Genomic DNA, 144,179 nt, shown 5'->3' on the forward strand with positions numbered 1-144,179 from the left:
GTTTATTTAATTCATTCTTTAGGAATGAAAAAGAATATGCAGACGAAATATAAAAATGTATCACATTTTAAAATGATATTTCATCGTTTTATATTAGAAAACCATGTTTTGTTTCTTTTAGTTATTTTTATTTCCGTTTTGTTATTACCATGAAGTGAGACAACAAGTGAATTGGTGTAGTAAAATTTAAGGCAACCGTCATAGTTAAAAGTTATATTGACTATTTTATTTGGTTTTTTATCTGTTGACTAATCAGTAATCACATCCAACAACCCTTTTACTTTCTGATTGAAAGAAACAAAAACACGCGAACACTTATTTGAAGGCGTGTACAAGCACGTCTATACATGTACGTTTCGGTAACAAACTATGGTAAAGCAACTAAGTTGTAAAACTTTATCATACACACCAATGATGACAGGAAAACTTGCACCGGGAGCACTTGAAGATAATGCAATCTTGCAATTCTTCATGACAGACATCACATTCTCCATCAGCACTAAGCCCTTGTTCAAAGGTGAGAGTGTGCGGGTGGTCAGTGATCTCAAGGGTCCTTCCAAATTTAACATTTAGATACCAGAAGATAGGTCTTTCATTTGGTTTTATAGATTGCTCACAATGCAGTTTTAGCGGAGCACAAGCGGTGTGCATAGATGATGCACAAGTGCTGCAATGATAGAACCACTTTTCTGGGTTAAACTCATCCTCACAAATATCACAAAAGTATTCGCTTCTATGGTTCTCAGCTGGATAGTATCTCAGACTAAGTGAATGTTTATCGTACTTGTGTCTAATCTTTCCAGGTAATAGCAAAGCACAAAGTGAATGCAAATAGAAATCACAAGTGGGACAATGGAACCCCGGTACTTTGTCCATCGACCAGCGACATGCCATACAATAAGTTTCTGATAGATTGGGTGAAGCTTCATTTCTTTGGAGGAGATGGTCTGGGTGAGCTTCATGTGTGATCACATCAGGTATGAAGGCACAATTAATATCCACATGATATTTGCATTGCATGCATTCATACATGAAACCATTGGAAGGTAAAAGACAAATATCACACAAAAACAGACCAAAGGAGTGTCCAAACCGTGGCCGGAGAACAAGCGTATGATTTGGATGGCCATGGTGGTCTTGTATTTCAGGGGGTAGCCTGGTGCACCACTCATGAAGAACAAAACCACAATCATCTTGGGAACACTTGTAAAAGGGCAAATCCATGATTGGTCGCACGCATCCGTCACACAACAGTTCCACTCGTTTCATGGGATCATGAAGAGAAACTGACTCGTTATGGATTGTTTTAGTAAGAATTAGCGGGTGTGGATGATTAAACAATTTACCATCAATCTTTCTTTCAATAGTTGATTCGCCTTTGTTGATAAAAAGGAGGAAATGGGCAGCGCATTAGATTAGGGTGGTCATCGTCTTTGAAGTTCTTAGAAGTTTTTCCAAGGCCTAATGAATGGCATATTCAAAGTTAAAACTTAAATTGACAAACATAATATCTTGTAATAAAAAGAAAGGAATAACTAACTACTCACCTGGGCGCATGAAGATTGACATAAATGACTCATCTGTTGAAGTGGCACACATGACATGGGCGTAATATCGGCATTTATCACATCCGTAATGCCACTGGATAGAAAAGAAACGTAAACCACAAACTTTGCACGCGGGATAGAATTTGGCCCGTTGTTCAATATGCGGAAAGGAATAAGCCAGTGTAAGTAAATGAGTATGAGCGAAACTCTCATTCGTAGTCCGTTGGATAAGTAACTTGGCTGGAAGCAAAGCACAATCCAAGTGGATCATGAAATAGCAGGTGGTACACTGGTAGAAGGTCCCGCTATGTTCTTGGCCACAAGCATTACAGTGAGATATCATCCTTCTGAAATAGCGTTGAAGCTGGTGAGGGTGACTTGGGTGGTCGATCTTCTGTTCGGACATAGTCGCACATATTATGTCCATGGTGAGATCGCAAATGGAACAATAGTAATTGTAGAACCTTTTTCGGGGAATTTTGCAAATATCACAGTGCACATCAGTATCAAAAGTGATTCTGAAGACAGGATAGTGAAACTGATATCTGTCAGACAACGTAAGCTTGTGGCCAGAATGTAATGGGTGATTTTGTTGGGTTAGGGGCAGTTGTGCACAGAATTTGTGCAGGGAGTAGTCACAATCCTTGCAAGAATAGTAGCATAGATGAAATGAGTAGATATCTTCATCACACATCTTGCATGTTCCAACATGGGGGTCTTCCGGTGCCACATTATCATCTTCATCTTCGTCTTCGTCTTCCTTGTCAGAGTTTTCATTGATGTGGTCAGGCTGCAATTGGACAAGACTGAGTAGATGCTCGTGAGTAAAGTGCTGAAGCTGCTTCATTGTGTCTACATTCAATAAAATATATATACTTATCTGTTGCAATATTCATGTAACCACAAATATTCTCAGGTCATAATAAGATTTAAATTGAAACCACAGATGTTAAGATCTCAAGATTAAACAAGGTCCACATGTTGAGACATCTCTTTGTCATCTTCATGGGTTCAACATCCAAAGATTTAAAACAGGTAAAAGAAAATGAATGATATAAGCATGGTCCAATATGCAGAACTTGTTATTTAATCAAGATTTGAAAAGATGGTTGGCGGAGTCAAGCATTTCTAGTTATTCCCATTTTCCAAATTATATTATACCATTTATAGTTCTAATTTTGTGGCTAATGCAATTGTTTCAAAGCCTGCTCGATCTGTAATTCACCTTACACATAAGAAAAGCTTTGACTTCTTTTTCTTGTAACTACCCTTACTGTTATTATAGAATGAATTCTTCCACATATAACATCAACTACACAAGTCCCAAGTTAATGATGATACTTACTTGAAGAGATTGTCTCAATCTTCTGAATGTTTGATGATGAAGACGAAGCCATGGCCATGATGATTCTAATTAAGAAAATAATCTCCTCAAGAGTTTCTGATTTCCAATTCTTTGGCTGATCCAATTGAAGGCTTATGTAATTCTATAAATCAAATCAAACATAAGGACATCATTTGACTTCTTTCTCTTGTAACTGTAAAAACTTGGTGATGTTTGTGCAAAAGTAATATATAATAATAATCAACTTAAAGATGCTTTAACCATATAAACTTGTGCTTTCTTTGTAATTTCAGTTAAGTTCATTTGTTTTTTTGCTAAAATTCATAAACAATCTGCAATAATAACTTGTAAAAGCATTATATTCAAAATAGATAATGATGATCAATAGCATCCCACCTTTTAGATGCATGGTTTAACAAACGTACAATAAATGAGAGTTTGTTCATTGAAGCTTTTAATCAAACCGTTGGTGTGCATTCCCAAATTAAATACCCTTAATGTCTATATATTAATTATCAATTAAAGAAGTTCTAGAGACATGCATATACACCTGTGTGTATTGTTGCAGATATATAAAGCTTCCTCCTTCGATCAGCAAGCAAATTGAGTAAATAATAAATTGTAAAAGAAGAATATGTTTGTTAATTTGGCAATGAAAATGAGAATGGTGTACTTACGTGGATGAATAAATAGAGTGAGAAAGGAAACCCAGATTCCATCATCAAAATCATTACTTTATTCGATTCTTGGAGTGACTCAAACAAAAGCAATTTAATTAGTTACCTTTACGCATTTGCATGTATTCATATTCATTTCCTAAATTCATTGTCGGCTGCTGCAACTCACCGTTTTTTTTTTTTTTTTTTGTTATGTGAGCACTAATTCTTCTATGGTTTGAGAGTTTATTCATTCATTTTTTATAATAAATCTGGGTAATTTGATTTGGTGTAAATTCAATGTGAGCTTGCAATAGCTAGGTGTACCATTCTTGTCTTAGCTTCTTGCTACTGCAAGATTTATTTTAATAAACTCTGCACTTGTCGTTGAAAACGGTGCATCAAATTACCAGTCGCATTTTTAATGACGCGTAGTTGTCTCATGATCATCTTCACTTCACATCGCTTTTTATCGTCTGCAAACCAATGAATACTCACTGGATTAAAAATTTTAAAGTTCTATTAGTTTCAACTCAAGTCAATAGTTTCTATTTTTTAGATTATCTAAAACTAGTATTAAGTTCTATAAGATATCTTCATTTTAATTTTTAATCAAGCATAAATGTTCTTTTTTCTTGACTATACTAACAAAAAGTAGTTCGCCCTGGAAAATGGAAGAAATAGGTCGCGGCATACCTATGATATTGGAGATTAAGCATCTTAAGTGGAAGTGACAATATCATATAATATTTGCAAAAATGATTGCTAAAGAAGTTTTTTTTTTTTTGAACAACTATATTTTTTCCATCTACAATACCAACGAACCCACAGTCATTTTCTTGAAAATCATACATATTTGTCACTAGACCAATCTAGTGTTTGTAACAACCAAAGAAGATGATAATATAATACAATAAAAGGAAATGAATAAGAATATTACGTTTACAAGAAAGGAATAGAGTATTCAGTAAGAAATGTATTACCTTTTTTTATTCCATTCTTTGATCGTTACTAATTTATTCTTGTTAAGAAATTATATTTGTCGGGCCTAAAGTGAAATGCAGCACAACTAAATATAATATCCTATCAACTAAATTATTTAAGCATAAACACAATGTGATGGTTTTTTTTTCCTTAAAAGTGAAACAAAACAGAAAACAAAGGCCCATTAGTTAGAGCGTGTCTATGTAGGGCCAATATTCTATATTGTTTTTAGGACTGTATATGTCGTTTTAGTTTGCTTTTAGTCAATGTAGTACGTACTCGGTACGTTTATTTTGTAAGTTTTTGAGAAATGAGGACCCTATAAAAGGTCACTTACCCATTTCTCCACACCAACTCTTTCACTTCAAAAAAAAACCTTTGGAAATAAAGTTTCTCTCACCTACTTCTCATTTTTCTCTCTTAGAATAACAAAACTAAGATCCGAGATACGAATGTTGTCGTTGATTTCCGCTAACCAACAACACGGATTGATCTGAGTCAAGTCTTTAGATCCATCTAGAGGACCTACAAGTGGTATCAGAGCTTTCGGCTCGACTTTTTGTGGTTTTCGGGTCAAACTTTTTGGATTTTGATCTTAGTTTTTGTTGGATTTGAGGTTGATTTCGTGTTACTCATCTCTTTTGGAGTCCCTTACACCTTGGAAATACACGAGAATCACCAAATCTAAGTTTTTAATGTTTTAAGTTTTTGTGTCCGAGCTCAGATTCGGCTTAAAAACTCAGATCTAGGGCGATTTATTGATTTTTAGACTAAAGTCTTTTTGGAACTTTGGGTGTTATATTCTCAAAAAAAAAAAATTCGCATCGGGTACTGTAGCAGTCGCTTCCGAGGTACTGTAGCAATCGCCCGGGGGGGGGGGGGGGGGGTACTGTAGCAACTCATGCGAAAAAGGGATTTCGCATGCACTGTAGCAACTCATGCGAAACACTGTAGCAACTCGGTACTGTAGCAACTCATGCGAAACACTATAGCGACTCGGTACTGTAGCAAAAAAAAAAACCTTAAATTTTTTTTCTTCTTAAAAAAAAATTCTGGTTTTAAAAGTTGTTTCGCTTCGCACCAGATCATTTCGCTTCGCATCAAGAAAATTCGCTTCGCTTGAGACTACTTCGCGCTCATCAAAACGTTTCGCTTCGCTTGAGACTATTTCGCGCGAAAGTCTTGTTTTTGTTAAAAATCAAACTGTTAAGTGTTTGAGACTGTTGTGACCATGGCTAGTACTGATTCTGAGCTGTTGAAGGGGTGCTTGTTGCTTGAGAACCAAGTGGGAACCAATACTAAACCTCCAAAGTTTATGACCTTAAATGACAACTTTGCTGATTTCAAATGGAGGTTCATGAACTTTATTTCGTTGACTGACTCTGAGTTGATGAGATGTTTTGAGGTAGGCCCTCATGTTCCTGTGGTAGTCACTGCAAATGGGAACAAGCAAAAGCCGTAGAAAATTATGATCAAAATGATAAGACATTAATAGAGCAAGATAAGAAGGCATACCTCACTTTAACTGTTTGTCTTTCAAATGAAATTACTGAAACTCTAGGTGAACACAAAAGTGCAAAGGGTTTGTGGGATGCACTTGTTGAAAAAGTTGAGGGAAATGCTGAGATTAGAGAAAACAAGAAGGCTCTGCTGAAAGAAGAATTCAATATGTTCAACCATCGTCAAGGTGAAAATGTGTTGGACTTGGTAAAAAGGTTTGAAAAGTTGATGGTAAGAATCAGGGCTGCTAGTGTCAACATCACGAACTCTGAAATCAACCACAAGCTGTTGAATTCACTGCCTTATACATGGAGCGTCAATGTTGTTACCAGAAAGAGAACCACAAACCTGTATACCATGACACTCTCAGAGTTGGCTTCTACCATCAAATCTTTTGAAATAATGTAAGATAAGCTCCAAATGAACAATCAGTCCAAAGAAAATAAAGTTGGGACAAGTAATAAAGTTGGGACAAGTGCTGCAGGTGAAAGTAGTCGTGCATGTCCTATCATTCCCGACACATCACATGCTGATGAGGTATACAGCAATTTATGTTCTCAAGCTTGCATTAACAAGGTCACATATTATAGATACCATCAGAATGAAGTTTTGAAAGAAAATGCAAAACTTCGTGAGTTAAATGCTGAATATGTAAAGGCTGACAAGATTTACGTTGAAAAGATTGAAACTCATCGTGATGATGTGGCAAATCTTAAACTTAAAATTTTTCAAAAGGAGCATGACGTTATATATTATAAAAACATAATTAATGATTTAAAAGATGAAATTGAAAAGTTGAAACTTGATGCTTCTGATAAAAGGGAAAAAGAAAAACAAGTTGAAAGATTTGAAGCATCATCTGAGAAATTGGATGATCTTATTGGAGCCCAGAGAAGTACTAAAGTGAAAGCGGGGCTGGGGTACGATTACACTGCCGTACCACCACCTTTTAATGATAACTACACCAGTTTGCCCCACTTTAGCTATAATACTTCTCCCGAGGAAGAAATGTCATATGGGGTTGGTAGAATACCAAAAAACCTGTGAAATTTGTTCCTGCAGTACCACAAACTGTTGCTCCAGTTCAATCATCTGATAAATCTAACATCAATGTATCTTTTGAAGCTGGTTGTGTAGAAGAAAGTGGGTGGGTGGAAACGGACACGCGTTGTGATTATGAAACCGTTTGTGATGAAACTTTTGTTGAAAAATGTGTCAACGAAAGTAGGCCTGTTGAGGTGAACATATCAAGTTGTTCATCATCAAGTTGGGAGACTGAGGATAATTCAAGTAAAAGCAAAGTTTTTGAAAATGAAAAGACAAGTACTTCTTGTAAATATGTTCCACCAAATAAACGATCATTTTCTCAAACAACCAATCAATTTAGAAATCCTCAGCCATACAACTTCTGTGACAACAACTACTATGGTCATTATCAACAAAATTTTGTTGATCCATATTACACAAATGTGTTTTATAACCATGTTCCTTTCCAAGGATCACCTTTCCCACTACACCAACCACATTATAGTTCAGATGAGTTCTTTGGCACTCCTAGGAGAAAGTGTTGTTTTGTGTATGGTCACTCTTCTCACCTTGCAAGACATTGCAAGCACTGGTTCAAGCAACAGCTTGATATTCAAAGGCGGCTTAGTCAGTCCCCAAAAAGAACTTTTAGTAGCCCTGATTCAAGGACTGATCAAGCTGATAGTGAACCTAGTGAAATGGATGTGAGATCCAAAGTAAATAAAGTAAAACACAAAAAGAAACCTTTTTGGAAAACCAAGAAGGATAAAATCAAAAAGGATCCTAAGACTGTAAAGTTTGAGGATTCACCAAAAACAGTTTCAAAAGCAAGAAAATAGAAGTCCAAAATTGCCAAAACCAAGGAACAAGTTTTTGTTTGGATTCCTAAGGACCGCTCTTCATCAAGTGAGGCTCCAACAAGAAATAAATGGTTTTCAAGAAATAAAATCAAGTTTGGTCGATTTACGGTTGACCTTCCCGGGACAAAAGTATCCCGGGAACCCATGTCTATTTGAACGCTTAGTGCATGCAGGGTCAATCAAGGAGGACTATCAATAGTATTAGGTACTTAGATAGTGATTGCACCCGATATATGATGGGAGACGAACTCTTGCTATTTGATGTTAAACCATTTGATGGCGGATTCGAGTCTTTCATAAGCGACATGGGAGGACAAACTTCATGGAAGGGAAGCCTTGTTTAAATGGTTCAACAACAACTTTCGAGCGTTTCTCAACTAACCTCGTCCAACTACTTCTCTCAAGTGATGGATCCAGCATCAGCTGTTGGATCTCGGTTTGAATCTCTTCAACTTTGTCATACAATGTGATAATGCATGCTTAAGATAGTCCATCTGACAACAACTTTGCTGACCTTTTCACTAAAACCATCGATCATGCTCGATTTGAATTTCGGGTCGAATAGATCGGCATGATCAATTTTGATTAAAACAAACTATCTATCTTTTTGTATATAAAATTGTAAATATTTTTCAAATATGTCACAATTTTAGAGGGAGAAAATGAGTTAAGTTTAACTCACCAAAAAGATTTTCAGTTCATCTTTAAGAAAAGCAAAAACAAACCATTTGATTTACCAAAAAGATTTTATATTACTTTTAAGAAAATCTAAAAGGAACTGTCCCCTTTAGAGGGAGCTCCTGCTTAGAGGGAGTTGGATATTTAAAATTTTTAAAATTTTGAGAAATTGATCCGACTATTGGAAAATGATAAGAAATTATCTCTAACGATTCTAGCACATGAAAAGAGTAGATCAAAAGCCAACAAGATCATTGCTTGATGTGTAGATAGGCTTGACAAATGAGTAAGTGTCATAGTGATATAAACTTAAATATTTACACGTTATGAAGCGGTTGCCGACTCCAACTAAAGTCATATTAATGAAGGCTGAAATGCAATTAAACATGTCGTACCCAAGCCTATCTTTACCTTATCACAGTTGTCTTATGAAAAATCAGTGTCATTTTTAATTTTTATTGAGTCAAGAAAAGAGTCAAGTAAAGCGTCAAGAAAAGCAAGAAAAAGAAAAACAAAAGAGTCAGAAAAAAAAAGAAAATTCAAGAAAAAGAGTCAGAAAAAGAGTCAGTTCTAGGAATTTTAACTTCTGCATTATTTTTTCATTTATTTTGATTCAAGCCTTGGACTTTCTCCTGCGCGATAATATGGTATTATCCGACCTGATTGTTAAGGCCCTGAATCTTCTGCTTTGTTTTATTTTCTTTCTTTTGTTCAAGCCTTGAACTTTCTCTGCGCGATAATATGGTATTATCCGACCTGCTTGTTATGGCCTGAACTTCTTCTTTATTTTAATCTTTCTAGATCGAGTTAAGTGTACAAAGTTTCAATTGCACAAAGTCAAAGTGTCAAGTGTGTTAATAAGATTACTGTGATCAACTAAGAAAGGTTTAAGTCAAGTTGAGGTGACATGTGAAAGCAAATTAAGCCCGAGGTATGATGGAGTCTGTAATTGGTCGGATTAAATGGGGACCACACAAGCATTGTGCCAAATTGTACCTTAACGTATCATGTTGACATCAAAATACTTGTTAAGTTTAAAGTGGACAAATTATATCTACAATCGACTTTGGTTCTTAGTATAATAATGTCCAAATAGAAGTGTGATCTAGAACGTTAACAGATAATGTGATTCCATGTTGTGATCTTTCTCAAAAAAAAAATAATTTAGTAAACTTTTAAAGTAAATATTTTTGATATATAATATTAATTTCATCTTTACTCCTATCTTATTTTTGTTTTATTTTTTGTTTCAACTTCAAAATATTATGTATATATTTTCGTAATATTAAAATATATGAAAATGCCAAAAATATTTTAAGTTTTTATTATGTTTGTACATATTTTATTAAACCTTGTTTTATTCAAAATCATGTGTTTTGTTGTCAAGGTCGTTCATGCAATATTTGTTGGAAACCTGGGACTTAAACAAATCATTTACAAGTTGAGAGATTGAAAATAAAATTTCAGGTTATTCTGCAAACACTTCAAACCAATAGCTTGTTTTGAAAAAGAAAATTCTTGTTTGACCCTTGAGAGGGTCTGTGAACGAATCTTATTCGTTCTAAGTTTTGTGCAGGTGTAGATAGGCAGGTAGATCAAGATCAAGTCTGCTTGGAGTTGCAGATGCTGAAGCGCTTAAAAGAAGACGAGAACGTGAAAGTTGGTGGTTGAACCTAAAGATGAACTAATTGTGTTTGAAGACAAGGAATAAAACCAGCCGGCTCAAGAAAGTCAACAAGAGAAAATTAGATGTCGAGCCTCCCGCATCTGATGTTTCTAAAATTTGCTGTTGCCAATCCTTCCCAGAAAATAAGATTGAAGTTGAAGTCTATAAGACTAGAAAATAAAGAATTGTTCAAAATCCAATCTGGTTCAAGATCCTGGATCAAGACAAGTACTAAGTTTCAAGAAATAAAGACGAAGCAAAGAACTTGACGAAGGTTCCTCGACATACTCAATCCTAGAGAGAGATTGTAGGGCCAATATTCTATATTGTTTTTAGGACTGTATATGTCGTTTTAGTTTGCTTTTAGTCGATGTAGTACGTACTCGGTACGTTTAGTTTGTACGTTTATTTTGTAAGTTTTGGAGAAATGGGGACCCTATAAAAGGTCACCTACCCATTTCTCCACACCAACTCTTTCACTTAAAAAAAACCTTTGGAAATAAAGTTTCTCTCACCTACTTCTCCTTTTTCTCTCTGTTAGAATAACAAAACTAAGATCCGAGTGTTGGTGATTTCCGCTAACCGACAACACGGATTGATCCAAGTCAAGTCTTTAGATCCATCTAGAGGACCTACAGTCTATAGTGTCTAACCTCTTTTGTCATAAATCTACGAGTCTTAACTAGAGTTAGTTCATTTATTGGCTGGCGCTTCATTACAGGTAGCTAGACATTGGGTCGTGGACTTCTAGGTAGCAGTTTGTGGGTTATCAAACGGTACATTCTGAATACTTGTCCCAACTATATTTTAACATGTTTTTGATAAACAAGTGTTGTAAAAACACTCTAGAAAAATGTTTGAAAACATTATATGGATCAATTCAAGCTTAAGTTTGTGCTTATTACGTTTGTTTTGTAAGTTCAGGCTTATGATGTGAAACATAAGTGGGGACTTAATGCGGCAGCTCGAGTGCAGGATCGTGGGATGTGAAAGGATTAGAGTGAAATTGCTAACAATACTTGTGTATATCATACGTGACTAAACAGTTTTCCACAGCTAATTCAAGTTTGACTGGCGAGCGTATACCTCGATCCTATCCGTTGCCCTACCCATTGTGAATTGATATACGAGTTGTTGAAGATACTATATATCATGTCACCAAGTGTTCAAAAGTTTTTGCAAAGGCCATCTTTCAACTAAAGCTTGCCATTTTACAAATCAAGATGTGACAAAGCTTTAAATTCAAGAGTATTTTTTTCGGATTCGGAAACAATCAAATGGCTCATGACAATCAATCAAATACCATAATCGAATCAAGGGTTCAAGAACAGCGCTCTTATTAATTAAATTCAACCAAAAACTGAGTTCTTTAAAGCACCAAAACAAACTTAAATAAAATAAAGTTGAATCCTACGTACTAGAAATTTGAAATAATTCAAACTCCAACAAGATAAAGAGAGAATTAGGAAATTTATATTGAACAAAAAGGATAAAGAAAATAAACTTTAAATTCTAGCTTGAAGGTAGGATTTCGACATCAATTTTCGTGAAAATAGGCATTAAAAATAATAAATTAATACTTGGATGCGCTTTCTCTCATTCGACCAAATGTTTGGGCTTGCGATGGGTTGCTAGCTTCGTATTTGGGCTTGTGACAACCATAAGTTGCTTGCCTCCGCCAATTCTTCTCAATCCAAACCATGTTTCCTCAAAAATGATCTAACGTTTTTGTTGCTAGATCGATTACAACTCATAATTGATAGTGTTTTCTTGTTAATGGATTCTCCCTAAGTGATTGAAGTTTTCCTTTGTAGCTAGTGGCTCAAGAACGTGTATTTAACCTCGCTCTCCTCTCGGTTTTAGATCATGATGGGTTATCAACAATGTAGTCTCTAATCTAATCTTCAATGTTGTTCTTGGGTTCATCCATGCATTTTTCATCTTCTTACTTTTAAATATACTTGTAACAACCATTGGGTTCTAAAATCTTGTGTTCAATAAAATAATAGTACCATTCAATTTCTAACAATATCCTTTATTTCCTTTTTCTTTCGTGCATTAATAAGCTTTTCCAGTTTGATAGAGTATAAGACAAATAGAATAATTCATCTTTTGATATTGATAACAAGTGAATTGGTTTAATTACCCAACAACAATTAGTTACTGTCCAATAGACAAATTGGAGCATCACATTGAACCAAAAACCAAGCCATAAAAATAAAAAACGTAAGTTTATAATTAATCTTATTATTACCTTTTCAAATTAGCCCGTCCTAGTGAATACAAATATCAGATACAATGATTTGGCATCAGAAGTGTCTGATTTGGTTTGGTATACGGAAAAGGCAATGGTTTACTTTAAAACCCCAATGCGAATATGTGTATGGTATAAGCAGATACAGGGGAACACTTGAACACACTAGGGTAAAGGTTGGAGGAATTAAAGGAGATCATTTAGAGAGAACATTAGACCATTTTCACATATAATTTCATTCATAACCTTAAACGGAAGACCATCAATGAGTAAAAAAAATAGATTGGTATTTCAACAAACTACCCACTACGTACATAACATTAGAAACTAACAATCAATGAGTAAATAACAATGCAATAACTAACCCTCTGATCACTAACAGTTAACTACGTACTAGCAGTTTGATGATATGTTTGATCGATCATACAACACACGGACGTCATGATACTTTCTTATCACACACTCATAACAAATTGCAAACTTGCACTGGGAGCACTTAAAAATCATCTCATACTGCAATCGTCTATAACAGTTACGGCAGTGACCATCAGCATTAATCCCTTGTACAAAGGTGAGAGGGTGCCGGTGATCCTTGATCACAATTGTTCCTCCAAACTTGACATTGATATACCTGAAGATAGACTTATCCCACATGGAATATGTCGATTGCTCACACTGAAGTTTTAGAGGTGCACAAGCACCGTGCATAGAAGAGGCACACGTGCTGCAATGATAGAACCACTCGTCTGGGTCAAACTCATCCTCACAAATGTCACAGAAGTATTCACCACTATGGTTCTCAGCTGGATAGTATCTCAGATTCAATGGATGTTTATCGTACTTGTGCCTAATCGTTCTAGGTAATAACAAAGCACACTTTGTATGCAGATAGAAATCGCAACTAGGACAATGGAACCCAACACCTGCCATCGACCACATACATGCCTCACAAAACTTGTCATTTGATGAAGCTTTAAATCTTAGGAGGAGATGATTAGGGTGAGCTTCATGTGTGATCACATCAGGTATGAAGCCGCAATTGATATCCACATAATATTCACATTGCATGCATCCATATGCAAAACCATTGCAAGGTAACCAACATATATCACACGCAAACACACCCAACAACTTTCCAGGGACCTTTGGCATGAGAACAAGCTTATGTTGTGGATGGTTGTGATGGTTTTGTATTTCAGAAGGTAGCCTAGTGCACCACTCATGAAGAACAAAACCACAATTATCTTGGGAACACTTGTAAAAGGGCACATCCGTGATTGGTCTCACACATCCGCCACACAATAATTCCATTCTTTTCATGGGATTGTGAAGAGAGACTGACCCGTTAAGGGGTGTGTCAAAAAGAATCAGCGGGTGTGGATGACAAAACATTTCACCATCTATCTTCCTCTTAGTAACTAATTCACCTCTGTTGATAAAAAGGAGCATGAGAAGGTTGGCACTTTCATTAGGAAATGGGCAGCAAATTAGATTAGGATAATCATCGTCTTTGAAATTTTTGTGAGTTTTGCCAAAACCTAATTAATAAATGGCATATTTAAAGTTAAAAAACTCACAAGCACAAAATCTAACATTAAAAAGAAAAGAATAATACCTGCGGGCATCAAGATAGAAGACGTAAATGCATCTCTTGGTGAAGTTGCACAACCAACATGGACGTAATATCGGCATTTATCGCATTTGTAATGCCATTTGTCAAATATAAAGGATTTATGACAAACTCTGCAGAGGGGAAAGAATTTAGCCTTATACTCATCATAAGGAATGGAATAGGTAAGGGTAAGTAAATGAGAATGACTGAAACTCCCATTCGTAGACTGTTGAATAAGTAACTTGGCTGGAAGCAAAGCACAATCCAAGTGGATCATGAAACAACAGGTCGCACACTGGTGAAGGTCCCACTATGTTCTTTGTCACAAGCGTTGCAATGAGATATCACCCTTCTGAAATAACGTTGTAGCCGGTGAGGGTGACTTGGGTGGTCCATCTTTTGTTCGGACATAGTAGCACATATTATGTCCATGTGGAAAACGCATATAGAACAATGGTAACTGTAGAACCGCTTCCGTTTAATTCCGCAAATAGTACACACCCATTTTCTATAATCAGGGATGTAAGCCTTCACAGAGGAATCGTGAAAGTGGAATCCCTTGTCCAACATAAGTTTGTGACCCGGATGTATTAGGTGGTTTTGTTGGGTTTCGGGCAGTTGTGCACAAAATTTGTGTAGGGCGTAGTCACAATCCTTGCAGGAGTAGTAACATAGATGAAATGGGTAGATCTCTTCCTCACACATATTGCATGTTCCAACATTGTGGTCTTCCGGTGCTACAATATTGTCTTTGTCTTCATCTTCATCTTCATCTTCCCTGTCAGAGTCTTCATTGATGTCGTCAGATTGCAATTGGACAAGGCTGAGTAGATGCTCGTGGGTAAAGTGCTGAAGCTGCTTCATTGCGTCTACATTCAATAAAATATATATATTTATCTGTTGCAATATTCATGTAACCACAAATATTCTCATGTCATAATAAGATTTTAATTGAAACGACAGATGTTAAGATCTCAAGATTAAACAAGGTTCACATGTTGAGACATCTCTTTGTCATCTTCATGGGTTCAACATCCAAAGATTAAAAACAGGTCAAATATATGAATGATATAAGCATGGTCTGATGCGGAATTTGTTATTTAATCAAGATTTAGAAAGATGGCTGGCGGAATTAATCAAGCATTTCTAGTTATTCCCATTTTCCAAATTATATTATACCTTTTTTAGTTCTAATTTTGTGGCTAATCCAATTGTTTCAAAGTCAAATCTGTAATTCACTTTACACATAAGAAAAACATTTGACTTCATTTTCTTGTAACAATCCTTACTGTTAATATAGAATAATTTCTTCTACATATAATTCCAACTTCACAATTCCCAAGTTAATGACAATACTTACTTGAAGAAGTTGTCAGCTCAATCTTCTGAATGTTTGATGATGAAGATGTAGCCATATCCATGATGATTCTGAATAAGAAAATAATCTCCTTAAGAGTTTCTGATTCCGATTCTTTGGCTAGTCCAGTTGATTCAAAGCCTTATGTAATTCTGTAAATCAAATTAAACATAAGGAAAACATTTGACTTCTTTCTCTTGTAACTGTAAAAACTTGGTGATGTTTGAGCAAAAGTAATATATAACTAACCAGCAACTTAAAGATGCTTTAACCATATGTATCTTTGTAATTCACATTCTTGTTGCAGATTTTGGGAAGGAGAATCCTACCGTCAACCGCTTAAATTGCAATGCCTTTATTTTGTTGAGGTTTATTAATTATTTGTGGATATTTTGCATTACATATTTTGGTACCACTTCAAAAGATACTATTGGAGAATGTGCTTTATGAGAATTTTGATAATTTGGTTATTGAGTAGAATACATAGAAAGTTCAGATTTTTCGGGTCAAACGGGTCGGTCGTGCACGTGTTTCTGGCATTATTCTCAGGTTCGTGTCTTGTCAAACCTGTCAATCCGGCCAAGAACACGGCCCGCTGCTCATCTTTAAAAACATGATCAGGGGTTGCTCACCACTTAAAAACAACACATTCTATATATTTCTCCTATAAAAGCATTACAGCTTAGCTGGAGTTAAACATTAGACATCAGATTAGTTTAACTGATTCTTATGTCCTCCTAACTATTTATATATATGAAATGAATAATAGGAGTGCTTATGACGTTTCACCTAGGTTTTACACAGGACATATATGTTGGCTATATATATTAATCCAGATCAACTGTTAAGCATTAAGAATCTTCCATTTATGAACTTAATTGTGCTTTCTTTGTAATTTCAGTTAAGGTCATTTGTTTTATGCTAAAATTCATAAACAATCTGCAATAATAACTTGTAAAAGCATTATATTCAAAATAGATAATGATGATCTATAATAGCATTCCACCTTTTAGATGCATGGTGTAGCAAACGTACAATAAATGAAAGTTTGCTCATTGAAGCTTTTAATCAAACACTTGGTGTGCATTCCCAAATTAATGTCTATATATTAATTATCAAAATTACCAATAAAACTGTAAAAACTAGAAGAAGTACTAGAGACATGCATACATACCTGTATGTAAGTATTGTTGCAGATATATAAAGCTTCTTCCTCTGATCAGCAAGCAAGTTGAGTAAATAATAAATTGTAAAAAAGAAAATGTTTGTTAATTTGGCAATGAAAATGAGAATGGTGTACTTACGTGGATGAATAAATAGAAGTGAGAAATTAAAGGAAACCCAGATTCCATCATCAAAATCATTGCTTTATTCGATTCTGGGAATGACTCAGTCAAAAGCAATTTAATTACTTCTTTCTTTCTTTCTTTCTTTTTTTTTATTTCATCCGCACATTTAAAATTATCAAATAAACTATGACAGAGGACACTCAAAAGGTTTAAAATTAAGAATTCACCAAAAATAAATGGGTAAATAGTTAAGCTATATAGGCAAAATAATGGATTTGATATATTTAAAACAAAAATTCAATATTTTATGAACTTGGATTAAGAGGTCTAAAGAAACTTAGGTGATTCGTCACAACTTGAGTCATGTCATTGGTTACTTAAAATGTCCTTTTCTTATTAATGGGCCAAAAAGGAATTTGCGAGTGGTTTAAATCATAGTCATTCACTCCTTTAATTTTTTCTTATTAGACGGGCGCGCTTCAACAAACCATTTTAAGAAAATGTTTAATTTGGTCTAGATGGAACGAGTTATAATCAAAATGACAAGACAAAAGTCTTAACAACATTTATAGGCGGCTTTCATTTGTGGATGCACTCAACTTCAAGTTTAGTGTTTTACCAGATCAATATGATGATTCCATTGTGTGAACAGCAAGTGTGGAAATAGAATTAAAAAGTATGAAGAGTAGAGAGTTAAGTAAGTGGAAATGTGTGAAAAGTTGGATTGAACTGAATTATATTTATAGGGTAAAAATAATATTTAAAATTTTATTAACGTTAATATGACCCGGATACCATTTCGCATCCCCAAGTGAAGTGTCACGATGGGAAAAATAGCTGGGGACTCGATGTAAATATTATTTGGATTCACTGTTGGCCCTTTCTAATGTGATGATATATGGATCTGTAGTTTGAGTGGTAAGCATATATCTCAATCCCATCGGTTGTGCTCTATAGTTATCATTAAACATGTGACAACTAATGTTTTGTCATTTTGACACAATAGGCATAAGCCCAGCCTAAGGAGAGGGCAACGGACCCAGGCCCACTCTTCCGATATGCCCATAATTGTTAAAACAAAAGCCCACAAAATTATTCATTGATTCAATAAAAACTAAAAAGAGTGCTAGACTATGGAAACAATATGTACAATTCTTACAATTAGTGTTCTATTTTTTATAGAAAAATAATTCATTTATGTTTTATATGAGTTATTTTAGTAACATGTTTATTATTATTTGTTCATTTTGGGTTTTTGAAAGGTAATCGTATTTCATTTATGTTTTATATGATTTGTTGGGTGACTTACAAGAAACAGAAACACAGCTTGCTTCAGCTGTTAAATGTAAAATTGCACTTTATTTGGTTTACATTTCCCATCATAATCAACATTTAAATGCATTCAAGTTGAGGTATATATTTATTTATTTCGATTGTTATAGTACATATTAATTTAGCTTTTTTAGTTAAGTGAAATAAACTAAGTTTGCTGATAAACTAATAAACAAATTTTCTGTAATAAAAAGGTTTTATTTATTTACTAGGGAACAAAGAAAAATACGCACACGAAATATAAAAAATGACTAAAAGTTCTTTTTTTTCCATTCATCCACACATTTAAAATTACAAAATAACCTGTGATAGAGGGCAGCGTAACTAAACAAGATAATACAAAATACTATGTTTACAAAATATGGTCTAACATGAATATATAAAGAAATTTGTCATCGTCAAGAAATTAAACCCAAATACATCAAAAGCTAAAGAAATTTGTCATCGTCAAGAAATTAAACCCAAATACATCAAAAGCTGACTTTGCTTTTTTTGATTCTTGGAGTGACTCAATCAAAAACAATTTAGATTTACTTGTTAGCTTTACGCATTTGCAAACTCACCATTCAGAGTTTATTCATTCATTCTCAGGAAACGAAAGAAGAAGAATAAATTATAAATGAGATGTCATAGTTCATGAATATCACTTTCAAGTTAAAGTATTTTGTGGGCACACAAATCAATAATTAGATAAGACAAAATGTATTTCAAAAAACGAGATGTTCTCATCTATATGAAGTTATATTTCCGACGTAAAAAGACCAATAGATTTTTTTTTATTACTTATGATTATGAACCATTAGGATTAGCTGGTGAATCCAACCTGGCTCAACTTGTCATCACACATGCAAAACTAAGGCGTTTTAGAGACTGAGGTTGGCATACGGTCGACTGTAGGGCATGAAAGGGGAGAAAAAGCCCGTGATCCTTTTTTTCTGAGGTTGGTATGACCAATTGACTTTACACAATCATTTTATATTAGTATATTTTTTTTATTTCTTTTAATAATCTATTTTCAGGTGTTCAAAAATTAAGAACTAAAAATATTTATTTATATGCTATTCAAAAAAATAATAATAAATGTTATTCTTTAAACATGCAACCGTCTGCTTCTGTTGTTATTACAATGAAGTGAGACAACAAGAAAATTGGTGTAATTAATACGGTTTGTTATAAACTCAACTAGTTAATATCTTATACACAGATTGGAATATAAAACATGAACAAAAAACTAAGCCATATAAATCAAATCGTTTACAATAAAACTTATTACTTTGGCCCATGTGAGTAAAAGTATCAGATACAATGATTTGACATCAGAAGTTACACTGATTTGGTATGAGAAAAAGGAATGGTTTACTTAAACACCGAAGTGTAAATATACATGTATAAGGTACAAGCTGATACAATGCAACACTTGATCAACTAAGGTTAAGGTTGGGTAGCAGATTCTTTGGCACACTCATAATGAATTCTAAAGTTGCACAGGAAGCACTTAAGGATCATCTCACGCTTCAATTCATCATGACATTCATTGCATTCACCATCAGCATCAATCCCTTGTACAAAGGTGAGAGGGTGCTCGTGATCTGCGGTCTTAACTGTTTCTCCAAACTTGACATTGATATAACTGAAGATAGTATCGTTCAAAATGTAAGTAGATCGCTCGCATTGAACTTTTACAGGTGCACAAGCAGTGTGAATAGACGAGGCACACATGGTGCAATGATAGAACCAGTCTATAGGGTATAACTCTCTCTCACAAACCTCACAAAAGTATTCACCACTATGGTTCTTAACCGGATAGTATCTTAGAATTAGTGGATGTAATTTATCATACCTGTGACTTATCTTTCTGGGTATTAGCAAAGCGCACCTCATATCATCATCATCATCATCATCATCATCATCATCGTACTCAGTATATCCCACCAATAGCAAAGCTATGTTAGGGTCTGAGGAGGGTAAGATGTAGACAGCCTTACCTCTACCCCATAGGGATAGAGAGGCTGCTTCCGGTGAGACCCCCGGCTCGATAGTAGTTTTGCATCAAGCCTTGGACATAAAGCACATAGCACTCAATCATCGGGATACCGGCTGATTGGTGCATGTACCCTCGTCTTTCGGCTATCAACGCCACCACATGATGCCTGATTAACCTTCCGCCACTTTTAACGTTATTTTCACGAGATTAGTAAAATAACGTCAAAATTAGTGCAATTTCACTTTTGCCCACCCGAGGGTTTACACATATATACATAATATGCGCGCACCTCAAGCAGGGCGTAAAAGCGCACCTCATATGCAAATAAAAATCACAAATGGAACAATGAAAATCCCCAAGTCTTACAACCCACCTACATGCCTTACAGCTCTCCCATGGTGAATATTCTAATCTTTTGAGGAGATGATTAGGGTGAGCTTCATGTGTGATTGCATCAGGTATGAAGCCACAATTGATATCTACATAATATTTACATTGCATGCATCCATATGCAAAACCATTGCAAGGTAACTTACATATCTTACAATCAAACACACCCAACAACTTTCCAGTGACTTTTGGCAGAAGAACAAGCTTATGTTGTGGATGATTGTGATGGTTTGGTATTTCAGAGGGTAGCCTAGTGCACCACTCATGAAGAACAAAACCACAATCATCTTGGGGACACTTGTAAAAGGGCACATCCGTGATTGGTCTCACGCATCCGTCACACAATAATTCCACTCTATTCATGAGATCATGAAGAGAAACTGACCCATTAAGGAGTGAGTCCAAATGAATCAACGGATGTGGATGACTAGAATGCGTTATTTCGCTTTCAATAATTGATTTGCCTTCTTTCATAAAATGGTGCTTCAGAAGGTTAACACTCTCATCAGGAAATGGACAGGAGATTGCATCATGATGATCTTCGTCTTTAAAATTTTTGTGAGTTTTCCAGACACCTAATTAATGAATCACATATTTAAAGTGAAACTTAATTTGACAAGCACAATATTTAGTATGAAAAAGAAAAGCATAAATAATAATAATAATAATAAGTACCTGCGGGCATCAAGATAGAAGACGTAAACGCATCTTTCCTTGACGTTGCACAGTCAACATGGACATAATATCGACATTCGTCACATCTGTAATTCCATTTGTCGAATAGGAAACGCTTATCACAGACTATGCAACGGGGAAAGTGTTTAGCCTTCAATTCAATATAAGGAAATGAATATTTAAGCGTAAGTGAATGAGGATGCCTGAAACTTCCATTCGTAGACTGTTGGATAAGTAGCTTAGCTGGAAGCAAAGCACAAACCAAGTGGATCCTGAAACTAAAACAAGTGGTACAATGGTAGAAGGTTCCACTATGTTCATCACCACAAGCGTTACAGCCAGATATCATCCGACTCATATAACGTTGCAGTTGATGAGGGTGACTTGGGTGCTTCAATTTCTGATCATGCATGGTAGCACAAATTATGTCCATGTTGAACTCACAAGTGTAACAATGATAATTGTAGAACTTTTTTCTGCTAATATCGCAAACAGAACATATCCATTCATGATCAGCAATGTCAACTTTGGATTTTTCTTCTGATTTTTCTTCTGTGCGGCTGGACTTCAGATAATCAAGATCATCTAACTGAAATTGCTTGGACAGCCTAAGCTCGTGGTCAGGATGTAATGGGTGGTTATGCTTGGTTTCAGGCAGTTGTGCACAAAATTTGTGCAGGGTGTAGTCGCATTCCTTGCAAGAGTAGTAACCTAGATGAAATGAACAGATCGCTTCCTCACACATTTTGCATGTGCCAAAGATGCCTTCTTCCACCACAAAGTTTTCATCGTCTTCGTCTTCAAATTTATCTTCATCTTTATCTTTATCTTTATCTTTATCTTCAACTTTGGCTTTGCCTTTATCTTTATCTTTATCTTTATCTTTATCTTCATCTTCATCTTCCTTGTCAGAGTTTTCATTGTTATGATGAGGCTGCAATTGGACAAGGCTGAGCAAATGGTGGTGACTAAAGTGATCGATCTGCTCCATTTCTTTGTCATCTTTAACGGTTCAACATCCAAAGATTTTAAAAACAGTTAAAATATATGCGTTACGCAATTGCTATAAACATATATATCTGCATCCCAGTGCAGAACTTGTTCTTTAATCAAGACTTAAAAGAGGGTAGTTCAAATAAATCAAGAAATTATGGTTATTCCTAGTTTCCAATATCTTACCTTCTGTAGTTCTAATTTTGTGGCTAATCTCATTTCTTCAAAGCCTTACATAATTCTTAAATCATATTAAACATAAGGAAAACGTTTGTCTTATATTCTTGTACGTGATTGTCCTTACTATTAATGTAGATATGATATTAATTGTACAAGTCCCAAGTTAATCAGAACACTTACGTGAAGACTCATTCTTCTGAATGTTTGATGATGAAGATGAAGTCATGATGATGATTCTGATTAAGAGTCTAGGTAACCTTCAGCCCTTCAATTTGATGGGAGAATTTCTTTTATGGCATTATAAAAAATAATACATAACAAGTTTTATGAAGATTTGATGCAAGTAAACAACTAACGCATAAATCATTTTAACCACCATGTTTACATGTTATCCCTCTAAGATTTCAACTTCCCTCAAATTGGATATCTTAAGTATTGTCAAGCATCAATAATTTTCTAACATTCTCCAATTTGATCGCTAGACTATGAATTCATATACGTATATAATATAACATTAATTGGAACAAGTGATTAAACTTGATCATGTTAATTAAGCCTTCTTACGATGACATCAAAGCAGACAGATATAGTCGATACCCCTACCAATTATAACAATGACATCATCTCAACTTTATAGATAATGTGGTAAAGAATGTGTTTGTCTACATTAAAAATTATAGTGCACATATATTCATAAGTACAAACAAACTTTACATTTGAGTGAAGTGGGCAATGCCTAAAAATTTTTACATGCCATTTATAAAATGTGTAACCCACCCATATTAAGTACATGATCGGTGAATATAGAGGTGCACAAACGGTTCCAAACCCTAAACTGGTTCGGTTTGGTTAGAAAAAAGAAAAAATCGGTTTATGATTGGGTTGAAACCGGTTTTTCGAAGTTTCTTGATTGATTTTGATCTGTTTTGGCCGGATTCAGTTCGGGTAAACCGGTTTGGAGCCGGTTTTAATGTCAAGGATTATAAACCAATTCCAAACGAAAGGTTTCTATTGGTTCCAAACCGGTTCCTATAATACTAGTTCCAAACCAGTTTGGTTTAGTTCGGGTCGTAGGTTCGGTTAACTAGTTTCAATGTGCACCTCTAAGTGAATACTTTGGGCAGCAGACCCTTGGTAAGTGGATCAACTAATATGTCAAGTGTACTGATATACACGATATGGTCCTTCAATTAAAACTTGGTGATGATTTATAACAAAGTATTATATAATTAATCAACAACTTAAAGCAGGTAGCTTATTAGCAATTTGAAAAATAAACACAAATTTAAGAACATCTATCATTTATGGACTTATAGTAATTTCCTGAAATCCAAATTTACTCTGCAGTAATTAAAAGCATTATTTTGAAAACAGATAAGAAATCACTAGCATCCCCTTCACAAGGTGTACCACTATATACCCCTAGCTCATTTGAGCTTTTAATCAAACACTTGGTGTGCATGCGTTCCCAAATTAAATTCCCTTAATGCATGTATATTAATTATCCGAACCAATAAAACTTTAAAAACTAGGTAGAGACATACATACATACATACCTGTATGTATATATTGTTGCAGATAAAGCTTCCTCCTTTGATCAGCAGATAAATTTGTAAAAATAAAGACTGAAGTTTGTTTGGATGAATAAATAGAGTGAATAAAGGAATTTGCCATCTTCAAGAAACCTAAATTCCTTCATGAAAAGTTTGATTCTTGGAGTGACTGAATCAAAAGCAATTTAAATTCGTTGCTTAGCTTTACGCATTTGCATTCATTTATCAAACGAAATACAAAAACTGATTAAAGTTTCATTTTTCTTTTTTTTTTTGTTTTAATTCTTCAACTGATTTAAAATTAGAGAGAGAGACTGTGTATTTTCAATTAAATGAGGATTCACCAAAAAAATAATAAATGGATAAAAGAAGAGGTTTAATTGTTTAAAGAAAACTCAATATGCACATAAATTCTAAAATAATTAAGAGGTTAAAGAAATTTGGTAATTTGTCACGACGTGTGTCTTGTTGATGGTTATTAACATGTATTTTTCATTATACTTAACGAACTGACGAAGAAGTGCATGGACCGGGTCAAGTAAAGGGTCACAAAGAATTTGGGTTAAACAGAGTTTTAAAATAATAGTCATTTTGGTTTGGGTTTTCGAAACTAAATCTTATAGATATTAACACTCCATCACAGCGTGTAGTTAATCTACCACTAGTTTTAAACAATTAAATTCCTTTTCGAAATAAGTAAATATGATATCAAATAGCATATATAAAGTTGTACTTTATTTTAATTTCCATCCAAATTTAAACATGGAACAAAAATCATTTTACAATTTTAACAACTAAAATATGTACCCTTTAAATGAGTCATGGTATAGGACACATTTCTCATGTCACAAGATGTTACCCCATAATTATCATATCAATCCATGATCACATGGTATGTGGTTGTATTTCTCTTTACCGAGGGTGTACCATCGCTTTGTCTACTCTATACGTGCATATACAAGTTCATACAAAGCCATATTTGGTGTATACCAACAAATCGTGTATTTTTATGCAACCTTACACGATTATTTATAACACTACAATTCATCCTTTTAGCTTTTAATACATTTTTTCCACATGCTTATTTTATCCCAAATACTCAGGGCCACTCTGAGAACAGTGACGGATCTAGATGGAAATCTTATGGGAACAATCTATTTTTTTAACCGTATTTCATATAATTATTTTTTTTTAACTTGTTGTTAGACCAATATCATTATTTTATTAGAATTTTCGTATAAAAAATATTGCTAATAAGATTTTACCATTTCATCTTCCAAGTTCCCTAATTTTAGAAGAAAACAAAATTTAAACCATAAATACCTAATCAATTCAATGTTTCGATGTAATTTAATTTTTATAAAAAAAATACAACAAAGATATGTTAATTTACATTGTCCAAATAGCCAATAAACCATAATCAATCATTCAAATATTCAATTGCTCATAAACAAATCCAAATTAACAATTTATATAAACAATGCAACAATTTATATAAGCAATGGAATTACAATTTAGATAAAAGTTAAAAAATACCTAAACTGAACAGTTAGAAGTCGGAAAAGGAACTGAGGGAACACCAGCCGTCGGCCACTCGGCTGCAGCATGGAGGTCCGGTGACCGGAGGATGGCAGCAAGGGTTCAGGGCAGAGTGGGTGGACAATGCCTGAATGCAACTTTTTTTTGTTGAATGTTCATGTTTGGCCTGATCCAATTGTCTAAGCATAACGGAACAACGAATAATGGTTTTATTTGATTTGGACTTTAATTTGATTGGGCTTTAATTGGTTTTATCTTGTAATTTGTTTGGACTTTAAACAATAGGGATAATATTATATTTTTTTCAGGGGTAGCGAAATACGAAAAACGACTTAAGTAAAAGGGGTTTTTTGTTGGGTTTAAACAATTTAATTTTTAAATAGACTTACTTGGTTATGGTTTGGATATAAAAAAATTTTTGTATAAAAATATACTTTAACATATCTCAAGTGAGACTAGAATGTTTGAAAATAGACTTAATGTGTCTCAAGTGAGACTAAAACCCACAACCTTTTGGTTGGGAGTTATATCTCTTTACAACTAGACCAAGGTAGTGGTTGTGTAATTTAGTTTAGACATTAAACATGCATATTGTTTTTCATAAAAATATATATTTTTTAAAAAAAATTCGGGCCTGGCGGGATATCAAGCCAGGGTCCGTCGGGCGTCGACCACTCTGCCCTCCTTAAGAGCCGGTCTAGCCAATACTAGCATACACATCCTTCTCATATATATGTCGTCTTATTATTTCCGCATCATCACTTTTTTATTTAACTAAGTAATTAAATTGGTAAGTAGTTAAATATTTAAGTAATTAAATAATTATATAATTACATAAATAAATAAATACAAAACGATTATTGTTAACTATTATTTTTTATAAATACTATTTTGAAGTAACCCTATGCATATCCAAGCATTATATTCACTTCTTAGCTTTCACCTTACATGTAACATTCGTTACTTTTTTAACCCGAAAACCCAACCCATTTCAATTTTTCAGTTTTGTTTATAAATATATGTATATATATATATATTCTCAAGTCTCGTGTCGTATGACATTCGTTAACGTTTATTTGAATTTGAATTTGATTTTTTTTTGCACTTATATTTCGTTAAACAGACTCGTTTGTCGTTCCTTTATATTCATGTTTAACGTTGTCCTTTTTCATTTTTATCGATTTTCTCAGCTCCGGGATTTAAAGTGGTTATTAAGTTAAACGAATTTCAAACCTTTCGGGTATATTACGAAAAGTATCCAAAATATTCTAACTATTACTTCATTTTTTTTACACATCCCAAAGTTCAAGGTTTAAATTGTAAATATAGTTTAATTTAAGTTTTAATATCACTTGAAAGATCAAGGGCTGATTATGTAAATACATTTAAAATATCATATTAATTTAATTCAACACCCAAAACCCCCCATGCCATCATCTTTCACGTTTTTCCGGCACGGAGGTTTCCGGCCGAGCCCGATTTTCCGGCAGCCCCCAAATCGCAATATAATTCGCGTTAAAGGCCAACTAAAAGCTCGTAACATCCTAAATCACTAACGGGAAACCTTAACCTCCGTCCATAACGTGCTATAACACCCTAATGCAAGCAATTTAAGCCCGTGAAATTCGTATAACCGCCGGAATCTGTTCAAAAGCAATTAACACAATTAAACGTCATTCGCTCGAATTGTTATTATAAATAGGACATACTCATGCTTCTAAACCCGTCCTCAACATCAAAATACACTCATACACGCTCTGTAATTCCGTTGGATCATTCAAATTATTTTCCGGCCAAGTCACCATTCATCATCAAACCTTAACATATCCAGGTAATAATTGTATGAATTTGAGTAGTTTTTAACCGTGTATCAAAACCCCTAAGTCAATTAAATCAAACATGGATTACATACACGAATTGAACATTTAGGGTTTAGGTGGGGAAGATGAAGTTGAAAGTTATAATATAAATATATATATATATATATATATATCTTTATTTTTCTAAACTATAATCAAATGTCATCCTAGCTCAGTTGGCCAATGCTTAATTTGTTCAGTCGTTAGACCCGGGTGAACCCGGGTCAATGCATAAATTTTTGTTATTTTTCTTAAATCATTTTCTTACATTTTATTAATCGAGTTAATCATTTAAAAATCATATTAAATCTAATAAAATTTTTATAAACCAAATAAATTTATTATAAATCGAATAAAATCAAACATAAAATCTATTTTATTGTTTTCACCTAAAAACCAATCTTTCAAACTCGTCAAAGTTGCGTTAAAGCTCTTAAAAACATTTATACATTTATTTATTGTTGTTAAACTTTATAATTCATTAACACATTTTTTTAAGAAAATAAAATATATCGCTAAACACCAAATTTTCGTGAACGTTATAACATTCAATTTAGTATTAATCTTATAATTAAGAATTATTAATAAATCGTTAACTCATTAATATTAATTCGCCCGTTAAACTTTATTGCGGTAATATAAATTCGTTAAACATTAATTCTTTAGCTTATAATTCAATAAACCATTGAAAATAGCTTTATGATTCATTAGCTTCTATTTTCTTAAACTTTAAATTCGTTAACCTAAATATTATTCAAGATATGATTATCATTTAAAATCCGTTAAAACTTGAAGATAATACCACAAAATACTAATAAATATATTCCCTAAGATCAAATTGTTTAACGTTTATAATCCCGTTAGTTAGATTTTGCTTTTGTTTTTATTATAGTTCAAGAAGTTCAAACGTTTCGAGTTCTTTAACGCACTTTCGGTTGCTTCGGTTTCGTTATCATGTTTTCAGGCTTATATTACAAGTTTAACTTCGATTTCGAGGTGAGTTTCTCACACCCCCTTTTTAACGCTTTTACTTTTGGGGGTAGCATATATATCCTATTAAACGCAAATCGATTCTATACTCGGCTATTAAACTGCAATTCATATCATGGACTTGTGTGTTATATGTGCTTACTTGATTATGTGCTCAGCAAGTGGTTGCCTCAGTAAGTATGATCATACGCCCCCCTTTGCACTCGGGACCATTTTGTTATGAGTGGAAAAGGGACCCCCTATCCGAGTACGTTGGCTATGGCCAACTGGAAAGGACATTGCATTTTAAGTAGTTTAATTACCACAAGTTTCATAGAATTGCAAGGTTTTTATGTATTTATTCAAACTTGTAGGAACTCACCAACTATTAAGTTAGTTGACCGTATTTTATATATATGTTACAGGTACAAACATTAGAGGATGATACTTGAAGAAGACACTAGACTTAGGTTATTGAAACAAATGGACAAAAATGTTTAGTTGTATTTATATCTTCTTGTATTTCTTGTTTACGAACTTGTGTATATGATGTTTAAACCAATTAATGATAATATTGTCACTTAATAGTGTCACATGTGTTTTGAACAATCTGTACGTCACACTCGGGCGTTTCCGCTTTAGCCGGGGTGTTACATTACACTTATGAAATATGTCAAGCACACCTCCACAGGATGTACTGGAGAACCTTCAGGTACAGGCAGACCCGTCAACGACTGAAAACAAACCGATATGAGTAAAACTAAAATATAAAGAACAACTAAGATCTAAAGTGTTTCATACAACATATTTGATCAAAAGTTAAATAAAGTGCTTAAATGAGTGTTCGGTTTTGGTTCGTTCATTGACTTGGTATGAGACCGTGGATGGTTACCATATGTCCAAAATCATAGAACTAAAATAAAGTAAAATTTTCATATCTAAACTCAAATAAAAAGATTAAACAAGTAAACTTCCAGAAAACGACCAAGCAGGCTTAAAATGCATAAATATGTGTGTTGAATGCCCAAAAACCTTAGATAACGATGAAAATGGTTTTCTTGAGATAAAATAACTTAGAACAACTGAAAATATCAAAAACATATACACAGAATGGTTGAAATGCAAGACTCGGTTCCGTTGACTTTTAAAGTCAAACTTAACAAAACTAGCTACAACAACTTGCAAGTTCAAACAATTGGGAGAAGAAGGTGGAGATGAGCAGGAGAAATGACTGAGATTGAATGGGTATTTACGGGGGAGGATTAGGAAATAGATAATGTGTTTGTCCGGTGGATAAACCGATACACTTTGATGCTTTTGTTTAAATGATTTTTGAATTAAATAAATTATATCCAGAGAGAAAAAACATGTTTGAAGGATTCTAGAATATTTGTTGAGTCTTGGTTGGTTTGGATGGTTAAAAACGAGTGCCTTAAACGAGCTTAAACGAAAACGAAAAACAAATCAACTATTGCAGCTACCTGGTGGTGTCGCGCGAACAACAAAGGGGTGCCTGGTGGTGTGACACCACGAGAGGTATTTTCCAGAAAGTTTATTTTTTGACAATTTTGGCCCCTAGACTTATTTAAAACCAATTTTTAGCGTAAATTAAGCGAGTTGAGGACCATTAAGAACAATATAACACGAAAAGTATGAAATAAAGACGGTAACATAAAACCCATCAATTTATTAATATCCAAAGATCTGGAGATTAAAACGGGTCAGGTTTACAAGACAAAAACAAATACAAAGCGAACCGAACATGACAAATGTGGCAGTTGATAAATCATGAGTATGATGATACGTGTTTGATATATATGATGGATCAGAAACCCTAGGATGTCATAAATCTCGTTTTTGTATGTGTTTATGATGATAACAGATTCACACTCGCTTATGTTTTTTTACTGTAAATTGATGATACGTGCTTATTTTTTATTGATTATTGATTCTAGGTTATATTTCGTCGAGTCTAGTTTCCAGAAAGTTATGATTTGAAATTTTTGGGCATGCAGAATATAGTTTTTATGAATTTACAAAATCGTGTGCCAAATCTGATGCGTGGAGATGTTTTCTGACCTAATTTCCCGATGTCATAACTTGAAATTGACAAAGCCAAATTGGTTGGTTCCACTTCTGGAACTTAATATTATGAGTTTAGAAGATAACCCAATTGGTCTTGCATTATTTGGATAAAGGAGGTGAGAGAAACATGAAACTACTTTTTGTTGCGTAATCTGTTAAACTCTTGGTACCTATTTGCAATGATTGAATTATTGTGAGTTTTGTGTACATGATAAAGATATAATAAAACTTTTTTGAGAAATATAACTCACATATGCTATTGTGGTAAATTCCATAGAATTTTTTTCTAAGTTTTGCTTAGTGAATAAAATCCGTTTGTACATGCTAGAATCTGTCTCGTGAACTAGAGCACAGGTTAAATTGTATGGTGAATGTTTGGTTCATTGGCCATGATACGATGTGTGAATACATGTTAGGGTTTTTTTTGGTACACTTGACATTACTTATCACCAACCAGTCATGGGATCAAGTTTGTGATTGTGTGTGAATCCATAAGTGAGTCTAGAGTCATTTGTTGTTGAGCACGCTCTCATAACTTAAACATCTGTACTAGGTAAAAGTTAACGACTCAAGTTCATTCTTTTGATTTTAAGAAAAGCTTATTACACACGATATGTAACAACTCGGATTTTCCAAACCTGTATTCGTTTACGTTTAACCCAACCCGGAAATATTGAGAACTTTGTGATTAATCAAAAATCAAATATTTATAAGTTTTTAAGTTTCTTATGTTCATTTTATACCCTTTAGGTTTCATACGTAGTTCGTTTCTTATTTTTTAGCATAAATGGTTCATTAATTATCCAAATAACAAACTACAAGGACTAAAAGCGTCAAAAATCAAATTTCTATCCTCTAGATGGCCGGAGCGCTGCGTGGCCAGCCTCCCCTTCCCCGTCGCGTGGCGCCACCGCCTCCCTGCACATATTTCATAACCGATTTTCTTTCCTAGTTCGTTTTTAGCCCGAAATCGCTTATTTTAGGACATAATCGAGTGAATTAAGCCACAAGAAAACTAATAAAAATAAAATGCATGTCCATATACATTACCCCTTGATCAAGCATGAAATTTATTGCATATAATATTGATTTTGTCATTAAATGCTTATTCGGTTTCCTAAACGAGTAAAGTAATTAAATATAGTTCGTTTTAGTGTTTCTTTATATAAACAACACTTATAATATTTGACACAAACTTCCCTAAATCCTAAATAAACATTCCCCAGCCATCATATGCCTCTGCTCATCATAAAATTCTTCGGTTTTGCTTATTTGTTGAAGATTCACTCATAAACGGTTGACTTTGCTTACTTGTGGACATTTGACTCGTCTTCTTGTTTGATCCTTTCACTTTCCGGGTAAGTTGTAAACATAGAAATCGTTCATATATATTCCCTAGTCAATAAAATTCAACCAATTTATGTGGTTGAAGGGTATTGATTGGTCAATTCATTAAAAACTCGTTAAAGGGCATAACAGTCAACAAGTTTGACTTTACGTTTTCTCATACTTCTGGTCGGATTCAATGTTCGGTCCAGAAGACTTTTATTCTCGTAACGAAATTTTAAGGCTACTGTCCAAAACCCGACTTCCAACTCGCTGTTCGGATTCTGGTCAGTACCAGCCCACTTAAATCTTTAATTTAACATAACCGGAGTTCTAGACGTCCGTTTGGATTGATTCCATTGACATTAAGTTTTTTTTTACTTATATTATTATATCTCAAAGTTTCAGATTCTGATTGTTATCTCGTTTGACGCGTAGTGGACAACTCGCTTAATTATTAACTCGCTTAACATTAATCTACTTACTTGCCTTTAATCAAAGGTGAGGTTTGTCATTCCCATATTTTACGAAGTTTCTAAACGTTTTGGGGACATATGTGTATTTCATAATATATATATATATATAGGCTTAAGTTCAGGAGAGAAGTCATATTAATGCGAGAAGTGTGAGAAATCATTCATCCAATCACAAAATTTCTTTTCTTTTCTCCTTTTAATTAAATGAAAAGGGCATAAAGGTAAAGATTAAATTAGTTTATTTGGGTAAGTATAATTTTTTGTTTTTGAAAGTTTCAATTTATTCTTTATTAGGGTAGTATTTGTTATTTGAATTTAAAAAACATGACAAGACATTAAATAAAATCACATAACATTAAACTTTATATGATCACCTTTTATTTCTTTTTAAATTGGTATATTTAGTTAAAACTATGTCACGATGAACAGTGCTTTTTTTTGTTATGTAATTGATTTTCCCCTATATTAAAGTATGTTTACATATTCAACAATTTCACATCTAGAAAATGCAAAAAATAAAATAAAATAATAATAATAAATAAAAAAAGTAATAAAATTTTATAACAAAGAAAAACAACAACAACAACAACAACAATAATAACAAAATATATATGTATATTTAACTACACAAAAAGCCACCACATTAATTTTTTTGAGTTTCAATTTTATTTTTTATTAGTTAATTTATGTGCAAATTAAGTTTATCTAAGAACCTACATGTAGACATATTAAGAACCTACACATATATTCGTATTAACCTACACAGACTATATTAATAACCTACATTTTAGAAATGCTACAAGCACATATCGTAATACTACCGACACTTAATATAATATATACATATATACTGCTTAAACATAACTACACATAACATATTAAAAAATGCATAATTTGTAGATAAGCCCTACACATACTACACATAAGATAATACATACTCAAATTAAAACATACACTAACACACCTACACATTGTTATTTCATTTTATTTTCATCTATACACAACTCATATACGCCTACACATATTTCATATTCGCCTACACAGATTGTCAGTTATTAACTTTCACCAACACGTAACTAATATTCACCTATACATAATATCGTGTTTGCTTTATAATGTTTAAGCTTTTGTGTTAATTGTGTAGGATTATGTTTGTTTTGAAATGGGCAGACTTTTTATAAATTGTGTAGAATTTATGTAGTCTTGATGATGCCTCACATATAACATACCATAATTAAATCCTACACTAGATATATTTTAATTACATTAACAATAATAATGTAGTTATCCTTCACAAATTGACATTATAGCCTTCACAAAATTATTCACCCACACATCAATTATTACGTACCACACAATGGTATCAAATATACATATCCTTAACATGAAATTAAGATCTCCTATTAACATAATAAACATACATCATAAAAAGCATAAAAAAACACCTAATTTTAATTTAGAATTATTTTTATTTTCATGATAAATATCATGTAGGGAAAACAAGTTGACGCATGTAACCATGATATCATTTACGATGGATGAGATCATGAGATTGATAAAAAAAACATAAAGAAAAAGTGAAATTACTTTGTTTATTACGTTGTGGTCGTAATCTTCAAAACCAGTTTCATCCCCACTATTGTAATTTTGGAATATTTAATTTTGATAGTTAACAGTGGCCACAAATCAATGATTTGAGTATCAGTCAAGTGTTTCAAATTCTATGTATATGAAGTAAAATACGAGAATACCCTTTCTATTAATATGCAATAAAATTATAAAGCCAGTAATTACAATATTGCCATGTTGAATCTAAGCCATAGATCAAACTAAATCAAGGGTTATAATTAACTTCTCACACTTCTCACAATAAATTCACTTCTCTCTTGAACCATATATATATATAAAAAATAGCAAACGTGTAATTGTGTGTGATTGATCAAATATACTTGCTACATGTTTACTTGTTTATGTGCACATTCGCATTCGGAGAGGTCCAACATATCCCCTTGTATAGGGTTCTCATTACTATTTACCCGTACCCGATTCGCTTGGCAACGGTCTTATTATTACTTGCTCATGGTTGATTTACCGGCGCCCGATTCGCTTGGCAATAGTTAATTGACACCTTGCTTGTTCATGGTTTGATTTACTTACCGCATTTATTACACTTTACTTATTTCTTTTATTTATTATATTAACATATTTTTAGTGTCATAAACTGGTGATAAACTCATTCAACATGTGTTGTTGACAAACTCTGTTTTCTACGCATATGCAGATTGCTATTGAATTGAAGTTGAAGTATAGACACTTAGTAAGACCTTAGGGTTTTAATAAAGACAATTAATATTTAAATCTTGATTGAATTACATGTATTAAATTATTGGTTTGTATTGTGAACATTTGTGCACTATATTTGAAATTAATTAACTTAATAGATATCGTCACATTTTATTTATGATAATATTTTCGAGCTGTGAGCAATCGGATCACGTCCCGGCATTTCCGCCTTAGGTTGGGGTGTGCGATACCAGGTGAGTTCATACTTTTCATATTTGTTTTCCGGAAGAAAACACCAAACACTTTCGTTATTTGTTTTTGGGAAGAAAACACCAAACATTTTCATTACTTGTTTTCGAGAAGAAAACACCAAACATTTACATTACTTGTTTTCGGGAAGAAAACACAGGCATATTCTTATACTGGTTTTCTGGAGGAAAATGCAGTGACTCATTTTAATTTTTTGTAATTTCTTATGTATCACAAGTGTGTACTAGATGCCCTCTATATCACATAAAGTCCTTACATTTTTTGAACCGTTAGAAAGGGGATTCTTGCGGGGTAATATTGAGTAGTATTACTGGGTTTAACAAACCCCACCCGGGCTAGTCGCACTAGCACTATGGGAATGTCATAAAACGGGTGTTCTATTAACCAAACTATATATGCCAGTGTCAACGATAGACCTAGTAGGAAGGCATACATCTTGTCAGCTTTAGTTCAACTGTCTAGTAACTTGTAAATGAGTTACCTACCCTGGTATATTTTGAAATGTGCTAAACCTACATATACTATATATACTACTTTTTTCCTATAACATATGAGCTCACCAACCCCTTGTTGACCCTTGAGTATTTATACTTGCCCAGGTTGCTAGATGTGCTAAGGAGGGGTTGCATTGCATATGTTTGGAGTCACACTTATCACATGAATTTTTATTTTACATTGTTTACAATTGAGGGGTTGTGCGTGTTTGAGCACATGGTTTTTTGTTTTTAAGCCGTTTACTTTAACGCTTCCGCAAAAATTTTGAACTGTTTGATTTGCTTTTGTTTTCTCATGTTTGGATGAGACATGAATGATGTTTTAAATATTTTAAAATGGTTGTTTGGTATAACGAATGAGCTTGATTCTGGTATGTCACATGCCTCATGTTAAAACTCCACAAGTTAAAACTTGAGGGTGTTACAGTTTAGAACTGCACGTTTAATTACGCATTTCCAAAATAGGAGTACCCAATGATAGAGGAGGACGAAGAACAACCAAAAGACAAGCATGCCATTGTGATCCATGGCACGATGAACACAATACCACTCCGGATAATCCATGGCATAACCCATAGGAAGACGAGCATGATACCAAGTCGGATCACTCATTTTAATTATGTTTTAATTATGCATCATTACATTTTAATTATGCTTTAGTTTTATTTCAGTTATGTTCTAAGAAATATATATATTCGAACAACTATATTTTCCATCGCTTATATTTAAACAACCATATAAATACCGAACTTGAATCTTCACTTCACTTTCATGTTCACATACATGTTGAAAGTGTCAAATCCTCCCATCCAAATCGTCCCCATAACATTCAAGAATTTTGAGGTAACGATGATAGCTTTGATTGGAACGTGGCTTTCGATCATGTCTTTCCCCTAATGCTCAACAACCAAAACTCTCCCCGTGTTATGCAACAATCAAACCCTTCCCCAGTTATGCAGCAACCAAACCCCCTGGAAGAGGACTTAGAGGCTGAAGCTAGATGATCTTGACATCCTATCAGAACTTTATAACCGAATGCACCTTAGCCATCCGTAGGAATACAATTTTGGTTACGATAACAATGAACTGCCGAAAATCAATTTCAAACCATATGATATGCATGTGGGAAAGAAAGAATGATATGGAATTATGGATTAAAATTCGGATTACTCGTTTTAATTAATTTATGGTTTTGAAATTTACATAATCTTTAATTTTATTTTATGTGTTTTTTGCTTTATTTAGTGTAATATTTAATGCTATTTAATGTTTTTTTAATTATGTAATCTTTAATTTGACAATGAGCTAGTGGTGAAGTGGTAATGGAGAGACTTGGTGAGTCGGTGTTTTATGCGACCCAGGTTCGTTTTATGCTCCCGACATTTAGTTTCAGGATTATGGAAAACTAGGCGAGTAAGTGGCTTTCACTAGTTGGATCATTGAACTGAACATGTTTTATCTTACCGTACTGTCGTGCCTTCGGGCGAGCGTTCATGGACATTGCCCTTAGGTGGGGGTTTTTCCAGATCGAAAGACAAATATATCCCGATATAATGAATTTAGCCAATAACTAATTTGGAGGATTCGTTGCGTAAAATAAAAGAAATGTCATCTTTAATTTAATTTACTTTTTAAAGAAAAGCCGGTCCCACACATACTCACCCTATGTATTTCTATGAAACATGAGTCATAATACCAATCCATCCAAACAAAACAATGATGCTAAATTGATGGTGCGATTTTAACTCGTGAACCGCCACCTTCCAGCTGGTGATTCCCAATTGTTCCAGTATCTTCTACTTCGATAACCACCCCAACTCAGATACTATCTTCCTTCCATATTCGTCAGTCATTTATTATTATTATTATTATTTCACTGCTGCCTACAGCCTGTTCCTCCCAATATTATCATAGCATTAATATCACTAAAATCCCTCGCACACATCCCCATGGCAGACAAAAGAGACGACGATAACGATTACCTTTTGGAGGATAACGAAGACGAAGAAGCTCAGTATGATTATGACGATGACGGAAGTCCTAACTCTTCCTCACGTTCGTCTTCGCATTTCTCGTCTAGTCAATGGCCGCAGAGTTACAAGTTAGTTAGTTACTTTCACCTTTCTTTACGCGTTAACGTTATCGTTGTACACCGTTAACTGCACGTAGTAGAAATAGGTTTAATACGTTTATGATGAAACTGATGCGTAGGTTCGGTTGTGTATTTGAGTTTAATTTGTTAGGTTCTAACTGGTAATATAATTGTATGCTAGGAATAAGTTTGATTTTGAAAATTATTATTCATATTACTGAGATTAATCAGTTTGATGTGTGTGACAAAACTGATTTTGATTATGATATAAGTTGCGGTCAAATGTTAATGAAAGTTAATTGGAATTTTTCTGGCCTAATTTATTATGTTTAATTGGAAGTACCACATCTATAGCTATCTGATTTTTCAGTTAACTTGTTTTACGCTATCCTTGTATACGGATGACGATTTGCATCGTTATCTGCATGTAGCACAAGCTGCTATAGCGGTGCGATGAATTGTGGATTTGTTTCTCTGTTTTAGTTTTGATTCAGGTTATGAGCAGGCGAGTGGAATTAGGTTTAATACGATTATGATGAAAGTATGAAACAATTGATCTATTGTTTAGCATATAAGTTGAACGATGCATAATTTCATTTGTATATTGACTCTAATTTGTTAGGTTAATTGATTCTAAATGATATATTATTGCTGCTGCAATCAGTTGTGAAGGATTGGAGATGGTGTATACAAGTGAAGATAATTGTTTGCAGAAATAAGTTTGATTTTGAAAATTATTATTCACATTTAAGAGACTAAATGTTTGCTGTGTGTGGCAAAACTGATTTTGATTTTCTGATAATTTATGGTCAAAAGTTGATGCAAGTAAATTGAAATGTTTCTGGCCTAATTTATTATGTAATTCGAATCACTGTTACAGTCCAACATCCTATTTAGTATTTACAAGACAAACTGAGGTGATTTGATTGCTGAAAATGGACTTTAAACAGCAAAATGTTATGTTGCTGATTGCAGGCAGACAATTGATTCATATTCAATCACAGCAACACCAAGTTTTGGACTCCTTAAAGATCCTTCTACTATATATTCATCACTATACGACCTTGGTCTTGAAAGTAACTTTGATGCTGATGCAAAGGCTCGGTTGCTGTCTGAATGTGAAAAGCTTTATAGCAAAGAGGATGTGAGAAGAATCTCAAGAAAAATATCTTCATGGTCTGGAAAGGGTTCATTACATGAACAGCTTGGAGAACTTCCCATTAGCTATGGATGTAGCGTTACACAAACTGTATTCAATGGTGACCTCATAAAACAGATTGTACTTTATTATAATGATTGATATGTGATCAACTTTTATCATTAAACTCATTTTCTTTAACTTTATGCTTGAACAGCGGTGAATGTAATGGTGGGAGTGGGGCTTCTTTCTACACCTTTTACGATTGCACAAGCAGGCTGGGTCGGGTTGGGCCTTCTACTCTTGTTTGCTGTCATATGTTGTTACACTGCTTCACTTATGAAACATTGTTTTGAGAGCAAAGAAGGTATTCACAGTTATCCTGATATTGGAGAAGCTGCATTTGGGAAATATGGTCGCCTTATTGTATCTGTAAGTGATATGTGTGCATTTAGACTATAACATTAGTATTGAGCTTACATTAGAAATTGACTTTTATTATAATGATTGATATGTGATCAACTTTTATCATTAAACTCATTTTCTTTAACTTTATGCTTGAACAGCGGTGAATGTAATGGTGGGAGTGGGGCTTCTTTCTACACCTTTTACGATTGCACAAGCAGGCTGGGTCGGGTTGGGCCTTCTACTCTTGTTTGCTGTCATATGTTGTTACACTGCTCACTTATGAAACATTGTTTTGAGAGCAAAGAAGGTATTCACAGTTATCCTGATATTGGAGAAGCTGCATTTGGGAAATATGGTCGCCTTATTGTATCTGTAAGTGATATGTGTGCATTTAGACTATAACATTAGTATTGAGCTTACATTAGAAATTGACTTTTATAATTTGGTGCAGATCATCTTGTATACCGAGCTATATGTAAGTCCACATGGCCCGCATATTCTATTTTAGAAGTAGAAAATGACAAAAATGAAAATAGAAATTGTTTATAATTTGTTTTCATGAATGATATCACAGTCATATTGTGTGGAATTCATTATTCTGGAAGGAGACAATCTTACCAGTTTATTCCCTGGAGCTTCTTTGAATTTGGGCGGTTACGTTCTGGACTCTACTCACTTGTTTGCAGTTATTACTGCTCTCATTCTTGTACCCATTGTGCTGTTGAAAAATGTGCGAGTAATCTCGTACCTTTCAGGTATTTTATGTAAATAATTTTACTTTTCCTTGTATAATACGCTACTTGAAGTTGTATTATTCATTCGAAAGTTTGCATTTTTCTGCAGCTACTGGTGTGTTGGCTACGGCGGCTGTTATTGTTTGTGTGTTTTACTTTGGGACAACTAGTGTTGGATTTCATGAAAGTGGGCAGGTTGTTAAATGGAGCGGTGTACCATTTGCTTTGGGAATTTATGTTTTTTGCTATTCGGGGCATTCTGTGTTCCCTAATATTTACCGCTCAATGGCTGACAAGACCAAGTTTAGAAAGGCGATGATTATATGGTATGCACTTAATATTTTTGCTTTCTTTTTTTTGTTAAAGAGTATTTACTTTTGAAAGGTCGCAGTTTTGACTTGTTTGACTTATCGATGTTTTAGCCAAAAAGGGAATGTGTAAACAGGTTGAAAGTCGCCAAAAGTATAACTTTAGCAAGTATAGCTATTGAATGATTTAGATAATTGTTGTGATTTACATTTCATCCATTAATTATTTTATAGAAAATGGACAAAGATGAAATATGTTGTAGATAGGGCTGTAAACGAACTAAAATGTGTCAAAACAGGTTGAAAGTTGCCAAAAGTATAACTTTAGTGTGTATAGTTATTGAATGGTTTAGATAATTGTTGTGGTTTACATTTCATCAATTAACTATTTTATAGAAAATGGACAAAGATGAAATATGTTGTAGATATGGCTGTAAACGAACTGAACGCTCGACGGACTGTTCTGCGGGTAGTTCGTTTATGTTTGTTTGTTAAAAACGTACGAACACGAATAAGGAATTCCGTTCGTGAACGTTCGGCTATGTGTTCATTTATGTTCGTTCGTTTGCGTACATGATCCTTTATTTGTGTTCATTCATTTAATGCTTTTTATTTTTTAGTTATTATCCAAACATTTACTTTGGGGAACTTTGAACTTTCACACGTTTCTTTTGGATATTAATAGTATGATTGCTATGTCAAGTATTTTTTAAGTTAAACTTGGTTTAGCTTTTGGGTAATTACGTCTGAGGTTTGGGAATTTTCGTTTCCAAATTATGTATATGTCTGTTTATGTATGTTTACGTTCATTTGTGTTCTAAGTCCATTTGTGTGCATTTTGAAAGTTAACGAACGAAAATGTACAAATTCATTTACTTAACGTCTAGATGAATATGTTGTGCTTTTTTCCTGAGATAATATATTTTGGTTTATGATCTCAGTTTTATCTTGTGCGCGCTAATGTATGGGTCTGTTGCTGTTATGGGATACCTCATGTTTGGTGACAGCACATTGTCCCAAATAACATTGAACTTGCCAGATAATTCAATCGTCTCTAAAGTTGCTTTGTGGGTAGTGGTAAGCATCATTATGATATCCTTATTAGTTGTTTTATGCTTATCAAATCTTCTTTGGTGTTTAATATATGTTCTACAAATGCAGGTTATTAACCCGTTCACCAAATATGCCCTGCTTTTGAACCCATTGACTAGTGCCATTGAAGAGTTGTTACCTGCGAGAATCTCAAATAGTACTTGGTTTTATTTTATTCTCAGAACAACAGTAGTGGTATCTACTGTTTGTGTTGCAGTTCTTATTCCTTTCTTTGGTAAGCATCTTTTATATCATTTAGAGTTAGATACGGTTAGTCCTTTTGGTTTGACCCAAATGACCATTTTAGTCCAAAATTATAAATTTGACATTTTTAGTCCAATATCATAATGATACTACATAACCAATTAAATAATCAGCTGTAATAGATAATTTGACCCAAAATGAAATTATGACAAATGTCTATACGGGTCTTGAAACGAAAATAAGAGCATTAAAGAAGGGGTCAATAAGTAGTTCTATCATATCCTTTGATAACCAGGTTTGTGGCATTGGTATGAAACTGTCCAAAACTGTTTATTTGACCCTTAGATAATTAAGCACCATCCACTTTATCCTAACATGTAAAATCTGGTTATTGTGACATTCATGTAATTAGTTCCAAAACAAAATAATTAGATTATAATTTTGTAGCAATATTTATTTTTATAAACTTAGAATCTTCTATGTTATGACTGCAGGTGCCGTGATGGCTTTGATGGGATCACTTCTATGTGTAATGGTGGTAAGTATTAATTATAAACTTCAATCATATTATTTATTTAATTAATTTGTGGACCACTTTATAATTTTTTAGAGCTCACTATCCACTATCATTGACTAATAATTAGTATATTCCAGTATTATTATTTTTATGGCCTTGTAACATCCTTTTAAGAATAGGATTAAAAATTTAGCATCATGATTCCCAAAGTTAACTTAAAAACTTAATCGTTAAACAAATACAAATCATTACTTCAGATAGTGAGTGATTCACAGAAGTCACAAATTTCACACGCTTTACCTTAAAAGATGGATTTTACATAAATTGAAAATCCTTGAGAATACCGAAATTGTTGAAATTGGATCCTTATTGAAAGATTTTGGGCCATACCCATTTAAAATGAATCAGTTTACTAGTCATCTGAAATTCAAAAACCGAAGAAGCATGAATTTATAAACATAACTGTGATCTGTTTTCTTATTTTTCGTATGTGGTACAACAATGTCTCCTAAAATAACTCTTTTCACTGCTTATTAACAGGCAATTGTACTGCCAGCTCTGTGCTTTCTCAGAATTCAAGGGAGTAAAGCAACAACTACACAGGTAAGTTTCTCATCAAAACATTCTTTGATAATTACACTAATTGCCCTCAAAAGGGTATTTTGGTCATTTTTCATAGAACTAACAGAAAAGTAAACGAAATACGGTCTTAGGCCCCAAACTTGTAACAAAATCAAAACCACAAACCCCTAACTTGCAACTTTTAGACCGTAGTATCCAAAAGTGTTACTTTACCCAAACCAAACGGACCATTTATGCAATTAACTCTTCTTTAAGCTATGGTATTCTTTTTTTTGTGATGCAGATTGGTTTGAGTATTTCCATTATTGCGGTTGGCGTCATGTGTGCTCTTGTGGGAACTTACTCGTCGTTAGTGAGTATTGTTACAAACTACTGAGACCTTATGGAGCAGACCAAGCCTACAATGATGTTAGTCATGATGATTTAGCAAGGAGACCGTTATAGGAGATTGTACTGGTTAGACACAGTGCGACGTGTTTTGAGAAGATTTGTTTTATTTGGTTATTTTCTTTGGGGGATTTTTTTTGCTTGTTGGTTTGTTTGCCTGCTTTCTATCTACCTGGTTAAGTTTGTGCATGGAATTGGAGTCTATAACTGGTCATGTACGACCATACAGACCCAATTCCGCGTGGACTGACCAATTTTGCCCTGACTTCGGTCATTATAATATTGGAAATACTTTAAAAGTAGAAAAATATAAGAAATATATAATTTGGTTGAATCTTTGGTAAAATGTGTTACAAAGAGAATTTGCCTAAATTAGATTAGGTTTATAAGTTGGGAAAATTCATTGGTTATTAATTCCATACTTTATGGAAGAGGTAAGGCCCAAGGTTGCACCCTTATTAGTGATGGTTTGACTTGGTTGATACCGCCTGGAAGGCTTGGATTGTATGGAATATGGACTTGCTACCGAACAGAAGGCTTGGCGCACATGGTTTGTACCGAAGGCACTGTTGGTAGTGATCACTCGGCTTGATTGGTGCCAAGTTGTCGAGTGGGTAGTTGTTAGTGAACTCGGTTTGTTACAAATTTGCCCTGTTTGCTCGGCTAGGTGCGACTGGACGATTTAAAATGAGGGCCGTGTTGGTTCACGAACCAATGGTTCGGTTAGTGGAAGGAGGTGGTGGTTCGACTGGGGAGTGTATTGACTAGTTTTCGTTTGTTCCGGGGTTTGCATTGGTCTAGTTTAAGTATGCTTGTTTGAACCCCCATGAACCCAAAAATATTACATGAGCTTGAACACGACCTCAACCCGAAAATTCATACAAATGAATCCAGACACTACATGCATATTCGCAAGTTGATACTTAAACGACTCGTTATTCTTTTTTTTAGGCATTTACCCATTTATTATTTATAAAGTATTTATTTATTTTATTTACATATGCATATAATTATTCGTATGTCTATTAAAAAAGAAAAAAACTGACATACGATATGCATATATAAATAGAATGATACTTAATCTAGTATGCTCTGAAGTTTGGGCTCAAGCTCGTCTAGTAAATGGGCTCCCAGTTTAAGTTGTTAACTAGTGTTTGTTTAAGTTTGACTTGTTTCAAACTTGTAGCGAGTCAATCTTGAGTAGCTCATAAGTGGCTCACTGGTCATTTACACCCCCACATACAAAATCTGAGCCAGATGAGTATTTGTTTGTGTATGGAAATTTGTTAGCCGGAGTGCATTTTGTTGATGAAAAATGATATGATTTTCAGTCGATGTTGACTATTTAAACATAAATACACGGGTAAAGTTTGATACACAAATCAATAGGGGGAAATTCCTAAACGACCATTTTTTAAAGAGAGAAAATTTTCGTTCAATTTTTGAGAAAAAAAATTGTTTTTTTCTTTAACATTGTTTCTCTCTTCCCATTTTCTCTCCATCATCTTCATTATCTTTATCATGAACACAAATATTTGTCTTATGAGAAATGGGCGGTTGATGTATGTGACGATGGTGGTTGATGCATGAGAGGGAGCTTGACGATAGTGGGTGGTAATAGGAAGTTAACCAGTTATGAAAATGATATACCCATTTAAGGGCTATCTAGGTATGATGAAACTCATGACTTACGAAAATTATTGTTTGATTATGAAAGTGTTTTACAGATATATGAGATTTTATAACTCATACAAAGACTATTCGGGTTTGTCGGGGGTCATATTGATATTAATAGATAGATGGATTATTGTTAACCAACACTGATAATATTATATATATATATAGGGAGAGGATCAAGAGAGAACTCCTTCTTAAAGAGAGAATCAAAGAACTAATAATATATATATATATATATATATATATATATATATATATATATAGGGAGATGATCAAAAGAGAACTCCTTCTTAAAGAGAGAATCAGAGAACTAATAAAGAAATATTTTTAATTTAATTAAAAGAATATTTTTAAATTTCCGTTTTTGCCATTATTCTTATATTATGTTACCATTTACTCGAAAAATATAAAAAAAATTAAAAAAAAAAACTCGTTGGAGTGCACATATGCAATACATTGACTTTTTTTATTGCATATGTGCACTAGTGTGTATTTTGATATGTGCAATAATGTTGAATAATTTTTTGTATTGTATTAGTGCAATAGTGTTATATTATATACAAAAATACAAAAAAACAATATAGTGCATATGTGCATTAGTGTTGTATTACGTGTATGCGATAGTTTGTTTCGAGTACAATTATCAGTGTTTGTATTTACATATATTCAAAAGTGTGTATTGTATCATGCAATTGTGTTATATTATATGCAATAAAACACTATCGTATATATGCAATACACATTAGTGCACATATGCACTACATCGCCGGTTTTTTTAGGAACAATATCATCTTATTAGGAGGAAAGAAAAAAAATCACAAAATATTTTTTTAAAAAAAGTTAAAAATAGTTTTATTAGTTTTTATTAGTTCTCTAGTTCTCTCTAGATCCTACCCCTAAATATATATATATATATATATATACACACACACACATACTAGTTTTAGAGCCCGTGTTAATTCAAATATAAAATTATAAGTAAAACAAATAATTGCATAGTGTATATGAAAAAAAAAGTATTACATGCATGCTTGTATCTATACAATGTGTACATAAATTAATTTTATTTATATCATAAAATGATTTTTTAATAAACTTAATAAGAAAAAATGCCCATGCAAAATCGTATCCGAGAATGCTTCTTTTTATTGAAAAATTCATTCTCGGTGTCATATATGTATAATTGAAAGAATTTTGGTTATGAATCAATTTCAAAAATAAGACTTCTCATACGATAGTAGTTCTAACCGCACAGGCTAAATACAAACGAGGCGTTACCTTTATTGATATATTTATCAATTTACCACCTATCAAAGGAAAGTAGGATATTAAATTGTAGCAATGGATGTTCTTCAAGAACTATGTTTTTCTGAGCTACACCATAAAAAAGATTTTGATAAGTTTTAGAGGGCTTCTCGACTTTGTCATAAAGGGATATATAACTCTATAAAATAACCCATTCAATTTTGTGAACATTTTGTTTTATTTGAGTATAGTTTTGCATGACATGCTTCCCATACAACGTTCTGATCACCATTTAAGGAAAAATTAATGTTGACATAAATATTTCAAATTTGATAAAAGTTAGAAGCATTGATAGGCATGGGGTGGCATGTCGAAAGTGTTCGCAATCTTTTCTTAAATTTTAATAGTTGAGGGAAAAATAGTTAATTTGCCAAATCCCGAACCTTTTGATTATTTCAAAAAACGTCCTTAAAAATAAATTTGAAATCCGAATCATGTATAAAATTCTAATTTTCATACTTTTAACATTTTCAAGTCAACATTTTGAACCCATAACAAATTTAACAATAAATCTAGTTTGCATTCCCAAACTTTTAAAAATACTCAAAATTTTCATTTTTGACCCGTAACAAATTTTGACTTAAATGTAGTTAACTTGTACCAAACAATCTATTTACCAACTTTTAACCCATAAAATCAAATTTAAGTTTCACAACAAACCCGAAACAATTTTCATTTGAGAAACATAATTTGTTGTTGATTTTTGGAATTCACCAAGTATTTTGAAATATAAAGTAAAGTAATATGTTAATATTTATATTTACATTTATAAAAATATATAGATATTATATAAATATAGTGTAAAAGGAAAGTGAATAATAATTGATCTATTACATATATACAGTATTAGGGAAAAAATTATGAGAATTAACCAAAAGATAACTAGTCTCTACATTTAATTTACTTTATTAGAATAGGTTGAGATAGAAATATGTAGAGATGGTTTATGCAAGTAATATAGGTGAAGTAAAGAAACTAATGATAGAATAGAAAGAAAAATGGAACGGATGGTGTAGGCTAGCGATGGCCAAATTAAAGTAGTCCGCATTCCTTCGTTTGATTTCCCCTTAACACTCGCCAATTGCAAATGTGATCCATCATCATCATCGATCAATTTTTATTGCACAGGTAAATCTTCTCCAATTTCTTCCGATTTCGGCTTGATTATAATGTGCGTGCATGCATGCATGGCGTTTTGTTTTGTTTTGACGTTATGATCTGAAAGCCTTTTGATTATTATGACCACATTCACCGTTTCAGATTAATTTGTTTGTTTCTAACTGATGTTGTTAATATTTAGATTTTTTAATGTTGTTATAAAACAAATATATTGGTTTTGAATTCAACTAGTAATTAATATATATGCTCCGGTGAATGATGAACATTTAGGTCTCAATTAGCAACATTTTTGTCTTCTGTTTCAAACTTTCGATCAATATATTTATTTAATTTTGTTGATATATAAATCAACGATTCAAATTTGATCTTCTTACATACAGGCATTGAGTTAAGATGGCAGACGGCGAGGATATTCAACCACTTGTTTGTGATAATGGAACTGGGATGGTTAAGGTACCTATTCATTCATTCACACATTTTATTATACACTGTTAGGCCTCAGAACCAACCCGACCATCACATTTTCGTATTCAAGAATTTAATGTTGGTTTTATTATTAAGGCTGGATTTGCTGGTGATGATGCACCGAGAGCAGTGTTCCCGAGTATTGTGGGCCGCCCGCGTCACACTGGAGTGATGGTTGGCATGGGCCAAAAAGATGCATATGTTGGTGATGAGGCCCAGTCAAAGCGTGGTATTTTGACTTTGAAGTACCCAATTGAGCATGGTATTGTTAATAATTGGGATGACATGGAAAAGATTTGGCATCATACTTTCTACAATGAACTTCGTGTCGCCCCGGAGGAACATCCGGTACTACTTACTGAGGCGCCACTTAATCCGAAAGCTAATAGTGAAAAAATGACTCAGATCATGTTTGAGACGTTTAATGTGCCCGCTATGTATGTTGCCATACAAGCTGTTCTTTCACTATATGCCAGTGGTCGTACTACTGGTAAGTTTCTTAATTATGTTGATGTGTCTAATGAGTCAAACAAGCCTGCTTTTAACTCTTAATAATGCGTTAGAAGACACATATTTTTGTAGCTAGGCTAATCCAATCCGGTCCAGACTGGCCCGTTTTAAAATCGATCACTGTCAATCCCAACTGGTTTTAATCAGTTGCATAACACATCCTGACCTGATCCCTTATGACCTATTTTAAAAAATAGAACTGTAAATGAACCGAACATTCAGCTAGAAGTTCGTTTTTTTTAATAAACAAACGAACATGAACAAAATTTTTTGTTCGTTTATTTAAACGAACGACCATGAACAATATTAGGGGTGTAAACGAGCCGAGCCGAGCCCGAGCTCGGCTCGTTTAACTTATGCGGAGCTCGACCTCGAGCTCGGCTTGTTTCGAGTTCTATTTTCAAAGATCGAGCTCGGCTCGTTAGTAGATTTTCAAGCTCGAGCTCCGCTTGTTTACTATGTATTAATTATTTTTTATATAATTATAAGTATTTTTATATATATTTTTTGCTCTTATAATTTTATGTATAACATAATATATATTATTTAGTTATTTTTATTTATTTTTTATAACATTATATATATTAATTAATAATTATTAAATATGCATTTTAAAAAAATATATAAATGATAGGCTAGTTTAGGCTCGCGAGCCTGCTCGAGCTCGTTAAGTGAAGCTCGGGCTCGGGATCGTTTGTTAAACGAGCTTTCTTTTAGGCTCGAGCTCGGGATTGGGCTCGATTAAGCTTGGCTCGACCGAGCTTTTTAACGAGCCGATCTCGAATAGCTTGCGAGCAGCTCGGCTCGTTTGCACCCCTAAACAATATCTCATTCGCTCATTTACGTTTGTTAGTTTGCGTTTGCTTAAGTTGGTTCGTTTACATTGTTAAAATATTCATTAAATTTTAACAAATATTCATTGATTAGTTGTTCAGTTAAAGCTAAACGAATGAACACTAACATGCTCCGTTTGTGCAGGCATTGTTCTTGATTCTGGAGATGGTGTAAGCCATACAGTTCCCATATACGAAGGCTATGCACTCCCACACGCTATATTGCGTTAGGACCTCGCAGGGCGTGACCTGACCGACACATTAATGAAAATCCTAACCGAGCGCGGGTACTCCTTCACCACATCAGCTGAACGAGAAATCGTACGAGACATGAAAGAAAAACTAGCATACATTGCACTTGATTTCGAGCGGGAGCTAGAAACATCTAAAACCAGCTCATCAGTTGAAAAGAGCTTTGAGCTGCCCGACGGGCAGGTGATAACCATCGGTGCTGAGCGGTTCAGGTGCCCCGAAGTTTTGTTCCAGCCATCCATGATTGGAATGGAAGCATGAGACAACATATAACTCTATAATGAAGTGTGATGTGGATATTAGGAAGGACTTGTATGGGAACATTGTTCTTAGTGGTGGGACCACCATGTTTCCTGACAGAATGAGTAAGGAGATTACTGCATTGGCTCCAAGTAGCATGAAGATTAAGGTTGTTGCTCCACCTGAAAGGAAGTATAGTGTCTGGATTGGTGGATCCATCTTGGCTTCTCTTACCACCTTCCAACAGGTTCTTTCTTTCACTCTGATTTTTTTCACTTTTATAAACGTCTTTATCTATCAGTTTAAAATTATCTCGTCTAATCAGCTACCACATCATCTTTAAAAGCACTCATTTTAATTCTTACATTTCTTTATCATCACTGCTTTTTACAATTTTTTGTCATACCGAATATGATTATTTATAAAATATGGTATATTATGTTATGAAAACAAGTACTTTGTTGGTAAAATATTTATGTAAGTTAAAGTATATTGTTGTAAAGGAATAAATACAGTGTATAAAGTTATTAAAATTAGTGGTTAAGTATTACATATTTATATTATTTACCAATTACTACTTATAAAATTTTTAAAATAAAAAATAAATGTGTGCACAAGTCATTAATGTACATAATGTATAAGTTAGTAATACACTCCATATAAATATAAGACAATTAAAAACTCAACTGGCCCCACCTAAGCCAGCCCGGTGTCGCCCTAATGACGGGAGTTTGTCACCCGCGCTTACCCTTTCCACAAACATGCTACCTCACCCACAGATTTGTCACGACCGTGGGGTTTAACAGAGAACTTGTTAAATAGAAAACTACAGTAACAGTTAAACACATATAACTATTGCTTTAACTATGATGCACTAGACGGGTATGTAAGTGCGTATATTTCTCTTTCCCATTATATTTGATTAGATCTGTATGTACTAGTGTTTATGTGATTTTTAAATTTGGATGGGGTTTTGGTGTGGCAGATGTGGATTGCAAAGGCTGAATATGATGAGTCGGGCCCTTCGATTGTGCACAGGAACTGTTTCTAAGCACGAGGAGAAGAAAAACGATTAAAATAAAAAAGTGGTATCATTCACTATTGAGTATTCTGTTTTTCTTGCAGAATGAATTTTCAGTTTCTTTTATTTGTAGTTAATTATACAATTTGCATGCCATTTGTTTTGATATTGTGCCTGTTTTACTATAAAAAGTTGTATCTTTGTTCATTGATATAACTTCAATACAGGGTTTGAACACACAAAATCTTGATTTCATATTTCTAACTACAATTTAAAATTGGATTGAATGAATCTTGCAAAGGCGGGTATTTGTCGTTTAAAATTTGGGCGTATCAGTGCGCCAGAGAAGCGTAGGATATGCCCATGGTCGTCATGTTTGCCACTTAACACTCACGATCGCTCCAATGTTTCATGATGCAAACTGACATGTTTAAACATCCAAATATAAACAACCACCATCATATGTGAATTATAACAATCCATGACATACATATGGATGTAGGTACCGGCGTGGGTGGATCTAACAATATTCTTGGATCAACCGAGCTTAGTGCTAGCGGAAATCACATTAAGCCACCTAAGCGGTCTCGGATCTTGAGATATTATTTTCGGGTGGTTTAAGAGAAAGAAAGAGAGCCGAGAAAGAAAAAGGAGAGGTTGCAAAAGTTTTCTCTTGGATTAATTTACTTCAAAAATGAACACCACTTCTCATGGCATGCTTCCTATTTATAGGGAAACATGCATGAGAAGTAGAATACATCACATGCCCAATGGGCTCTACAACTTATTTCTTTTGGGCCTATTACATTCAATATTAACAACTAAAGCCGAAACATATAATTACAATACAAAAGCCTAAAACAAAATGGGACTAACAATCTCCCTCTAGTCTTTAGTATTGGAACCCGTCGGTGTCGTAATCCAGCCAGCCGTCCTCGGGTAGTGGAAGTTCAACAACTCTTCTAACAAATTTGTTGAAGGCTTCCACTATCCGGTCTGTGTTCTGACGACCGATGTCCTCGACGGTTCCCAGGGGTGAATTGTAGAGCTTCTTGATGTCTTCTATATGTAGCCCCATTAGCTCGTGCTCGTCAAATACGCGAATTTCAGGCAGATCTTTGCAGCGTATGACGGCCTCCCCTGTCGTGTTGTCGAATTCCCAGCCAATGAAGTCTCGGAGGATGTTGCGAATAAAGGGCTCTCTATGATAGATGATATGACAATTCTTTGGTGCCCTGTATCTCCACATTGTTCGTGGCTCTCCTATGGCGGGGTCTATCTCCCTTGGGTTCTTGTACTTCCGACCCTTATTTGGCTCAAAATCTTTGTAGTCGACCTTCGACTGACGATGAAGATAATCTGGAACCCAACTATCCAACGTACGTCCAATCGCACCATGGCCTAGAGCTTTTCGAAGATAGTTAATGTCAAGCTCTGGCAATAACTTTAGCTCATGGTGGTTGAGATAAATCAGATCACCACTATATCGCCTAATCGCCCAACACGCGTTCTCCTTATTATACTTTGCGTATACAATCAGCGAATCATCGTGGTAAGGATAGATGAGATCGCGGGCGCATGCACGAATTGATACAATGTGATTCTTTCTCTTCCTCTTTAGTGGTTCCTGTGTCAAGTCATCAGTTGGATTGGAGACGTGATCAGCAGCATGAGTCTCTGTAGTCTGAATTTGAGCAGGAGGAGTGTCTGGATTAGGTGAGTAATTGATGTAATCATTTTCTACTGCCTCCTCCGTGCTCGTTGTAATAAGCTGCTCCAAGTTCAATCCAGCCTCGATGAACTCGTCCATGATACATGCAAAGTCCTCAGGAAACAAATCTTTATACATGTCAGTAATTTGAGAATCATGTTCCCTAACTTTGCCGGCCGAGTCGTGAGCAGCAGGGTCTTGAACGTCATGTTGAGTTGGTGGAGGTGATTGAGTGTTATCTCCACCTCCACCTTCTGCTGCCCCGGACCCTCCGTTTCCACCTTCATCATCATTATCGTCATCAAAGCTATCATGCACGTTGTCATCATCATCATCTTCGTCATCACTATCATCACCTTCATCATTATCATCCTCCTTCTCACCTTTTATTCCACCTTCACTTCCACCACCAATACCACTGGATTGGCCGCCCTGTTGTACTATCCGACCATCAGTCGCCTCACCTTCAGAAGCCTCGACCTGAACTCCTCGCAAGGCCACAGATGGACCTACGGTAGGCCGTGAACCACCAACTTGAGAAGTCACACAAGACCTTCTCCAACTTTCGAAAACTACATCAAGCCTATCCTCCAGACCATGAAGATCATCTTCATGAATTCCTATTAGGTCTGAGGTCGCTTGGTATTTACCCACCATTTCTTCATTCGTCTTGACTTGAAGCTCATTCAGACGATCTTGCTTCTTTAGTTTCTCTTGAACATCCTCCATTTTGGCTCTGAGTGTATCAAGGGAAGCAGTTGAAGCGAGCTGATTCTCTAAGGTTGTAACTCTGGAGTTTGTGGCCTCATGTTCAACATCCCATTTTCTAGTGGCATCCTCAATCTTCTTATTTACACTTGTTATGAGGTCACTTGCACTAGGTAGGTCTCTTTCAAGTGTAGCCAATCTATCTCTGAGCCTTGAATGACCTGCTCTCAAATTAGCGTTTTCAGAGGCTTCTCGGTTCATCAGTACTTAAAGATTCTGGATTCGGGTGTGGAAGGTGTTGGTTAATAATCTTTGATTTTCAGCAAGTGCGTCGCTTGCTGCCTTCTGTTCTTCCAGCACCCTTATCCTTTCCCTTAAATCTGCCTTCTCTTTTTCATCCTCAAGTGCCTTCTGTTTCATGTCTTTGATGAATTTGAGGAGCACAATTTCTCTCTTAGCTCTTTTAGCGTTGGAATCCTCCAGGGCGACAATCCTATCGAGGATAGGATCGGCGAATACCGGAGGTGTCGAAGACTTCCCTCGGGCGATGGGTTTGGGTGAGATGATTGTGGATGGTGGTGTGATGGACATTGTGGGTGGTTGGGTCGTTTTCAGAGGTAGGGTAACGGATTGGGCAAGGATTGGTGAAGTTGTAGTGGTGGGTGGTGTTGGTTGTTTGGTAGGTGGACTGAAGACAGATGATGTGAACATCGAGGAGGTTGTGGGTTCGGTGATTGGTTGTGTGGGTGGTGTTGTGACTTGGGAAGGTTCTGGTTCAGTCTGGGTTGGTTGTTGTGGTGGTGAGGGAGGTGAGGATGATATTTGTGGTAGGAATGTTGATATGGGTTGGTCTGTTGGTGAAGGTTCGGGTGAGGATTCTGGTGAGTCATGGAGTAGGGTTTTGGTTTTCTTGGCTTTGGTTTTCTTCCTAGTCTTAGGCTTCTTGTAGGTAGGAATTTGGATTTTTGTTACGTCTAGAGCTTTAAGGGCTTGGGCTAGGGCTTCTTTGGTGATTTTGGGTTGGTCGGATGGTTTGTCTTGTGAGGGAATCTTGACAAGAAACTTGGTTGACTTCTGGGAGTCCCCAAGTTTCCTCAGACGCTTCAAGGGTGGCTAGTCTTCCTCTTCCTCCTCAAGCTCAATGATCTTGCCCTTTTCAGCCTCCTTCCTCTTTAAATTGTGCTTGGCCTTTGTGCGGTCCTCAAGAGGCTCATCAGACGAATCTTGTTCCGCCTCGACCTCTGGCTCCTCTTCCTCTTCACTTTCAACAGATGCCTCATCCCCAGCAGGCTCTGTTTCCTCAAACAATCCAAATTTAGGACCCGGCCTTGGTCCTTGATACTGATGCCCCCTTCCTTGGTGCTGAGCAACACACCAAAGATCGACAACTTGATCTCATGTACATGATATGGCTCAGGATGAGATTTCTTGTCTTTTGCTTTCTTTGATCCCGGCCTTGGAACATCTGGGATCAAATCATCCAGGAGCATCTGTACGAATCTCAGATACAAAAGCCATGTGGCTCCACTCCTAATATTCCCCAACATGCACAGGAATATTCTTCGAGAATAATTGAACTTCTCTTGAGCAGTTAAAGCATACATGATCCGGACCCAGTCCACACTCATGCTATCAAGCCCTCCACGTATATCAGCAAAGCAATGAATCACTATGTGGAAGAGAAATCTCCAGTATGGTGGGAGATGCTTCTTCTCAAGGCTTTTCCACTCGGTGTCGTATCCCATCTGAGCAACAAATTCAATCAGCTTCTTTCTATCACCCTTCTCAAACTTGTAATCGGGCTGGTCATCAATCTTTAACACCCTTCTAATGTCATCTTCAGTAATAGTCAATTCCTTTCTTGCAACTGTTGTTGTAAACGATAGAGAATCATCGGCAACCTTGGCAAACGCCCAGAAGTCCAAGACCCACTTGTAGTAAATGGCTGGGTCAGCAGATATAGCGTGTGCAAGGGGTGATTGCTTGAGCCCCTTGACCATAGACGTGAAAACTTTATCCTTCTTGGCCTTTGGTAACTCGAGAGCACAAAACAAATTGTGACCCTGAAATCAAATCATAAGATCATGAGAATCATCATTAAAATTAAAATAAGCAAAGCAAATAAGTTATACATATATATAAAAGCCTTAAGTATGTACATATTACATAATTTAATTAATTGGTAGTAGTTAATTAATTATGTATATTATATAGGTTACTTAGTCCAATATACACAATTTTTAATTCCAAAACAGTCCAAGTGTCCAAACATTTCAAATTTTCAAAACAGACCAGTAACTGTCATTGTTAAATTTTTCAAAATTCACCAAGTGTGAGTTTTTCGCATGAAAAATTTCGCATGGGGTATGCAAAGCGAAAAAACTATTATGCGAAAACATCCCACTTGTCAATTTTTGTTTCCTTTTCCATCCATTGAAGTCGCCTAGCCCTGAATTGGGTTTCTGGAAAGTTTGAACCAAAAACCTTTTGGTTTGCCTGGTCAATTGAACCCTTGAACACAACAGTTACCCCTAAATCTACAAACTTTACAAATTAAAACTATAACTAACAAACGATGATGATAATCATAAATCTAATGTTCTTATAACAAATTACGACCATGAGAACATCACAAAATATGTTATCAGTCCCAGATCTAGCCGACGTTTCATAAGAACTGCCGTCTCGATCCACGAGAACCCAGAAATAAAGATGAAAGAGTGAACGGTAGCGTTCATGTTGCTATACCGAATGTGGATAATCTGGATTCAACGGCATAGTGGAGAATAATGAGGAGGATCGATGAAGAACTGAAGAGAATTTAGGGTTTGAATGTTTGAAGATGAGAGAGAAGAGAGAGTAAAAGATAAAAGTGTTTGGTGAATAGTGAAAGATATTTTAGGTTTCCCTTATATATAGGGTCAGCCTATCTCGCGATAAAGTCAAAACATCATGAGTATTCACCGAAAATACACTCTCAGTCCTCGGTCTTTAAAATAATTTGCATTTTCCATCCCTGAAAAACATTTACCCATCGAATCCGAGCACTTTTTTGTTTTGCAAAATTTTCTTTTGTTGGTCCGTAACCGTTAACGTTTGCACGATCGATCTCTTTTGACAAAACAAAACACAATAATAAAAGACACTAAAATAAAAGCAAAAATAAGATTAAAAATAAAATAAAATAAATAAAAAAAATTAAATAAAATTAAAAATAAAACTTAAAATATTAAACTATGCAGATACTTAATATTTTAGAAAACAAAACAAAATAAACTTAAAATAAAGAAAATTTAAAACATTTTAAAGTTAAAAACAATAATATTGAATTAATTTATATAGTTCTTTTCTTTAGTTAATTTACAAAGAACGATCACGACATGGAATCATATTGATTTGCAAAGCCCTAGATCGCGTTTTCATTTTGAAATTATTGTGACACAAGTTCATCATTGACTGTAGATATTGTCCTTCTTTTTAACTTGACAAGTGTTTTGATGCCAAAATGATACATTTGAAGTACAATTAGGCACGGTGCTTATGTGGTTCCCACTTAATCAGACATATTACTGATTCCATCATATCTCGGGCCTACTTTATGTTAACATATCACCTCAACTTGACTTAAACCTTTCTTAGTTGATCACAGTACTCTTATTAACAAACTTGACTTATTGTACACTGTACACATGACACTTTGTGCTTTGCACACTTGACTCGATCTAGAAAGATTAAAGTAAAGCAGTTCATGCCATAACAATCAGGTCGGATAATACCATATTATCGCGCAGAGAAAGTCCAAGGCTTGAACAAAAGAAAGAAAATAAAACAAAACAGAAGACTCAGGGCCTTAAAAATTAGATCTTGTATGACTACAAACGTAGAAAGTCCAAGGCTTGAGTCGAAAATAAATAAATAAATAAAGCAGAAGTTAAAAATCCTAGGACTGACTCCTTTTCTGACTCTTTTGTTTTTCTTTTTCTTGGCTTTTTACTTGACTCTTTTCTTGACTCAATGAAAATTTAAAAATTTCACTGACTCTCATAAGACAACTGTGATCAGGTAAAGAGAGGCTTGGGTATGACATGTATAGTTACATTTTTGCCTTCATGAATATGACTTCACGGAATCATGCAACTGCTTCTTAAACGTATAGCCACTGGCAACGGCATTAGGTTAAGTTTATATCACCCGACACTTACTTGTTTGTCAGGCCTACCTACACATCTATGAATGATCTTGTAGCCTTTTGTTCTACTCTTTTAACGCGCTATAATCATTACAAACCAACGTACTATCACTTTCCAAAGGGTCGGATCAGATTTCTCAAAATTTGAAAATTTTAATTATCCGACTCCCTCTAAGCAGGAGCTATCAACTTTAATTATCCGACTCCCACTAAGCAGGAGCTCCCTCTAAAAGGGACAATTCCTTTTAGATTTTCTTAAAATTAATATAAAATCTTTTTGGTAAATCAAATGATTTGTTTTTGCTTTTCTTAAGATGAATTGAAAATCTTTTTGGTGAGTTAAACTTAACTCATTTTCTCCCTCTAAAATTGTGACATATTTGAAAATATTGACAGTTTTTAAAACTAAAAATAAGATTTACTCAAAAGAAGTCATGCCCAATGACTCAACGAGAAACAAAAATCGAGCACAACTAAAAGCTTTAGTAAAAAGATCTGCAAAGTTATAGTCAGTATGGACCCTTTTTATATCGACAAGCTTACGATCATAACAATCACGAATAAAGTGTATTCGGATGTCAATGTGCTTAGTCTTTGAGTGCTGGATCGGGTTTTTAACAATTGCAACGGCCGCCTCATTATCACATTTGATCGTTGATCCATAGAAATTCAAACCGTAATCCAGCAGCTGATGCTGGATCCATATCACTTGAGAGCAGCAGCTGGATGCAGCAATGTACTCGGCTTCTGCTGTGGAGGTGGACACGGTGACTTGTTTCTTACACTGCCATGAGATCAACCGATCTCCCAGGAATTGACATCCACCAGATGTAGACTTTCTGTCCAAGTTGCATCCCCCATAATCACTGTCGGTGTAAGCATGAAGTTCCAAGGGAGATTCCTTTGGATACCAAAGACCCAAACGTGGGATTCTCTGAAAATATGCTTGACAGCCGTCATGTGGGATTCTCTCGGGTCAGACTGATATCTAGCACACTGACAAACAGGGAACATGATGTCCGGTCTGCTTACAGTGAGATACATCAGGGAACCAATCATTGACCTGTAAAGGTGTTGATCGACTGGTTTTCCCGATGGATCAGGAGCTAGAACAGGTCGCGTTGCGATTGGTTTCATGAATGATGATGAGTCCTTGAAACCAAATTTCTGAACAATGTCTTGAACGTACTTCTCTTGATGAATCAAGGTCCCGTCCTTCTTTTGCTCAACTTATAAGCCCAGGAAGAAAGTCATCTCCCCTAAGGAACTCATCTCAAATCGCTGTTGCATAACCTCAGAGAACTCCTTACACAGATCCTCATTCGTGGACCCAAAGATGATGTCATCGACATAAACTTGTACCAAAATCATGTACGAGGCGTATGCCAGAAAGATGCGAATTGCTTCTAGTCTGGCCACCGGTGCATAGACTTCATCGTAATCAAGACCTTCACGTTGCCAAAAGCCTTGTACAACAAGCCGGGCTTTATTTCTAATGATCACCCCCTTGTCATCCTTTTTATTTCGGAACACCCATTTCGTTCCGATCGGCCTTTTATTTTTTGGTTTCTTTACTAGCCTCCAAACATTTAGCTTCTTGAACTGTAACAGCTCTTCTTGCATGGCTTCTACCCAGGAATTTTCTTTCAGTGCAACTTTGTAGTCCTTAGGTTCCACCTGTGAGATAAAACAAGCAAAAAGACATCTGTTAATGTTACCGGAAGTACTGCGTGTTTGGATGCCAGCGGACGGATCTCCAAAAATGTTCTCAGTCAGATGTCGACGATGAATAGGTAGCTGTGGAATTTGGTTGACATGCTCGACTGGTGTGGCCTCAAGCTGAATGGTCAGGCTCTCTATGGGATGGAAGACAGTGGTCGCAGGGACAGAAGCACTTGGTTGAATATCAGTTTCATCTTCTTCTTGATTGACCAAGTGTTCTGGAGCAATGGGACCTTCCCATAAGTTGTTATAGAATGGGACAGCAATGGCTGGAACAGATGTTGTGTTGGAGTTATCAGAAGTCTCATTTGGATTTGGTTCAACCTGCACATTTGATGCATCTACCTCCATTGCAGGACCTTGATTGTCTTCTTCTGAGGGAGGTGTGGGGACAGATTCCACAACACTTGGTTCTGTAGGAGGCGGTTCCGCTTGATCGACTTGAACATTTTGATTGTTGTCAGCTGATACATATGAATCAGAATCTGAATCAGTCATGTCTTCAACAACAGGCAATTCTGTGGTGTCTGCAGATGGCTGCACATTGTTGACCGGTGCTGGTTGATTAGCCACAGGTTGTACATTAAATATAGGTGCAGCAGCAGCAATATCCACATGTCCAAGATCTCTCAAAACAGCATGCATCAGGATAGATTGGTCATCAGCAGGTTGAACTGGTGCAGAAACAATAGGGGAAATAGTTGGTGCAGTGAGAGTCATATACATCCCACGAAATTGTTTGAACAGTCCCTCATAGTCAAACATCCAGTCAGGACCATTGTGTGCATCAATAGGGTTCAATTCTTGCCAATCAATGTTGAACGATTCCAAGATTACTCTAGTTTTCTTGTTGTAGACCCAATAAGCACTTTTGTCAGCAGAATACCCAACAAAGCAGCACTCATCCGCCTTTTCAGCAAACTTGGAGGTTGTTCCAGCATTGGTTTGGAGTATGGTACAGGGACATCCAAACGTTCTGAAGAAATTCACCCTTGGCTTCGTTCCATAGAAGACTTCATACGGAGTCTAGTTCAGTCTTTTGTTCAGAAGCACATGATTCTGGGTAAAGCAAGCAGTGTTGATAGCTTCACCCCAGAAAATCAATGATAGTTTGGAATATGAGAGCATTGTTCTAGTGGATTCAACCAACATACGGTTCCTTCTTTCAGCCACCCCATTTTGTTCAGGAGTGTAAGGTGCGCTGAGTTGATGAACAATTCCCTTGTTTTGACAGAATTCATTCACCACCTTGTTGCAGAATTCTGTGCCGTTGTCACTTCTGATACATTTCACCTTCTTATCAGTTTGATTCTCAACCAACACGATAAACCTGAGCAGAAACTGTGACGTCCCGTCCTTGTAACCTAACAAAAATGTCCAACTGAAACGCGAAAAGTCATCAGTAATAACCAGACAATAGGCTTTTCGACCTATTGTCATTGGTTGAATTGGACCGAAAAGATCCATGTGCAACAACTGAAGAGTGGAATTGACAAGCTTGGGCCTATGAGGGAGTTTGTGTTGTTTGCATTTAGAGCAAGATAAACATTTTTCAACACGGTGAAAAGATTTTACTGGCAAACCCCTCACATGGTCACCTTTAACCAACTTGTTCAAGTTCTTAAAGTTAACGTGACCCAACCGTCGATGCCATAAGAATGAATCGTTCTCCGAGGCCTTGGACATCAAGCAAGAAGCAGAACGCATGGAATAATTGCTTCTCATGTCCAGAATGTAGGCATCGTTGTGCCTCGGAGTACGCATCATAATCCATTCTTCAGGGACTTTAAAACCTGGTTTCAGAATGAGACATTCATTTTCAGTAAATATGGTTGAAAATTTCTTATCACAGATTTGAGAGACGCTGAGCAGGTTGTGGTTGAGCTGTTCCACCAGATTGACCTCATCGAATGTCAAAGTACCATTTGAGACCTTTCCTTGCTTGGTTATCTCTCCTCCAATGTCTCCGGCAAAAGAAACGTGCCCACCGTTGAATGGTTTAATGTCGAACAACTGTGACTCGTCTCCTGTCATGTGTCGGGTGCAGCCACTGTCTAAGTACCAAATACTGTTGACAGGCCGTCCAGGCTGACCCTACATGCACGAAGAACCGGTTAGTGGAGGGTTTCCCGAGACGTACTTGTCTCGGGAAAGTTAAACATAAAGTCACCAAGCTTTATTTTATTATTTCTAAAAATGTAATTCTTTGGTGAATCTGAATCTGAAGAGCAATCCATCGAGGAACTTGAATTATGATTTCCTCGGTTTTGGAAAGGTTTTCTGGATTGCCTTCGTTTTGGTTTAGGCTTAACCACAAAATCTTCTTGATTAGCCTTTGAGAAAACCTTTGAAGGGCTCTTGGGCTTTTCAGCTTCAGAACCCTTAGCTAACCGCTTTCTTCTTTTTTGGGTTAGCCAAAATGGTTTCTTGGGTTTTTTGGTTCTTTTGGATCTTAAATTTGTCTCACTTGCTGAAGTGTAAGTTTGGTTAGGCATTTTCTTGATTTGGGCATTATACCTAGGAAATGTCTGACCAAACTTACTGTTGAAGTCTCTTTGTTGTTTGTGCCAGTTCTTGCAATGTCTTGCAAGATGAGACGAATTTCCACAAATGAAGCAACATTTTCTTTGGTTGCATTTATAGACATCGTGCTCACTGAGATATGTGAGATGAGGTGATGTAGTTTGGTTAACATGTTGGTGACCTCTATCTGACTGATAATTGTAAGAATTTGAATGATGAATTGCAAAATAATTTGATTGCCTAGATTTCTGTCGAGAGTAATAAAAGGCACTATCAAATTGATCATAATATTGAGAACTATTGTTATAATTTGTATTTTGAGAAAATGAAGTTTTCTTGGGTGGCACATATTTATATGAAGTGCTTGGTTTTTCCTTTTCAAAGATAATTTTCTCTTTTATTAAGTTCTCAATTTTATTATCAGTTGATGAGCAGCTTTGACTAGTCTGTTCATTAACCTTGACTTCAACGGTTTCATCAAATACAGTTTCACATTCTGAATCAGAAGAGGAACAATCACTTTCATTGTAAACATTTATACAACTGTTATCACTTGATGATTCACAAAATACATCCTTTGATCTAGACGTTAAACTTCCTAACATTGATTCACACACTTTATTACAAACAGGATTGTTAATCGTTTTTGTTAGACCCACACAAGATACAAAACGGGGTTCTAACTCTCCTTTTGGTTTACAACCCTGGTTAACCTTCCCACAATCACCGCTTACATCACCTGCTACACAAGACACGTTGACGTTAGACTTATCAGATGATGGAGAGGCAGCAGAAACAAATTTCACTGGTTTTGGTAGTTTACCAATACCATAAGCCATCTCTTCATCAGGAGAAGTATTATAGCTAAAATGGGGTAGACAAGTGTAATTGTCATTCATTGGTGGGGGCACCGCTAAATAATCATAACCTAGCCCAGATTTAACTTTAGTACTTCTCTAAGCTCCAATAAAATCATCTAATTGTTCAGATGATGCTTCAAATCTTTCAACTTGTTTTTCTCTTTCCTTTTTGTCAGAAACTTCAAGTTTTAACTTTTCAATTTCATCTTTTAATTTATTTACAATGTCCTTGTAATAGATGACATTGTGCTCTCATTGAAAGATTTTAAGTTTAAGATTTGCAACATCATCGTGATGTGTTTTAATCTTATCAACATATATCTTGTCAGCCTTTACATATTCAGCATTTAGTTGACGAAGTTTTGCGTTTTCTTTCAAAACTTCGTCCTGAAGATATCTATAATATGTAACTTTATTTACGCAAGCTTGAGAGCAAAGATTTCTTTTTATCTCATCAGGTGGTGACGCATCAGAACTTGCAGCAGCAGATGAAGAAGCTTCATCGTTTGTGAAAGCCATGCCAGCCATGTTGAGAGGATTCTGAAGCTCTTGGAATTGATCATCTCAATCCACACCAACTTGGACCTCCGATTGGAAGACAAGGGCCTTTGAGTTTGAGCTTGAGTGGCCCTTGTGTGGATGACCTCTGATTCTTTGAGATGAGCTGCTTGGCTTGTGCACCTCATGCCTTTTTCTTGCAGTCTTGCTGTTCTCCTCCTCTGTCACCTCAGTCACACGAATATCATTGGCAGGTTTTGACGGATTCATGCATTCTCGTGAAAAGTGACCCATCTCACCACAGTTGTAGCAACGTAGCTTTGACTTATCAAACCCGATCATTTTCCTATCTGAATCATTGAAGCTACCTTCCCGTACGTCTTCATGAAGTAGTAGCTCTTTGCACCGCCATTGCCATCTGGTACTTGATATCCATCTTCTCAAGATCCTTCTGATTGATATCTCACAAATCCCCAGCCTCAAACTACGGTGGCAATAGATTTCCTTGCTTCAACTCTTCATGGCTTGACAAAAAAGCATGAACTATTACGATGTTGGAGTCATTCAACATGGGTATTGCTTCACAGAAACTTGAAGGTTTGCTTGGTTGAGGTTTTGAAGATGACGAAATCCCTTGAGCTTTTAATGCTTGGGCAACCGCACTGTCGACTGCCTTTTGAAATGAACTTGTACTTGAAGAGTCTGATGGATTGCTGGTTGAGATGAAAGCAGTTGGTTGTGAAGGCACACTTGGGGAGTACTTAGGAGTGGTCACGGGATACACATTCTGTTGAGTCTTGCTAATAAAAGCAGTTGGCATTGAGGAAGCAGTACTCACTCCAGCTTGATTCAGAGAACTTAGATGATTGTTCATTCTCATCTACTCATCCACTTCAAATGACTTGATAGTGGATATCAAGTCAGTGTTTGACATCATATTTAGATTGGTAGTTCTCTTGATTGTGACAGTATTGGTACTCCAGCTGTAAGGCAATGAATTCATCAACTTGTGGTTGACCTCAGCATTTGCAATGTTGACACTTGCAGCCCTAATTCTCACCATCAACTTCTCAATCTCTTTACCAACTCCAAAACAGCTTCACCTTGACGATGATTAAACATATTGAACTCCCTTCCTTTAATAGGGCCTTCTTTTTTTTCCCTAATTTCAGCATTGCCCTCAACTTTCTCAACAAGTGCTTCCCACAGACCCTTGGCACTTGTGTGTTCACGAAGAGTTTCAGTGATCTCATTTGAAAGACAAACGGTCAAAATGAGATAGGCTTTCTTGTCTTGTGCTATCAGGTCCTTGTCTGCTTGATCATAGTTTTCTGGAGCCTTAAGTTGTTCCCCAGCATCAGTGCGAGTCATGGGAACATGAGGACCTTGTTCAAAATATCTCATTAAATCAGTTTAAGTCAATGAGATATAGTTCATGAATCTCCATTTGAAGTCTGCAAAGTTATCATCCAAGGTCATATACTTTGGTGGCTTTGTAGGTGTTCCCACTTGGTTTTCTAGCAATAAGTACCCCTTCAACAGCTCGAAATCCGTGCTTGTCATGTTCTCAGTAGTCTCGAACACTTAACAAACTTTAAACAACTTCAATTTTAAAATTGTCAACTTTTTCGCGCGAAACACCTTTTCAAGCGAAGCGAAAAAGTTGTTCCAGGCGAAGCGAAAAACTTCTGATGAACAGCGAAGCGAAAAATGCTATACGAAGCGAAACGTGAACAGTGAAGCGAAGCGAAAAAATTCTATGTGAAGCGAAACGTGAACAGTGAAGCGAAGCGAAGCGAAGCGAAAAAGCTTTTCCAAGCAAAGCGAAAAAACCTTTATGCGATGCGAAAAAGTTTAAGCTTCCAGAAGCAATCTTTCTAGGGATCTGTTCACCTAACTTGTCAATGTTAGGTCGAAAGTTGGTACACAAATTCTCATACCATGAGAAGCGAAATTTTTACTTGTCAATTTTTAACAAACTTAAGAACTCGCAACACCAATTTTGACACTTTTAAACCCAAAAATTATGGATCTAGAACTTGAACGCTTGAAACTTTCACCAAGAACACTTTCTATGACATTTTTATGAAGATTTTGCCGATTCTTTTTGTATTTTTCTTGTTTTCGTGGTGTTTGTGAACTTTTCTTGCAAGAAAACTTGTTTTCTTGTTCTCAAGATCAAAACCAAAGGTTGTGATCCAAAAACCCTCAACTAGTGAGCCGAAGCTCTGATACCAATTGTAGGTCCCGGCGTGAGTGGATCTAACAATATTCTTGGATCAACCGAGCTTAGTGCTAGCGGAAATCACACTAAGCCACCTAAGCGGTCTCGGATCTTGAGATATTATTTTCGGGTGGTTTAAGAGAAAGAAAGAGAGCCGAGAAAGAAAAAGGAGAGGTTGCAAAAGTTTTCTTTTGGATTAATTTACTTCAAAAATAAACAAAACCACTTCTCATGGCATGCTTCCTATTTATAGGGAAGTATGCATGAGAAGTAGAATACATCACATGCCCAATGGGCTCTACAACTTATTTCTCTTGGGACTATTACATTCAATATTAACAACTAAAGCCCGAAACATATAATTACAATACAAAAGACTAAAACAAAATGAGACTAACAATGGATTTATATCATCAATGACACAAAGGGACAAACCCTTTGAATACTTTAAGATTAAGCCAAGAGTCTGAAACCATGTCGCTTCTCAATCGGGGCACAATCTTAGTGGTTCTTTCACAAACGTTATGACCACATCCATTACTACAACCGGGGCACAATACAAACCAAGTGATATCATAAACTTCCATTCAAAACTCAATTCCTTTTATAAATACTAAGATATGCAGTGACAATATTATACCATGTAGTTGAAATAAATTATTTCCATTGAACATAATTAAATAAGAACTGCTCATACTTTTCTACTTAGGTTGCAGTTCATCAATTCTTGAGTTTTATGCGGACCCGTTGACTTCCTAAAGTCAATCTCAGTTCATGTAAGTAAAAAACTTTTATCTCAATTCATATAGATCAAAGTAACTTGTTAACTACCCAATTAATCTAGATTAATAACTTAGATTCATGTACCAACATCATAATCTCAACATTAAGTTCTAAACTCATATTCTCAATCACTAACTGGCCCATTTTGGTGATGACTTCCATCATAACCAATTGTTCATTCAACAACACATCCTTGTAAAGTTTCTGACAATTTCACCCTTTTGATATTAATTAAACCTGTTTTAATATTAAAAAAAAAACAAATTCAACCCGATTAGGTCATTTACCTAAGTACCAAACCTTACCATCCAAACATGTCTTTTACTGGAACTACCATTAATCTATAATCAAATGAGTAGATTGCAAATATTTATTACCATCAACTTACCAACTATTGGACAGACTTTATACAAATTCCAGGATACCTTTGTCAACTTGCACTTATTAAATTTTGTATCTAATTGGTGATCCGCACTATCAGGAATTCAGGATCATCAATCCTAATAGTTCACCATACAATTCTAATTCACCCTTTAAGAGTTACACTATATATCAACACCACCATTACACATGCATATTAGTTGGTCATTAATTACTGTTAACGGCATAGGTGAACATATGTTGAGATCCTCGACTTCTAACGCTCATGTTAGTGCTTCACATCTTTTAAATGTTGAAGAACGCTTAAGGAAAATCACGAGTCATTCGACCCAAGAACAATCACACATAGGGATGCAATTAATGCTCATTTGGCATGCATATAAAGCACTTAAATAAGAATAAAACAAATAGCTCTGGGTTGATCATGATATAAACATATTCATTAAGGTATGATAAATATTAGTACCAAATTGAATACATGTATGTAGAATATATATATATACACAATTTGTTTCATGTTCAAAACCTTACAAAAATTAAGTACCAACTACATATACATGTCCACCACCTTCAAACCACCACCCTGTCGCGGCTAACCTGCCGGCTCCCCTTGCTTGTCTTGCATGTATAGAAAGCTTAAACCCACTAATGCCTCAATAATCGCAGCTTCCGTCTTCTCCTTGTCAGCAAAATGCAATGTCTGCAATAATAACATTGGAGGCCTCATATTAAAATTAGTCATCTCCACCCTCCTCTCCTTTTGCCACAACAAAGTGTTTGTTGCCATTGGCGAAAGCCACATGAAAATCCTCTTCAATGCTTCTTTCATTTTCCCCTTATCGCAGTATTTCCCTCTGCAATCAGTGAAATGCTGCGGATTATTATTAGAATTTTTTGGACTTGTTGGTGGTTTAAAGATGCAAGAAATACTTGTAGCCATTTATCGAAAGTTGTATAAATAGGCAGTTCGCTACACCTATGAACGAAGTAGCGAACTAAGAGACATATGAAAAATGTTCTTTTGAGTTTGCTAGTGTGACAAGCGAACTTGGATAAGAACAAACAACGAAGTTCGCCTATTTGACTAGTTCAAATTGATCAAGCCAACGCCCAACAGTAACTCTTGTGACCATACATATCTACATGTTATAAAAGCTAGGATGGCCTTCGCTCGTTTAACCTTCAAACTCATGCTAATAATGCTTGTCACACCAGCAAACTCAAAAAACATCGTCAGATTTCTTTTAAGTTCGCTTAGCGGAGTCACAAAACGGCCTATTTACACAACTTTCAATACATGTCTAGAAATACTTACCATATCTCTAAGCAAACTACAAATTCAAGCATAAAAAATATGTAACTAATAAGTTGGTCATTTGAAAAGATGTTCCTCTTTAAATGCTTGAAGGCTCAAGTCTCATAATAAAAAAAATATGTATTTAAAACAAAATTTAGAGGATGTGTGAGTTAACGCGTCTAAAAAATACTTACAACTGACTCTTGATCTTCATCTTCACCACCACTTTTAAATTCTTTGGCAACATCTTATACATCTCATCCCTCACATCATCCTTCACTTTCTTCCTCGTCATATTCTCCTCCGCCATCATTATCAAATTCGCATAAAGAATCTGTAACCGCGCCCCACCAACTGTATCCGGCCCCGCAATATGAAACACGGTAGCCCCCCAAGCCGGAACCGTCTTCCGGCTCGGAAACCTAACCAAATTCTTCCTAGGTTTCGACCTTATCAATTTCCCCCGAGCTAACTTATCATCATTATTCACCGGATCAACAATCCAATACTCATTTGTAACCTGTTTTTGTTTACTCCTATACGCAGCCGCAGCCGCAGCCGGCAGATCGGTCACGTACGGACCAAACACCATGCATATCCTTGCATAAATCACACACACAATACTTGACATTGACCTAACAACCTTATCATAAGGCTGTGTCCATAGTTTCGCCTTTCGAACATTATTATTACCGGTTTATTTACAGGTTGGTGTAATCATCCATTCGATTAGCGGAAAGTTAAACATGTTCTTGAACGGTACGGGAGAATTAGGCTTTTTATCAGAAACTTCGTTTCCTGAATGAGAAGTGTGCATGGAACCATATAAACACAATGTAGCCAACAAGAACTTCTTTAATTTACGTATTATGTTCTTCGTTTTACTCAAACCATATTCGAATTTCCTTAAATCCGTTCCACCTGCCTTAACCTCAGCGTAAATGATATTGAATCCTTTCAACTTAAATTCGGGGCATTTTCGGCCAAGCCTGTCGACAACTATAGCCACATTGTCAAGATCTTCGATCTTTTCGGCGCATGCAAGCTTTAGAAGATAGCCCTCATCATCGGAATTGAGATACAATATGCCTTTGGATTTGAAGATTTCTTTCCTTAGGCGGGATACTTCGGGGTCGGAGAGGGATCGGAAGGGGTTGAGGAGGCGGGAGACAGCTCGGGCAGCCTCGAATGCAAGGATATCAAGGTGTTTGTTTGGTGGTGGTGGCGGTGGTGGTGGTAGAGGTTGGAAGCTACCATTGTTGCCGGAGAGACAACCAATGGAAGCTAAAGCCTCCATATTTAGGGGGTTGTGAAGATGTTTACATACGGTATATGTTTGTTTATGGATGGATGATCATGGTTTGAGGGTATGGTAGGGTTATGCTCATGAATCATGATGGGTTGGAAATGTATATTGTTTTGTTGCCTAAGGGTTGTGGAGAGGGCGAAAAGGCCAATATGGCTTTTGGTTAATTTAAAAGAGGTGAACTACAAAAAGCACCCTTAAATTGAAAGGTTGATGACATGGTAATGAAATATTTACACTTTAGTTATAACTTTTTTAAAAGAATTACAAGATTAAATATAACTTGATTAACATGCTTGAGTAATGTTATATCTCATAATAATATTTTTCTTAAAACAAATGAGTATCACAGACGAATTAACGATGAAATCTAGACATGGGTTAAACTTACAAATGACAATGGATTACCGATAGGATTAAAGACCTGAGGTGAAAGTCTTTTGATTTCGTAATTTTTTTTGGAGGGAAGCTTTATTAATGGCATGCCCTTAGGTAAATGTAACATTTGGCATTTCATACCCTCAATATTGATTATTTTGATAGTACTATTCCTATCTAAGCATACTTAATTATAGAGTTTTTGTCTTATCCACTACATTAAGCTCAAAACGTGTTGGAGATGTTTGAGGCAAAGAATTCATTATTGTCTTGTATCTCTTTTACATACAAATCATCATTATGTTGGATTTGCGTAAGGTGTTACAAACACCCCCTCATTGACTCAGCATCTTCGACAAGGTGTGGCCCACCCCTCGTACAACCATCATTTTCTCATTTGACTACAAAAAGCTTATGGATTTGTTTCTGGTTGCCCCAACGGAGACTTCGTAAATGGTCACCCATCCTGGTACTATCTTTACATAATCACATTTAACTGTGGAGTTCTTCTATCATCGACTACCATTAAGCCCAAAATGCATGTGTTGCTACTATTTGAGACTGAGAATCCTTTATGAACAAAGACAAAAGAAACAGAACAATAGTTGAGGCATGGAAAAGTTGTTCAAAAATATTTCCCTTATAATTAATCATTAATCCACATTGTAGAGAGCTCTATGGGTTCAACTACTGACATGATCTGGTTAGGGATGTGTTATTTGACATAGTTAGGCGTGCTGGGAATTCTATTAAGAAAGAAGTGACTAACCCGCTGGATAGACGTTCAACTCTTTATTCAGTTGACGTTTTGGTCTTTGGATGGAGTTGAGGAAACATGTGTGTGTGGGTTTAGCAAGGGTTTCCTCTTTGATGGGCTTGGGGAGTAGTGGTTTCACGGCCGGGCAAACTGCTTTAAAAGCTGCTTCATGCAAGGTGACTAAACATGAGAAAGTTTGTCCTAACAACCAACATGTATTTGTACCTTTTGCATTTAACACTTTTGGTTTCCTCGCACCTAAAATTGTGGAGCTAGTGAGCCTTGTCGAATGGCTCATGCATAGTAATATTATGACTCCAAGATCTATCAGTGTATTTTTTAAAATATTGGGTTTCGCAATTCAGAAAGAGCTTGTGGCATAGCTTGTGCCCGTTTACCTTATGTCTTGATGTAAACATTATATTTTATTAAGATAAATGCATACAAATGATCTGCAAATCTACATTATACAAATTTGAAAAATAATTGCATGACCGAGTCATCTAAAATGTATCGGTCTAAATCTTATCACACCTGTAAATCTTTAACAAAATTAGGAAGTATAACACTAATTGGGTGTCATATCTAAGAATTTTTATACCCTTCATGATAGTGATTACCACAACTTTGTTTAGTTGTTCTATTCAATATTATCTATATAAATAAATGATAACATGTAGTATACGATGTATAAAAATTTTAAATTATACATTACACGACATGATAGCATGTACCGTATTAAATAAATATATAATTTACGTGTTAATTACCTATCACGATAAAACAAATCACAAGATAGCTTCATGCAAATACTTCACTGATCTAATTTCAAACATTGAACATATATCCCAACAATTTATACACTGTTATAAGTAGCATATGATCCTTTATTACTTGTAATATTCCTTGAATTTATATTGTTTCTGATAATACTAAAATATATACCAAGGTCAAGTCAGATTATAATAATTTATGTTGTTTCTGATAATATAAAAGTATATAGTAGGGTCTCAATGTTAAGTCAATTTGTAGATATAACTTTTGATATACCAAAGTTTTAAATGTATAAATTTTATACAATTCATAAAATTTTAATGAAGTTCAAGTATAAACATAGATATGCGACTTTTATAAATATCATGATAAATATAAAGAAAAAAGATAAAATCATTAGTTTATTTGGAGTTAAAGTATGTAATTAGTTTCGTTCATAACACAACAAGTTCTATTTATAATCATAACTAGTATTATTACCTGCCGCGTTGCGGCAGTCCGGATTTGTCTTTACATGTCTATTGTTATTTATGCAATACTATGACACGTCTATTTCAATGGGTGGACATTAAAAGATTGCCCTTTGCTATTTAGTAGTTACAAAAGCCTCCCTTTGTGATATCCTGCTTCATACGCTTAAAAAAAATCCCACTTGGCCTACTGCCTACTGCCTTTGGAATATGTTTCTGCAAAAGAAAGCTTTTAAGTGTTAGTAAAGTAGTATATAGTAATACTTTTTCCCATTAATAAAGCAATATCATTTATATTAATTCATATATACCAAAAAATCGTTGATATCTCCTATTCTTTTGATGTGAGTGTTACCTGTAGTGGTTTGATGCATTCTTTTTCCGATGCTGGTCTTTTGAGCAAGTGTTGGAGGTGGTACGACGATGTTTGGTGCTGGCATACTTGATGACAGCATGCTGTTGTTGGTTGTGTCGGATGGGCGGCAGTGGGGTTAACTATGGTAGTCGGGTTGAAGTGGTGATCTTGGATGTGGTGGCTGACTGTCTTCTTTCCAAGGCTAACAGAGGCTAACAGAAGCATCGCGTGTGACTGTACTCATAAAATGTCATTTGGAAAGCATATGTATTTGTCACAATGTAGCATGATTGCACATTCACGATTGAGTCAAAATACGTTGGGTTTTGCAGACGCTATTGCCTCTAAAGCGCCCCCCTGTGGAGATGTCTTATGCTAGTAGTAATTTACTTTATAAACTGTTTGAAATTAAAATGTATAAAATGCGACATATATTATGGTGACAAGACTTACATGTGAATCAACAAAAAGGTAGCAGAGGCCGATTTTCGTGGAGAAAGGAACCATTTCTATATGACCTGTATCTTTATTGGTGCAGGTTCGTCATATTCATTGATTTTCGAGATGGGTTTGGTAGACAATGGTGAGTACCTGCATTTAGTTATTGGAAGTTAGCTTGTTCTTATTGTATAGGGAGGGGTGCTTTATATATAAAATGCATATCCGTTTGCAGAAACCGCAAACATAATAGCTTGTTCTTATTGTATAGGGAGGGGTGCTTTATATACAAACGCCCCGTTGTAGCGTGTGGGTCCTAAGTCAACTTAGGACCCACATGTTGTCACATGTTAACTCCCAAAAATTAGACTGAGCTGTAAAACAGATAAGAATAACTAAGTGGACCTGTGTGTCGTAACGGGGTTGTTAAACCACACGCGAAACTAAACTACTACATATTTACCACACCATTATTGCTTATTGAATAAACATAAGCAGAAAGGCGTGTACCTGAAATAGAGGTGCTGACTTTCATTATCAGGTAAACAGAGAAGCAATGAAAGTTGTCCAAAAAAAATATATATATACCTCTAATATTAGATGAGCATAGATTATAGAACTTAAACAGTAATGATGGTAAGAAAAATAAAACAGGTACATGAATGCAAATTTAATTTAATGAAAAAGGTAACTTAGCAGCATAATAATCATTGTATATGAGTGCAAAACTATTTTAATAAGAAAACCAAACAACGGAGCTTATGGTAGAAATCAAAACAAACATCTAACAGCAACTTTATGGCAACAAATATAAGATGGTTGACAGAAGAAATACACTACACTAAATCAAAAGGTAAACTACCACACATATACCATTATTATTACTTATTGAATAAAGAATCACAGAAAGATGTGTAACTCAAACTAAGTAACTGATCTTTACAAGGAGATAAATCCAAGAGGCAATGGAAGGTATCAAAAGTTTAACCTCAACATTACATGAGCATATATTTTAGAACCTACAGAATAGCTATGACAAGACAACTACATGAGTACAAAGGCATACCTAACATGCATACATGTACGTAATTGTAGACCCAAATTACAAAGATTTCAACATCATGAATTATGTGGCAGTTAGCTACAACTTCACCTAGATTACCGAAAATTGAGTATTTGGTCCAGTAATCGACATGCAATCGCCATACCTTAAAAATTGATATCACCTCTATCGTTACTTGTGGATGAACTCATTCAAGAATACCGCCTGATGAGACGGCTCAAACTCCAACCTCCTTTCAACTCGTCCAGCCGTTAAGCACCACTACATCCATCGTGAGAGGCTGCAATCGTGACCGACAACCACCAAGCACTGCTGTCTCGCTTTCCATCTTGAGCGTTGCCAAATGAATGAATGAATGATAGATAGATGATGGTGGTGGGTGGGGATAAAGAGGTAATACAGTGACTTGTGGATGGAGGTCCAACGAAAAGTGAGTACAACAGATTATGCCAGATTTACCATACCTCACACACACAACTGTTGATGCACTATGTACAAACAATGATGCACAACTTCTCCTGATTTTGTAAATATATAAATAGTCATTTGATTTGATATATTATAAACGCGAAATATAGATTGATTTAAAAATATTTGACGAGGGAAGTTACGCTTTTTATCAACTGAAGTATGATTAAAGAATATCTCAATATGATACAATTTAGTGTTTTATATTGATGCATCCTCTAATACTCTAAATAATTTTCAAATTTACAACTTGAAGTTTGTGTGATTTATGACATAACTAGTTAAATAACAAACACATTATTCCAGTTTACATCTGCATGCCGGTGATAACAGTGAATTTAATCCCCAGTTTATTAATGATCATTGGAATACGTATTGAACTTCTTATATAGCTTATGTTAATACAAGAATTGTTTTTATGAGATGATCATATAACTGTAACATTTGTTAATTTTCAAACTCGAAACCTAACCTGTTTTAGGTTTCAAAGTGATTCGAAACCTATTTTAATCAATGAAATGTTGGATATCTATGTTTTAATCATGTTATTAGTCATTGATACTAGAGTTATATCATATTTACTATGCACACATATTTGCAAGTCTTGATGAATCGAAAATCGTTACCTCACATCGTATCGCGTTACTTATTTAAAGTGTTTGGAAACTCGTATAACCCAACTCGATAGTTATAGTCTCTAATAAGTTATAACTCGATCATAAGTGTGTTTCTTTCATTTTATAACATAAAAATTTTTACATGGACCTTTAAACATACAACTAGTCTAAGTATTATATCTAATTAATTATTATAGCAAATGTTCCTTCATATACCTTAAAAACACAAAATAATCCAACCCCCCCCCCCACACACACGCACACACACAAAACCGTCCCCCCCCCCCCCTCCCCCCTTTCCAAGTTTTTCAATTTTTACAAAAAGAAGCTTTCCTAAATTAACCCTTCCAAATCTTGTTATTTATATGAAACTATAATCCCCTCTTTCTCTTTTGTACCATTCTTATACCTCTTTGAAATTTAAAGAATAAATTATCTTCTCCCTCCCCTCCATCTCTCTCTCATCTCCATCTTCATTTTTCTTATTATTACGATTCATTTATTTTATTAAAAATTAAGGTAATCAAATTGTTGTGTGATACTAGTTGTACTATTTTAAGGTTTCTTTTATTCTTGTTCATCCTCTTTATTTACATGATTGAAAAGCCATCATATATTCATGTCAAAGATCCACATAATCTATACACCATTGTGTGTGTTGTACCAGAGACAAAGAACTAAGGTTGGAAGATGATCTTCAATGGTTCCATTAACAAAGTTCTTACATTCCTTGTAACTTTATGTTTTAATTTGAATTTACTTGATACAATTACCGTAAGGGTTTGATGACACATCTTCTTTATATGATGTATTCATCACCCCATCAGTGGCTTATAATTTATTTTCATTAAAAACCATTTCAAAAGGTCAAGGACATTACTAATTGTAATGATTCAGAATTGACAGAATTCTTAGCCAACAAAGGTTGAGACATAACTTTGTCATAGAAAATTGAAATAGTGTAAGACCAAAGTCTATAACTAAATTCATTGAGTTGTGGTTCTAATGACGTTTTAATTGCCTTTTAATTCATTTGTATGACTCCATAATGTTTAAATTAAAATCAGTGCGTAAATCTATACCCTTTTAAAAGAATTGTTGTTTTAGCCAATCTTGGGTACGAATCTGACCAAATTTTCTAAATGAAAATTGTTTATAACACATTAATTTAGTTTACTAGAGTTTCTTTTTTAATTATTTTTGAGAATTGTTTCATATTTTTTAATAATTCATCTATTTCTTTAATAATTTATCTATTAGAGACAACAAGCTATTCAATTCTATTTGCGTCTTTCTTTTCCGTATTCAAGTACAAATTATCATATAATCATACCATTATAATCCTTAGTTAATTATTTGTTAAACACAAACTAAAACTAGCCTTATTACGTTTATTTAGGGCCTGCATGTTAGCACATTTACACACTTAACCAATATCTTAATCTTTTAATCCACCAAATTCAAGGTGAGTTTACATATTCCTTTTATCTTTTACATATTTATGGGTAGCATGTATACCTTATTCATATTTACTCATGTTTTCAAACACAATTCAGTTTATGTTTTTGTGTGATTATCGCATGCCCTATTTACTCAAAAGAATTATGTATGATTTGATTCGGTTATTGTAATTATGTACTTGTTTTCATGTTAATGAATTAAATAATAATTGTCGCTTTAATTAGCATATTTTGAGTTACTGTCCAATCATTACGTTACGCCCCAGCATGTTTCGCCGCCTTTGGTCGGGGTGTGACAACAACCTCTATAATTGATTACAAAGCCAATGATCATAAGAGAAAATGTTCATGTTTGTACTTGGGATATGTGTTTTACACGAGTAACATTAATTCATATCACGTTTATCGTATATTCGTTTACCTTTGTTCAATTATGTTTGTTTACATTAGTTTATGTTCATGAAATGTTCATTTAAAATTTAAATGAATGAACATCCGGGTTTGTATCAGAGAGCATTAAGGTTGGCGTGGTGGTATGACTTATGAGTGATAAGGGGAAAACGAGTTGACCCGAAAAGGGTTTCATAAATAAAAGAATAGGTAAGAGGCGACCAGATATGAACCAGCCGGTGATTGATTAACCGCTGTTCATCGGCGATCCAGGAGAAATCCAACAAAGAAGGGGTGGTGGATGTAGGTGATTATTGTGATTGATGCATGAGAGGGAGGTTGACGATGGTGGGTGGTAATCAGAAGTTAAATGGTGATTAAGAGGATTGATCGGCGACAGAGAATATGTGAAGGAGAGAAAATTAAATTAGGATTTGATGATGAAAGAGTTTTATAAATAAATGAGATGTTATAAGTCGTATGTGTTTTGTGAGACCCATATCCTGAGACAATTATTGTTTGATGATGAAAGGATTTCACAAATAAATGAGATGTTATAACCCGTTTAAAGATTATCCGGGTTTGGTGAGACCCATGATCCACTTATGTTTTTTAACTTAATTAAATGAGATGTTATAACTCATTTAATGGCTATACGGGTTTGGTGAGACCCATTACCAACGGAAATTATTGTTTAACCATAAAAAAAGTTTCATAAATGAGATATTATAACCCGTTTAAGGATATCCGGTTTGGTGAGACCCATGACCCGCTTATTTTTTAACTTAAACAGGTCAAACGCTATGGTGGTTCCATATTGGGGGTGCAACCAAAAAACAACACCTAGGATTTTTTGCTAATTTATATAGAGTATAGATATTGTGGTTATAACACCTATAATTGATTAGCTTCTTTCACAAATTTTTCTCTCCTATACTTACCTTTTATATCTCATTAAACATACACCTATAACAATATACTATTCTCTTTCATATATGTTTGTTTCTCTCTATTATTCTTCTATTAGCCTAATTTTACAACAATACATAGTTAGCGGTTATTAGTTCTAAACTTAAACCAAAATCAATAAAATATATGGCACACACAGAGAGTATGAAGTATGAACGAACTAGTACCTAACTATAATAATATAATGTGTTAATTTGCAACCTCACTCAACCTTTTATTAATGAGAAAAATATTAGAGTAAACAATAAGAAATACTTGATTAGCGCAGGTCGATGTGACCAGTTAATCAAACCAACTAAGGATATGTTATTCGTACACTCTATGGTTATCCACACACCCTACATATGATCGTATAGAGGCTATACGATTGTATGGAACCCCACTTGAAAAGGTGTGTGGATAACCGGATCGAGCCATAAACAAATCATTTTTCTTCAACTATAATATAATATATAAATGCATGTACGATATACTTTCTCATCGAATTCAAACTTTGTTTCACATGTAATCCAAAAATGCAATTTCATAAGTGAATTAGTGATAAATAATTCGACTCCTAACTTTATACTTGTATATATAACGAGTATAGAATTCTAAAAAGGGCGTTTGAGGCAATTTAAGACATGAGGATTAACACGGTCTTAATCTTAAGTGAGATGGTTTGTGCAATTTCATTAGTGACGTCAAATCGGTATACCGGAGGTGGCCAACTTTGAGCAACTTGGACGGAGGCCTAACTGTGGATGGGGTGTGGTTGTGGTTCACCACAGGTGATGGAGATATTGGGGAATTTCCGAGAGTCGTTTGCACTTTTAGATAAAAACTATTTGGTGGTTCTCGATCCAAATATATATAGCTCTGACGAGATCAAGAACCATGTATGTGAATTTTGAGAGTGAATCCGTGAACCAATGAATGAGAGCACTCAACCAAACGAATGGGATGATCGATATACATGTGTAATGTATATTTGGCCTTTGGCAACTCGACACTAGCCAGGGGCGCTGCTCTCTTGGAACCCCCGTTCGTTAGCGGTTTCACCCCTAACATCATGATAAACTAAAACAAGTGTACACCCCATACCTCCTAACTTGTTTAATGTATATTATGATGTGATTTAAATTGGTTAAAAAGTCAACCCAATAACAATAAAATATCTACAAGAGATGTGTCTGTGGTAGATCGGTCGGAAGTTTAGGGAGATAAAGTCTAGAAGGGAAATGAGGACTAAACAAAAAGTATTAGCGACACTCGTATCGTCGGTAAGGCCATTACCGACCATCCGATTTTGGTTGTGGGTATGTTCATTTGATACAATTAAATCGCCGATGGATATTACTAAACGCATGATCACTGATAACCAACTTTACTGACATTTTACCAGCAACTTTTCTAAATTCAACCCTTGAGGTTGTTTCTGACGGATTTCCACTGTCGGGTTTTTAGCGACAAATACCAGCGCGTACTTTGCGCTGGAAAACAGTGGATGCTTTAGGAACGGATCATTGACGCTTTCATCTGGGTTTTACCAATGAAACCATCCATCGATAATCTGTCGATAATATTAATTGATATTAAAAGATATTAAAGTTTATAAAATTTCCTAAAAAAATTGAAGTACAATTAAAATTTTATAGAAAATAAAGCCTGGATAGACAAACACTTCGGGACGAACTAAATGGAAAGCACGAAACAAAAAACATTTAAGTGATATTAAAATAAAGGAAAATGAAATATAGTAGTGTTAAAAGACACGGCAATGAATTTAAAAAAAAATCAGGATTTTTTTGTAAAATAATATATATGTATTTTTCTTCTGTATTTTTTTTTTTTGGAACAACCAACTAAGTAACGCCGGGTACTCCGTGCGTGGCCCCATTGGCTAAAGGTAGCCCGAGCCGGCCACGAGTCCAGATGGACGGAGCCCTTAGCGGTCCACCTATTGAGGGATTCCCCGGATAAAACCCGACCTCCACACCCGCCAAACGGCATGACAGCGAGGAGCCGGTAAAACCGGGTGAGATCAGGACTCGAACCCTGGCAAGCCAGGGTCATCCCTTATATCTCCCACATAAATTGGTGATGGTGAGGTTTGAATCCCTTACCTATCACTAGTAAAGTGAGTGTTATACCATTGAGCCTAAAAGAAAGACCAAAATTAAGTTGATCTTCTTTAGTATTTAACATCACTATAATTAACTAAAATATTAATTAAACGCAACATTTTCATACATTATTTAGTTATTAATAAAAAGAATTCTTATGATATAAACGGTATACTGAATGCCATTATGTTTTTAAATAGTCGAGATATTAAGAAAAAATTTAAACATTGTTGTACATTCAGTCTTTTCAAATCTTGTCGTAAATCAAACACAGTGGTTGTCGAGTATGGTTGATTAAACTAGTGGTAGATCCAAGCCGACGGTGACGATGAATCGCTTTTTCAATACGAAATTTGAGCCTAGCCGCCATCACTTCTACTTTATGGAACAAGATTTGAGCCGACAAAGGTAGTGGTAGATGAAATTCCTATACGACGACAAGGTGTTTAGGATATGGGTGTGTATGTGTGTAGGGATGAGCAAATTCGGTATTGGTATCGATTGATATGGGTACCGGTAGCAAAATCGGTACCGATTTGGTACCGTCGGTATCGAATCAGTACCAAAGTTTTGAGTTTCGGTATCGGTACGGTACCGGTATTTCCCGAATTTTACCTTCAACGTCGGTGTCGTATCGGTACCAAACCGAATATTTCGATACCGTTACCAAAAATTTGATGTTTTCAGGATCGGGATTTTCGGTGCCGGTACGGTACCGAATATATCGATACCGTTACCATCCCATTCCCCACCATGTATTTATATATCTTAAATATATATAAACGAAACCTCCCTAAATTCTCTAAAGCCACCAGATTGCTTTATTTGTAAATGAGGGTTTCCCGTGCACTTGACCCGAATTCACGGACATGGGTCTCACCAAACCTAGATAGCTCTTAAAAAAGTTATAGCATATCATGATATTAAAAATTAATCTTATTAAATATTTGATATGAAGATCCTATTAAATAGGGATATACTAAAAATCAATATCCGATTTAAAAAAAACATGTATTATTTATAATTAAGAAACAATTTTTATAGTAAAAAAAAATAGGTCATGGGTCTGACCAAACCCATATAACTTTTAAACCGGGTTATAACATCTTATTTATTTGTGAAACCATTTCATCATCAAATCCCTAGTATATTATTAACTTATTTAAAATAAATAAAATTAAAATCCTAAAATAATATATATAAATATTAGAAATGAATAATGTAAAACAACCCCGTAATACGTGGTATAAAAGCTAGTATCATATAATTACAATAAAAATCACTGTGTTTTTTCTCTCATGTTCAATTAAATATATATAGGTATGTTCAAAAGGGAACTCAAAAAAAGCGGGAAACTAGGGAACTCCTTTCCCAGCCCTTGGTCATTTTCCCACATCCTTATGGTACACCATCGATCACCTACATCACATTATTTTTGTAAGAAGAAAAAAACCCTCCAAAAAAATAATAAAACAAAAAAAAATGAAAAAGTAAAAAAAAAGTTAAAAAAAACTGAAATGTTTATCTAGCATCCCACGTTATAAAAAAAATTAAAAAAAACCTCGGTTTACCCTTCGAGTTTAGTTTTTTTTTTTTTTGGAGTTCCCCAATTAACTCACCCCTAATACTTTTATATCTTTATTATTATATTTTCTCTCATCCACTCATAACCACATTCAGAAAATATTAAAAAATTATACGGTATTGGTGAAATTGGTGAAATCCCAAATTTAATTTTCCCATATAACTTATTATCTCTCCTCTACTCACAACCACTCATAATAAGTCATAATAAGGTTGAGCAAGGTTCATTTCGGTTATTAGGCGAAACCGAAACTGAACCGAAGTATTCGGTTTTTTGAATATACAAACCTTTTGGTTTTCGGTTTTTCGATTATTTTTTGTTTCGGTTTGGCTATAGCGGGTTTTTTTTTCAATTATGTGTTTGCATTGCAAAAAAAATAAATAAAAATGAAGATGATAATTTTAAGTTTGTAAGAGCATATTATAGTACCACAAATTAATTGAATGCATAAAACAAATATAGGCGCGTGTTACGTAAAACCATACGAATACAAAGTTGATAGAATAATAGAGTTTAAATTTTAACAAAGTTCTTATTTAAAAAAACACTAAAATTTTAGTCCTAATCTATATGTATTGATGCTAGACTGTCGCTATCTAGTCAAAAATAATTAAATCAAGGTCCTAATCACCTAAGCTAGTCAGGATAAGTAGGGTGTCGAACCACGAGTAGTATGTGGTCAGTGTAAAGTGTAAACGATTCCTAACATTATGAAGTAGTTCAAATACAGTGCTGATCACACTAGCAAACAGTTTATATTTTTATAATAAGCAAACAAGCAATCATGTATTCAATCGATTAACAAAGACAAATCACACCCGGGAATCCAAGTACGTAACCTAACAGCAAACTCATGCAACTTAACAGATAAACTATCATGTGTCAACTATAGACTGAATAACCGGTTAAACCTTAGGCATCCACGCTCGCTAACACACGGCACTGGTTATCAAACGGTCCCTGCCAGTGTGACTCAACTAAGGGCAAACGTATGCTTTCTTGCGATTAACAGGTCAAAACCATCCTACAAGCAATTATCATAGCAACTGGCACACTAGTCGTTCTGATCGAAATAAACCTAAACTGATGTTGTGCACAATCATACTAGACATCAATACTCATAGATTAACATCAAAGATAGTTACAATCAATTCGTTCTTAATACATGAGAAAAACTGAAAAATAAAATACTCTACATCCCGGGCATGATTCGAAGGAACTAGCCGCGCATCGGCATCTCTCGGGCTTCGGTTATGATCTGTATGACATGTATGATGCTTGGAGATGATTGGAAGTGATGGTGGCTCTCCTTTCTGCTCTGAAAATCGCTTGGAAGGTGAAGAATATCGTCTAGGGTCGTCCAAATGTGTTATATAATAAAACCCTAACGTTCACGATTCTGGGGATCATCGCGTAGCGCGATGGTCTCCTCTCCTGGTCCATCGCGCTACGCGATGGACCAAAAGTCAACGCAGTCTAATTTACAGGGCATCGCGTAGCGCGATGCCCCACCTTCAACACCCATCGCGCTACGCGATGGGTCTCTTAAGTCAACAAGTCCATTTAAGTGCCTCGGTTCGCATGCTGGACATTCCGGGTCTTCATTACGTGCTCGTACAGGTCCAAATTAAGCGCATTAAGTACCTGTGACCTGAAACACAATAACCACGTATGAAGTACCAAAGTTCCTAAACTAAACTAGTAAAACGACTATGTTAGCAAGTTAATATATGCACAAATAAACTGAACATCACATCCCCACACTTATCTTTTGCTTGCTCTCAAGTAAAACTCTAAAGTAAAAATTAACCACCATCATAGGTCAACCAATTATCACCATTAATACTAGTAAGGTTTAATGTCATACCCAGTTTCCCAGATTGACAACCCACAAATCAAGTTAATGCTACAATAAAACCCTAGAATCGCCCAGACAAGTGTACTTTGTTTCCGGTTAGGGCATACATGTTCACACCCCTCACACTATCAACACTCCTCTCGGCTCAATATCTGGACTAGCAAAAGATGTGCTAGTATATGTCTCTGCCCTCAAATACCTAATATGAGTTACAACTTAGTATGCTTGCAGGCCAGTCTTATCTCCACCCATTAACCACCGGTTGCATAAAGACTCGGACTAAGGTTTTGCTGAGGCTTAGGTTCGGGTGCGGATTAGGCATATTTAGTGACTCAGGTGGATGAAACCCAGTTAAACAAACCAATATACAATATACAGATTCACGAATACAAACAAACTAATTACACAATTAACTGCTATTTACATACTCAACTGCTAATAACAACTGAAATATTGACTGATAACTTCTTTTTGTCTTTTTTTTCAATTTTTTTTAGACAGTAATAACTGAAATGACTGATAATTACAACTCGGACTTTGACAACTTTACAACACGCCTGACTAAGTACAACTCGATAACGAACTGGATTTCATCACACGAGTAAAAATAAAATAAAGGCCAAGGCTGAAATGGTGTGTAATGTTCAGTTTAACAAACGAAAAAGGAATATGGTCCAAACGGGCTCCTAGAGGATAATGTCGGGTAAGGAATTTATTTAGTGAGGGAAATATGTACGGAATGGGTTTTCTAAAGTCCTAATCTCCATACAGGTGGTGGTATTAAAATCTCGAAAAGCATGCGACAAGCAAGTTCTAATTCTGTAAAACATACCGGTTTCCCTCAATAAATGACAAGACATGTTGTATATCTATTATATAATATGTGTATTAAGTATAGGGGCTAATCTCACAATATGTCTGGAAATATGGGCTGCCGATATGAAACATGTATACCCGTCCCCTTGACTCGTTATCCCGGCCTAAACGATTCCATTTTCAACTTCTCATTTTAAAAACATTTGTCGGGAAAACTATCGAGAAGCTGAAAAACCAACCATGACCAAAAACCTCTAACTTGGCATTAATAGCAATAAGTGACAGTTAATAACTTAAGTTTCTGAATACTGTTCGAGATACTATCGGGCAAAAATTTTCAATTTTCCCCCATCCCCACACTTGAGGTTGACATTGTCCTCAATTTAAAATAATAAAACAGTTAATAATCATTTGGGGAACGGGTTGAACTGGCAGTTTGACTCTTAAATACTCGGGGAACAAATGTGATGAACTAAAGCAAATTATACAATTACATTTCTAACAACTAAAAAAATAAAATAAAAAATAACAAAATAGTTTATGAAACCGAAATCAGCTGATAATAAAGACAATGCAATGCTAAACTCGGCCCACAACTCTCAACACACTCGTGACACACGTCTCCACCACTGACTAATTCTGTGTAACCAAATCTGCACAAATCTCGAGATATGTATAAGCAACCACTCACAAGTTTAAGACTTAGGTCTTTCGAGAAGTATAAGACTTAGGTCTTTCGAGAGTTAATATTATTATTATATTATAAAAATCATTACCGAGCCGAGTTAGTCAATTTCATAAAAATTTTGTTAATTAATTAAAAATAATAAAAGACCTAACTCACTTTCGTAGGAATCACGGTTACATTTAGCGTATGCAACAAGCCCTTTAAACCCCCTGGTAGCCCGGGTGGACGAGTGAGGTCTCGTGAGGGTTTATAGTGAACACACCCATAAAGTTCCAAAGCAACACAAACAAATATACAAATATATACAAATATACATATCAAATACAGCAGACAAACATCACAAGAGATATACAAATGTTACCCAACCGGTTACCCATACATGTTTTCCCAAATCTAATATAATATACAGATCATATGAATAAAAACAAAATAAATGGAAAAACAACCCAAAAACGGTAACCGGCGTCTGCTGATCTAATCTCCTCCTGCTAGGTCAGGCTGATCAGCTGCCTGACCCGACCCAGATGCCTCCGCCTGATCTCCAGCCTGCTGATGTATCTGTAAAGATGCTAGGATCGGTACCTGCAGATGAGAGAATAAAATGCGAAATTAGTCGTCCTGACGGGCCATGTGGGCCCGCATCTCTGTCTGCAAAACCAGCTGCTGCTGATGAAGTGTATCCAATGTGACTGGCTGTTGCGGCTGTTGTGGCTGGCGGAGTGGGTGCTGCTGCTGAGGTCTCATGATATGGGGGACATAGACGGGTTGTCGATGAGTCGGGATACCCATCTGAAGCGCGACAGCCACGCCTGTCCCCGGAGGTGGTGGTGCCTGAGGACCCTGTCGGACCGGGACGAGCGTGGGTGGGTCATGAAGCTCACAGTACTCGGCCCTCTGGGCGTACTCCAAATCGTACGGGGTCGTAGCAGGCCCTCGAGTAAAATAATCAAGCGGGCCTGCCAACTACGGCTCCGGGAGAACGACGCGAGAAGCAGCATCGCTATATTGGCCTCCCGGCCCGTGATCATCGATAGCAAAGCAAAAAGATCAATGTTGCTGCACTTGTCATGGCCCGAATGACGGCCCACGATAGATCAAGCAACATTGCAGTGAAGGTATCGGTGGACGACCGAATTGACGACTCGACAACGGTGCTTGAGTGGGCCCCGTCCGCTATCGTAGCCTAGAACTGGCCCAACTGGGCCTCGGTCAGCCAAAACTCCCGATCGGTCTGCGATCGGAGAGTATGACCCCGGGCGCTCGTAAGGAACGCCGGGGTCAGCACCTCCTCCGCGGTGTAATAGCCAGTGGCGACGGCAAACTGAGGTACCGAAATCTCAAAAGTCTGTCGTCCCACTGCGAAAAACACCGCATGGGGTTCGGAGGAATCGGTGGGTACGTGCCGGAATGTCGAAAAGAACTCACGTGTGAGCTCGACGTACTGTATCAAGTCACACGTGAGGACCTGGACCCACCGATCGCTCAACATCGCCCGGACGGCCGCCTCCTGGTCTACTGAACGAAGTAGTCCCCAATCGATCGTCCGATGTCGGAGCAGCTGCATCGCCATGAAACGGATACAAATTCTGCTCCTCCGACAAAGGAGCGAATCGTAGAATGATACGAGGGATCAGGTGGCCATCCCCCACGATCCACTCCCGAACCGTATCGGGAGTGATCGGGATCTCATCCCCATCGTACCTGATGACTCGTGGTGGGCGCACCACAGGCTGTGGGGGCTCTGAAGAACCTCTCGGACGGGCTACAGGACCACGTCGTCCCGTGCCAGCTGGTCTCTATCTCTTGCGCCCGGCGGCGCCTAATGAAGGTCCTGGAACCTCTGACATGCTGCACGACAGAAATAGAACATCAATATAAGACACGAAAAACGAGAAAAAATCGGGATAACCTATTTACATCTATATGAAACCCAGCTATCTCCGCCCGAATGGAGATCGAGTACTGGTGGAAAACCTAAATACGATTAACGCTCAAAAATCCCGAAACAATAAACGACACAAACTCGAACAAAATTGACTCGAACGACAAAAAAACAGACACACAGACTACTGTCTCTAAAAACATGCAACGTAACAAACTTGACTCGGAACTCACAGAATCGGGCGGATCGGGCCTCAAAATCCATTTATATTATTATAATATTATTAAATTAAATTAAATTAAATCAAATTATTATGTTATATTAAAATATTATTAAATTTATAGATTCGTTATATTATATATAAATTAAATTATTAAAATATTAAATTAATTTAATTAGATTTTATTAGTAGTATTATTATTAGTAAGTAAAATTTTAAAATATTATTATATTAGATTATATATTATTATAATATTAAATTATATTAATGTATTAGAAAAATATTATTAATATTATTATTATTAATTAAAATGTTAAAATATTTTTATGTGATATTATATATTAGATATTAAAATTAATTTTTATAGTTTTTAAATTAAAATACGTTAACACAATAATAAATTTTTAAAATTTTTATTTTTCTTAGTTTATTTTACTTGTATTACTATTATTATTATTATTATTATTATTAAAAATACGAAACCCGAAACGTATCCGGACATTTAAAGCATAACCCCGAGACAAACTCCAATCTCGTCAAAACCATCTTACCGAAACCCGACAACAAAAATCCAATACACCCCTTTAGCTTCGTCTAGACCAATTCACACTTAAAACTTATGAAATCAACTCGAACCACAATGACTAATAATCAAAACTTAAACCAAAGCAACCCGACACCAATTGAATCTCGACAACCAACAACAACTCACAAGGTCGAATTCGAATTCGAAATCACAATTAATCTAACACTTACCTCGGAAATCGGGAAGTCAATAGAAACAATACAGGTGAAGTGACTGTGGTGTGACTGGTGGTGGAAGAGACGGTGAACGGCGATAATATGCTGGTGGTGAACTAGAGAGGAATAGTGGCTGATGGTGGGGTGATAAAGTATGGGGATGTGATGAAGGTGAGGTGATTAGTGGCGGCAAGGCGATGGTGGTGGTGGTGGTGAGACGGTGACCAGCGATTGATGGTGTGGGTGGTAGGGAGAGAGGTGAAGAGAGAGAGACGGGAGAGAAGAGGGAAGAAGTGAAGAGGCGGTGGACGGTGGTTGTATATATATATATATATATATATATATATATATATATATATATATATATATATATATATATTATTAAATTAAAAAATTTCGGAGCATCCGTGACCCATCGCGTAGCGCGATGGGTCATGGTGATAAAGGTCGCGCTACGCGACCCAAACCTGGATAATTAGGGCTTCGCCACCATCGCGTAGCGCGATGGTGGTGGGTCTGGCGTCATCGTGCTACGCGATGACGTCAGACATATGGGATGCCAAGCTGACCATCGCGTAGCGCGATGGTCGTCAGAGAACAGAAAGTTTTTCCAATTTTTGGGTCGGGCATTTCCCGACCCGGTCACTTTTTGACATCCCAACATCACCCTGAACACGTTTCCGAAGTCGGAATTTGCGATACGTACCTGGAACACCGTGAAATTGACCAAAAACTTACCGAACCTCCATGATGCACACTTCACCAAAAGACTCCCCACACTTGGGATTTGCTGCACATAACTCGAGACAAATGTCAAACAACGGCTCAAAAAAGAAAATACAATGGAACATACTTACAAACCCCGGGTTGCCTCCCAGTCAGTGTTGAATTGCGTGTCTACAGCTCAACAATGCCTCGAATGCTTCAAGAAGTTCCATAAACCGATGAAGTCACCATAGAACTCACCGATTTCCTTTCTCTCTTCCATTTCCTTACTGTCGGTTTCTCTCCATCTTTCATCTTAACGCCTCTCTCATTCCAACCTTTGTTCTCACTGCTACCTTTCAGCTCGTTCCTGTCAGTTACAAAACATCCCTCTCTTGTATGATTTGTGCACGATGGTACACACTTGTCAACAAGAGGGTTAGTAGCATTTTTGAACAATAATAACCGCTTAACACAGTTCCCACACTTAATACCCAAAAATCCCTCAGCACAATCAATTACCGCATGTGTTGTGGCAAGGAACAGCCTACCCAGTATGACTTCAGATTGTTTAATATTACCCTTAGCATAATCAAGTACAAGGAAGTCAACTGGGTAGCAAAAATCGTCCACTTGAACAATTACATTATTGACCATGCCCCGGGGGTGTGTATGAATTTGATTCGCCAACACCACGGTGGTGTTTACACTCTCTAATGGGCCAAACTCATACTGATCATATAAACTGCCGGACATGACACTAACACATGCTCCAAGATCTAGAAGTGCCCGATCAGTTTTAAAATCTCCAATTTGAATTGATAAAAATGGCATTCCCGGATCTTAGAGTTTACTCGAGGTGGTATTATCCTCCACCTCCTCATTTCCCGTGTTGGTCAATTTGGCGTTTAGACATTTTTCACAAGTGCAATTTTCACAAAAAGTTAATTCATCTATTTTTAATTTCACTTCATTTTGGAAAACCATTTTATTTTGACCAACACCTTCATTCTCATCACTAACATCATTCACCACCGCTTTATCAAACTGCGGTGGCGACTCAACTTCAACACAGGTAATTTCAAAATGAGGTACAAGACTTACTGCATTAATGTGAACGCTATTACCTTTCTTTGAGCTTGAGCTGGCATGTTGCGGGTTTACTGTGGTATCGCTTGGTAGCTGACCCGCGTTCTTCTGAAATCTCGCCACGTCTGCTGCGAGCTGACCAATCTGCTTTAACATCGCTTCTGCTGACTTGTCTCTCAACTCGAACTGTCTCTGCGTTTCCTTCTGATTATCAGTCACGAGCTTCAACAACGCATCTAACTTTGAATGTATTGACTCATCTTAATTTCCCGAACTACCCTTCTACTGGTCCTGATTCTGATTACCTAACGAACTGTTACCCCGGTAACCATCTCTGTTATATCCCCGACTGTTATCCTGACTGTTCGAACCACCCTGTCGGTAGCTGTTCTGCTGTCGGTTCTGACTGGACCCCTGAAAGTTCGGGTTCGACGCGTTCCTGTATTTGAAGTTCGGGTGATTCCTTAGGCCCGGATGATAAGTGTTCGAATTGAATCCTTGGCCCTCGGACTCCCCGTACGCGTAACTGACTTCCTCCTCATCGGTATACTCGTCATCATCAACCCTGGGGCAATCTTCACCCTTATGCCCCAACTCACCACAATTTGAACAAACTGGGAATTTCACCCCGACTTTACCAACCTCCTTCTTTTTCGCTTTCTGATAACCCACAGAGTTCCCGTTCCAACTCTGCAATTCTGTCTGACTCGCGCAAGGCTGATTTAACTGTTCAGGTGACCCCGACTTTTCGTCTTCGTTCAGCTGCTGCTTCTGACTTGGAATCCTCACACATAAACTCAAGGAAATCCCAATCATTCTCTTCTGGTTGGTTCAACAACATCCCATTACATGAGGATTTCAGATACTTTCTGTCCTCGTAAGTTAACTCGTCAACGAAACATTTCACTAACTCCCACAACTCAATCTGGTGGTGCGGGCATTTCCTAATCATCTCCTTATAACAAATAAATGCCTCATGAAATAACTCACCCGGTGACTGTGCAAAATGTTGAATCTCCATCCGGGCTTCGTTAGTCTTCGACTGCGAATAATACTCGTTAAGGAAAACCTGTTGCGTCTTGGCCCAGCTCTCAATACTGTGCATCGGTAGCGAGTTGAACCAGTGTTTTGCTTTGTCTTTTAATGAAAACTGGAACAACCGCAACCGAACCTCATCCTGATCATAAGTACCGTCACCAATAGACCCGCAAATAGCTGAAAAATCTGACAAGTGTGAATACGGGTCTTCTAATCCCAGTCCGTGAAAATGGGGAACTATGTTGATGTAGAACGGACGGGATTTAAATGTCGGCTGTCCCTGAACACGCACCTGTGGGACAATTGTTGATGCACCATCTGAAATAGCCGGTCTGAACCGACTGTTAACACCCTAAACCAGAGGCCTGTAATTCCTTTGTCTGGCCCTCGGTTCCTCAAAACCTCCCCGATTAACCTGAATCGGTTGTCTATGTTCCTCTCGATATCTTCCTATACCACCTCGATCAAGATTCCTGTTCCTCCACCTGTTACCTCTCACCCTAACTGGTTCCTCAACCTCTTCAACACGCAAACCCGCATTGACATTTCTCGGCCCAAATTCCTCCTCATCTCCCTTTTCTTCGTCTTCAGTGTGAATACTGACATGGTCAAAATCTTGAATAATCGGCTGTCCGTGACGAGGGGTATTCTTCGGGGCTGATGGCCCGGGTCTGTCATGGTTTCGGTTTCTATTTCTAGAGTGTCGGGCTGAATTTTGGGGTTGTTGATTGGTGTGTATTGGTGGTGGTAGGTCATTATTTGGTGGGTTTTGATTATTCGGTGGGTTTGGTTCGGGATGGAAAACATTAATTTCGGGTGGTGGGTCTTGGTTTTGGTTTTGGTTCTGGTTCTGACCTTCCATATCTGGCTGTCTGATATAAGCTCGGTTCTACTGAGCTAAACGTTCAATCTCTAGCTCGTAAATCAGTGGGGACCTTCTCCCTAAATGGCGGGTGTGCATAAACCTGCTACCTGCACAAATAACACACCCCGCGTAAAATGGGAAAATAAACTAAACTAAAATTAAAAACAAAAACTAAATTAAACTAAGAAATCAATTAACACAAAACACTAAGCGCACTAACTCCCCGGCAACGGCGTCATTTTGATGCTAGACTGTCGCTATCTAGTCAAAAACAATTAAATCAAGGTCCTTAGAAATCAATTAACACAAAACACTAAGCGCACTATCCTGTGTCAACTATAGACTGACTAACCGGTTAAACCTTAGGCATCCACGCTCGCTAACACACGGCACTGGTTATCAAACGGTCCCTGCCAGTGTGACTCAACTAAGGGCAAACGTATGCTTTCTTGCGATTAATAGGTCAAAACCATCCTACAAGCAATTATCATAGCAACTGACACACTAGTCATTCTGATCGAAATAAACCTAAACTGACGTTGTGCACAATCATACTAGACATCAATACTCATAGATTAACATCAAAGATAGTTACAATCAATTCGTTCTTAATACATGGGAAAAACTGAAAGATACAATACTCTACATCCCGGGCATGATTCGAAGGAACTAGCCGCGCATCGGCATCTCTCGGGCTTCGGTTATGATCTGGTATGACATGTATGATGCTTGGAGATGATTGGAAGTAATGGTGGCTCTCCTTTATGCTCTGAAAATCGCCTGGAAGGTGAAGAATATCGTCTAGGGTCGTCCAAATGTGTTATATAATAAAACACTAACTTTCACGATTCCGGGGACCATCGCGTAGCGCGATGGTCTCCTCTCCTGGTCCATCGCGCTACGCGATGGACCAAAAGTCAACGCAGTCTAATTTACAGGGCATCGCGTAGCGCGATGCCCCACCTTCAACACCCATCACGCTACACGATGGGTCTCTTCAATCAACAATTCCATTTAAGTGCTTCAATTTGTGTGCTGGACATCCCGGGTCTTCATTACGTGCTCGTACAGGTCCAAATTAAGCGCAATAAGTACATGTGACCTGAAACACAATAACCACGTATGAAGTACCAAAATTCTAAACTAAACTAGTAAAACGACTAAGTTAACAAGTTAATATATGCACAAATAAACCGAACATCATGTATCATCTTCGTCTTTAAAGTTTAGTCACAGTATTTATCATCTTCATAATCTTCATCACCATCAATCTATTCAATTCGGTTTGTTTCAGTTTTTTTAAAAATTGATAACCGAATCGAAACTAAAAATTCGGTTTTTCAAAAAATTAAAAAATTAATCATTGGTTAATGTTCGATTCTATTTTTACAGTTCGGTTTCTTCGGTTAATTCAATTTCGATTCGGTCAATTCGGTTTTATGCTCACCCTAACTCATAACTATACCATATAATTTGCAAATCCCTCTTACATATTAAAATAATAATAATAATAATAATAATAAACTGATTGAGAATGCTCTTACATGAGTGTTGTTAGAAAATGATAACCGCAAAACCTAAACATGGTATTTTTAAATCCTACACCCCAAATCTATTACTTACACTCTGTTCCCGAGTTTATTAGATAGAAGAAAGGGAAGGAAATGAAATTAATAAAAGAAAAGAAAGAGATGGAATAGAAAACATAGAAGTTACTATTGTGTTCCCGAGTTCAGAGGAAATGAAAAGAAATTAAAGCTTTCATGTGTTCCCGAGTTGAAAGGAAAAGAAAGGAAACTTACAATTTTACAACTATACCTTTGTTCCTTATAAGTATTCACTTACCTTAAAATAAATAGGATGAGGGTATCTTTGTAATTTGAATTTCGTTAATCTTGTTCAACTTTTCTTTCTCTCCAATTCTTTCCGATTTGGAAATATTTAGATTAGGGTCAATTTTCCTTCCAAATTAATTCCTTTCTTTTTGTTTCCCTCCTTAAAAAAACTCAGGAACACCTTTTTTCCTAATTCTTCTCACTTTCTTTTCCTTTCCTTTACTAAATTGGACTCGGGAACAGGTAAACTAAAGGGACCACATGTTTCACAACTTAAATTCCTTGTGTTAAGGTTCTAATTTTCTTTAATTTATTTACGATTTTATAAACTTTTATATATTCTAAATCAGATTTTACTTTATATTTTACAATTATTTATCAAATTTTTTTTGAAAAGCAAGCTTGAAATAAAAACCACATCCGGAAAGAAAAACCTAACTGGGACAAGACACAAATTACATGCTAAGTAACGGGTTTTTGAGCCATGCCACCCAGTTCAAATAAAACTTACAATTACGAGAAGATAACCACAAATACGAAACTGAAACAATCGAATCAAATAGAGTATCTTTGTTATCATTGGGTTGACCAAAAATACTCTCATTCTAAGCTCTTAAAATAGTCCACCATGCCGTATAGATAATCACCTCAACAACATCATTCTTCTTTTTCAACCATCCTAAAGAATCCAACCATTATAAAATACTTTTAGGCCTTTTATCACCCCGGAAAAAACACCTCCAACCAACGACCGATAGCATTCCAAATCTTTGAAGCAAGGTGACACCCTCCAAAAATATGATCCAAAACTTCCACCGAATTCAAACAAATTGGGCATAATATTTAAGGAATATCAAAACCTTTACAACTTAAATTAAATCTAGTCGAGAGATGATCTAGAAGCAGGCGCCAAATCATGATGTTAACCTTCCTTGGCACGAATTTATTCCATCTCGTAGAGATGGTTGATGTAAAACAAAGTGTACATCTTATTGCATCAAATTACCTTCATATTTATCCCGAACGTCAAGCAAATTCATTGTTTTAGGTACTTATTTGAGTTATTTGTGAATTTGCAGGTCCGGGCGCCCGCCCGCCCGATAAAGAAAACATGAAAAGGGGGCGTTTCGGGGACAAAATAAGCATTCTGCCAGACCTGCACGACCATGCTTGCCAGTGCCGGAGCCAGTGCCGACCCCGCACAACCATGCTTGCCAGTGCCGGAGCCAGTGCCGCAAGAATTCAAAAGTGCATGACCGTGCATGGTCGTGCGGATGCCCGTGCATGTCCTGCACGGCCGTGCGGGCCCGTGCCGATGACCGTGCCAGAACAGAGAAATCTGACTTTTTGGTCAGATTAAAGCCAATGGTTGACTTTCCACAAATAGGCACGGTCGTGCAAGCCCGTGCCAGACGTCCAGATAGCATATATACACATCCATTATCCTCATTTTTGTGTGTGGAGTCTTGGGGATTTTCTCTCAATCAAGTGCAGCAATTTTAGGGGATTCTTGGAGGCTTCCACCAACATAAGATTCATCATTCCATCCTTCAATCCTTTCTTGATTTTGGTTTGCATTTCTATGTTTAAGAGCATGTTTTGTAAGCTTATTTTTAGATTGATTGTAGTTGTATTATGCCTTATGGGCTAAGACCTTTACTATCTAGACATTGTTGAAGCTTTTACTATTGTGATTTTTATCTATGTATGGTTATGGTAATTTGGTTTTCTTTCAAGGAAATGTTGAAGTTATGAGTTGATATTGATGGTGTTCATGCTTGTTAGAATTGCATACCTTGTTAGTCTTACAAATGTTTAGGCATTCATGTTGGAAAACTATGTTCTAAATGTTTGTTTGTAAACTTTGAATGTTCATGTTTTCTTTGTTTACATTGCTAGGTTAGGAATGACTAGTAAAGATTAGTTTGGTTCTAATATTATTGATGAGCATGAAACCCTACACTTGATATTGGAAAATTGATGAGTGTTGTTATGATTCTTGACTTGGTGATGACTTGCTAGTTAAAGTGTTATAAGTTGATGTTTAATTCATGAGTTTAGCTAATTTAGTGTAATCTTAGGTGGTTAGAATGTTGTTCATGCTAGCTTTCCTTTGATTATGAGACTTTGTTGTTTTGACAAACAAGTTAGTCTATGTTTAATTCTTGATTGGAAGCCCATCATGATGATTATTTGTTAGTATTAGGTTGCTTGATTGTAATCTAGTATTTATGTTTAGATTCATGATGTTTATCATATCATTGCTATTTTATCACATTAGTAGAGTGGATGCGTGTTTAGGTAGTCTTGTTGGATTGATTGTTTCTTGTATTTTTACTTGCTTTGTTTTCATTGTATGCTAGTTTAGTTAGTTAAAAACTCAAATTAAGATTTCTTTGTTCGGTAAGTCATTTACAAAGATTTAGTACTAGAAAAGTACCATATCCATGGATTGACACTCGGTTCTTGCCGACACTTTATTACAAACGATAGGTACACTTGCCTTTCGTGTGTGGTTTAGTTGTAGGTGAAAACCTATTTTTAAAACCCGATTTGTGTGGAACTTTTATCCAAATTTATATATATATTCACACACGTCAATGGTACCCTCTGGCAGCTCCTGATGATCCAAGTAGGATCTGACTCCTTTAACCAAGAACGTGTCATTAGAATCCAAGTCCCAAATCCATTTATCATCCGAAGCACTCAAAGAAACTGATCTAGAAGAGATATCAACTCCTCGAGTTGAGTGTCCTCCACCCCACCCCTAGGACGCCTTCTCCAGTTCCACACCCAAACTGAATTAAACAATCTCTCTTTTACTAAACAATTTTTGTTCACCTCCAAAGTAAAAAGTCTAGGAAGTCGTGAGCATAAGCTAGAATCTCCAATCCACACCTCTTTCCAAAACAAATTAAGTCTCACTTCTGTTTCCTACTTTTTTTCTTATTACCGAAGCCGGAATTAAGTCTTCATCATTTAGTTTATTAATCGAATTCACTATACGAGACCAAACCCCATTCCCTTTGATCGCCCATGACATGTCATCTTGATTTAGTTTTGACCCATAAATAGTCTTAAGAACCTTCACCCACATAGAATTAGGATTATTAACAAACCTCCACTTATAGTATTGTATTACGATATTATTATTATTATTATTAACCTCAATGGCTCAATCTCCTTCAATATGGTACGATAAAAATTCATTTACCATTTTGTATATAGATCAGTAACATTCTATTATTTAGTATATTTTAAAGTTTATATATGTCGATCAACTTCTAAATGCAATATTAATATTTGGTTGGATGTCAACTTTACTAGCTTGTTGTAACATAATGACCACCTAGCTTGCCATCAACACCTTCATTCATAAATTAGTTAAGCACGCCAACTTGAGAAATGTACGTGAATCATGCAAGAGCATATATAACAATAAAATAATTAGTTTTTTTCTAATTCGCTAGCTTGCTTCCTATAAAAGAATTGTTTAGTCATTTTCATACTGTCAGAGCTTAATTATAAGAAATTTAAAAAATAGAACCATTTAAATTATGATAATAAAAAATAGGGCCGCCCTCGAAAATACAAAAATAAATCAGGGCCTGGGGTATGAAAATCATAAAGCCTTAAAATACAAACTCAAAATCTTATATAATTTAGAAAAAAAAAAGAATATGATGACGACAAACAAAACAAACCTTTTTTTAGTAACTAAAATACTTAAATAATTTGTGCCATTCTTAAATTTTCTTTTGTTTATAGTTTTTGATCTCTAAAGTCATTAAACATCAATAATTTACTAACATGCTAATGCAAAAATTTACTACACATTTAAATTACATTTCAATAAATATGATAATTAATATTCACTTCTTCAGTAATGGAAGGTATGTGTTTGATGTTCGGGGATTATGATATCGCATACTTTGGCGCGAGTAACAAGCAAATAGGGTAATCTCTTATCATTTCTTCATCATCCGCTTTTGGTTGCAGTACTGAAACAAATAATTAAACTTTACTTTTGGACTCACAATGTTTTACTTTTCTAACAGTATGTTTATTATACGTGAGACTAGTTGCTGCATTCGTATAATTTTCCTTCAATCGGTATTTAAAAGATATGGGAAATAATATTCTAGTTTTTTTTTTATAAAATAAGATAAACATATAACAGAAACTAAATGAGGGATAAATAAATATGAATAATAAAACATTTTAAATAAATAAAAATTTGAACGGCAAATAAAGTTAAATGAAAAATAAAAAGAAAAAGGAAAAGTCTTACCAAGTTTTATTAACCAAAAAATAAATAAAATAAATAAATAACAATGTTTGTCTCATGGTAATCTTACTTTTATATTAAATCAAAATAATTCTCTTCACATGTTCTTATTCTAGCCTATCCACATAGGATTCCATGTAATCACATTTTCATATCAATTATTTACACATATCATAATTATTTTTAATCCACTAAATTAAAATCAACATTCCAATTTAATTCAATTAATTCTACAATTAAATCTATTTATTCAAATTAATGCAATTAACTCCATGATTAAGGGTATGTTTGGTACGGGGTAATGGAATAGATGACGGAATGGAATGGACGTGGTAATGGAATGGAGAAAGGAATGAAATGGATCATTACCATTCCATTGTCATGCTTGGTTACCATGTAAGAATGGAATGATTAATCACTTTATCATTATTAATTTATTTTTATTAGTAATAATAATAAAAAATAAATAAATAATATTAATAATAAATGAATATTCATAATAAGTATTTTTAGGACCTCGTGCTGTAACGAGATCGTTAAACTGTATATGCGTTGTGAAATATTAACTCATCTAATTTAAAAATAAAATATATTGATAATGTAGTAATAGTTCTAATATAATAATAGTTATATTATAATATACAAAACGACAATGATAATATAATAACTATAATTAGAAAATAACAATAATAATATAATTATAATTTTATAATAGTAATAATGATGTTGACTTTTTCATTCTTTGAAGGAATGAAAAAAAACACTCATACCCAAAAGAATAAAAATCCTAAAAATGGAAGAAGTTTCATTCCATTTGGAATGATCCATTCCATTCATGTATGGTAACCAAACATGTTTTTTTTCATTCATTTGGAATGACTTATTACATTCCACCTTCCATTCCTCTGTAACAAACACTACCTAAGTCTATTTATTCCAATTAAACCACCTTGTCAAATGTATGTCTTTCTTTTTAAGTTTCTGTTTCATTTAAATGTATTTATTCAAATTAATGCAATTAACTCCATGATTAAGTCTATTTATTTCAATTAATAACCACCTTGTCAATGATTTAATTGACTCTTGAGGAAAGAAGAAGAGCCGGTGAATGGTGATCAAACCGAATGTTCTTTAAGTTTTATTTATTTATTTATTAAGAAATGACATGAAAAATGCTATAAAAATATAGATATCTCTAAAAATTATTTATAAAAAACACTCTAAAAGAAAAAAGAAAAAAAAATCTTCTTTAGAACAATTAGGAACATTTAAAAAAATTAAATAAAGCTGTTTACAAAGAGATTTTCGGAAAATTAATGTGATACAGTTTAAAGCTGGTATGTATTTGTAAACTTAGTTTACAATTAATATTACAAAATCTTTTACTAATATGTGTTTCTTATTTTTTTTTCAGGTCTAATGGTTCATTTATGTTATATTATTTCTTATTCATTGCATTGTTTATTTATAAAGTATTTTCTTTTTATGTTATAGACATAGTTTAACATCTTTTGTAACATCTGAGGGTAAAAAACTTAAATATTTGTGTTGACTGAATGCGTAGTTTATATTTTATATTGTTTGTTAATATATTTTCCACCCGTGTGTAACACGGGTTATTATCCTGGTTATTAATATAGCATAGCAATACCTCGTAATTCCCACTGGTCAAACAAAAAATTAAATAAGATAATAAAATAGAAGTTGTGCTTTAAATAGTCATCTTCCTTGTTTACCCAGGAACCAAACCACCACCGCACCCTGCACAGTGCTCGTCCATGCCGGAAAACAAAAATCCAGAAGAAATTCGTTCACTCTCGTCTTACATAATCAATAAGCAACTTGTACGAGCCAAAAATATACATATATATAAACACACACACAGTGGCGGAGCCAATAATTTTTTCTTATGGGTTCGGAAACTTTTTGAAGTTTTCGGGCCCGAATGGGTCAGGTCAAGTCGATCATTGGGTCCGATAAATAAAATACGATATCACTATCATAACAAAAATATATTGTTAACAATCAATAAATTAAAAAGTCATATTAAATAAAAAGATATAACATATCATAATTCTCTATGTGTTTTATGTTTTGAAAACGATATCTTCAATCGTGACTTTAAAAAAGAACTTATTTTTAATATAACAAATACAAGAATCATTCATATAATTGTCAGCCAAATAATTACGCAAATCCGTCTTCACATGCTTCATTGAAAAAAAGCATATCACAAACGATAGATCAACGGATATTGGTTGTTGGCGATCATTGAAACCTTGAGGCGAACCGGCAAAGGCAATGAGGCAATGGTCGTTTGGTCGACAGAAAGAAGTTGATTGGTTGCTAAGGCGATGGCCGATGTTTTTGTTTGTTTATTTATTTATTAATTATTTATGTATTATGTCTAAAAATGTTAATTGTGTTGGGTTTATTGACCTATTATATGCGTAATTTTGGGTTTTTTAATAATCTATATATGAACTATTATTGACCCATACATGATGTTTGTTAATATAATTTATATTCTTTTAAAAGCTTTGTCTTTTATAAAAAGAATATTCATTACTAAAAGAATATAACTAAATTTTTTCACAAACAATGGGTTCGAATATATTTTTTTATGACGATATTGGGTTCGCTCGCCGAAAACGAATAGGTTCGCTCGTTAATTCGGCACTATAAGTTATATAGAAAACCGAAAAAATACCGGGTTCGGCCAAACCCGGTGGGAGTAATGTGGCTCCGCCACTGTATGTATGTATGTATGTGTGTGTGTGTATATATATATATATATAGGCTAAGTATAAAATGAAAACCCACTTGAGTTGTGAAAACTCTAGAAACTCATTCTCAACCACATGTTTTTAATTAATGTTTAAATCTTGTGGTTCACAATTAAAGTGAATAAAAAATATAAATATAAATATAATTTTTTCTCTCTCCTGAAAACATATATAAAAATTAGTAAAAAAATGTTAAAAAATAGCAAAACATTTTTATTTTGATGTTTCGATGTTTTGTATTAAATGTTACAACATATATTACATGTAACAAAAAAAAATAAAACGATGTTACATAGGGTTTTCGCGGGTTTTCACAACTCAAATGAGTTTGCATTTTAACCTTACCCTATATATATATATATATATATATATATATATGATTTTTAAGAAAATTATGGGCCTCTATAAGGGATGGGCCTGGGGCCTGAGCCCTCCTTACCCTCCCTTATAGCCGGGCCTTATAAAAAAGATTAAATTAGTATTTTGGTCTATGCAATTTTTAAACACTTTTTAACATCTTTAGTCCATAAATAGATTAATGGATGATACAAGTCATTATTCCTAAAGATGCAAGCCACCTTTTAATAAAAAAATGGCAAATTGAAAATAACTAATCCCAAATTTTATGTATGGGTCGATAATAATCTCAACTTTAAAAACCAGCGGTCTCAACTTTCAACTATTTTTTTTCCCAATGTTCTCCGTTAAAAAACACTTAACGCCATTATGTTTTTTCCCAAGTTTCAAACCGATGTTTTAGTACTTTTGATCGGAACGATACGATTCGACCGATGTAAAACTTATCTCGAAACTGTTATCCAAGCGACGAAACAATGTCTCAATTCGGGTGTTTGAATTTCCAATTAACAAAAATCAAGTCATTTGAATCACCGTTTCGATATTAGTTTTACATCATTCGAATTGTATCATTATTCCGATCAAAAACCCAAAAACATCGGTTTGAAACTTAGGAAAAAAAACATAACGGCGTTAAGTGTTTTTTAATGGAGGATCATTGAGACAAAAATAGTTGAAAGTTGGGACCGCTGGTAGTGATTTTTAAAATTAGGATTATTATCGACCAATACACAAAAATTGAGATTATTTATTTCTATTTGTCTAAAAAAAATTAAAGGATTTAACAATTAACCTTAACTCATTCTCTCTCTCCCTTCATCCTTCCCTCTTCCTTTCTCCCTATTCCTATCCCTCTCCCTCCCTCGTCTCTCTCTATGTTTTCAACAAAATTTAATTTACACAATATTAAAATATATATATATTAAACACGACTACGAAAACTATGAAACAAACACCTGTACAAGTTCCAATGTTAGTTTGGACGAAGTTGGTTTAGGTTCTCACAGTACTAGTATGATACTAACACCCATATGACTTACGATGCCAAAAAACAACACTCTTATAGTTTACGATATCAAATAAATACTCTATTTTAAATACAAATGTCTAGAAAAGGAGAGAAATAAAAATAACTACATGTTTATTTTTCTTATAAAAGTTCATCAGGCCCAGCTATTAGAAAAAAAAATCAAACTGAATGATAAGTAATTGGTTAAACCATCAAAATGAATATCGTTGCGGATTTCGATAATTCCAATATCGGTACCGTTGTTATTCGGTAAGAATCGGCTCTGGTCATCACAATACAATACTGGTATATGGTATCGACATACTGATCATAGCTTAGGATACCAAACGAATACTTGATATTGAAAACAACTACGTTTTCAACACGATTTAATGGAATGTTGAGAAATTTTTTTTGTCACAGTTGTGTATTCAGCTTTTCTTATAAGGTTAATTAACGAATGCAAATTAGTGGAGAAAATAAAATGAAATGATAAATAATTGGTTTAAATACATATATATTATTTTTTATAACAGTTTACCAAGGATCTATTTACTTTAATTTAGTTACGTACATAATTAACTTGATAAATTTATAAATATTAACTTGTTGAATTCTAATTAACAATGAGAAGCAAACATATAACACCGGGGCAATACCATGCTAACTAGATAAGAGAAAAAACATGTTAGGTGTGTGAAATATAAAACTATATAGTACTAGTAATTTTGAATTTTTCTTAGTCAGATAGTGATAAGGATGACACTAATTATATATATCAGTGTTTTCTTGTGAATAAAGGAGTAATAGAAATAACTTTATCTATCAGTAGAATGCTATTTTCTTTGTTTGTTAAATAAAGTATAAGACAACGACTAATGAGCATATTTGGGATTATACAGATTTTTAAATGCTGTAAGTGTGCCCCACCAGTTATTTTAAATTTTGGTAATATTGACCAAGTGCCATACAACTATTACAAGGGGCCAAAAACATCAAAGAAGTTTCTAAACAACTTGATGTAATTAAATTAACAAATATTGAAATTGATAACTTGTATTCAGATTATCAATAGAAGAGGTGGAGAAAATGTAAATGCTAGATAACTTAGGAAGTGTCGGAATGTTGGATAACAGACAAAAACGAGTTAATTCCTTACTATTTTTAAAATTTGTCGAGTATATATAGATTATAATTGTAAGTATTAAATGCGATTATAACATAAATTATACTATTAAAATAGCAATTTTATGTTTAGTAAAAGATTTAGTTAGCTGGTTAACAGTAGACATATAAAAATATTCTTGTTAATTTACTTTGATCTAGTGAAGACAAATATAATCTAATAATTAAACTAAAAATTGTAAGGTAAAATAATTAACTACTATACAAACGAATAGTATTGGATTCGGGCTCTTTGAACACAATATAAATGTTTGTTTGAATGAACAATTTAAAAGAATATATAATATATATAACAAAATGAGCCGAATTATATATATGAGATTGCGAGTTAATTTCCAATTCGAGCACATTAGTAAATATTAGTAACGAATATATATACGATTATTTGAACTAAATTTGCCTTCAATATTAAAAAAAAAACAACAAAAAATTAAGCATATGAATCAAGCAATAAACATGAAGACAATCCTTATAATATTTCATATAAATGATATGAGATTTACATTCTACACATTAATGATTGCAAGCTAATTAACAGTTCAACACTCATTATAGCCTGTGATCTTCCTTTGGTTGACCACAATTTAACCAGACAAACAGAAGCTGAAACACCCAAAGACATCAAATCCAACAACCTTAATTTCTATATATCTTTGTACTGGATTCATTATTGCATGTACGTTATATATATACTACATAAACCACGTCCCTCTTTGGCTTTCCAAAGACAACATGCACGCACGTAATATTAATTCTTTATCATCAATTCATCACATAACATTGAACTCCGTCGATGAAGCGGCAGCAGTCCTCCGATGAGTCACCGTGGAAGGCGACGAGGATGCCGCCAACCCATGATCCGACCGGAGAATACGAAAATTGGCCGATGCTTGAAATCGGCCAGAATCTCCGGTTGGAATCCTCGCTTACGACGCTGAAGGCGAGTCGTTGTTTAGCGCCGACAGGAGTAATCCTTGGCCGCCGGTTTTTTGTTGCATAATGGCCCTGTAAACAAAGGGAATTAAGCCTTCCATTTTAGAGAGAGAAAGAAGAGAGAATGTTTTTGTTTGTATGTTTTTAGTAGTTTGAAGGTTTGAATTGGATTAGGGTTTTTTATAATAGGGTGGAGTGTGATGACGTGTCGTAATCGTATCAGGCGGCTGGTGTGTTACTCAATGCCAGGTGGCAGGGTGGAAAACGACGTCGATGGGAAACGCACACGCAGAGTCGAAAAGGATGGCCGGTGTTTGGTGAAAGCAATTGTGTAGCTACCACCAACAGGATTTGATCACATCTTCCCAAATCTTGATATTTAAATGTTTATCCGTTTCTTTAGTTGTATTTTTATTCTTTTTTATTTCTATTGACATCATGGGTGATGGGTACCAATTTAATTATGATTTATGAAAATATACATATCAAAAACTTCTTGTACCAAGTCCAAAAAAAGTTAAATATATGGTGTTTGACTTATAGCGTGAACGCGTAGTGTGTGATGTGTTTTTGGGATTTTTAAGTTTTGAAATGGTGAATACTTTTTATATAAAAAAAACAAAAGAATGGGAGAAAAGTTGTGGTGTGTAAATCTAGTTAACAATTTAATATGCACCGATGATTCGTATGGCAAAATATAATACATTTGAGTATAACTTCTAGAAAATTACAAATCATATTGGTCTCTTATAACTTAAAATGATTACTTTCTTTTAGTATAAGAAAAGAAAAGTAAAAAACAAAATGGATAAAAACACAACGACCCCTCACCTAGTTGTCCTTAATCATATCCTTACTTTCCATCAATGTCTATGAAGAGGTAGGTCCCAGCAGAGCCCAGTTGGACCCGCAAGACTCACCTTGAAGAGGGACGTCTGCGCAAGGACCAACTGGTTCCGCAGGACCCACCATGCTCAGAGATGAAGACCTTACGCGCAGTACGCCAGCTGTTCCCGCAGGGAAAGCCTCCCAATGGTGAAGTACCCCGCCTGTCCCCGCAGCTGCGGATACAAGCCATCAGGGAAGGCTACCCGCACTAATAGCAAGGCTACACGCACAAGGCACTAACTCAATAATTCAGTGTCACCTGAAGGAATGAGCAAGGCGGGAATACTCCCGCCCAAATGAGCCAGTCCGTATGCTTCTGGAAGATCTTTTGTACTATACCTGCCAAGGTATGGACAAAATAGACAAGATCTGACGAAAGCAGCCCATGAACCAATCACAGGGTGACAGCTCACCGACAACAGTACGATGAGGAGCATGCTCTAGTACTGTTTGTCACTATTAGCCGCTGCCTACTCACCAACCCTTGTCGTGGCACGCACATAGCCTGCAGTTAGTGGAAAGGGAACAGTACACAGCCGGCCTTGTCACTATCAGCCGCTGCCTACCCACCAACCAGCATGGCACGTGCGTAGCCCATAGTTGGTAGAACAGGAATATTATACAGCTGGCTGTACCTGCTTGGAAACCTACCTTCGGCTATAAATACTCCAACACCTTGAAACGGTATCATCATCTCGTATCTTATCTTCTCTTGCAATCTCTCTTTATATACACATATTCAGAGCAATCTAGTCTGATTCTCACGCCGGAGGGTGGTCACAAGGAGGAACCCCCCCTTCTCAGTGACGAGCTCACGGTGTCTGTTTTGCAGGTCATTAGAATAACCATCTCTGCCGGACCTAACCCTCGTGGGAAACATTACTTAACCCCCAGATTATCCATAATCTGCCCGGGGTCGATTAGTGTTTCTTCAGTCTACAATCTCAAACACTACCGTCAAGTCCCGGGAGGGAGGGGGTGCGCTGCACCATAGTCGGGTGAAAATTTTTGTTAACAGGTATATATGCGTTAAAATCTCGAACGACTTCTATGAAATTCTGACAACGATCCCCATCCCCTATGACCTCATGAGAAAATTTTCTGGATCCGCCAACCATCATCGTTGTCTTCTCTCGTTCCTTGTCTTGCCCTCGAGATTCATACAGAGCAGACCACTTGTGTAACGTCTTCCGGTTTGTTTGATCATATTTTTATTTTCCGACATCCTTCCAGTTCAATAATATGCAACTGATGAGTACAAGTACATACATTAAATGAGAGTGTAGGCAGGTAAATAGGAACATGTTTGCCCGAACCCATACAATTTTATTTAGTGTTATATATATATTTGTGTATTTCGGCATCATACCCGTAGAAATTTTGACATCGAACCTATAAAAACCTTTACACCCAACCCTTCGAAACCTTGACAATGAACCTTAACCATGTTTCAATCAAAAGTAATAACTTGTTAAGCCCATAACATTTATTCTACAAATATTAGCCCATAATCATTTAACATAGCACATAACCATAATTTAAACGAATTGGCTAATTAAAAAAAAAATACCATATTGGCGTTTTCACAACATCGACAGACTCCACGGCTCCAGTGCATCAGTGCCCCACCGTTAGAAATCGACAGACAAAAAGCAATCGGAATTAACAATGAGACCATCAACAATCGACGTCGAGCATCTTCAGAACATGTGTGTATTATGTTTATTTTCCTTTATTCACTTTCAATGCCTCTCAATTTTTTATTTGTGTAGAAACTAGAAAATTATGGTTTTTTATTATGATTGAAATAAGGATTTTATAATTATAGAATATATGTGCGAATTTGGTGTGATTATGTAGGCATAAATCATGAACATAAAGCGAAATTTAAAAAGAAACGCATTAACATTACATTGGTTTATCGATTATTAAAGTTAACTCTCGTTTTACCCGTTACGACTACAACTTGTAACATCTCGAAACTTTTCATACCAAGTTTAGGCCAAAAATGTCAATTTTCAAAGTTGAATGGTTAAAATGAAAATTCTGAAATTTCAAGATCATCGCGCTACGCGACGGGATATCCATGGACCCATCGTGATATGTGATGGGAACTCACAAAACCCAATATTGGGCGGTGTCGCGCTACACAATGACTAAATGCATTGGACCATCGCGATACGCGAAGTCCTCGTTAGGTTTTCACTGTCCAACTGCGTGTCAACACTTGGCAAGATCGTATTGACACGTGGCGGGCCAAAAATTGTGGCATCTCATATCGCGACGGCCGTCGGCTAGTTCCATCGCGATACGCGACGGAAGCCAAATTTTGCCTATAAAAGGGGGGCTAGGAGCTTGAGCCCTCCTCATCCCAAAATACCTTCAATTCACACGCTTACCTAGGAATATATGCCTTGACTACTATGACGAACCGATGACCCATTTTCTCAAAGTGCGTGCAAGTAGCAAAGCTCTAAAGCTCTGTAACTTTCCAAACATTTCCTTATTCTATTACCGGAGGTCCAACCGACGAGTTGCCGCTTTTTTTTTAATTATTATTATTATTATTATTCGTGTGCTCGTGATAAGGTGGAAACTACGTTTAAGTTGTTTTAAATTATGTTATAATAGCTTAGACCTCATCGAGGCTATCACCTCTAACCTCGAAAAGATTACTATGATTATACTAAGATCTTTACAAATAAAGGTCGCTACTTCTAGAGGAAGTAATGTTAACAAAAGTATGTTTTGACGGATATGTAGTAACTGAAAGGGGATATCACTAGTAGTGAATTTCTTACTGAAGGAAAAGTATACATATCTCAATCAACCGTGGGACCAGTTTACTTACCTGGAGAAATTCACAAACATGTTAGAATCTGTTAGACCAAAGCATGCTATTTCAAACGTCATATAAATACAAGTATATTTTCTAAACGACTATAAAGTTAAAGTTAAAAACTTTATCAAGGTTAAAGTTATCAAAACCAGACTAAAGTTCTGTAGCTGGATCAAGAAAACACTATCCAGGTATTTATACAAACTTATTTCATTATAGGTTAACATCACAAAAAAGAAAGGTTTTAGAATGACACACCGAACCGACAATCATAGGTGAATACGTTACAAACAAACAGACATTTACTCGGTATGATAAACAACCTATTTATCATATAGAGTCTGATAAATATTTGCATGAGATTTATGATCTCTAAAGCATTACAATAGAAAATAAAAAATAAAAACAACTCAAACCGATTACACATGTGTCTGGATCAAAACATAACTGACTAAGCAAGCATGCAAAATAGTCAGTCATAACCAGTTCTCCAACGAGTTACTAAACTCAGAGAACCTTTGAATTGTGTATGCAGGGCAGTGATACAAATCCCGGGAATAACATACGTTCCTACTGAGTTTGTAAAAGAAAACTATATTTGTATTTAACGACACTTATAAAATCTTTTAAAGTCAGTCAACATTTCACCAGGTCACCGCTGACGTATTTTTTGCCACATTGCAGGTAATTAAATTCAGTAGCTAAATAAAGGATTAGGAATCATGAAGTTAGACTCTCGCGCTACGAAGATGGCTCGATTTTAAAAACTTAAAAATCCTTGTAACATTACGAAATAAGATTTGCAAACTGAATACTCGGGTGTTTAATTCCCAGGTAAAATTTCAGTGTAAATTAATATTTTATAATTTAAAGTCTTTCGCTAAAATAAACCCGCAACTCTGATATATTTACAAATCAGATACAAACCATATGTCAAACTCCTAGGCCCTAAGTCGGGGTGTGACACAACTACTGAGAGATGTTTTTCGGCATTGAAGTACATCAAATCTGGTTTTGCATAATCAGATCATTAGTGATGAAAATTTAAGTGATTGTTACATTTGTTTTTTAAAAAAGATTTGCTTAGATAAGTTTCGATAGATAATATAATAGATAAGTTTCAAAAAGTGAAACCCGGTAAATCGAGGGCAACTTCAGTGAATTTATAGAGTAAAGTGCCATTTTCGTCCTTGTGGTTTGGCAAATAATGCGAATTTAGTCTAAAAAGTTTTTTTTTTGCATATGGACCCTCCACGTTTCTCAATTCTTGCCAATTACATCCAAATCACTAACCTCGTTAAATTTAATCGCTAAGTCAGGGGTAGACATGTCTTTTCACTATTTCTTTATTATATGAGTAAAGTGCCAAAATCGTCCCTGAGGTTTAGTCATATTTGCAAATTTCGTCCAAAAATATTTTGAGTAAAGTGCCATTTTCGTTTTTTCGCAAGTAGACCCTCGATTTTTCCCAACCGTTGCCAATTTCGTCCAAATTGTTAACTCGGTATAAATTCAACGTTAACTTATGGGTGTTACTGTCCTTTTACATGTTTATTTACATTATTGTTATTATGTGTTTGTTTGATGACATATATTAGGGATGAGCTCGGTACCGTACCGGTACCGCCCGGTACCAGTACCGAAAATCCCGATCCCGAAAATCGCAAATGTTTGGTACCGGTACCGGTATTTGAGGTAAAATTCGGGAAATACCGGTATCGTACCGCACCGTCCCGAAAACTCAAAACCTTGGTACCGACGGTACCAAATCGGTACCGATTTCGGTACCGGTACCGATTTTGCTCATCCCTAACATATATAACATTTCACGATTCCTATGTTTGAATCCAATATATTATCCTTTTGTTTATTCTTCTTTATTTTTAGTCATATAAGGGGTTTAGCTCAGCATAATAATAATAACAATGTAAACAAATATGTAAAAGGACAGTAACACCTCTAAGTTAACATTAAATGGCACTTTACTCGAAAAAAAATATTTTTGAACAAAATTCGCAAATATGACCAAAACTCAGGGACGATTTTGGCACTTTACTCATATAATAAAGAAATAGTGAAAAGACATGTCTACTCTGACTTAACGATTAAATTTAACGAGGTTAGTTATTTGGATGTAATTGGCAAGAATTGAGAAACGTGGAGGGTCCATATGCAAAAAATAAACTTTTTGGACTAAATTCACATTATTTGCCAAACCACAAGGACGAAAATAGTACTTTACTCGAATTTATATGATTGATTTTACTATCAACTTTTTTGTAATTTTTATTATGTGAGTAGACCTGAACCGCCTAAATGGACCAGACTGAAAAACCCAAACAACAATCAGTCGTCCTTTCCTCAAAAATTTTTTAACCCAAAAAATAAAATCGTGTATACCATGCTATAAGACTAATGGGATCATCCTACTAGCTAGTGTTAGTGGTGTAATTTCCGGGTGCTTCCTCTCGGGCGGAGGCGTTTGGCGAGTCATTGAAGGAAAATGTTAGGTCTCATATTAAATTAATGCGTATATATTTGATATAACTTATAACCGAATATTGGAAAAAATGTAACAAAAAGTTTTTGTATGTAAAAACTTAATCTACGTTGTTGACAATGTTTACAATGAAACTTAGCATTAGCAAAGATATTTGTTTTTTCAAACTTTATCTTGTGCACAAAATCAAGCCTGGGTTAGGTTGGAGTTATTAACCAGACTCGTGTTATGATACAAAATTCACTAGAATTGGATATACCAAAGAAGGGTAGTATAATTAACTCATTGATTTCGGACAGGAAACGAGGAAAATTGCATATGAATTTTCCTACGAAGGGTAATGAGGAAAAGTTGATTTGTTTATCCACAACTAGAAAAAGATCAATTGGGTCCATTGAAATGAAATGTGTTTTTGCTTTCCCCAATGTCATTTCATAATTAGTCGATGTGTTCGAATAATCCTTTACTCATGTCAAAGATGTTACACAAGACACCAACGACGTAATACATTACATGACTTCATCTACATTGAATGAGAATATTCCAAGTGAATCAAGATAATATCACTAAAAAATTTCAGTATGTTACGCAAGACACCAACGACGTAATACATTACGTTTAGCGACAACATGCCGTTGCTATAGGATGCAACAATTTTTATTTTACTTTATTTTGCCACCTACAACGACTACATGTCATCTCAATAGGTCTGGGAAAATGGAAAAAGTTAGTGTCAGGTGAAAACCATGTAGCAGCGACACGTCTATAACGACGACTTCTTGGACCTTTTACGTCGTCACTTAGATGACGACACCAATGGCGACGACATGTCATCTTTTAGGTGCCAAATTTTTCGGTTTATCAGATGCAATTTCTTGTACCTTTGCACCGTTTCATCATAGGTACTCTTTTGAGTCTTTATGTGAGATTAGGTAGAGAAATTCATGTTAATAATTTTCCTTAGTAACTAGAATCTCCACGATGAATTGCAAATAATATGTCTGGCCTAGGTGATTCAAGTTCCGAAGTTAAACCACAACCTTCTCTATGTTTGTTGCTACAACAGGTATAGTGACAATGAAAGTATGGCAGTCCAAGGGTATGATACTAATAGAGCTTTCTAACCCGCTAAGATCAAAAAGCACAACCAGTTAGTCTCACCGTAGGAGGGGGTCTCCTACAATCAGCATTCGGCATGAGAATCAGTAATGTAAGAGGATTTAGATGTAATAAAGAGAATGAGAATGAAGAGAGAGTAGAGAGAATGCGATGGTTTACCGTTTGGTGGACGTCTCCTTTTATAGGCAGCACGAGAGCTTCTCTGGGAAAGCCTAAGCTTCTAATTAAAGAGAAAATAGTCAACTCCTCCTTTTAGCTTATTCAAACAAGTCATCCCATTTTGGTGAAACTTCGTATCTGCTTTTGATCTGCAATGTCGGCATGCTTACTTTATGGCAGACTTTAACTTTATGTGACATCATATGTGACTTTTCTGAATTTTATTGTAGCAATGAGCTTCACAAGTCAACCTAAAAGATGTGACGGCGAAGCTCCATGCTTCCCAGCTTAGTAGTCGGGCTTGTTGTTCTTGGCTTTTAGGTTCCTTAGCTTATGGGTAGTTAAGGGTACCCACATCATCGTTGTTCAAATTAATTGAGTAGCTAAATAACATTCATTATACTTTGATCTCTGCTTAATAATATAATTTCGTTATCTACAACATTAATTTTCATTTAAAAAAGTTATATAAGGGTAGAATGAAGATAATCAGGTAGGTTAGTGGCTCACCAATTATCTAAATTGGTCATTCAAAAAAAAAAAAAAAATATATATATATATATATATATATATATATAGGAGAAGTATAGTTTAAAAACCCTCTTGAGTTGAGAAAACCCATGAAAACCCTATGTAACATCGATTTTTTTTTGTTACATGTAATATATGTTACATTTAATACAAAACATCGAAAACATAAAAAAAATGTTTTGCTATTTGAAGAAACGTGGATCGACTCACTGGTAGACGATCAACTTTCCTCGGGTGTGATTATGCTATTTCACCGGTGGTTCTCTGGGATCTGGATTCTTCCACCTACAAAATGAACAGCACCGTAAACTTACCCCTCAAAAAGGGACAGAGGGGTCCTCTTTGGGGTAACCCTCCGGTGTGAGAATAAGAGATTTGTAGGAGAAGATAATAATATGAGAGTAAGGAATTGGAGTGTATCAGCTTAATATTGCGTGATACTATGTAATAGGGCATACCTCTCCTTGTGGAGTTGATGTGGTATTTATAGTGCTAGGGTTTCCAATGATTGGGCTCAGACCCAATTAGGGCCTTTTTGGCCTCCTCCAATTGCTTTGCGCCACGTGTCCTTGGGACACCTGGTGCTTTTTCATTGATTATTCTCTGACCCATGTGCAATCACGTGGTAGCACATGGGTTTTGCTGAGTTGTCCACCTTTCATTGGCAGCTGTCAACATTAGCATATTCTTATTCCTTAAAAAAGATACCTTCTGGAAGGTTGTCTGACGTGCACAATCAATGTTGCCCTAATCCTGATTTGGATAAGGACGAGGTTGATTATGTGCATGTGTGATATGCGCCTATCCTGAGGATGCGCGAGGTCTTCTCTTTATTCTCACGCGCAGATGTCTCATGCGCAGATGTGATATGTACAAGCATGTGATATGCGCCACGCGCGGATGCGCCACGCGCAGATGTGATATGCGTGAGCATGTGATATGCATCACGCGCGGATACATCACGCGCAGATGTGATATGCGTGAGCATATATGGTGCGTGAGCATGTGATACGCGTGAGCATATGTGATGCGTGAGCATATGTGATGCCTGAGCATATGTGATGCATGAGCATATGTGATGCCTGAGCATGTGATGCATGAGCATATGTGATATGCGCCATGCGCATATGTTTTGGCTTTGTGCCTTCATAATGTCTTGATTTCAAGCTTCTTGTCTATATCTTGTGGGTTGTCCCGCCTCGCTCGGTGTTGAGGCGGGTACATACCTCTTCAAGCCCCCCCAGTCTAATGTGTGTCTTGTCTCGCGCGAGCGAGGTAAGATAGATATTAGACTTAATAGTTTGCTCTTTTAATAGGGTTTGTCTTTTCTTCTTATTACTCATCGGTGCGCGAAATTCTATCCTTTTGGTTGAAAACGAATCGTCCCTGTACGTGGTTGGTTGTTGCCGACATGCGTCAGTGATGGAGACGTGTCAGACTTTTCGTGTGCTCGAGGTGCTACAGTTGCCTTTCATGTCCCCTCACATAGTGTCAGGAACACGTGTCGCGCTCGCGTTGGTCCGTACCTGCGAGTGGTGGCGTGTGAACTCTGGCAGCACCTGTATCGTTTCTTTTCGTGTCCCCTACACAGTGTCAGGGACACGTGTCGCGCTCGCGTTGGCTTACACCTGCGAGTGGGGGCGCGTGAAGTCCGATCAGTACCAATTTTTCTCTCTCCTGGGCCTATAAAAGCAAGCCCTTTGAGTTTTTTATCCTTCATCTTCTTTGTTGTTTATTCACAGCTTTCCTTTCTTTCTATTCCGATTAAGTGCCTATCTTCCAGATTTCCGTTCTTCAGAAGCAACTTGTGCCTGACTCTGTTGTATGTCTGATAGCCCAGACAACACAATCTCCCCCAGCAATCGCCGCGTGAAATCGTTAGTAATGTCTACGTTGAAGAAGACCGGCAAGGGGAAGAGGGCTGCTGAGGCCTCATCGGAGGAGGTAGGGAAGACCAAGGCAGTGAAGAAGTGGGATGAGATCCCCTGTAAACTGAGGCAGTCCGATTTTGACAGCCTTATCGCCTCTCAGGGTTTTCTCCCTGAGTATGGCTGCATGCTGCCGGCGGCCGGGCAAACGGCGGCGGACCCGCCCACCGGCTATATATCCCTTTATTGCCATTTTTTCACCCACTGCAACCTTCGTCTCCCGATGACAAGGTTTGTGGGTGCACTGCTTAGGTTTTATGGGATTCATATATCCCAAGTCCATTCGTTTGGACTCGTGCGCATGACTCACTTTGAGTTCATGTGCAAATCTCAGCGCGAGGAGCCCACCCCTCGGCGCTTTCAGTTTTTTTATAAGCCCAAGATCCAAGATTCTTGGTTCTCATTTATTCCTCGCAGTCAGAAGGTCAAGTGCTGCACCGTTTCATTCAAGAGCCTTCATGACTGGTCTGAGAGATTTTTCTATATCAGGGCTGGTGTGATCCCCATCCGCATGACCATGCGCGCGATCTCTTCTGCGCCTGCGGATGTGGGTGTCTTCAAGAACCCAACTGGCGCCTGGGTTAAAAAGTTGACTGCCGAACCATCCCCCGCCAAGAACATTTGCGAGGAGGCGCTGGTGGGGGTTGGTATGAGCAGGAGGTGGGCCGACAGCGCGACTGAGCCTGTTATCCAAGTTGACGGCTTGTGTAAGTTAACTCATTGCATTATTTCTGCGCGAATATAATTCGTTTTGCTTTATAATACCAGATTTGGCTAACCTTTCTGTTGCGTGTATTGAAGACGCGCTTGAGAACTACGAGCTGGAGCTCGCGGAAGAGGAGGAGGAGGAGGAGGCTGAGGTGCCCCAACTAAAGCGTAAAGCTAAGGGGAAAACTGGCGCAGGGGCCAGTAAGAAACAGAAGAAAGATGTTGCCCCTGTTGCTCAGGATCCTCCTACTCAGGCGAGGGGACTTGAGAAAACCCAGGAGTTTACCTCCAAGTTTTCCTTGTCTTCCCTGCCTCAAAATGTGGGCAGACCTCCTGTCCACACGAGGTATGGTGCCGCTACCTCCTCCCTTCGGGCGGCGGAAAAGGGAAGCGGCGTTGCGCCTGCCGTTTCCTCGTCGCCAGGTATACTTTATACTTTATGGTTTTATGAGCGTTATTCTGATAGGATTACTAATGAATCTTTTCTCTCAAATGCTTGTAGAGCCGGCGACGTTGGTGGATCAACCTCAGGCGCAACAAGGTGCCGAGGCTGCGCCGGAGGTCGCTTCGAAGTCCCCTGTTTTACCCTCAAAAAAGGGGAGAATGGACTTCATGGCGATGTTTAACTCGCGAACGGCGGTGCGCCAAGGTATGTATTGCACTTTTATTTTCTGACTTTTCTCTTTTTAGATCAAGTCAGAACCATTTCTTTTTGTTGATTTTTTCATAGGAGTCATTGCTGGCGTACAAGCTGCTGGCGGCACTGCTGGCGCCGGTGCCAGCGCCGTTGGTTCTGCTCCTGCTCCTGCAAGCGCTGAATCTCCCCTCATTGGGATTACTAAGGAGCAGGAGGCCGTATTACGCGCCGACCTGGCGGCGTCGAGACCTCCCTCACCTCCTCCTACGCGCAGCCCTCCTCGCGAGACTGATTTTGGTTCTTCTAGGTCGCAGGAGAAAAGGCCTGTTTCAGAGGAGGATGAGGAGGTTCAAGTTGAAGACTCCGACAGCGGCCGCGCCAGCCCTGCAGCGCCACGAGACTTCGCGGCGCAGTCTTCTCGTGGGGCTGGCGTTGACTTTTCTGCTTCATCCCCGCAGGTATAGGTTCGTTTTTGCTCCGCTGCGCGGACTTCCATATTAGTGTTTTGATGACTTAGATCATTACTTTGTGTTTGCAGGAAGCCGATCACATTTACCGCCCGAGATGGAATATTACTGAGGACAGCTCATTTCAGTCCATGGGTGTGTGTGAGGACTTCTGAGCTCATTCTGTGCCTCCAGCTAAAAGGAGGTTTCAGGAGGACCGCGCTCGCGAGGACTTGCTCAACGATCATCAGTTTTCTGGGTCGGCTTTCTTTGCTGCCTCCCAAGAGCTTCGCTATGATTACATAAATGTACGTGATGCTCTTGCGGAAGCCAAGCAAGAGGCTAAAGTGTCTGCTTGGAATCTTTCTGATGCTCGAGAGAGAGCTGAGAAACTCCAAGCAGAGCTCAGCGAGAACAGAGCAAGTGCCAACACCGCCTTCGTGAAGCGTAGGCATGAGCTACAGGCTGCGCGGGAGAAGCTACAGGCGGCCGAGGCGGACGCGGCCAAGTACGCGCGTAGAGTGCGTGACTTGGAGCTGGACGCGGAGGCGCGTGACCAAGCTCTTGTCCAGTCTATAACTGACAAATCATCATTGGAGAGTGAGGTTGCGCGCCTGAAGAAGGAGCTGGCGGCCGCGCGGGCCGAGAAAGATGAAGCCTTGGCGACGGCAGCGTCTAGCCAGGAAGCACTCGATGTTGCGCGAGCGGAAAAGGAAGAAGCCTTGGCGGCAGCAGCGTCCGACAAAAAGGAGCTGAAACAGACTAAGGAAACTGTTGAGTTGTTAAACTCTCAGATTCCTGCTCTTGAGACGTCTGTTTCTTCCCTCGCGCAGGATCGCCAATGGCTAATCTCACAGGGTATGACTCGTTGCGCTTACGCGATGAAATACTCAGACGAGTTTCAGGCCCTTGTGATGGATTGCAACGCTGCCGCGCGCTTGGTGGGTCGAGCTGAAGGGTTTAAGGATGGCTGTGAATATAGCATGCTGAAGAAGAACCCATCCGACTACCCTTATCAGCTCGACGTTGCCTGCGCGGACATGGCCGAGATGGGGGAGAAGTATTTGAATACTCCCATTCCCATCCTTGCCCAGGTATTTTAACCTTAATGAGATTACCTTGACTTATTTTCCAAGTCTTTTGTACTCATATTTTTCCTTATGATTTGCAGATATCTGCGCTTGCTGACCAGCCCGATCTCGGCGCGCTAAAGAAATTACTTGACGAGTACGAAGGGGCTGGTGGCGGCGATGATGGCGCGGGGGATGCTGCCCCTGCTAGCGGCTCTGGCGTGGCCAAAGGACCCGCTCCTGACACTATTGTGATAGAAAGCGACTCCATTCAGGACGAACATCTTGACTATGGTTAGTTTGGAGATGACGAGGAGCGAGCTGCGCCAGATGCTGAGGGCGGTGATGAGGACGATGAAGAGGCTGACGTCGACGTGGAGAATTGAGAAGCCCTTCATGTTTTTTTATTTTTTTATTTGTAGTTTGTATCTCATCATCTTGTAAACTTGTAAATTTCAATGCTTTGGAATGAAATTTTGTTTTTCCCTTATTCGCATCTTGCGCATTCCCCATTCATCTCTTTATGTTACATGTTTGCTTGTTTGAACATAAGATATGCTTGCACGTTGAAATAAGAACAAGGTTGTAAGGAAATTATTATACTTAACCCTTGTCATATTGTAAGTGATTTTACCATATCTTGATTATGTTGACACGCGCCTTGGCGTTTCATTATTCCTCTGTTGCGCGACGTTATCGCGCATTTATTATAGGGAATTATGAGTTTTTTAGCCTTTACGTGTCAGCATGTGTTACTCAGATATCCATTACAATTTCATGCGCGACCTCGACCTGAGACCTTAACAACTATGTTTTGGCATTTGCTTTGCCTTAGTTGTACTTAGGTATTTTTATGGTCAGGCTGCGCAGCATGTAGGATGGATGTTGTGAGTGATTTGAGCTAAGGCTCACATTATTGGGCTAAGGCCCTGAGCTAAGGCTCATATTATTGGGCTAAGGCCCTGACGTTTTAGAGTTAAGACTCGTTAACGCATTTGAGCTTGAAGCTCGCGCATGTATGTTTTACTTCGCTTTATTTTTATTTTGATGTCAATACAATGTTGTCATATTGCTCAAAATTAATAAAGGGAAGTGTGAAACATGTATGCAAAAGGTAATAGAATCCACATTAAGAGAAGATAGCGCGTATCTTATTCATAATGGCTTAAAAAGCCTTGATTACAAACTTGACAATTTTTACATGAAACATTTTCTAAGCTGTGCCGCGTTCCATGCGCGCGGGATCTTCTTTCCATTCAAATCTTTTAAAGCGTATGCGCCTTTTCCCAATTCTTTCGAGACTTGATAAGGTCCCTCCCAATTGGGGGACATCTTTCCCGGGGGTATCGCGCGGCTAGCTTCATTGTTTCGAAGGACAAAATCATTCTTTTTGAAGTGGCATTCTTTCACGCGCTGATTGTAATATTTTTCCAGTTTTTTCTTGTATTTGGCTTCACTGATGATAGCCGCCTCTCTGCGCCCTTCAAGTAAGTTGAGATCCAACCTCCTTTCGCGCTCGTTATCAATTTTGCTCATCATGAGCACTCTATGGGATGGGCATCCAATTTCGGCTGGAATCATAGCCTCCGTTCCATAGGTTAGGCTGAACGGGGATTCGCCATTGCTGGTTTTGCTTAATGTCCTGTGCGCCCACAGGACATTAGGTAGCTCGTCAACCCAAGAATGGGATTCTCCCTCCAACCTTTTCTTCAGCCCATTCAGCAAGCTTTGGTTCGCGCGCTCCACTTGGCCATTCCCCTGAGGGTGGTATACTGAAGTGAAAATTTGGTTGATGCGCCATTCCTTGAGCCAACTGGATATCTTCTTGTCAGTGAATTGTTTGCCATTGTCGCTCACAATTTCCATGGGAAGGCCAAAACGGCATATGATGTGGCTCCAAATAAACTGCTTCATCGCCTCGGCTGTGATTTTTGCTAGTGGCTTGGCTTCGACCCATTTTGTGAAATAGTCTACTGCCACTACCAAAAATTTTACTCGCCCTTGCGCTTGCGGTAGGGGACCCACAATATCGATTGCCCATTTGTGGAAAGGCCATGCGGAGGTCACCGGAATCAAGTTGTTCTTTGGCCGCATGGTGTTTGGCGCATAGCTCTGACATGCTTTGCATTTTTGGATCTCTTTTAAAGCGTCCAAGTACATGCCTGGCCAATAGTAACCTGCGCTCATTGCCTTGGCAACCACCATGCGCGGGCCAGCATGTATTCCACAGATTCCTTCGTGTATCTCTCTGATCACATAGCTTGCTTCCTCAGCATCTAGGCATTTCATGAGCGGTCCAAGATAAGAGCGTCGATATAATGTACCATCAAGCAGTTCATAGTTCTGCGACTTGTGTCTTATCTTCCTCGCCTGTGCGCGATTGTCCGGTACCTTTCCCTCCTTCAAGAATTCCATTATTGGAGTTATCCATGATGAAGGGGTTGTATGAGTTACAAGGACAGACTTCGCTACCACCGACGGGTTGCTCATTACTTCTACCCTGACATCTTTGCCAAAGTGATCGAAGCTGGTTGATGCCATCTTACTCAGCGCGTCGGCAGATTTGTTTTCACTGCGCGAAATATGAATGATTCTGAAGCAGTCAAATTGCTCGATGAGCTTTTTCGCCTGCTCTAGATACAGAGGCATGGTGTTCTCCTTGGCATCATAAAGGCCATTGACCTGTGCTGCTACCAAGTATGAATCAACATGGGCCTCTAGCTTTTTAACTCCGAATTTGTGCGCGATGCGCAGGCCAGCCAGCAGGGCTTCATACTCAGCTTCATTGTTGGTGCTCTTGAAGTCCAACCTGATGGCGTAAGTATATTCATGATTCTCTGGATCCACCAGTTTGAGGCCTGCGCCGGACCCTTCGTTGTTTGAAGCTCCGTCAGTGAACAATCTCCAAACATTTTCTTCATCATTGGCTCGCGGAGGGTCTACCTCGCGCTGAGCCTCTTCAATTTTTCCTTCGGGGATTTCTGCGATGAAATCAGCTAAGACTTGTCCCTTTATTGCTGGACGGGGCTTATAGGCGATCGTGTGTTCTCCTAATTCCAGCGCCCATTTTGTCAGCCTTCCTGAGAGCGCGGGGCGCCGCAAGACTTGCTGGATGTTGTAACCAGTCAGACTTCAATAGGATGACCATTGAAATATCTATGAAGCTTGCGCGACGCGTGTGTTAGATATAAAACTAACTTTTCCATGATGGAGTAGCGCGTCTCAGGATATGTCAGCACCCGACTCACATAGTATATTGGCGTTTGGACTCCCTTGCGATCCACCAACAATACTGCGCCGATGGCGCGCTCTCCTGCTGATAGGTACAATGTCAAAGTTTCACCAGGAAGTGGAGCTGTGAGCGCGGGCAGATTTATCAAACATTCTTTTATCTCACTGAAAGCTTGCTCGGCCTCAGGAGTCCACTTGAATTGGCTTTTCTTTAGGCAGTTTTTCAATGTATTAACGAATGGGGTAGATTTGCTTGCATGGTTCGCTAGGAACCTGTTGATTGATACCAATCTCCCATTCAACTTTTGGACTTCTTTCATGGTGGATGGCGAGGGCATGTCAAGGATGGCCTCCACCTTTTCTGGGTTCACCTTGAATCCATCCTTGGTGACTATTACACCTAGAAATTTTCCCTCTTGTACGCCGAAAGTGCATTTGCTCGGATTGAGCTTCATGTTAACTTCCTTTAGGCGCCCAAGGGTTTCTTCGATGTCTTTGAGCATTTGTTTTTCCTCCCTGCTTTTGATCACCAAATCATCCACGTAGACTACTAGGTTTCTTCCAATTTGCTCGCTGAAAACGGCATCCATAAGTCTTTGGTAGGTGGCTCCCGCATTCTTCAAACCAAAGGGCATTTTTGTGTAACAAAAAACTCCCTTGTCGGTTCTGAAGGCAGTCTTGTCCTCGTCTTGTGGTGCCATTTGAATCTGGTGATAGCCCTTGTAGACATCCAGGAAACATTTGAGCTTGAATGGCGCCACGGATTCCACCTTTGCGTCGATGTTTGGGAGGGGGTAACAATCGTTTAGGCACGCTTTGTTGAGGTCCTTAAAGTCAATGCACATCCTCCACGACCCGTTACTTTTCTTTACCATCACAGGATTGGCTACCCATGTCTGGTATCGTATCGGGCGGATGATGTTTGCGCGCAGTAGATCCTCAACCTGCTCATTCATGGCCTTCGCCTTCTCATCCCCCATGACTCTTTGTTTTTGAGCAATTGGCTCTACAGACTTGAACGTGTTGAGAGAATGTTGCGCCAGGTCTCGCGGAACCCCAGTCATATCAGAGTGTTGCCACGCGAAGACCGACATGTATGCTGTGAGCAATCTTTTCATTCTCAACCTCGTGTCGTCTGATATCGTAGCGCCAATTGTGATTGTCTGCTCCGGGAATTTTGGGTTGAGAATCCATTCCTCTGGCGCGTTGTCTGCCATTGGAAGTTTCATTCTCCTTTCCCGCGGAGTACTTGTCACTGCACACAAATGATCTCGGTATACAAAAGTTACACATGTTGGTGTTGGGAACCCCAACGCGCCGTGCGCTGGCGACGGTATGGCGTTGAATTGGGCAATCGTTCCCCTACCCAAGATCATATTGTGGCATGAAGTGGTGGGCAAGACCAAGAAGTTGACAACTTCGGCTCGCTTGTGTTTCTCATCCCCCATAGTTAGTTCAAATTGTATTTAACCTAGGGGATGAATGATTTCATTTGAAACACCAGAGATTGGTGCATTCACAATTTCAAGCCTTGCTTGGTCCGCCGGATCCAGTTTTCTGAAACATTGCTCATACATGATGTCTGATTCGCTGCCAGTGTCCACCAGGACTTTTGACACTTCATAATGAGCAATGTGTGTAGTGATGACAAGAGGGCTGCTGATAGAAGGGCCTCCCTGATTCTTGGGAAGATTACTTGTTGCTCGCGCCAATCTCCTTGGATTTGCGCGCTTCTCTTTCTTGATCTTTGCTCTTGCCTTCCTCCCTCGGCTACACAGATTCTTTTGAACTTTTTGTTGGCAGAGGCTCCTTCTGGTTGTTCATTTTCTGGTCTTGGGTTTTTCACCAAGTGAGCCAGCTTGCCTGATTTCACATCTTTTTCAATTGCATCCTTCAAGTGATGGCATGCATCAGTGTTGTGTCCTGTGGACTTGTGAAACTCACAGTACTTGCCACTATTTGATGGTCCCTTGTAGTGTAGTGGCTTGGGGCTTTTGAACTGGACATTCTCAGTGCTTAACACTTGTGAAGGCGTTTTAGTGAGGGGAGTCCATATTCTTGGCAGAGGTCTGTTAGGATCTCTGCCGCCTTCCCTCTTATCACCTTCTCCGCGATTACGAGTGTCTTTTTGGGGCTGAGGTGAGCTTGGTTGCGCCTGCTTTTCTGCGGGAGAAAAACCGGTTGGTTGCAACATGGACCATACAGTGTTCTGTTTGCCCCTTCTTTCGTTGCTGCGCGGTGCCTCTGCTTGATGCCCTCTTTCTCTCGCTCTATCTTGGGCAATTTGTTTTTCATTTCTCGCGAAGACTCGCGATGCTTCCATTAGCTTGGCCCAAGTGGTCGGCATGCCATCTCTGCTTACGAGAGCTCGGCGGAGTTGATCACTGCGAGCGCCTTGTATAAAGGCCACGCGCAATAGTTGCTCAGTGATACCTCCGATTGCGAGAGACTCCTGATTGAAACGAGTTATGTAGTCTTCAATCGTTTCATCATTCCTGCGCACGCAGTGCATGATGTCATCAGGGTCGTGCGTGTGTCTGCGCTGTTGTACGAAGTGAGCTTGGAACTTTTCCAATAGTTCCTCGAACCCATCGATTTGCCCAGTAGGCAAGCTTTCGAACCAGACACGCGCCGCGCCCGTGAGGCAGCGAGCAAACATGTGACACCATGTTGGCATCGTCCAGCTTTCTAGGTTTCCGGTGTTGTAAAAACCTTGTAAGAAATCGTCTGGATCTGTTGTGCCGTCATATTTGCCCAAACCACTTGGCATCTTGGTTTTGTGCTGAATGGGGGCCTTCGCGATGCGCTCAGTGAATTTTGAATGTTTCACCAAGATGGCTGGCCTGTACGGTGTGGTGACGTCCACTTGCCCTCTCACTGGTGGGCTGTACGGTGTGTACAGATCCATGTCGGCTTTGACTCCAGGCGTCACGTTCATGTGCGCGCGGAGCTGTGAGCCTCCTGCATGAGTATCTCGCGTCTTCCTCATGCTATGCACTTCTTCATCACTAAACTCAGCGTGTTCAGTGTGAACAGAGTAACCCTCTTCCGGCGCGCGCGCCCTTTTTGTTCCATGAACGGTTTGCTTGTCAAACGCTAGCCTTTGTGTTAAGTCGGCTAACTTTTTGTGTTTGACCATCTCATTGTACTTGTCCATTAGACGTCGTTGCTCGTTTATGAGCCATTCTTTAGGGTCATTGGTTTCATCTTCTGGACCCATTGGTCCTTTTTGTTTCGCGCCGGTAAGATTTTGGAACGTGAGATCGTCTGGAGGAGTTTCAGTCTGGCCATGAGGAGTTGTGATGAAGGGATGGTTACTGGTGGTGCGCGTAGAATCACGCGGCACCCTCAGAAACTGCTGTCCCTCATTAACATCCTCACGCTCAATATCCTCCAGAACTTGATCACTGTTACGAACACCAGAAACCATGGTGAAATTTTTTTTTAGAGAACTGATGAGATTTTGTCCCACGGATGGCGCCAATGAAGAAACGTGGATCGACTCACTGGTAGACGATCAACTTTCCTCGGGTGTGATTATGCTATTTCACCGGTGGTTCTCTGGGATCTGGATTCTTCCACCTACAAAATGAACAGCACCGTAAACTTACCCCTCAGAAAGGGACAGAGGGGTCCTCTTTGGGGTAACCCTCCGGTGTGAGAATAAGAGATTTGTAGGAGAAGATAATAATATGAGAGTAAGGAAATTGGAGTGTATTGCTTAATATAGCTGAATACTGTGTAATAGGGCATACCTCTCCTTGTGGAGTTGATGTGGTATTTATAGTGCTAGGGTTTCCAATGATTGGGCTCAGACCCAATTAGGGCCTTTTTGGCCTCCTCCAATTGCTTTGCGCCACGTGTCCTTGGGACACCTGGTGCTTTTTCATTGATTATTCTCTGACCCATGTGCAATCACGTGGTAGCACATGGGTTTTGCTGAGTTGTCCACCTTTCATTGGCAGCTGTCAACATCAGCATATTCTTATTCCTTAAAAAGATACCTTCTGGAAGGTTGTCTGACCTGCACAATCAAGGTTGCCCTAATCCTGATTTGGATAAGGACGATGTTGATTATGTGCATGTGTGATATGCGCCTATCCTGAGGATGCGCGAGGTCTTCTCTTTATTCTCACGCGCAGATGTCTCATGCCCAGATGTGATATGTACAAGCATGTGATATGCGCCACGCGCGGATGCGCCACGTGAGCATGTGATATGCGTGAGCATGTGATATGCGTCACGCGCGGATACATCACGCGCAGATGTGATATGCGTGAGCATATATGGTGCGTGAGCATGTGATACGCGTGAGCATATGTGATGCCTGAGCATATGTGATGCATGAGCATATGTGATGCCTGAGCATGTGATGCATGAGCATATGTGATATGCGCCATGCGCATAGATTTTGGCTTTGTGCCTTCATAATGTCATGATTTCAAGCCTCTTGTCTATATCTTGTGGGTTGACCCGCCTCGCTCGGTGTTGAGGCGGGGTACATACCTCTTCACTATTTTTTAAAATTTTTTTAGTGATTTTTATATATGTTTTTAGGAGAGCGAAAATGTAAATAAACTTTTACATTTTTTATTAACTTTAATTGTGGATCACAAAATTTAATCTTTAATTAAAAACATGTGGTTGAGAATGAGTTTCTAGATTTTCACAACTCAAGTGGGTTTTTATTCTAACCTAAATATGTATACTAAATGGGACCATACTGAAAGATTCAGAGAATCAAAGGAGCCCGATGTTTACTGGTTAATGGTTTTAAATGGATTGCGTAAATGGCCTGGAGTTGGGCTTTGGGCTGGACTTAATATGCTGGATTATGAGTATTAAGAAGATCTTGCTGGTCCAGTTGAAGAATACATGCGGGCCCAAGTTTGATCTAAAACATCCAAAGTCTTAAATCTTAATACTAACTTTATTCACAATCTAACCCGACTTTTTAATAAAAAAAAACTAATTTCTTTCTTTTCCGCCTACACAACTCAACCTAATCCAATTTTCCCTTTTATTCATAACTCAACTCAGACCACTTATTTTAATGCATATATCTTATTAGGTTTTAATTTATTCTATAAAATTTATTAAAACTGAGATATATGTTTATTTTTTTTAAAATATTATTTTAAGTATAAAAAAATTTAAAAAAAAAAGATAATATCGTAATTCTATATAAAAAAAACCTTGAAGTTTTACAAGTATTAACAAAACAAAATTTTACATATAATAATGTTAAAAATACATACTTTAAAAAAAGTGCTCCGTTTTTAATAAAATTTAAATCAAAATGTTCATAAAAATAAACTAAACAAGACTGTATTTTTAAATTTCTAAAATAAGTTAAATAATAAAAATTATTAAATAAAAATCAAATTATATAAAAAACAAATTGTTTGAAAGAAAAGAATTTAATTAAAAAATGGGTTGTGACCTAGGTTGGGATTGTGACCTGAGTTGTTGGTGAAAAAGATATAATAATTTTGTCTTTTAATAGTGTTATTACCTCCTATAAGGTAACTAATAAACTTAGTCAAACTATGTAGGAGGTAAGAGCCAATTATCATATTAGATGTAAGGCCTTCTTTAAAACTTCAAGTGACTAAGAGGAGCATAAAAGAAATGGACCTTGTATAAACTTTTTTCTAGGCCAATTTCACGTGTTAACTAGTCCTTTTTTTCAGTTTTTTTTTATAGTTAAACATAAATAGGCGAAAAGGGTTTTTTTTTTTTCCAGTTATTTTGCCCCAACTTTCAATTGTTACTAGGCCTTTTTACAGTTTTTTTCCCCATTTCATGTGTTAATGTTGTGAAGAAAATGATTTACATATATATAACTTTGATAAAAGAAAAACTAATAATTGTGCCCCAAACCAAAATTCGTACCCAAACAATCGTCCAGTGACTTATGTATGCATAATACATGTATACGCATGGATCCAAAAGTTTCATTCATTCACTCAATATTTTTCTTTTTTTCTCAGGTTCTCTCTTGTTTTTGTAATGAGGGTTTTTTGTGACAAAAGAAATGACTGTGAAAAGCAAGGTTGCAAAAGTCGTTAGACGGATCCTAGGCGGTTGACTCGAAAGTTGGGTATACTCGGAGAGTACTCAGACATAGTAAATATAAAGAAAATTGATTTTTAGATATTATATATATATCAAATATCATAAGTTTGCTAATATTTATAACAAAATAGGTGAATATTAATGTATATAAGAGAAATATATTTTTAAATAATAAGTTATTTTAAAAATTGCTAATCATTTATTAAAGAAATTATATTTGTTCTTTAATATTATAGAATTACAAATTATGTTTTATTTTTTTTTAAGTCAAAACATGCCCAAGCTCACCGACTAAAAGTGATTCTGGCTGAGATTGATCACCTTTGATCGATTAGTTAATAATTAGACGAAGTTAAAAAAAACTCACCTCGAGGACATACCTTGTAACGAGTACTCGAAAGTACTCAGCGTTTTGAACCTACTTTTGCACAATCGAGTAAAAGTGAAGCTATTCCTGGACATCCTGAAAAACAAATGATAACGAGCGAACTCAACTCGAACATAGATTCTTTTCCTAATAGCAAGGTCCATAGATTTTATTCGAAACGGTCAAATGCGCCCACCCAATTGATTATAAATTAAACAAATAAGAAATCAATTTAAAAGAAAAAGTATATTTCCACTTTCAAATAAAGACAGCTTTAATATCATTTAACTGAACAATCGATGGTGTAGTTGTCAATTCTTTAGATACATGTATATTAATTTTATTATTCGTTTAGTTGTATTTCAATAAAAAAAAAAAAGTTAGTACTGGTTCGATATTATTAACTTACAAAATATTATTTTAATTATTAATTAATGTAATAAGTAAACTGGTTCGTAAAATAAACCGTGCCTTAAAATAAACTTTAAAAATAGAATTATAAATTTATTTATAATCTTTTAACACTCCTATAATTTTCTTCTTTTAAGAAAGTTACAAAAAAAAATACACATCAATATGTTACTATTATGTCTATTTTAATGATACTAAAAAAACTTTTAAATAGTATATTTGAAAATTGTTAACTCTTAACTGTTAGATGAAACACTATGATAGTAATAATCCTTTTGTTAAATACTTTATATTGTAATCCGTTGTATTGTATGTAGTAGTAAGATTATTAGTAAAAATATGATTTAATTAAACTAATAAATTTACACCACCTCACGTTAAAACTGTCATGTCACTCTTATGTTTTACACCAAACTTGAATTTCAATGAAATTTATATTGAAATGTTCATAAGAAAAAGACAAACAACACTACCTAATTAGATTTTTTTTAATTAGCATGTACAAGTTATTGCCGGAAAAAGAGTTTAGATACTTAATTAGTTACAAATTAAGAAAGTTTTAAAAACGACATGTTTTTTGTCTTCAACATAGTCCTCCGCCAGTCCACCCACGTTAAGATTTCCAATAACACCTTTCAGGCCGGATTGCCTGTGGAGTGTGGACCATGTATAGAGGGCGTAGCATTCTACAATGTAGTATTTTGCCACCTAATCCACGCTACCACACCATGTTGAATCCTTATAGTGGGTGTCACTACAAAGGTCTAACGTTAAATGTCACACTCGTTGGATTGTTGGCCATCTCTGCTTTCAAATATATTTTTATTTGTATTTTGATTTGTAAAGAGAAACTAAAAGGAGAATGAAAGGTAAAAAAATGATATCCATGGAATAACCATTCATCTTCTCTTATGTTGATCGTTTTCTTCTCCGTCACACGATCCTCCACTTTCTTCTACGAGTATTTTCTCCAATAATCCACAACTTTATTTTGAGCCACACAACACAACCACCTCTACCGCCATCACTATAGTATTTTTATCTAGTGGCAGTCTCTAACAATATCTTGAACCCATCATATATTACATCAACCCATAACGAAAACAATTACAATGATCGTTCATAATAAGACGAATGGGATAGCATCCGAGAAAAAAAAATCTACCTATACAACTAAAGCAACACAATTTTTTCATATGTCACTCAATTAGACCTTCCATATAGGCTCTAAGTGTACAAGTTTTTATTTTTACAACTTTCCCTTCATGAATGATAAAATGAAAAATATGTTGTTGGTGGGAATTAAACTCACTACCTTGCTTTTATAATGTTTATGGCTTACCAACTCAACTATGATAAATTGATGTTAGCCTTCTCTTTTTCTTGATTGGTATAGATTCACAACCTTCCATTTTATTACTTTTAAAATACAAATACAAATTATTCTTACTAATCTATGTATTTTAGAAAATTATTTATATCTTATGAATTCATAAGATATGTTAATATGTATATTATCAAATTTAACTTTTTTATTTTACTTTTTAACTATCCCTGTATTATACGGGCTCTATCCTAATAATAACAACAATAATGCCTAAACTATTAAACTCACCTTGACAACGGAAAAAAAATCCACACCTTGATTTAGGAAAGTTCAAACCAAAAAAATAATTCATCGTGTAAGATGGTGGAGTTTTAAAATCACACATTCAAAGATTTGAATAAAAATAAAATAATAATAAATACAAAAACATGAACGTTTAGGTAACCTTTGTTAATAACACCCAACCTTTAATTTCTGAAAACATTAATAGATAAAACTTATAAAAGGGTCTATTAGAAGTTTAAAATTAAAAATGAAGTTGAAGAGCATGATATATATGAGATATGTTACATTGGTTTTTCTAAATATAGATAAATATTAAGAATACTAAGAAAGAAAAGGCAAAAGATACAATTCCGTGGGATTTTACATGCTTTTATCGTTAAAAGAGTTTCCATGTATTCATGAAACCACGTAACATAAGTTATAACCAGACGTCAACATCCGATTCGGTTGATTTTGACGAAACTTCTTAGACGAATCAGCAACTACGGCCTTGGATTATAGCAAATTAAACTGGTTGGGTTGGTAGGTTCTTCAAGACAAGGGGAAACAGTTTAGTTTAAGCCATTTATTAGTCTTTAAGTCATGTGAAAGTGATAAGTGTTTGAAGAGTTACGTCACTAAGATAAAAATAAAAACATCACCGAATACATATGCATTACAAAAATGACGAATAATATACGATGAATGCGATAACGAAAATTTTGTTAATTCGTAGTACTAACTCATTTAAGAAAAATATATTTGATACTAAAACGTTCTGGCATACATCTTTTCAATCTTATATATTCCAACTTCAAAAGTCACATTACACGTTATTTGCGTTTCCAAACTCTAGATTCTAGTATTTTCATTCAACATGATGCCTACAACGATTTATAAGACTAGCAAAATACGAATAAATAATAGCATAATCGTACTTAGTTAGCAACAGACCTAGCCTCTTCTTTGGGGTGGGAGGGTGAGGCGTCCACCTTAAAAAAAATTATAGCATTATACGTATGTAAAAATCTCAATCGTCTTCCTTAAAATTAGTGTTAAGCCCTCAATCGTCCCTAGGAAAAAACTTATGAGGTCGTTAGTAATAATAATAAAGTTGGTACAATTTAATAAGTAAAACACCTATAAAAGTTTTAGGGATTTAAAATTTAAAATATTAAAATTGTTAAACTGAAGATTGAATCAATTGAAACTTGGAAGAACCCTGTTCAATAAAAAAAAAAAGAAAAAAAAAACTTGAAAGAACCCTACAAAATATACTCAAACTTTACTCAATGTCTCAATCAGTTCAGCTTATATAGGCTACTCCAAATGAAAATTCATTGTCAAACCATTAAAAAGCGCTTTCCAAACCAAACCGTGTTACCTTTATTTAACTCGGTTTTTAATGATTTTCACCACTCCTTGTTTTAACTCATACTTAACCAAGTTTTTTCTATTTAAACCGGTATCTGACTATATTTAATTTTTAATATAAGAATAAAACTTTGGTTGAAGGTTTGACTTTGGTTTAATCATGTGATTGACTTTGTATTTAGGTTTAAATACTGTGTAGATACGATTTAGTTTAGACGCGCTGTCAGTGGTGGTGGTGTGTAGCTTGGATTTGTTTTCGTGTGGGTATGTATGTGCTCATGCTCTTTGTGTGTTTAGCTTATGATTTCAATATTTTTGGCAACTGAATTTGACAAATAACAATTCATAGTTTAGCAAAAAAAGTTATAAAAATAACAAATACTTTTAAAAAGTGAAACTGTATATTTTAATTAAAAATTTCATATCTTTTTTAAACCTAACTATCAAATCTATAATATATATAAACGAAAACCCAAAAATCCTATGTGTCGTGATGTGGTCGCTCCCCCCTTTTATGGAAGCCATCAGATTTATTGATTTTTAAACTGAGGTATCTCATTGATTTAACCCAAATTCATGGGTATGTGTCTTATCAAAACCAGATAGCTCTTAAACGGGTTATAACATCTCATTAAATTAAAAATTAATCTTAACAATTATTTGATATGAAAATCCTATAAAATAGGAATATACTAAAATTTAATATCCAATTTAAAAAGAAAAAGATATTATTTATAATTAATAAACAATTTTATAGTAAAAAACATAAGCGGGTTATGGGTCACAAAATCCAAATAGCTTTTAAACGGGTTATAACATATCATTTATTTATGAAACCCTTTCATTATCAAACCCTAAGTATATTATTAACTTTCTTACAATAAAGAAAATTGAAATCCAAAAAATAAATATTAAAAAACAAAAATGTAAAACAACCATTATCTCAAGCCATCAGATTGCTTTATTTGTAAATAAAGGCTTCTCACGCATTTGACCCGAATTCACGGGTAAAGGTCTCACCAAACCCATATAGCTCTTAAACGGGTTATAACATCTCATTATATTAAAAAATAATCTCATCAAATATTTGATATAAAAATCCTATAAAATAGGAATATACTAAAAATTAATATCCTATTTTATTTTAAAAAAATATATTATTTATAATTAAGAAACAATTTTATAATAAAGAAAATAAACGGGTAATGGGTATCACCAAACCCAGATAGTTTTTAAACCGGATTATAACATATCATTTATTTGTGAAACCATTTCATCATCAAACCTAAAGTATATTAATTATTAACTTTCTTACAATAAATAAAATTAAAATCCAAACATATATATATATATATATATATATATATACTAGATTTTATTCCGTATTACGGGAGTTATTTTACATTATTTGTTTTTAGTATTTATATATGTATATTTGGATTTTAATTTTATTTATTGTAAGAAAGTTAATAATTAATATACTTGAGATTTGATGATGAAATGATTTCACAAATAAATGATATGTTATAATTCTGTTTAAAAGCTATATGGGTTTGGTAATACCAATTACCCGTTTATTTTCTTTATTATAAAATTGTTTTTTAATTACAAATAATATCTTTTTATTAAATAAAATAGGATATCTTTTTACTATAAAATTGTTTATTAATTATAAATAATATATATTTTTTTTAAATTATATATTAAATTTTAGTATATCCCTATTTTATAGGATTTTCATATCAAATAATTGGTAAGATTAATTTTTAATTTAATGGGATGTTATAACCCGTTTAAGAGCTATCTGGTTTTGGTAAGACTCATACCCATGAATCTGGGTTAAATCAATGAGAGACCTCTATTTAAAAATCAAGCAATCTGGGGGCTTTCATAAAAAGAGGGAGCGATCATATCGCGACACGTAGGATTTTAGGGGTTTCGTTTATATATATATATACATATATATATATATTAAAAACGAATAATGTAAAACAACCCCCGTAATACAAGGATAAAATCTAATATAATATATAGATATGTAAACGCCATTTATAATCCAAACTATAATCAATTTACCAATGAAAAATAGTAAGAAAATGTGACTAATTAAACTTTTATTTATACGGTCAAAATAATATATCCTTATATTTCATTTACGTCGTTTTAAAATGTTATGCCCGGATAAAAATAGACAAATTATTCGTTAGAGACAAAACATAATCACTTTTCCATTATTTTCAATTATTGTGATACTATATATGCAAACAAAAATGAACGTAACAAATGTCATTCATGATATTGATTATTGAGGGAGCATGAATTGTTATTGATATTAGAGTATTCTTAATCTATTATTCAAATTATGTGAAGAGTTCTTTATTTTTTTAGAGATGGTTAAAAGTGGTTATAAGATGATAGGAGAGAAAATGTTACTTTTTATGGTTAAATTTGGAGAAGCATACTGTTTGCCTATATAATTTTTTAATATTTTTTAAAATGGTTATAAGTGAAAAAAAAAGAAAAGATAATAATAAAAGTATAAAAAAATATTACTTAATTGAAAATAATAGAAAAAAAATTAACGTTTTTAATATATAATTATAAAGATAAAAATGAATAATGAACCCAGAATGCAATTATTAAACTAGCGTAACCAAAAAGTCAAATGTATTTTATTGATCTGAAAATAAACAAGATACGTGTAATGAAGTGATTGGTGTAGAAATAAAACGTCAGTATCAAAACAACATACAACCAACCACATCGTAGTCATACTAAATTACTAATAGTCTTGGTTATTTGTCTTTAACGAAGCTTCCTGGAAGGCCACTCTCAGTCCTCCATTTAACACCCCCGCCTTCCTCCCTTCTTCCTCCGCTCATACCTTCTTTCTCTCTTTCTCTCTCTCTCTAATAATAATAATAATAATATTAACAATGAAGATCGCCGGTAATATCCACATCCACCCCAAACACCTTTTCCGGTCCAAGAAAACCCGGTCCGTTTCCAGATCTAACCCCTCCTCGTTCAACTCCTCCGGAACGACGTCGTCTAGCTCACCGGATCACAAGTCTAAAACAAACGGTGTTGCTACTCCAACTAGCGTGTTGCCCACGCATGAAGTATCGTCAGATGAGTGGTCCGAGGCTTCTACCGACGTCCAGATCGAATTAGTGCAAGCGTTTAGGTAGCGGTGATTCCTGTCTTTCAAGTTCACGCATGCTAACATATCAACTTTTTAATTTTATGACGTTTATTTAATACTTAGAGCATCTACGATAACAATTTATTTATTATATATATATTTTTTGTGTGCTTTTTCATGTCCCGGTTTTTTATCTGTTGTGGGAGTCATTCTTAGTGCTCGTTTTCTAAATACGTTAAATAAAATAAAAACTAGAAAAAATTGGTGTAACATGTTTAGGAATTTTTTATTGGATATGAATAAATGTTTTGCGTGTTTTCAAAAAATAATATTTTTATGATGTAATAGCTGACTATGCATATTTTAATGCGTTTTTTTATCCTTGTAATTGTGGATGTTCTAATTGAATTATGTCTAATATAGGTTTATCGATAGCGACGGTGACGGAAGGATAACGCGAGAACAGCTAGAAGCGGTTTTGAACCGGATAGGAGGATCCGAGCCTTCGATCCGCGAGGAATTGAGCATGATGATTACCGAGATTGACAAAAACGGTGACGGTATCATTACGCTAGAGGAGTTCGGAGCGATAAGTGCCGCGTTCGCACCGCCAGCGTGTGATACGGAGCTGCAAGACGTGTTTGAGTTTTTTGACGCGGATCATGATGGACGGATCACGGCCGACGAGCTGTTTGAGGTGTTGAAGTCGTTAGGAGACGGGAAGTGCACGTTAGAGGAGTGTAGGAGTATGATAAGGAGTGTTGATAAGAATGGGGACGGGTTCGTGTGCTTCGAAGACTTCTCGCGTATGATGGAGCCGCAGATGTGAAGGCGTTCATCTGAGTTTTATAAATTTGAGATTCTAGACGTTGTGGTGTTGAATGTTGATAGATTGGTTAGGGTTAATTTGATTATGTTATAAAGGGTTATACGCATAAAATGTGTGCGTATGTTTGTTTCGTTTGGCTTTTATTTGTCTATCAAAAGAGTTGGTTATAGAATATAGATTGTCAGAATAAGAATCTATATATCTTTTGGTATTTTATTTTATTTATTGCAAGGAATATATGTTTTTTGATGAATAGCAATCGAATTAAAACAAAATGTTTATTGATTATTAATAATAGTAGTAGAAAAAAAAACTGGTTTAAGGGTATACCTGCTTCTTAGTTTTTAGATTTACCAATTAGGTTCATAAAAGCATGTAGCCATCAAACATAACTCAAAACTTATGACTAGAGGTGTACAAATCAGGTTTTTCAAATACCCGGATTCGGGTATGGAACCGGGTTTAGGTATGACCCCGGGTATTGGCAATACCCGAGTCGGGGTCGGGTCCGGGTATTGTCTCGAAAAGCCATACCCTATGTATTGGGTTCGGGTCGGGTATAGAACCAAGTATTCTAAAACCTGGTATTTGAATACCCTATTTTCGGGTATTGAATAACCCCTATTTTCAGGGTTTTTTTGGGCGTTTTCCCGGGTATTTTTCGGGTATAGATTGGATTTTTTAAGAGGTTGCACTTTTTTGGGGTATTTTTGGGTATTTTTCGGGTAATTTCGGATATAAATCGGGTATTTGAAAAACCTGGTTTCGGGTATTGGAGAAACCTGGTTCCGGGTATGGAACCGGTACCGGTTTTCGGGTATTACCGGGTATAAATCGGGTCCGGTTCCAGGTATGGGTTATGGTACTGAAATTGCATACCCCTCTGTCCCCCACGGGTAGGGTCGGGTACGGGTATCAAAAACCCGGGTATTAAAAAAACCGGTTCCGAGTATTTTTTCGGGTCCAGTTCTAGATTCGGGTTTTTTGTGCACCTCTACCTATGCCCTCATGAGTTGATCCGATCCATATCCCAGTATTCTGTTCACTAACATATACATAGATAAGACATGTAAGACGACATGAATACACAACTCACGTAGGAAGATCATACAATATCACTCGCATAGTAAGATCAGTTGAGTGAGGTTGAGTGTAGCTCAATTGGTCAAGGGGACGTAATACTTAAAACAATAACATAGAGGTCGTGGGTTAGAAACTGATCCTAGGCGCCAATCGTCTTGCCGCTAAGTGAGGCTGATTTACCTCTCATGTGATGGGTCTGGGACGGTCTGACGTGGACCGGTTTGTGTGTCCGGACTCCACAACAACACGTTTTGGAACAATACTAAGATCATACAATATCTACATGGATATACATCACATGTAAAATTATATGATCTAAGTCTAATTACTGGTTGAAAATAAAGTAATTGGAAACTTGATTCCCAACAACAAATATATTAATAACAATATGATTTATCATTAGTAGTTGAAATGAAGTCGTTAAGAAATTGTTGTTGTTTGATGTAACCATTGATAGGATAGCATATTCACATTCGGACTGAAAATATTTAAGGGCGGCCACTAAAGTAAGAAAGATATTTTTTATAAGATAAACTTGAGACATGAATTCCTAGTTTACATTACATTGTTATAAAAAGAAGTTTGGTGGCTACTTTATGATATTTGAAACTTAGACTCAAAACCATCACCAATTCTCACGGCCACCACCTCCATGAATTATGGCCAAACAATATTTTTGGACCAACCATTGAAACATCACTTATGTATGAACGTAACCATCAAAGTCATTGTTTGTTGCTTCGTCTACACATTTAAAACGTTTCTTATTGCACCGATATCTATCATTGGCTAAGGGTTTTTTGTTTTCTTCTTTGTTCCATGTGTGGTATGAATTTCTTTATAGGCTTTGATTTGTGCTGGTTTTGTTATCACTTTGCACAGTATCTATGTTTGATCTCTTTCATTCAAAGAGATTAATATTATTTAGTTTTGAATATGATAGCGGAAATAGATTTAAATACTTGCTGCATGTTTAATATTAGATTTGTATGAGGATAATATGATATTTTATTTGATGTATATGTGATAAGTTACGTTAGACGCGATATGACATGTTTGGATATGATGCAATGAGCTTTCATTATGTTTCATTTTGAATATGATGCTCGGGCATTCCCAACCTATGGGATATCAAAGGCACATCATTGTTACACTAAGGGGAAGTTGTGCCTTCGGGACCTTCTCATGGGTATGTGTTGCGGAGCAGGTACATCGTAACCACCATTGCGGGTATCCATTGAAATGAATGTTTCCAGGTTGTGGTACACGTGAAAGTTTGGATGGCGTGCGTTGTTTATGTTTCTAATCTAACACCAAGAAAACAAATTAAATAAACAAACCTAGAACTTGTATGCAATTGTAGATGTTGAAATTGAAACACGGATCATTTATCTTAATCGTGCAATCACTATCAGATAAAACTATTTGTGGGTTACACACAATGATTTATCGGATTAGATAGAGAATACTGATCATGGAATTGAGATTTGATAAGAACTATGAATGTGTTGATGGTTTATGTTGTTGGAAAATTGGATAATGTGAATGAAAATTTATTAAATTATTAAATTCTTCATGTCACTTGTTTGATTTATAGAATTTATATTAATATTAAAATATTCATATGGTGAAAAACTTTTGAGTAGAGCTCTTTATGAACTTGATTAGTTTTTATTAAACTTTATGTCTCTGATTAAATTTCTAATTAAGAGAGATTTATTCACCATCCATAACTTTTATACATATAGGCTATATATGCCTCATTTTGATGATGCTAGAAAAAATATATGCTTCAAAATACAAGGAAAAATGCATGCATGCATGAAGAGTTCTTGGTGAAGAAGAAAGTTTTGAAGACCCATATGTTAAGAACCTATAGAGATGAGTTACTCTATTCGATTAATCTACCTTTTCATTCTTTTATTTTTTTTCACAAGTCTTAACACTATAATTTACCTGATGTAAACTCGGGCGCATGGACATATCCGACAGTACAAACTGTTTCGGCTGTTGTATCCTGAGAGACAGACACGTTGTCTTATGTAGAGGCGCGAAATCTGTTTTAAGGGAAGTGTGTTGAACACGTGCTTCAGCCTCAACCGTCAACTTTTGTTTTGTTCATTATTGCAGCCTAAGAGACTACTAGAAGCCGTTGTTGTAGTAAAAATTAGAAAAATTATTTTTAAGTTCTTATCATGGAGATTACAAGAAGATGTTGCTGAATAACAAGTTGAAGACTTTATCATTTGAAGTTCTTGAGTTGAATCATTTAACATATTTGTTATGTTTTCATTGTTTATTTTTATTTTGTATTACGATATTTGTACTACTTATTTTCTCACGCTAATAACGAGAGTATCGTTATTATTTATATTAATTTTAATATAAAAAGTGACCCGTATTCCTACAGTTGTAACCGTCTCCTTTGTTATATCGTCCGATCAAGAAGGAAAAAAAAATAACCAAGGAAAAATATACTGATCAATTCTCATATTAGCCTAAACATTAATTAAGCCCACTTCACATACCACTTAAGCCCGATTAAATAAATACTCAAACCCACGTATAAAATCCAATAATAAAGCCCAAATAACATTAAAATTAAAATAGCCCACACTCTAGCGTCACTTAACTCGTTTAATCTTTAACATTATTTGCTGTGTTGAAGGCGGAATCAAGAAAATTGCTAAGCATGTGCCGAGAATCAACATGTATTCATTCTTTTTGCCTTTGATACATTTTGGTCTCTTGCCCCAAAAAGCTATTACTTTTCTAAAAAGAGTTCAACGGGTTGTGCACAGTAACTCATCGACGCAACAGAAATATAATTTTGTTTTCAGCGGGATTGGGTTTTACATTCAAAAGGGAGTTGTGATGCAACTTGTTGCCCGCTTACCCAGCTATTGTAATTGGATACTTTTGTTCATTTTTATAATTATTTTTCTTAAAGAAAAAGAAAAAAATCCAATATCCTAAAATACACGTCGATAACACTAAAACTACTAACATTCCTCCCTCATTTTAGTGATATCCATGATTAACTTAAGCGTCCTTATAAAAACATAAACAAATATATAAATTAAACTATCTTATGTATTGAATTTTCATTTTAGTATCTACCCGATACAAATGTTAGAATACCAGGGCGTCAGTGCGTCACAATGAATTGAAAGCATATTGTAAAAATTTATGCAAATAAAAATATATAAATTATATTGCTATATTCATATTCTAAACACAACAGTTCTTAAAGTATACCGTAAAAAAATTCTCTATGCCATGCCTCCCAATCAATGAGGCTGAAAAGAAAAGAAGCTGACCCGTTTGTTTATTATTACTCATAACATTATCGAACACAACTCGACGACTCGTATACATAATTAGATGACCCTGAATAAGGTCGTGGGTTCAAGTCTTCCCGGACCAAGTATCCCAATTTAAAAATTTGAATTCGGGTAATTTAAGCCACCATTCACCAAAATCAAAACGACAACGTTTGCCCCCAAATCCAGGTTTCCCTCGCACATCTTAGCAGCTGACTCCTGTATCTTTCTAGGGTTTATATACTTCATAAAAATCAAATCTTGGTTTCACAGTTTTATCTCAATTAACCCAGTATTCTAATCAATTCTTGCAATTTGGGGAAAAGGGTTTTGTGAATTGCAGCAAATAATGGCAGGAATGGTGAAGCCCCAAAGTGGGTTTGTAATCACACCACATAAAGTATCCATCTGCATTCTTCTTCAGGTTTATGCTCCTTCTGGTCAACTCTCTGTGCCATACCCCTTTGACTCCATTTCTCAGCATAATCGTCTTGGCTTGTTCTTGATCGCACTTACTAAGGTATACCCTTTATTATTTTTCCCCAAGTTTTAATCTTTTTGGTATTTAAATTGATGGCTTTTATTAGTTTTGATTTTTGTAGTAAAACCCTTTATTAATTTTGCCCAAGTTATAATCTTTTTGGTGTATAAGTTGATGTGTTTTATTAGTTTTAATTTTTGGAGTAAAACCCTTTATTTTTGGTGTATAAATTGATGGTTTCTATTAGTTTTGATTTTTGGAGTAAAAACCCTTTATTAATTTTGCTCAAGTTATAATCTTTTTGGTGTATAAGTTGATGTGTTTGATTAGTTTTGACTTTGGATATTGGAGTAATATTTATTGTTCTGATTTCATGGTTATGTTGGGTTGGAATGATTGGTTTTTAAGAACCATGTAGAAAAATGCTATAAGTTAACTGATTATAGATGCATATCTTTAAATTGCAACCATTATTTTCAAGATGATGGCAAAAGTGATGTAGATGTTGTGTTAAACAAGCAAACGGACCTGGTAAAATCCTGGTCATAGTAAGCTATTGATAGGGTTTAGGGGTAGGATGGGGAAAACCTTACTTGTATCCTGGAAGATAGAGAGGCTGCTTCTGCTGAGACCTCGTCTTAAAAAAAAATCTTTTTTTGATATGTGAAGTATCGTATCTAGATAAGATAAGTTATGAATAGGAAACAAAACAAAAGGTATTAAAAGTAATAGCAGTAAACTATTGATGACGCAAGATGGTGAGAAAACTACATTAGCTACGTATAAAAGAGCAATACATGAATAAGGTTGATCTTTTGTTAACAAGTACAACATGTAAAAATGACTTATTGAATATTGGAAGAAACCCGAAGCCACAACGCAGCAACGCTTATGTAACTGTGTCTTTGATATTGTACATATATGTATTATACTTCTCTATTTGGTAACATGAATTTTAATATGTTTCTGTCGGCTTTGATTTCTTAATATTGGAGTTATTTCTCATTTCCTAATCAGCAATCATAGATCTTTCCAATTACACCGTGTTAGATTCATATAAGAAAGTTCATGGTGGATTGTAGAAAAATTCATTTGGAGACGTTTGCTCATACTTTAAATCGCTTATAATATCCCAATTTGTGTCACGTAAATTGAATCATCAATTTAGCTTTATGATTTAGTTCATCGATGACACGTCATTGTTATTCTTTCCTTTTCTTCATCTTTTACTTTTCACGTCTTTTGATAGACTGGTTTTTTCAATATTTGAATTTTCTCTATTAACCTCGAAGTCATGTGATGATATTTTGGAGCCGACGTTGGATGATTCCTTGAAGCTATTAAAGGAATTTGGTGGATTATTATATAACTGGTTGACTGATCATGTAACCGGTAGGCTATCTTCAATATCATCACCAGATGACCTCTTTACCTTTTTCACTGGGTTACGAGGTGAGCAACACTTTAATCTTAATATTTCTTTTTTCTTCAATTATATTTTTTCTTTTCTTTCACTTCATACACGTAGGCCTGTAAACAAATTGAATGTTAAGCGAAAAGTTCGTGCACTGTACTTAAACGGGAAATTTAATAAACAGACGAACATAGACAAAACTTTTTTGTTTATTTAGTTAAATAAACGGGCATGAACACATGTCCAACCAGATTGATACACATTTACTTTCAATTGTGTTTGCTCAATTATGTTCGTTTATAATCGTTCATCTATTCTAAGTTATATTTGTTCGTTCACTTTTCGTTTACGTTTGTGAATCATTTGTTTATGCTATTAATGAACGGACATAAATGAACATGATCATTTTCTTAACAAACAAAGTTACAAACACAAACAAGAAAACCCTGTTTGTTTAATTGTCCGCCAGCAATCGTTTGTTTGGTTAAAGTTAGACAAACGAACACGAACATGCCATGTTTGGTTTTTTACAGGCCCACATACATGCACTATTTTTATCTAGTACATAGTTTATATTTTACATTTTGTAGTCGGGTTGACTATTTTATTTAACTTTTCCACTTTTGGTTGTTTAGTTTAAAGCATTTGCATTTTATTCATTTAATTTATTTTTTTTTGCAATACCAAATTGTGCATGTATTATAGGCATTCTTGCGGGCCTAGAAACAAGTGTTATTGATGATGATCAAATAAATTTGGATCCAAATAGTAATCTTGGATTGTATCTTCGTCGTTTCTTGCTCGCTTTCAATAATTTGTCATTTGAGGTATTTTTTTTCTTTCAATCTATTGTAAAATTAATATAAGAAACCTTTTATAGTTCTTACATACGCTTATAATGGTTCTTTACATATAGGGCATGTGTCATCTTTTAACAAATATAAAATCATATTGTAAAGAAGCATTTTCTTCATATGGAATGTCACATTTGGATGATGCTAGTAATGATCCAGAGGCACCGTTAGAATATGAAAACATGGATTTGGAGAATATTGTGCTTCAGAATTTTACAGAAGAACTTGAGTCAAGAAAAAAGTCAACCGAACAGGTTCCTTTTCATAATCATTCATCAAAAGCACTTATTAGTTTAGTTGAAGGTGAGATTTTTTTTATAATGTTATGAAAATGGACTAATGACCTTAATACAGTATGAAATGTTATGTAAATGCAGATATTACGGTTTCTCCTGGTCAAAAAGTCAAACAGAGTCTTAGAAGTGAAACACAAATGCAGTCAACAAGTGTTGAATCGTCTGATGTGATCTTTCAACGTACAAATTGGCAGATACAAGGATTCTTGTCAGAGAAAGCAGAAATGATTGAAAAGCAAGTTATTTCATATATTTTATTTTACTGATATTTAATTACGTACTATTTATAATCTACTAATAATTGTTTTTTATAGGCTTGGAAGCTCTTTTCCTATGAGTGCATTTGAATCTGTTTTGAAGCTTCTTCAGAACCTGGCCCCCGAGTTGCATCGTGTATGTTACTTTGTAATCTGTAATATTCTTGTATGACAATTTTTAATTACTAATTTATTTTAATGTTTACAGGTTCACTTTTTACGTTATTTGAATAGCCTTTATCACAATGATTATCCAGTTGCTTTGGAGAATCTTAACCGTTATTTTGATTATAGGTATTATTCCTCATCTTTTACTTCATTTATGTATGTTTTTAATTAATATGATACCTTCAACTAAAAGCGGCAAATGGGCCGGCTTGGGTAGACCTTAAAACATTTTGTTTTCCATTTTGTATAAATAGTTAATGTTATTGCTGTAAACATTAAATATACACCATGTGTAACTTTCAACTAAGGGTGTGCATGGGTTGGTTTTGGGTTCAAATTGAACCAAAAATCTAATGTTCGATTTTTGGGTTTATTAGAAAATCGTGGATTTCGGATTTTTCAGTTTTTGTGTTTCACAATGGGTTCGGTTTTACCATTTGAGATTGAAAATTTTGGCTGAAAAAATTGATGAATCTGACTATGGCCTAAATACTTTTTGTTAATTCATGATTATTTGATTATTAATATTTGGAACTAAAATATATGGGCTACACTGTATATTAATTTCTTAGAAATTACTTTAAATGGCCTTTTTTTTGGTTCATTTCGGTTGCCATTGGTTTGGTACGGTTTTTTGGTTCATAGCAACATTGAACCGAAAAATCAGTTTTCTTGAAAAGTATAAAACCAAACCGTCATTTTTTTGTTGCGTTCGGTTACATTAGTTTCATGCACATTCTTAAATTCATTCAGTCTGGCCCATTTGCGTTTTAGCCAATTTTTGGATTTGACCTGATAAGGATAAGGCCATAATCCAAAACCACCACTTTTGCTTTTTAACATTTTACGATAAAAAATAGAAAACAAGCTTTATCAAAAATCTTTTTAGTTGTCTTTTTTTTTTGGACATTTTAACTAATTATTACATGGCTATTAATATTGCAGTGCAGGTATGGAGGGATCTGATTTTGTCCCCCCAATAAACTACACGAACAATGGAAGATATGAAATTGCTTTATTATCTCTCGGAATGACACATTTTTATTTTGGTCACCCCAAACTAGCTCTAAACGTATGTAATTCAAGTAAATATATGTTCTTATAGTATTATTAACTATTAACAATATAATGCTGGTAAAAAGGCGCAAAATAGCGTTCTTTATATTTCTTAATAAGCTTCTTTTTGTTTCAGGTTTTGACTGAAGCAGTCCGTGTTTGTCAGCTGGTATACTTATTATGCTCAGTAAATTATATTTAGTAACTAAATGTTTTTATATATTTATTTATTCTTGTTTGCTTACAATTTGTAGCACAGTGATGATACGTGCCTTGCCTACACATTAACCGCCATTTGTAACCTGCTATCTGAAGTTGGCATCTCAAACATAACTGGAATTATGGGAGCCTCAGATTCTCATGATTCCACATCATTATCTGTTCAACAACAGTTATTTGTGCTTCTTAGAAGATCTTTAAAACGGGCAGATTCTTTAAAATTAAAGCGCCTTGTAGCTTCCAATCAACTGGCACTAGCTAAATTTGATTTAAAGGTAGGCTATTGATGACAGTAAAGGTTGCAAAAATGGCTCGCTTGGGTAACGGGCTATATGGGTTTAGGTCAAAATGGTAGCTTTTTGTTCAATTATCCTTATTTTCTTATTAGTATGAGAGTGGCAGTTTCCCACAAAACAAAAAAAAAATCAGGTTTTGGGTTGGAATAACTACCCTGTTTAAAAAGCGCGTCGTGTTTGGGTCGACCTGTTTAATTAAACGAGTTGTGTTTGGGTTGGCCAGCTTAACCTTGTTGAGTTAGACACGTCGACCCACTAACCTGTTTAGTTAAGTAAGTCACCACTAACCCGTTTAACCATTTTTTACAACCCACCAACCCAGTGAATACATTTACAACTTGATTGCTTCCCTTCAGCCTGCCAACCCGTTTGATAGGTTTAGATAAATGGGTTAAACAGTCGTGCTTAGGTTACACGATTTTAAGTGTGTAAGGTCTAGGGTTGATGTTTTTGACCCAAATAAAAATACGGGTCGTGTTCTGGTTGGACACTTAAATCTGCCAACCCGATAGGATTGGCACCCTCTGCTTTAAACATATACTTAGAGCATCATTTGACCCATTTCTTTTCAAGCCATCTTTAAAAAAGTTACACATTCTGACCCGCTTGAGATAAAACAAAACTTGATTCATCCTTTCTTAAATAAGTGTGTCAAAATTTCCAACTAGACTTTGTTTTTAACTATTTGGCATGCTAATGATTATGTTTATTGCTAATGCAGCATGTTCAAAGACCATTATTATCTTTTGGCCCCAAAGCTTCAATTCAACTCAGAACTAATCCAACTGACGTTTGCAAGGTACTATGATCTTACATTATTAAATTTACCTTTACATTATTCCGAATTAAACTATTGAAGTATTGATGATACTTTGTTTTGTTGTTTTAGAAACTTAGATTAAGTTCACAGTTGATACACCAATTTGATAATGAAAGCTCAATAGTGACAATTGATGGTGCTTTGAGTACTTCATGGCTTAAGAATCAAAGAGAACCAACAACCACATTGGTTTTTCCTCAAGAAAGTGAGCTCCAGAGCAACCGTGACACATTTTATTCATGGTTACAATCAAGTTCTGTTCCTGGTTCCGTTCTGCAGCTTGTGGGTTCGTCTTTTTTAGTTAGTGCAACATCTTGGGAGCTATATGGAAGGTACTCTTACATCTTCTAACAGTTTTGACCCATCTGTTTGTTTATTAACGGGTCAAGTTGGGTATGTTTTATCTAGGCCTGTAAACGAACCGTACAAACACGAACGGAACATGTTCATGTTCGTTGGTTTAACTTTAACCGAACAAACATTCGAATACGAACAGTTAAAGAAATGAGGTTTTCTTGTCCGCCTTTGTTTTAAGAAAATAAATGTGTTCGTTTGTTATGAATATAAACAAACGGTTCGTGAACGTAAACAAACGAACATAACTGACCTAAAACCAGTTAAAAATAATGTGAATAAAGAATGTGTTGGGTCTAAAAAGCTATTAAACTAGACTGAATTGTAATGGGCCTAACAATTTTAAATGAATGTATTAGCGAATGCAAGCGAACAGACTTAAACAAGCGTAAACCAACTAACATGAATGAACGCGAACAAGCGAATGCAAACGAATTTAAATAAATAAATGTTACGAACATAAATGAACGAATGAGACACATGTTCATGTTCGTTTGTTTAACTAAATGAACAAAATACATTTTTCATGTTTGTTGTTTATTAAAGAAACAAACTTCTCACCAAACGGTTCACAAACAATTCACTGAGCATGCGGTTTGTTTACAAGCGTAGTATTATCTCTAATGGGTCGTATGCATAAAATAAAATAAATATATTAGCTTAGAAGGAAATGGATCGTTGAAGTTTTTATCTTTTATTTTTCATTTAGTGCTTCTCTTGCTCGGTCAAATGCTCTGGTTTTTGCTACATGTTTTGCTGACTCTGCAAGGTAATAACACGCCATTGTATTTAGTTAGTTGTTTATCATTATGTTTGGTTGCTATTGTGCCCTTTTATTTGATATTATTCTAAAGCTGTTTTCTTTAATGATTGGTACAGTTCAGCTGATCTTGCATTAGCTTATGGGAAACTCATCCAACATTTAGCTGTGTATAAAGGGTACAAAGGTCAGACTGAATTCTAACATATTTTACTAAGTTTATTACTTTGATCAAATCTGCAAGAGCGATACGTTGATGTATATATTCTATCAACAGAAGCCTTTGCAGCACTTAAGATAGCCGAAGCAAAGTTTTTGTCGGTTTCAAAATCTGGAATCTTGCCAGTTAAGTTGCAGCTGCTTCATGAGCGAGCTTTACACAGGTATTGTTATTATTATTATTATTATTATTATTATTATTTATCAAACTTTGTTATTTTCTCATTTTATTGTATATTTATTTATATTGCAATGATTTTGTAGGGGCCATTTGAAACTAGCTCAACAAATATGTGATGAACTTGGAGTTTTGGCTTCTTCTGTAACCGGTGTTGA

General features: G+C 35.9%; 5 protein-coding genes and 1 pseudogene across 5 annotated transcripts in view; 4 read left to right on the forward strand and 2 right to left on the reverse strand.

Annotated features, from left to right (window-relative positions):
* Positions 1 to 12,909: 12,909 nt before the first annotated feature.
* LOC143585879 (uncharacterized) lies at positions 12,910 to 21,900 on the reverse strand. The gene is made up of 8 exons (XM_077067557.1): positions 21,156 to 21,900; positions 20,404 to 21,055; positions 19,553 to 19,982; positions 16,660 to 16,700; positions 15,489 to 15,556; positions 14,477 to 14,997; positions 14,132 to 14,423; positions 12,910 to 14,054 (listed from the first exon to the last, which is right to left on the reverse strand). Exons 1-8 carry the CDS (start codon positions 21,898 to 21,900, stop codon positions 12,910 to 12,912), a joined length of 3,894 nt encoding a protein of 1,297 aa, XP_076923672.1.
* Positions 21,901 to 37,131: 15,231 nt separating this feature from the next.
* LOC143585885 (amino acid transporter AVT1A-like) lies at positions 37,132 to 42,694 on the forward strand. The gene is made up of 11 exons (XM_077067562.1): positions 37,132 to 37,283; positions 38,250 to 38,533; positions 38,630 to 38,844; positions 39,272 to 39,295; positions 39,395 to 39,575; positions 39,664 to 39,880; positions 40,804 to 40,939; positions 41,024 to 41,189; positions 41,653 to 41,696; positions 42,216 to 42,278; positions 42,541 to 42,694. Exons 1-11 carry the CDS (start codon positions 37,132 to 37,134, stop codon positions 42,631 to 42,633), a joined length of 1,575 nt encoding a protein of 524 aa, XP_076923677.1. The 3' UTR covers positions 42,634 to 42,694.
* Positions 42,695 to 47,138: 4,444 nt separating this feature from the next.
* Positions 47,139 to 50,096, forward strand: LOC143585886 (actin-like; annotated as a pseudogene).
* Positions 50,097 to 66,252: 16,156 nt separating this feature from the next.
* On the reverse strand, positions 66,253 to 67,554 carry LOC143585880 (protein PSK SIMULATOR 1-like). The gene is made up of 2 exons (XM_077067558.1): positions 67,157 to 67,554; positions 66,253 to 66,519 (listed from the first exon to the last, which is right to left on the reverse strand). The coding sequence occupies exons 1-2, from the start codon at positions 67,552 to 67,554 to the stop codon at positions 66,258 to 66,260; spliced, it is 660 nt and encodes a 219-aa protein (XP_076923673.1). The 3' UTR covers positions 66,253 to 66,257.
* Positions 67,555 to 131,205: 63,651 nt separating this feature from the next.
* On the forward strand, positions 131,206 to 132,395 carry LOC143585888 (putative calcium-binding protein CML36). Its single transcript, XM_077067563.1, has 2 exons — positions 131,206 to 131,456; positions 131,838 to 132,395. Exons 1-2 carry the CDS (start codon positions 131,206 to 131,208, stop codon positions 132,241 to 132,243), a joined length of 657 nt encoding a protein of 218 aa, XP_076923678.1. The 3' UTR covers positions 132,244 to 132,395.
* A 4,603-nt stretch (positions 132,396 to 136,998) lies between these two features.
* Positions 136,999 to 144,179, forward strand: part of LOC143585889 (anaphase-promoting complex subunit 5-like) — an 8,919-nt gene continuing 1,738 nt past the window's right edge. The window contains exons 1-16 of the mRNA XM_077067564.1: positions 136,999 to 137,169; positions 138,423 to 138,582; positions 139,250 to 139,371; positions 139,461 to 139,701; positions 139,776 to 139,929; positions 140,009 to 140,087; positions 140,160 to 140,245; positions 141,065 to 141,191; positions 141,312 to 141,344; positions 141,430 to 141,669; positions 142,412 to 142,489; positions 142,580 to 142,842; positions 143,574 to 143,633; positions 143,744 to 143,811; positions 143,902 to 144,007; positions 144,108 to 144,179. The exon at positions 144,108 to 144,179 is cut by the window's right edge and continues 70 nt beyond it. Coding sequence (XP_076923679.1) covers positions 136,999 to 137,169; positions 138,423 to 138,582; positions 139,250 to 139,371; positions 139,461 to 139,701; positions 139,776 to 139,929; positions 140,009 to 140,087; positions 140,160 to 140,245; positions 141,065 to 141,191; positions 141,312 to 141,344; positions 141,430 to 141,669; positions 142,412 to 142,489; positions 142,580 to 142,842; positions 143,574 to 143,633; positions 143,744 to 143,811; positions 143,902 to 144,007; positions 144,108 to 144,179 — 2,060 coding nt within the window. The remainder of the gene's footprint in view (positions 137,170 to 138,422; positions 138,583 to 139,249; positions 139,372 to 139,460; positions 139,702 to 139,775; positions 139,930 to 140,008; positions 140,088 to 140,159; positions 140,246 to 141,064; positions 141,192 to 141,311; positions 141,345 to 141,429; positions 141,670 to 142,411; positions 142,490 to 142,579; positions 142,843 to 143,573; positions 143,634 to 143,743; positions 143,812 to 143,901; positions 144,008 to 144,107) is intronic.

This window comes from Bidens hawaiensis, unplaced genomic scaffold (genome assembly GCF_021521415.1).
Source record: "Bidens hawaiensis isolate Kalapana, Puna unplaced genomic scaffold, B.hawaiensis_p1.1 tig00034198_1, whole genome shotgun sequence".
Taxonomy (NCBI): Eukaryota; Viridiplantae; Streptophyta; class Magnoliopsida; order Asterales; family Asteraceae; genus Bidens; species Bidens hawaiensis.

Bases quoted from the DNA above. Each gene is read 5' to 3' on its own strand.
- LOC143585879 (XM_077067557.1), bottom strand. From the start codon at position 21,900: ATGTGTGAGGAAGCGATCTGTTCATTTCATCTAGGTTACTACTCTTGC. The intron at 21,056-21,155 runs GTACTTATTATT...TTCATTAATTAG, and splicing joins TTCTATCTTGATGCCCGCAG to GTGTCTGGAAAACTCACAAA. The intron at 19,983-20,403 runs GTGCGCTTTTAC...TGATGATATGAG, and splicing joins GATTTTTATTTGCATATGAG to GTGCGCTTTGCTAATACCCA.
- LOC143585885 (XM_077067562.1), top strand. From the start codon at position 37,132: ATGGCAGACAAAAGAGACGACGATAACGATTACCTTTTGGAGGATAAC. The intron at 38,534-38,629 runs GTGACCTCATAA...ATGCTTGAACAG, and splicing joins TACACAAACTGTATTCAATG to CGGTGAATGTAATGGTGGGA. The intron at 41,190-41,652 runs GTAAGCATCTTT...TTATGACTGCAG, and splicing joins AGTTCTTATTCCTTTCTTTG to GTGCCGTGATGGCTTTGATG.
- LOC143585880 (XM_077067558.1), bottom strand. From the start codon at position 67,554: ATGGTGTTTGGTCCGTACGTGACCGATCTGCCGGCTGCGGCTGCGGCT. The intron at 66,520-67,156 runs GTAAGTATTTTT...CACTGATTGCAG, and splicing joins ATGAAGATCAAGAGTCAGTT to AGGGAAATACTGCGATAAGG.
- LOC143585888 (XM_077067563.1), top strand. From the start codon at position 131,206: ATGAAGATCGCCGGTAATATCCACATCCACCCCAAACACCTTTTCCGG. The intron at 131,457-131,837 runs GTAGCGGTGATT...TGTCTAATATAG, and splicing joins GAATTAGTGCAAGCGTTTAG to GTTTATCGATAGCGACGGTG.